Source organism: Pleurodeles waltl, chromosome 4_2 (assembly GCF_031143425.1).
Source record: "Pleurodeles waltl isolate 20211129_DDA chromosome 4_2, aPleWal1.hap1.20221129, whole genome shotgun sequence".
NCBI classification, from domain to species: Eukaryota; Metazoa; Chordata; class Amphibia; order Caudata; family Salamandridae; genus Pleurodeles; species Pleurodeles waltl.
Genome location: NC_090443.1, coordinates 361,124,119 through 361,268,297, shown reverse-complemented (window position 1 = coordinate 361,268,297; position 144,179 = coordinate 361,124,119). Strand labels below are relative to the sequence as shown.

The 144,179-nt window shown below is 42.7% G+C and overlaps 1 protein-coding gene across 1 annotated transcript; it reads right to left on the bottom strand.

Moving 5' to 3' along the window:
- Window positions 1-28,325: 28,325 nt before the first annotated feature.
- Window positions 28,326-139,996, bottom strand: VAMP4 (vesicle associated membrane protein 4). The gene is made up of 9 exons (XM_069231444.1): window positions 139,901-139,996; window positions 117,199-117,308; window positions 106,431-106,549; window positions 105,890-105,936; window positions 105,204-105,254; window positions 71,082-71,182; window positions 66,545-66,624; window positions 42,663-42,714; window positions 28,326-32,936 (listed from the first exon to the last, which is right to left on the bottom strand). The coding sequence occupies exons 3-9, from the start codon at window positions 106,494-106,496 to the stop codon at window positions 32,908-32,910; spliced, it is 426 nt and encodes a 141-aa protein (XP_069087545.1). The 5' UTR covers window positions 106,497-106,549; window positions 117,199-117,308; window positions 139,901-139,996; the 3' UTR covers window positions 28,326-32,907.
- Between the last annotated feature and the right edge of the window lie 4,183 nt (window positions 139,997-144,179).

The window sequence follows — 144,179 nt, the reverse complement described above, 5'->3', positions numbered from 1 at the left end:
GTGCCTAAACAACACATCCATTGAGTTCTATAGACTTATTCTCCTTTTACTTTAAAAAACATATCTTTGCTTGTGTATGTTAGATTTTTTATTGTTTTGGTCCGGTTTGATTTAAATTAATATTGGCTATATTTCTAAACTGGTGTGGAGTCCATTTGTGCTGTTTTCACTGTGTTCCTGTGTGTGTTGGTACAAATACTTTACACAGTGCCTCCAAGATAAGCCTGGCTGCTTGTGCCAAGCTACCAAGGTGGTGAGCAGGGGTTATTCTAGGTGTGTGTCTCCCTTACCCAGTCTAAAGTGAGGGCCCCTGCTTGGACAAAGTGCAAACTGACTGTCAACAAGAGATCCCATTTGTAACAGACTTCAACCCAGGAAGGACTTTGTTCACCAACCTTTGGACGGTGGCAGGGGCATTCTTTAATCCAAAGGGCATTACAGTGAACTGGCAATGTCCATCTGACGTGAATGCTGTTTTCTCTTTGGCTCCTCGTGTCAAACCAATCAGCCAGTACCCTGGTGTTCAATCAAAAGTTTTGAGAAATTTGGCTGCACCCAGCCTGTCAATTCGTTTATCATCCCCTGGAATAGGATGTGCATCTGTCTTAATGACAATATTGAGGCCCCAGTAATCCACACAAACCCTCAGCTCTGGTTTACCTTCCTTGGAATGATATTTGGGGGCTAAAACCACAGGAATAGGCCAGGGACTTCCAGAGGGCTCCAGCACCCCAAGTTCCAGCATCTTGCTTACTTCAGCTCGATTCTTTCTCTGACTTGATCAGACTGTCTGTAGATTTTGCTCTTGATAGGCATGCTGTCCCCAGTGTCCACATATGAGCACACCAGATGGTCTGACCAGGGGTCAAAGCAAAATCTACTGAGTACTGACTCTAGATTTTGTGATTCTCCCTAAACTTTATTCTGCACTCCTCCATAGTGAGTCCAAAGCCCTCAATAAGGGTATGCTTCATAAGGTCTTAGGATCCAGCTTCTTCCTCCCTCTGTATCAGATGTCTAGCCCAGCACTTGCCTGAGAACAGCTCCCACAGTAGAGAACACCAGTGCCTCTTGTGAACGTTCCTCATTTCACAAGCCCCCTCAAAGGCTGTAGACCATTTTGTAATATCAACCTCAACACATCTTGGGACATTCCCTTTGGGGATTTTGAGATCAGAGGTTTCCTCTCTCCCTATTTATTCTGCTGCCATCATTTAAGGGTTCTAACCCCATCTCAGCCCTTTCCTTCTCTTTAGTTAAGATTTTGGCTTCAGTGGGTGCCCATTTAGCTAGTCTCTCAATAATTACTTCTTCATCCTCTACCTCTTGTCTGTGCCTTGAGTGGCGTGACTTACCCTCAGTTGGAGGTACAGCCTTAGGGGTAGATGGGAGGGGTACCTCTTCCTATCCTCTATCAAGTTGCAGAGAGTTATCCACCCTTTCATGGTCATGTTCCACCTCACCCTCTGGGATGGTGTCAGGATCCTCTGTTATGAGTGGCTTCACACTCTGCAAGTAGCCCCTGGTGCTGTGTTAAGTAGGGTTTGAGACTGTTTTAATTTGTGTAGCCTTACAGAGGTTCCATCGTTGCTGCATAGTAAATTGCAGGTAAGGGCTCAGGTTGAGCTCTGGAACTCTCTACTCTGCGTCAGTCATATTTAAAGTGGTTTGGACCTTTTTAGGAATCAACAAAAAAAAAAGATTCTAAACAGTTTATTTTACAGGCCCAACTATCTAGCAAAAATGTTTTACATTTTTAAACAGTTGGACTTGGGGACTTAACACACGGCTCTAACAGTAACAGTACAGATTAGAAATTTGGAAAAAATCACACCATTAGATTTTTTTAAAACTAACATCAATTGCGAGTTTCTTTGTGGCAACACATTGACAGAGTGATATCAGCAAATGTAAAGTATTCTATCCAACCGCTGCCACCAATGTAGGAAGCGGATTATCTATGCAGTATACTAAATGTAGGGATACACTATGCAGATAGAACTGGCAATCCTTATTGGTTTACAGGGGTAAAAAAAAAAAAAATCCCAAAAGCTTACTTTTGTGGTAGTGGGGGTGAGCAGCTAGGCTCATCAGAGGGCAGGGCTAAGCATTTGTTGCACAGTCAATAAATGAGACACACAGTCTAGAAGAAACTCAAGACCAAGGATTAGAAAAATATTCAATTAGAAGTTTTCAGGTGTTGAAACATTATATAAACAAAATAACTATTTTGCGTACCACATGGTTGGTGATGAGGGTGGACACCTACAAATAGACTGCAAGGGAGGGACTTGGGGAACACATCTGGTATCTCCCAAAGGAGGGCTTGGTTGGTGAAGATCCTAGGAGCAAGAGAACACCGCCTGATGTTGTGGACCTAGGCCAAGGAGCTCGGGCGCAGCAGGTCTTTGTCGTCGGTGCTCCTGAGTCAAGAGGCCCACTGTTCCTGGGATTGGGGGTTAGGGAGGGGGCAGGGGTGGACCTACAAAGAGAGGGACAAAATAGGGCAGCTGGACAACTCTTTGCAATGTCCTCTGCGATGTGGACGCCCCTCGACTGCTGGCCTTCTGATGCGACACTGGAATCTGGATTGGACTTCAGTTTTGGTTGCAAGGGGTCCGGTACCCCAGTTATTGGTGCAGGATGGCTCCAGTTGGTCCTGATGTCTTTTCACTTGGTGAGATGGGTCGGGTTTCTTGGAGCACGGTGACCTCCTCCTGGGCGACTGTTCTGTCGGTGGATCCAGCGATCAGCAGAACAGCAAATCAGATGTTCCGGTTGGTGCCGGCAGGAAGCAGGGAATTGGCTCTTCCACTTCAAGGGGGATCCTGACACCTTGGCGAAGTGCAGGAAACCCTCCCAGGCTTTTGAAGGATGCACAGCTGCAGCACAAGTCGGGTTGTTGTGATTGTTGGGATAGGAGCAGGTAAACAGGCATGGTTTTGTTGCAAAGTCCACCAGCAGGCAACAGTTCTAGCTTCTTTGGTCTTCTTGGTATTTCTTCTTTTGTCAGATGAATCTAAGTCCCTGATGTAAAGTTGCTACCTAAAAACTCAATTTGGGGGACATTTTCATGGGAGTGAGGGGTAGTAGCTAATGGTCTGTCAACCCCTGGAGTGACTTCACCCCCTATATGACCACTTCCTGTGGGGAGTGGGCACAACCCAGTCTCAGAATTCCTAGTTCCACCAAAACAAGATGGTGGAACCCTTCCTCTACTGTCCACTTCAGGTAGCCCACCTTAGGGGTGTACCTAGCCCAAAGATGGAACACGCCTACTGAATAACGAATATCCCACCTGTCCTGGTGCCACCTCTAAGGTGCCCTCTGGAAGCGTATATTAATAAATCCAAGGCTGGTATCAGTCTGGATTTATTAAGATAAGGTGTTTGATACAAAACACTATAGGTTTCAGTGAAGCCATTATGTAGCTGGGAAATTTGTAATGAGAGGCGTCCATAGCTTCCCTGTTCACTTGCAACATCTAGTAATCAAACTAGACATTATAGGGACATATCTGCATATCCAGATATGACCTCACAACAAATACAATGCATTCTGCCTTAGGGCTCTAAGGCTTGCTGTAGGACATGACTTACAGATACTCAAAAATAGTGAACGGGGCATGGCATGTCGTGTTTATGCCTCGCTTGCACCAGGACACTCAGTCTGCAATGGGAGCTGTGTGCAGCTTTTTTGGGGTGGACCCTGAGAGTGCCACAATACTTGCTGCAGTCCTTAGGGACCCTCTCCAGTACCCAGGCCCTAGGTAGCATTTACTAGGGTCTTACAGGGGTACAGGAGTGTGTGCAAACTGTACACATTTTACCTTGTTTTAGAAAAAGACCACTGGCACTAGGGACCTGATTGGCAGGGACCCAATGACAATCAGCTGAAAAACCTCGCTAACAGTGAGCAAAAAGTAATGGTGACCAATGCCAAAAAGGGAACTCTCCTACAATCACTTGCTGTTATGCCTGAAGTGCTAAAGCAGATTCAAAATGAAAATGGGGCTTCCCCTGTCCTAGATTTTGGGCTGAAATTAATTGCCAATATTGCTACAGTTTCCTTGATAATATTAATTGAAATTAAAGGGGAAGCAGCACTGGCAATACGCCAATGCCTCACAAGGTTGTGGTAGCAGACCAAGAACATGAACTACCAAATGTTATTGCGGCCTATGCATCTAAAGGTCAAGATAATTTGGGAGCCAGACCAAACAAGCCACAGCTTAAAGGTATTTCTGAAATGGACAATACCAAATAAGCACCCGAGTTTTAAAAAAAAACGCTAGGATAAACAGAAAATGAAGAAAAGGTAAAATTACTGGGAGGATCTCCACAACTGGAGCCCTCTGATAAACGTTACAACTTACGTAACCGTGATACAATTAAACAGCATGATAGGTATCAATACACCTATACACGTTCTCGTTCTTTTCAGGACTCATCGGATAAACGATCAGAGACGGGGGGGGTGGCGATGAGCGCGCAGAAGATTATGTGAAACTGAAAAAGGACTCAACGCTCGTCTGAAATCATCATAAAACTGGCAGAGAAACCTCCACAACAAAACTCCCAATTCAAAAAGAAGAAAGTGGAAGGTATTCCAGCTGAATACATGGACAGTTACACTGCTAAACAGCATGGCAGATGTTGTGACAGTTCGCCAGAATCTTCGAGAGTTTCTGGATGTGAAAACAACTAATGACTGTGCTTAAGATGAAATCTCAGATCAGCGAGTCTGTCCTTCAGACAGACTGTGCAAATTAAACATACAAACTGAGGGTGACATAGCATATTATTAAAGTAATATTCTGGGAAAATGTAAGTTATGACATTCTCTTTGCTAGGTCGATTTGCTGCCTCGAGTTTGTTAGAAGAGTCCGAGAAGGAGAAGATGTAATATTACCGTCTTTCTCTGTTCTTGTCCCTGAAGAGGTTAAACAAGCATATGCTGAAAAATGGATTCTTGCACAAACCTCAGCATTATACTTGAATCATGCAGGCTGGGATAAGCATTCACCTTATCATATTATACCTATAAGGTTCACCCCGACAATTCAACATAATACCCAATAAAACATTAGGCGAAAGCTCCTGTGAGAGATTCTCTCACAACTAGAGAACCTGGAAGTGATCATACACTGTGTATCTCCTATGAATAGCTTTGTTTCCAGTTACTAAACCAGATTATGCCTACAGCACAGTCTTAAAACCACAGACATTTAAACAGTCATACACTCACATCGGCAACTCAAAGACCACATAGTACAGCTTCAGTGAACAATACTGTCCGATAAAAAATATCAAATAACCTTTGATGCTTCCAACTTTTTTTTCTGTCAAAATATAGCACCTGAAAGCAGAGATCTAACTGTGTTCAGTACTTTAGGAAGCAAAATGGGCTTTTGCCAGCTTCCTGAAAGGTATAAGAATAGTCCTGGACTGTTTGCTACCACAGTAAGTTCAATTGTACATGATATTGAGTCATAAGCATTGTCCTATGTTGATGACACACACACAAATATATATTTATATATCTCACAGAGGATGGCTTAAATACACACTTAGAGTAGATGACATTGTTTTGGGATTTGCTGAGCACAGCTACAAATTTCACTTCAAGAAAACAAAAATGTATTTTCTTAGTGTCCTATTTTCAGAATACGGATTATCAAAAGAAAGCAAAAGCCTTGCATCACATTTTTTAGAAAAATGCGCTCTCTTACAAATTCCAAACACCATAAAAAACTGCAATCATTGTCATGTTTTCTCAGCGTAGGTAGAACATACACATCAGATTGTGCACAATGCATAACACCATTATGCAATTTAATTCACCCCGATTTCTCCAGTACACACTGGACATTAGAACATACACAAATTCTTAGGTCACTACATACTGACATGCTTGCATCTAGAGACTTTTTTACACACGCCCTCCAACCCCAACCCCCACCTCCAATACACACACAAGACACACACACAAGACACACACACACACACACACACACACACACACACACACACACACACACACACACACACACACACACCTCCCCCCCCCCCCCCCCCCAATAAAACAATCTTGGTGTTCGGTATAATTGTGGGGGATACTGGTTACACATAGGTCACATTTAAAAAGGGGGAAACAGTGGCCAGTGCATATAAGTCACATTTATATGCTAATGCTGAAATGTGTTTTGTATCCACTGAGAAAATACTGACTGCAGTTCAGATAGCTGTTTCAAGGGAAAAGCATAACTGTGGTTACTGTCATTCCAGCCTTAGTGTCTGTCACAAAGGCCAGCGTTCCTAATGTGAAATTCTTACTCCTAGAAGGATAAAATGGGCCATTTCCCTGACAGCAACTGATGCAGGCCATCTCTTTGCCCCCTAGTTTTCAAACACAAGAATTTCTTCAGTATGAACAAGAATATCCTATGCCCAGTATTATATTGCCTCTTAAACAGCATACCTTCAATATATATACTGATGGTTCAGACCACCCTGCTATAGGCACCGAACACCAATGCTCAGCAGCCTGCACCACAGTACACAGCGTCATGAAGGATGGACAACTCCATTTGCAAAAACATTTACACAGTCCTTAGGGGACTGTACCGCACAACTGGCTGAATTGAAAGCCTTAATTCTAGCACTAGAAAATACAGATCCAGAATTCCCCACACTTGTAATGTGTGATTCTTATTACTGGGTCCAGCCTTTCAATGAAAATTCACATTATTGGCACCTGAAAGGATTCAGAGATCCAAAAGGGAATACTATCAATCATAAATTAATTTGGGGAAAGGTGGCAGATTGTTTGCCACAGGTTTATGTGGGACACCCACTGAGTCATTGGTATATTGGAATACACGTTGTAGGGAATTCATCGGCTGATGAAGCAGCCAAATCTGCAGTTAAGATTGCAACTGTAGCTGCAATAACTTATTCACATGCAAGGGTTGATGAAGATATTATGGCTGCTGTCATTGCTTTGCTTCGAAGGCTTACTTGGCTACTATGGGAATGCTAGGTGTTGCTGTGCATTATTCCTGTGCATACCATCCAGAGGGAAAATTTGATTGTGGAAAGGAAGAACCGTAACTTAAAGTAATCCTTGACAGCTAGAGTATTAGGTTCAGGTCGTAGTTGGATCCATCCCTTGTATGGAGTCCAGAGAACATTAAATAATGTGACAAGACAACCTTTGGATGGCTGGACTCCTCTACAAAGTCGTCTTTGGCATCCAGATGTACATTCCAGATCTCGACAAGCCTGGCGCAGTGGTGGCAGAGGTGCCTTTTGACATAAGTGAACGTTTCACTGTCTTACAAGAACTACAAGTCTTCAGAGATGAGTGCTCAAATTAACTTTCCTACAGAAAATACCTCTACAAGTATTAAGTAATACCAATATTGTTTTCCCTCGGTTGGGGAGGGCAGAGAATTATTTTTTGTTGTTTTTTGTTACCACTCAAACGCAAGGCATACATCAGATGGAAATCTATAGTTTTCTACTGATACGCCAAACTACAGAGTTGTTCATGGTGTACAACCTTTGGTTGTGTCCATCAGCTCTCTTTCACTAATTGAGGCCCCTATTTGTAAGCAGACTGCTATTTTTGTCGATGTTGATGACTTTCCTTCTGAAACCTCGCATATTTTACCATATGGTGTATGTGATTTTCTACACTGGCTGAAACACACTTATTTGGTTCTTCCATTTGGATTACCATTTAAATGCTTTTCTTATTTGTTTGAATTGGATTTGTGACTTTTTTCTTCTTGCTCATAAATGGACATTATCTCCCAGAGTGCTCTGCTGCAGAGCTGGTAGCTCAGGAGTTGAAATCTCATTCATCTTCCCATAAAGTGTGAAAAGACCTGTCCCTTGTGAACATTTCTGCTTTTCCGGTACCTGATGGAATTGTTTGGGATAAGGTCATATGTGATATTTTTAGTCCAACAGAAACACTGCAGATTCCTTATGTATTTAAGGTAGCCATGGATGACGTTTTCCCAGGTTTTATTTCCAATGAGTGGGATGTTAAAACTGTAACATCTACGCTCTCCGAGCTTGAATATTATACAGTATATGAAAGTGGGGACTTGTACATTAATTCTGCTAATTATGGTGAAACGTTCTGTTACCTTCACTATTTACATAGAGCCAGGACTCCACAGTTTTCAATTACACGCAATGGGACCATTGCCCCACTCCACTGGAGGGTGGCTCCAAACCATATTTGGACAAGTCTGCATATTTGTTTTGGTCATACTGCCTTAGATTTAGCCTTCTGATATTATAAACCTACCCCTTCACAAGCAAAGAAGAATCTGCTGATCCAGACAAAATGAATCTATTTAGATTCATTCATTTCCCACCTGACCCTACAAGGCTATGTGAATTGGAAGGAACATATTGATTTATTATCAGTTTGGGGAATGAAACACTGACCCATGCAGAGCACAATGCCTTATTTAAAGCATGATTGATTCTTATACAAATTATTTTTTTGGCCAAGACATTGCAGCAAACTACGTGCTTGGGTCTAGCTAAAATTAAAGAAATTAAATTTGCCTAAAATTCCCTCTATTGCACATTTTGATAATTGGCAACACTTTGTAAACTAAACAGACAAACAGCCCAATAGTAGGATACAGAATGGTACATATAACTCTACATTTTCTGTTCCAAACGCGTAGTTACTGTGGCCAATAGACACAAATGGCTGCAATGTGCATATTTTTAAGACTCATCAAACAGTTTTAAAGCACAAAAGATGGGACCCTTGTTACATCCAGTCCCAACACTCAAGGGTGGCTACTACCTATAGCGTAGGAAAGTTATGCCAGCAATAGTTGCAACATTACATTTTGTCTGCAGTAAAAGAGCATCTTTCTGCCCATTCTGATGACATGGATTTGTAAGATTTATTGCTAGGTCATCACATTAAAAAGATTCATTTATGCTGCCTAAAAATGAACTATGGAAGCTTTCCCAGATGGTATTTGCTGCTCATTCAATACAAATTAATCAGCGTAATTGGGAAAAAGCATTGGCTGTTGTTAGAAATGGAATAAATATGTTGTAAACTCGTAGTCACACTTTAAATACATTGTACTCTCTGTGATTGATATCATACAGAATGAAATGTCTTTATTACACCATGAGCAAAGTCAGCTTAGCTCGCTTATGCAGTTGAGCTGGACAAACCACGTGCCATGGAAACATCTGATTGTGACAGAATTGTTTTTGATTTTTAATTTAAAAAGCAGGCAACAATGTTGAAGAAAGATGCTACTTTTACAATGTTAAGTATCAAACAATTAGAAAAGTTGCCTTTTACAGTAGCTGAGACACCATCAACAGTGTTGTTAATTCATTGGGTGACCTAATTGCCAATTTAAATGTTTAATTCCACAACCTGTTTGAAATATTTCCCAGTAGGCAGATATGACGCTTTCGGGAAAGACTTTCATCCACAAGTTGTTGTACTTGTCCTTCAATTACAGTTGTGTAAGTGGGAAGAGAGAAGTGTCCCTTAGCGGAAACAAATGTGAAACTTTGCTTGGCCAATGACTTGTAAACAGGTGAAACAACATAGGGAACGTAATGCTTCAGTGGACAATTTGGTGAGTTACCTGAAGGGAGTACCAGTTCCCTTGATTTGCCCAGTGTTTCGATTACTTTCAAATGGAAATTATTTGATGTTGAACAATTAAGGTTGTGAGATGATAGTAGGTGTCCCATATGTGGTCTCTCAGATAGTAACATGTTGCAATAACGTGCTCTTCCCATCCACACACACAATTAAAGAAGTTAGTCTGTGGCCTTCCAATCCAACTTTTTTATGATAATTTTTTTTTATTGATTTTCAGCATAAGACATGCAAAAACTTGCACTTCAAGATGATGACACATGTACATCTTATCAACTCCTTGGCAGGAAGAGCAATCGCCGCTAACCTTCTTATCAGTGTTCATAATATAACAAATCGATGACATGCTTGATCCCTCGCTATCCCTTCACTAACCCAGTTGATCTAGCCATTTGTCTAAAATTGGCTTGTGTTTCCGTGGGCATTCTCAGGCTATATACACCACTCGCTCTTGTTGTGTGCACCAGTTCACACCTCTTCACCACTCAGACAGGGACATGGGGGAGGATGCCATCCATTGCGCAGCCATGTTTTTCTTATCCACCAGGAATGCTGTGCCCAAAAATACTTTTTCCGCCCTCGTACCCCCCATCACCCCCAGCAATATTAAGTTGGGAGGAGGGGCACCTCCCAACCCAGGACCTGCACCAGTTCCAGTGTCACTCCTGACCAATAAGATGTGATCACTGGGCATCCCCACACCATGTGATAGAAGTCTGCTGCATCATGCCCACATTTAGAACATGAGGGGGTCAGGACGGAGGACGGATTTGTGCATACGGAGAGGTGTTAGGTAAGCAGTATTGAGAAAGTATGTCTGCACTAGTTGAAGCTTGGGGATGGCAAGCTCCCTTGGGGCCATTAGAGCATCCCGCCTATCCTCCTCCTTCAGAGCTCCAATTCATCCCCCCACCTGCGTCTCAGGTATTCTAGTGTCGGGTGTATTGGCGATCAGTGTGCAGTTAATTTGGGAGATCCCCCCCCCCCCCCACGTGTGCCACAAGTAGCTTGGTCTACAGGGGGGTAAACTGAGGTAACTGCTCCAACAGCGTGATCTGAGCCTGGAGAGTGTGCCTCAGCAGAAGGTAGTTATAAAATTGAGAGGTTGTAAGGGCATATGTTCCTTGGAGGTCCTGGAAGGCATAAATCTGTGTCCCTGACCACACATTTCCCAACCCAGTTATCCCTATTCTGTCCCATACCCCAACCCCCTGGAGCTCCACCACTTCCCCCCAACCAGGTGCCATGCCAAAGAAGGGTCAGATGGGTTAGCTTGCCCCTCCCCCATCCTTGATGTCGGAGCGCCGCTCTCCAGGCCAGGACGACCTCTCTGGTAATTGAAGGTATTGATTCAGATATGGGGGAGTCATAGAGCATAGCCTGTACCCGCGGGAGCCACAACAAGGATAGTTTGAGCCTGTTTGCTGGATCTGCCCAATCCCCATTGAACCATTCATTAATTACCAAGAGATTAGATGTTAAGTAGTACAGGTATAGACCTGACATCCCCAGTCCTCCCTCTTAAGGGCTCTTCAAGCAATGTGTAAATGCCATACGTGGATGCGACCCATGCCACGGAAAAGTCCTTGCCCTACTGTCCAGCCCCTTCAACCATGATCGCTGCATGTAAAGCAGTAGGTTTTGGAAATATGCAAGAAACGGGGGAGAAGCATAATTTTATATAGGGCGATGTGCTCCATCATGTTCAGGGGAAGAGACGCCCAGTGGACAAGGTCTGCCATGGCTTTCTTTACCAATGGCTGGAGGTTGAGAGATCAACCAAGCTCTGGGTGCAGTGCAACCCACACACCTAAATATCTGAAGCTTAACCTACGGATAGAGTCTGCCAATCAAAGCAGTCACATAATGGGCTAAGTGGTATCATCACCGACTTCTCCGGGTTCACTCTGAAAACTGATGCAGCGCCAAACCTGTGGAGCAAGTGGATGCAGTGGGGTCGGCTGCACGTGAGGTCAGCTAAATATAGGAGGACGTCGCCCGCATAAAGCACTATTCGGTCCTCGACCGCCATTTCCCCTTTCAGGCATGTATTGGTGCAAATTTGCTGGGCCAATGGCTCAATGCAAAAAGGAGTGGTGACAGTGGCCATCCCTGTCTAGTGTCCCGCCGTATTGCAAAAGCTGCTGACAAGATTCTGTTGAACTGTACTCGGCTGTAGGCGTAGAGTAGAGCACCTTCACCATGGCCCACAATCTGGGTCCATGGCCCACCCTTGCCAGCACCAATTGTGAGTACTCCCATTCAACCATATCAAAGGCCTTTTTAGAATCAATTAGGAGCAGCCCCAGATCCCCGGTCAACCGGTGTCAGTAGGCCAGAGCCACTTGGAGTCTGCAAAGGCAATGTCTAGTGCAACGGATGGGCATGAAGCCATATTGACCTGGGTGAATCAATCTGGAGAGATCTGCCTTTTGTCTATTAGCCAATACAGTCGCAATTTTTTTTACTTCTCCATTAATGAGTGATATTGGCAGGTATTCTTTGCAAGATGTCGACGATGGTTGTGTTTTGGGAATGAGTACCATTGTAGTTTGATCCATCTCTGGTGGGGGGGGGGGGGGGGGGGGAGCTGCCCGTCTGGCAGACCTCGCTATATAGAGAGCTGGTGTGGCGAAAGGATGTCACGGACCTGGGCATTGTACTCTGATGGAAAACCATTGGGACCCAGTGTCTTACCAGACGATAGGCCAGTGATCGCCTCTCCCACCTCCGCGTCTGTCAAAGGTTCATCTAAGAACCACGAGTCCACACGTGGTAGGGATATCGCCTCTAAGAATTGACTACACGATTGTGAGTCGCATCGTCTTGGGGGAGTCAATAGTTGCTTGTGGTATTGGGCAGAGGCCTGGGCAATCTCGGGAAAGGAGGAGCTCCTCGATGTTTCCTCCTTGTCGATGATTTTGGGTATAATTCTCGAGGCGTGGTGATGCGAAGCTAGCCAATGCAGTAATTTGCCATTTTTATCCCCATCCATAGAGCCGGCCCGTCGTGGCCCTCCACAGGTGTTTGGTGGCCTCCAGTGAGTGCTGGAATATCTCTTCTCAGACCAGACTTAGCTGGCGGAAGCCCTCCTCCCAGAAGTCAGAGGTGAAGTTCCCCTCCAGCCGAAGGGATCTCGCCTCCAGCTGGGTAATGTGGGTGGACCTCTTGCGCTCCTTGGAGTGAATCCGTCCCATGGCATGGCCCCTCACGGTTGCTTTACATGCTGCCCACAGTGGAAATTGGAAGAACTCCCGCAATTCTGTTTGCAGGAATTGGACGAACTGGTCCTCCTGAAGACACCCGCTGTTAAGGCACCACATTGGTCTCTGGCTCAGTCTTGGCATGCCTATGCTTCCCAAAACTGGTGAGTGGTGCGAGGTCCCGCAGGGGAGGATTTGTATGTGGGATAGGAGCATGCAGTCTACAGTCCGTAAAAGAAGTCAGTCAATCTGGGAGTGGGCCCGATGCATGGTCGATGTGTGAGTAAACTGACAGCTGTGTGGATGCCTGGTCCTCCAGGTGTCAAACAGCCCACGTTTATCAAACCAATCCCGAAGGTGACTCATCCTGGTCCGTCTCGCCATCAAGGGGTCCCCAGAAAATCCATCTTGGGTTCAGGGACTGCATTGAAGTCTCCCCTCAGAACCGTGATACCCTGAGGGAAGTTGAGGAGGACCTCCGATAGGTTGTGTAAGCAAATGGGAAGATTTGCAGACAGAATGTAAACACTGATATGGTGTACACATTGGCCCTCCAGGTCACTGACAGACCTGCGAATCAGCCCTGACAATGACAGAACTCACTTGTGACCATCATGGGGAAGGAACACCTCAGGACAATGGCCACCACACAGAAGCCCCGGGCATACCCTGCGTGATATGCCCCTTACAGGCCAGGAAGGTTAGTTTGTCCCCATAAGGTGGGTTTCTTGAAGGAAAAATTTGTCTGGGAGGTGGTGGTGGACGAAGGCATACACTGCGCTTCCCGTCACACAATCCAGGAGACCTTTTACGTTTCAAGATAAAATGCTAAATACCATTGGGATCTAAGAGTTACGTAACCGACGGGTGTTGTGGGGGGAGGATCCTCCACATGCTCCATTTCAAAGGCAGTGCACCGAGGCTCCCCATAGCGTGAGCCCCGTTGTTTCAACGCACACAGCAGGAATCTGCTGGAGTGTGTGTCATCACTTAGGAAACAAGGAATGGAAATAACAAGTGGAACATGCATTGAACAATCAAGGTGAAACCACAAGTAATCAACCTCCCGCCCCCAACTCCCTCCCCACCCCATACTTCACTGCTTGAAGCATCTGTCACCCTGAAACAAAGAAAGGTTAAAACTAGAAATTTGTACTTCATTAGGAAAACATCTAATGGGGAGGGGAACACCCCTTCTGAACTAGCTCAGTGTATCTAGGTGCATCCTTCGCTGCCCATGATTCCAATGTTATGTTTGTGGAGGGTGCCAAGGTCAGAGGACCGGGCTTTGGGAGAGGTTGGAGTCATCACGGAGGGGTACTGCATTTGGAGACTGAGCCAACCCTATTGTGACTATATCCATCATTTGTTAGTACCACTCTCCTGGGTCTGCCCCAGGACCGAATGGCACCGGGGCGATGCTCAGCCCAGCGCAGATCGAGGAGGGGATTCCGAGTGGGCACTCCCGCATCGCCTCCTGGATCCACTGCATTTCCATTTTGGCTTGGGCTGTGGGACCTCGGCACAACCGTGGCAAGGTTCTTTGACTTCTGGCCATACATGCCATGGAGTGGATGCTCTTCAGTGACCCACTGACAAGCCTCCTTAGGATAACTGAAAAAGTGCGATTTGTTCTGAATAAACCGTAACCAGGACGGAAACAGAAGGCGATATTGTAGTACCAAGGCCGTGAGCTTTTGCTTCACTTCTGTGTATGATCTCCGCTGTTGTTGTACTTCACAGGTGTAGTCCAGAAAGATAAGACCCTTGGTGTTGTCACATCAGAGACCCGGTTGCCTGCAGGACTCCCGCGAACCACATCTCTGTTGTTCATGATTCGTGCAATGATGGGTCTAGTTGGGCACAGAGAGATGGCCTGGGGCTCAGAGCCCGATGGGCCCTTTCCACCACAAACCATGATGACAGGAGGTCTGGGAGCATCCAAGATCTAATCCAGTTTCCGAAAAAGTCAGTCCTTCCCTTGGGATCAGCCCCCTCCATGCCTTCTGGAAAGCCCACCACTCGCACATTTTTGCGGCAGGAACAGTTTTCAGCATCTTCAGTTCACCTATGGAGGTCCGCAGTGCTGGTGCACAATGAGGACACGTGGGCCTGGAGTGTTGAGACATCATCTTCCACTGTGGATACGAGGGCTTCTGCTTCAGCAATGCATGCAGTGGCATTTTGGAGGTCCTGACGCAGAATTGCCACGTCCATGCGTACTTACCCAATTTTGGTCTCGATCACCACTTGTGTTGATTGGATTGCCTGGGAGCCCAATGTCTCTTTTGCGCTGGGTGCTGACTGATTGCCCGAAGCCATGTGGCATATTGGTCAATCTGCGTTTGGGAGGTGGCAGAACGGGTGTGCCTATCTTTGCCCATCGAGGCAAAAGTCTCGTAGCCCTGTGCTGCCCCCCCCCCCCTTCCCTCCCAGGCGAAGAGAATACCGAAGCTCCCACCAGGCCATGTCTATTCAGTCCAGAGCTTCCACCAAGACCGTCTCACTACCTTAGGGTGACATGTAATGTACCCCTTATGAAGGTGCTGTTCTGGGCTCTCTGGTCCAGTTAAGGCAGTGGAACAAGACAAAGCATGTCCGTTCTACTGGGGCAGGTGGGAGGCACTCCTCTGCACCAAACCTCCGCCTACTACCAGGCCCCGGGGCACAACCGGATCTTAGCTTCACCCAAGCACACTCAGACCATCGGGGAGGGGGCACCAGTGATCCTTCTCACTCCTTCTCAATCGTAAGTTGGGGGCTCCCGCCTCATGACCCCAGCGAAGGCCCCAATCCTCCAGGCAGGCCAATAGCCCAAGGGGGAGGGGCATCTCCAGGGTCCAACCAGGCCGTCCCAGCCCACTCTCTCGGACCTCCTCTGCACAGTCCGGGACACTAGGCTGCACTGGATGTAGACAGCCTCCAGCAAGCCACTTATGTCTCACCTGGTGGTGAGGTCCCTCCCATCCACCACCCCACCCCACCCCACCCCCTGTTCGCTTCTCCTCACCTGCTCAGAACCCGCCGCCAGCCCAGTTCTGGGTGCCATGGATCTGGGCCCTGCACCTTCGATTCTGTCAGAGCAGGCCGCAAGCCTGAAGCCGTGCATCCAGGGCCCCTTAGTTTTACATTTTATACTTTTTAGGCCGACATCGTTTTTAGCAATGATATTTTACATGTTTTTATGCTTGCACAATAATGCACTGAGAATACGCTGTACATGCTATTTGTTTCTAGTAAGCCTTTCGAGACAAAGTCTGTACATTCTGTTCAAGGCTAGACACATAGAACAAGATATCCTAGTGCTTGCATTGTCTGTTTGGACACAGCTCCTGAAACTTACACATATCTACACATCAGATTTGCACATCTAACATAGGGAGGTTTTAAATATATGAAAGGTGCACTTCTCTACAAGGGTCAGAGAAACACTCCGGCTAAGATTCTCCTGGAATTAATTCTATGTTCGATATGTAACCCTGCAGGCGCTGACCTTTCGTCTTACAGAGAAGGATTGCCACCTCTACTTTAGAATGTCTCCTCGGCTCAGTTATGCAGGTATGGTGGGTTCAGGCTGTCCTTAGAGATTTGGCAGAGGGTACACCTGCTATGTTCTCAGAGCATAGTTAGTGATAGGTAGGGCTACATAGGAATAAGATTGCCACGGTTGGATAGTGTTGGACTTTTGCTTATGCAGGGTCATCCCCAGTCTTTTTGCCTCCTGCCTCCTATTTTCTTCTGACCTGTCGCTGTTGGCTTTTGAACTCTGAGCACTTTCCCACTGCTAACCAGTGCTAAAGTGCATATGCTCTCTGTGTGAAATGGTACGTAATTGGTTCTCCATGATTGGCATATTTGTTTTACTGTTAAGTCCCTAGTAAAGTGCACTAGAGGTGCCCAGGGCCTGTAAATCAAATGCTACTAGTGGGCCTGCAGCACTGGTTGTGCCACCCACATAAGTAGCTCTGTAATCATGTCTCAGACCTGCCACTGCAGTGTCTGTGTGTGTATTTTTACACTGTAAATTCGACTTGGCAAGTGTACCCACTTGCCAGGCCTAAACCTTCCCTTTTCTTACATGTAAGGCACCCCTAAGGTAGGCCCTAGGTAGCCCCAAGGGCAGGGTGCAGTGTATGGATAAGGTAGGACATATAGGGGGTGATTCTGATTCTGGTGGGCGGCGGAGGCCGCCCGCCAGAATTCCGCCCTCCATTATACCGCTCCGCGGTCAGAAGACCGCGGAGGGTATTATGAGTTTTTCCCTGGGCTGGCGGGCGGTCTCCAAAAGACCGCCCGCCAGCCCAGGGAAAAACTCCCTTCCCACGAGGATGCCGGCTCGTAATCGAGCCGGCGGAGTGGGAAGGTGCGACGGGTGCAGTGGCACCCGTTGCGTATTTCAGTGTCTGCAAGGCAGACACTGAAATTCTTTGCGGGGCCCTCTTACGGGGGCCCCTGCCGTGCCCATGCCATTGGCCCCGCGACCCCCCCTACCGCCATCCTGTTCATGGCGGCTTTCCCGCCATGAACAGGATGGCGGTAGGGGGGGTCAGAATCCCCTCGGCGGCGCAGCGAGCTGCGCCGCCTTGGAGGATTCTTAGGGGCAGCGGAAAACCGGCGGGAGACCGCCGGTTTTCCTGCACTGACCGCGGCCAGACTGCCGGGGTCAGAATCACCCCCATAGTAATGTGGTTTAGATGTCCTGACAGTGAAATACTGCTAAATTCGTTTTTCACTGTTGCAAGGACTGTCTCTCTCATAGGATAATATGGGGGCTACCTTTAAATATGATTAAAGCGTAGATTCCCCTAGAGAGTAGATGGACATGTGGAGTTTGGGGTCCCTGAGCTCACAATTTAAAAATACATCTTTTAGTAAAGTTGATTTTAAGATTGTGCGTTTGAAAATGCCACTTTTAGAAAGTGAGCATTTTCTTGCTTAAACCATTCTGTGACTCTGCCTTGTTTGTGGATTCCCTGTCTGGGTCAGTTGACAGTTGGGTTGTTTTTCACCTCACACCAGACAGTGACACAAAGGGAGCTGGGGTGTAACCTGCATTTCCTGCTTAGCCATCTCTGCTAGGAGGGAGGGGTGGAGTGGTCACTCTCATCTGAAAGGACTGTGCCTGCCTCTAACAATGCCGGCTCCAACCCCCTGGTGTGTGTCTGAGGCCTTGCCTGGGCAAGGCAGGATTTCACAAGTAGGTGTGAGTCCCCTTTGAAGAAAGGTGACTTCAAAGACTAAAATGGGTATAAGAAGGGCACCCAAATATACAGACTTTAGAAACACTTCTGGAATCAAGAGGAACCTCTGCCTGGAGAAGAGCTGTTAGCTGAGGAGGAAGTGCTGCCCTGCCTGTGACTGTGCTTTGTGGAGCTTTCCTGCAGTGCTGCTTCTGCCAGAGTAAGAGGGCAAAGACTGGACTTTGTGTGCCTTCCATCTTGAGAAGAAATCTCCAAGGGCTTGATCTAGAGCTTGCCTCCTGTTGTTTGAAGTCTCAGGGACAGCAAAGACTTCTCTCTGCCAGCACCTGGAGTCTCTGGAGAGACTCCTACTCTGCCCTGTGGTGCCCATCCAGTTCCTGGGACCCTGAAAGGAGAAGCTGGCAGCCTAAAGACAAGAAAATCCACGCACAGAGCGCCTTGCGGGGAAAAGATCGACACGAATCCGATCTGCGGCTGAAAAACGACGCGCCGCCCGCTCCGCAGCTGAGAAACGACGCTCGCAGGAAACGCGACCGAAGAATCGACGCACGGAGCAGGAGAAACGACGCGCAGCATCGCTGACGGAGGCTGGGAGATCGCAACCTGCGCGGCTGGACCTTCGACTCATTGTGCGGCTGGATTTTTGACTCTAGTACCGCCGTACGGAGTTATTTTCGACGCACGCCCGCCCGTGCGGGGTTATTTTTGACGCACACCAGGTACATTTTCACTCTAGCAGCGCTAGTGTGTTTTTAAAACTACTTAAAGACTCTTTTTGATTTTTAATTAATAACTTGACTTGTGTATGGTGGATTTTTGTCGTTTTGGTCTTGTTTTGTTTAGATAAATATTTCCTATTTTTCTAAACCTGTGTTGTGTCATTTTGTAGTGTTTTCATTAAGTTACTGTGTGTGTTGGTACAAATACTTTACGCCTAGCACTCGGAGGTTAAGCCTACTGCTCTGCCAAGCTACCAAGGGGGTAAGCAGGGGTTAGCTGAGGGTGATTCTCTTTTACCCTGACTAGAGTGAGGGTCTTTGCTTGAACAGGGGGCAACCTGACTGTCAACCAAGGACCCCATTTCTAACAGATAGTTTATTCTGTTCACCATGTTGGTAATGCTAGTTACACTGCTTTGTCTCATCTGATTAATAACCACAGTTCATTCTCTCTATGCAAGGATATAATTGTTTCAATAAATGCTTAAAAACCTTTATTTGTATCTTTCTTGTGTCTACCCTGGGCATGCATGAGTAAACAATGAAAGGGCAAGATCCATTTCCACTATTTCCTTGGGAATCGGAGTGGTCATGTTCCAGGTTGCTAAAATCATGTTACCCTGGGAAGGTTAAGGTGATGCACTGTGAGCTAGCTAGTAATTGGGACGACATTTCCTAATTAGGTAGAAAGACTCAGTCCCTACATCCTGAAGTTCTTTCATCCTAATACCCAGTCTTAACTTTTGTGGGAACCATAGAACAGTCTGAGCCCAACACTAGATGGTAGAAACATGTAGATCATGTGTATCTAAAGCAACTAAAGTTATTAAAAAAAAATAATTAAAAAAATAAATAAAATAAAGCCCCCAGGACTAGAGAACTACTACCATGTCACCTGGTAAGCCCAGGCTAGGGTTGCAGATATTAATGCTACCGGTAAAATGTGTTTAAAATGAGCTGCCAACCTGTGTGCCATCCAAAGGAGAAAAAACAAGCATTATTGATCTCTTGGGGAACATTCTATTGCCCACAATGCCAATCAGACCCAGCCTGTACCAATGCAAAAGGCCAAGGGGGAGAAAAAGGGCTTGTGGCAGGCACAGACATCAGGATCAGCGTGCCTGTAACAAGTAACAGTAAAGCTGCCATTTCATCTTCAAGTCACATTTTTATTCTTCGGGCCTACTATTTCTTTTTTCCAGATGTTTCAATGTCGACCAATGGCTGTGTCTTTATCTGAAGGAAGGAAACTTTACCTCCACCTATCTCAATCCTTTTTATAAGAAGTCAGATGGTTTAGGCCTTGTAACCGCATTGGCATCTTCTCTCTTCGACCCGTGTGGTCCTCTCGATTGACATGGCTTTTGATAAAAAAATGTATTCTATTGTACTCTGACTGCGGTGTTTTCATTCAGGAGGAATCACCAATAAGGAAAATGTTATTTACCATGTAAGCATCTGCTCACAACATGTAGTAATGTAGATTCACATGTTCTGCAGATTTCTGCCATCTAGCGTTGGGCACAGATGTTTGCAACTTTCTTTTGCTTTCAAAGAAGTCTTTCCATTCTAGCTTTCTCTAAAGCGGGTTCGAGTTGTATGCAGTGGAGTGAGGATTGTTTGATGCACATGTACATTTCATGAAAGAAGATAATGAAGACATCTAATGTTGCATCCAGATGTGACTGGGGAGGTGAGTGCATGTGAATCTACGGCACTACATGCTACAGATGCATAAAGGGTAACATTTGACGTTCACAGCATGTGTTGCTGAAGATGCACATGCTCTGCACGGACTGTAAAGCAGTAACTCTTCAAAGGCAGTGGCTTGTCTTTGGTATGGATTGTCATTTGTGAGGTTTTGCAAAGGCCACAAATAGCAGATCAGTTTTGTGAAACATGTTCTATCAATGTAGTACATGAGAGCATGTTTTAAGTCTAGAGTATGTAAGGCTCTCTGTGATACAGTGTCTGGGTTTGGGAAAGGAAACTGGTTGTTCTATGGTCTGATTAAGGTGGAATGGGGAAACCGCCTTGGGAAAGAACCAAGGATTTGTCATGAGAACTATCCTGTCTTTTTGAACCTATATAAAAGGGTTCCTATAACGTGAAAGTTTGTATTTCATTAATGCAGCATAAAGTTATTGCCACTAAAAACTATACTTTCCAGGAAAGATACTGCAGGTGACAGGAATGTAGTGGCTCGAATGGGTGACCTAGGAGTCTGGACTGGACAACATTAGGATTCCATAATGGGACTCTCGCAGGAATAACCCTTTTAAGGACCTCCATGACATATTTAAACACTGGAATGCAGAAAAGGGAGGAATGCTGCCTGTTCTCCATGTATGGCACTACTATTGCTAAATGAAGGCATATAGAGGTATACGCTAAGGCTGACTTTCATACATGAAGTAGGTAATGATTTCTTCAACAGCAGGTGTAAGAGGATCTATATTATTTTCGGCATGGCAGTGGACAAGCCATTTCTACTTGGCAGAACAGCAAGCACATGTGGTGGATCTACAAGTCTCCCTCAGGTTGTCCATACATTCTTGGGATAAACCTAAGTAGCCAAATTCTAAAATGCCAGGTGCCAGATTATGTGATTCAGTTGTTTGGGATCTGGATGTCTGATCTGTCCTTAGGCTCTGGTGAGGAAATCAACTCTGTTGAGGAGCTTCTCAGGTAGGTTGATGGACCAGACAGAGCAGATAACCATGGCTGCCTGTCCAGTGTGAAGATTACTGTATTTCCCTATCATTTGTAGAAGGAGCGGAGAAGCATAGGCAAATATCTCTGACCAACTGATCCATAGAGCATTTCCAAGGGAACAGGGGTGTGGATACCTGGAGGCCACGTTTGGGCATTTTGCATTCTCAGTGTCAAACAGATCCATGTCAGGAGTGCTCTAGCAGCTGAAATACCATTGTAGGATCAAAGGGCAGAGTTTGCATTCATGGACCTCTGGATGCATCCTGATTAATAGGTTCACAAAGTCATTGTCCACACAATGTAAGTATTTTGCCAGCAGGTGAATATGGGCAGTAATGGCCCAATACCAAACTGATTGTGCTAGGAGAGACTGCGTAAGTGGGTACCCTCCGTTTCTGTAGTTAGTACATGGCAATAATGTTGTCAGGCCTGATAAGGACTACTCTGTTGCAAATAAGTGGTAGGAAGGCTTTGAAAGCAAACTGGACTGCAGGACGCTCCAAGTAGTTGACGTAACAAGGTTGTTGAGTTGGAGTACATAAATTCTGAACTGTGTTCCGATTGAGGTGAGGTCTCCACCCAACTCGGGATGGGTCTACGTTAATGTGGAAGAAGGTCCTGAAAAAGCCTGCCCTGCAACAAATTGCTGATGTGCCACCACAGCAAAGAACGGTGGGCACTGACAATTACCAAGACTACATCCCTCACTTAACCCAATTGTAATACAGGAAGCCATTATACTTAACAGATGCATTACGTTTTTGACTGTGAAGTGACTTTTTGGCTGAAAAAGAGATTCAAGCTCCCCAAAGGTTGTGACTCTTTGGGGGGTAGTGACAGCTCTGCCTATGTTAGTTTAGAACCGGTGGTAGTAGGTAGAATTTGATCATATTTATGGCAAAGCCCCAATAGTGGAGTAGTGAAATGGCTGCCTATGTATGGTTTAGGCACCATGGAAGGCTTGAGCTCTAGAATAAGTGAGTAATCGAGCCAAGGAAATACATACATCTCCTTAAGTGAGCCACAGCCACCGCCAGACACTTGGTGAAGATCCTTGGTACAGTGGAGAGCCCTAATGCAAGTCATTTGAACTGTTAATGCTTGCCACTCACCAAGTACCACAGGGAGCGTCACAGGGCAGAATAGATGTGGAAGTAGTCATCCTTGAGATCTAGCACTATGTAGTCGCCTTGTTGGAGTAGAGTTAGCAGATCCTGTAGCATTAACATGTGAAAATGCTTCAACAGGCTGTATCTGTTGAGTGGTCTGAGGTCCAGGATGGGTCCAAGTGAACCATCCTTGTTGGATATGAGGAACTAGTAAAAGTCATCATTTCTTAGCAGGTGCTCCTTCTCGAGTGCCTCCATGACCTCTGTTAATATTTCTATTTGCCCGTCTAGAATTCATGCCTCTTGTAGGGTGAAAGGGGGTGGATGGGGGTTATGTCTGGAGAGGTAGCTTTAATACCTGCCCCCATGCTGATCCCTGCGAAAGGTGCACCTTAAGTTGGCTGTTTAAAGAGCACCCATTGCTTTTGCTGTCTGTATTTTCTGTTAACTTCCCCAACATTTGGTCAACTTGGCGTCCGAAGGGGTGCTCACCATCGAACAGCAAGTAGAGCAAATGTTGCTGAACTTCTGGCTTAAAGCCAGGGAAACGCAGCCAGGAGTGTCATCTACTCAGGACACTTGTATTATTACCCCTTGACGCAGTGTAAGCTATGTTTAGGACACAGCAGATAGTGGTCTTGGAAATTATCTTACCTAAGTTACAAGCTCCTCACCCCTGTTCTGTAATAAAAGACACTTGTGTTCAAGGAAGATCATCCTGAGCTGCTATTAGTGATTTAATAGTGACCACCCAATCCAAGATCGTGAGCAGTGACCACATCAGCGCAGGAAGCAGGGTTTCCAGGACTAACGTAGTTAAAAAAAAAAAATAAAAAAAAAAAACTTTGATAATTTGAAATGACTGTAGACGAGTAATGAATAAAATCCATAGCTGCAGCTGCCCGGACACTAAGTTAATAATATTAAGATTCCCCAACTCAATACCAGCTTTAAATACAGTTTGAAAAATTAACCATTTTTCTTCTAACATCAGATTATAAGTTCTGAAAATGCTGAGCTGACCCCTCTAGAAAGGGCATAGGAGGGAATGATGGAGGAGGCGGTGGGAAGGATGTGGAGGTGATGCAGGGGAGTGGACGAGGTGAGGGGTTGGTGCCCCTGTCCCTGCATTTCCTCTGCTTTTGGGGTGTTGGAGGACCTACAGCAATTTCCTATTCAAATGTTAACCTTTTTCTAGGCATTGTGTGTTGTCTTTGCCGGATTCTTGGTATACATTCTCCCTGTTTGAGGATGAATAAACACGTGCTTCTGCTACGCATCGAGCTGATACAGATGCTGAAGAATAAGTTGTTCAGAATTGGCTCATTCGGTAGTTGAGACTCTTTCCGGTGCCAACTGGGCGTTCAGTCGAGACTTGATTCTCCATCAAACTTGGCTTCAGTGTCAAAGTTGGTTTCAGTGCCACTAAGCTGGGTAAAGGTGACCCTCAAAGGACACAGTACTCCCAGTCAACGTCTTCAATGTGGTGTAGACAACTCAGAGCTCTACCTGGTGTTCTTTCTCAACTAAGAGAAAACCACCTCGAAGTTCAGAGACAAGTAGGAAATTTCTCGTTCTGACAACCATAGCTGTTCCCAATACTGCCTTGATGTCCTGGGTCCCCAAAATATCAGGGTTTCATGGCAATGCAACTTATGGGCCCTCTTGCACTTCCTTCTGTGTTAACAGTTCTTTCTGGACTGTAAGGCAGGCTGAACAGGTGATGTTGCTGTTTTCCAGGGAGTGTTGGAGATTGCAGACTTTAGTCCAAGGGTATGGGTCCTGGACTGGCTGCTGCCACGCAGCTCTGGAGTAGGTATATGCGGCCCTGATGCAAGCAGACACCCTACTCCCCCCTCAGGAGAGTACCTAGAATGAGCTCCCTGCTGGGGGTACATGCCAAAATACAATGGCAGGAGGCAGGGTGTTCTGATAAAGGTGACCTCCATAAGGATGGTGCCCTGTACCCCTGCCAGGAGCTGCAGGGTGTACACTGGCTTGGCACTGGGGCATTTCTTACCTATAACGCCCTCATGTTATGTGGGCGGTAGGAAAGGAGGAACTGACCCTTCAGCATAGCCTTCAGTGCATCCTAACACAGCTTGGGTAAGAAAGCTGTCACAATGCTATACACAGCCTTACAGGCTGCATAATATGTCTCACGCAGTAAGCTTTGCTGGCTGGAAGGAGTGTTTCAGGACTACATTGACAATTAAGCAATGGCAGGTGGCCATGAAACAAGTAAAGCGGGTCTCCTGAAATGCCTGCCTCAATATTACACAATTTAATTAGTTACACTACACGTACCTCACACCGCACCAACTCTATGGAATATTCCCAGGTGCAGCACCACTGTGCCTGCACTGTCACCACCTTGATGCGACCTTCCTACACATAGTATGGGGGAGCCCAACACTAGCCCCGGTTTGGACTCAGATGATGGACTATATATCAGCAGTGATAGATGTACAGTGGCCGCTTGACCCCTTGCTCTGCCTGTTAGGAATCACTAAAAGGACGAAACACACCAAACACTACATGAAGTTATTAGATCTAGCCATGGTCCTCTTTAAGTGCTTATTTATAATTTCCTGGAAGGCTGCCCAGCCGCCACTGATCGAATACTTGCTACAAGTAGAAGCAAAGTGGGCAGCAACTGACCCCATGTCCCGAAACCTGCAGCTTAGGAGATGAGAGGGAGAGGTTGCACACTTCAGAACATGTATGTATTTAAACTAATGGATCAAATAAATCCCTGCGTAGTGCTTGCGAATACACAACATGGGCTTGGGACAAAACATGTGTCGGCTGTAAGCACCTTATGGGCTGAGATTTACTACCATCTACGGATAAGTCTATAATAGATTGGACTTTTGGATACACATCATATGAACTGGTAGCCACTTCCATCAGCGGATGTCTCACAGACAGTGGACTTTCTTGTATTTCATTGTCAGATCGAACCTCAGGTAAATGGACATTAGCTTTATTGTGCTTTTGGTGCGAGAGAATTACTCTTCTCTCTTTGATTTTCTATATTATTTATATATTTTGAATTCTACAATTATTTGTTGGTCTTTTCTTTTTACATAGGAATGTACTAACATTAAAATTTTCAATGATCACATTTAATTTGGACACCCTTATGTTTCAACACGTTCGTTTGTGTTTTTTCCTATACATTGTTTTATGAAACGCATTTCCTCAAATAGTTCTATAAGGCACTGCATTAAGTACTCTACGTATATATCTTTGAGTGCTCCACTATTATTAAATAACCTTCTAGTATCTTGATTTGCAATGAAAGTTCGATCGATTGTTGAAGAGTTTTTTGATGCTACTGGATGGCCCAAAAATAGGTGCTGTCTGCACCTAACACTGAGACCCATCAACAAACATCCGAAAACAAGGGAGGGGAAAGAAAAAGCATAACAATAGAGTTTATGCCTATGTGCATTCCCAACTAAGGAGTCACTATACCTTGCGACTTGGAAGACTTCTTCTGAGAAAAAACTATTTGCAAATGTCCGAGCCCAACATTAGATAGCAGGAGTGTTGCAGAAGGAAAATGTTACTTACCCATTAGACATCTGTTCATGGTAAGTAATGCTGTGGATTCACAGGCTGTGCATAAATCCGCCATCTAGTGTTGGGCTCCGTGTGTTAACAGCAGCACTGCGGTTTACTCAACTGAGCACTAACATTAAAACGATGTGGAGAAAAAAAAAAAGAAAACAGACATGCATTTCTTTAAACGTTAATTGAAGTTAAATAAAGGAAAGTATCCAAGTCCTCCTGCATGCTCAAATTTAGAAATACCTTAATTTTTAATGACATATTGCAGCAAAAGATTAACAATATGATAGTCTTCAAAATTCAAAAAGTATATTTAACACACAGAACCATTTCACCTAGGTACGTTAGATCATATCAGTGCTTTGAGAAGTTTTTTTTTTTTTTTTTTTAAAGGGGTAGTTTTCAAACAAATTTAGAAACATTTATTCCCCGCCCCCCACACACACACCCTGACAACAATTCCAATAGTGAACTACAAAGCAAGTCAGTTATTTATGTGCACTCTTTAAGTGGCCTTGGTTCCTACATTAGATGAATACTATAGTTTACTAAATAAAACACAGGCAAAAGTTTTTTACAGCCAACATCCTTAAGTCATGTATTTTGAGGTCTTCTTTATGTGTTAATGAAGAAAAATGAGGGACAGTGAAATAAAACAATTCCCTAGGATAACAGTTTGGTAAAGTGGGGAAGAAGAGATTAATCCCAGGTTTTCTGGTTTCACATGGTGCACTTCAGTCATTAAATTTATATGTTTTGCTTCCCCTACACCTATTTATTACAACACCCGACCCCCTCCTCTGAAATCAGCCCCCAACCCAGCTCCCCCAACCACCACCCTGCTAGCGTCAATGCAGCCCACGGTCAAATTACAGACCAAACCTTTTGGCCACTGGGAAAAGGTTTGCACATACCCATTATCTACAGCAACACATGCTATGAAAAGGCATTTTCTGCATCAAAACAATTTATCAACATTTCAGAGATATCAATTTTAAGTAGAGTGGTGTAATTGACACATCTGTCTCCTCAGTAACACTCCACTGTTTAACCTTTGTCGGTTTATGTATGCTCAGGTTTTATTCTACACTTCATTCTGTGTTTTCTTTCCGGTTTCATCAAATGTATATGCATAAACTGCACAATGTGATGATGCTTTTTACGGTATTCGAAAATAAATTTTGCAAAATTAATGACTCAAATTCCATATACAACAAGCACTGTCAAAGGCAAAAGGTCTGGTTTTGGCCACCACCCTTTAAGGCTTTGCGAATACTTGCATTGTTATGGTTTTTGCAAGGCTTGATTGTTAGGGAAGCTGCTGGGCCTACGTCATTAAGAAAAATAGGTAAAAAGAAAAAATATTTTTGGGTTTCAAAAAGTGCTTTGGCATAATTTTTCCTAGTACTTAAGGGACTTAATTTGTGTGTCTGTACTCCTTTTCAAAGGGCAGAATATCATCACACAGTTAAGTTAACCAAACACTGAACAGGGTTGGACCATTACCCCATGTTCCATGCTGCAGTGGGCATATGAAAAATGAGAATTACTCACCAACATACCAACGGATGAAGAGAGCCGACTGAAAGCCCTCTACAGGTATGTTAAACATATAATTTAGTAAAATCAAACCTCTTGGCTAACAGGAGGCCAAAAAATTATAAAGACCGTATTGGGATATTTCTACAGAGGCAGAAAAATTCAAACTAAAGCTGGTGTGTCGGATTTTAATGGACTGGAAGTTATCCGCAGTTTATAGTCAAACCCAAAGCATCAAAATGTTTGAGGCATTTAACAGGATTTCCATTTACAAATATTATAAACGAGGAGGGAGAAGGTGTGTCAATGTAAACTTAAATGAAAGCAACAGTAAAACCTGCAGGCACAGCCACGATCTTCTCACAAAAAAGTGCTCTACATCGGACGCATAATTTTGTTTAAAAAAATATCCAAACGAGGGCTTAGCCAACCACTTCACGTTAAACACACCAGATGCTTATAGGTACTTACTATTGCGGTGAGTGTCAATGAAGAACAATTCAATTTTTGTACTCTGTCGAAGAACAGCCCTAATTGTTTTAGGCTAGTGAACAATCGTAAAAAATGGAAAAAAAGAGACTTAAAATGAAAACCTTGGGTTATAGAACACAACTCTTTAATGCTTTATTTACTATCATTTCAAAAATCATGCCCTTTTTAACAAAACAATCAACTTTCAAAGAAAAATAAATAGGAAAGATAACAAATACATTATCAGACAACATCAATACCTATGTACAAGTAGAAACATAGCAGAGGCAGGGATGAAGGGCTGCACTGCGAGCGCTCAGTTACTGAATGCTAACCCTGCTGTATGGCCATCTACGTCCGAAACATAGCAACTTCAAATCAGTAGGAGACATTATCAGCAAACAATCTCAGTACAGGCAATATCATACCTGAAAAGTGTCACGCAGGCACTTCCCTAGACAGCATCTAACAGTATAGAACTATAAGGCAATGGCACTCAAAAGCTTGTTCATTTAGAACAATTCCAGTAGCAGGGGAGTGCTTCAGGCTAAATTCGGATTACCCATCAGTGGAAGATAAAGTTTAGCCAACTATTAAAATCACAAACTTTTCTTTGAAACCCTTAGTGTTAATGGCAGTAAATCACATTTGAATTCTTCAAGTGGCTTTTCTCGCAATTTCATTACAATGCATGGATTCCTACTCCCATGCGCTGGGAGTATTTTTCATGAATAAGCAAAGTCGAGTTCTGCTTCTAAGACATTTTTCCCAGGTAACTACTAAAACAATGACATTGAGCCTCACTAGAAAAAGACTCATTTCCCATCTCCTAAACAAAATTTGCTTTGCTGCCACGAGAAGCTAGCAGGCACGCTTTGCTCACCATCACGGGACCTTTTTTTTTATTTTTTAGTCAAAATGTCAAACAACATTATTTATCTGTGGAACGTGCAACATTCAAATAATAATAATAATCCGAACCTGGGTGAAAAAAAAGACGGGCACAAATGTTCACCAATTGTCAAACGTTTTAGTACTCACCCAGGCATGCTTGCCCTCCCAGAATTTAGGATTCAAGGTTTAGGTGTGCATAAAATCACAACTGCTCAGCGCCAGGATACCCTCCAGGGTGATAGGGAGCGCTACAGATCTGCATAACATACCATAACCTAATGAGTCTCCATTGCTAGAAGACAACTACATTAACTTTGTAGTATCATGATACCCTTAGCTTGCACCAAATTTGTTCTGAAACACTGATGTGGAGAACTTGAAATGTTTAGTGGCACAAGCTGAGTAACTTGCAAGACGATCTACGGTAAGGTAAGTTAAACCGTCAAGAAATACAAAACTTCATCTGACACCCGAGGCTAGCACAGGTTGAAAAAAGCTGAAATTCTTGATGCCTTGCTAATATTGTTTTGGTAGTAATTATTCAATTTGATTTATAATTATTTTGCAACCTACTTAGTATATTAGATTATTACCCAGATTTAAATTATCTTCGGTGAGTGAAAGACTAGACTGGTTTAGCCAGTACTAGCACATGGGTCTGTGCAAACTACATCTGTCAAACAACCAACTTAGCATTGTAACTGGTTAAAGGTGGTACAGCTTAGCTTTTTGTAACAAAGTACAAGGACAAACATACTACTGTACCTGTGTGTCAACTCGAAAAACCTGCATGTTTCTTTAAAATCTTACTAACCTTAATAAATTATCAAAAGAATTTCAAATGCTTTTGCCATTAGTTGTGTAACCGACAATGTCTGTTTTAAATTACACGTGCACAACACTAACTATTGCAATGAAATAAAAAAAATGTGAATTATATGCTGTCTGAAGTCAGCAGATCTAACATAATAATTTATTTTACAATTCACCAATGTTTCACTTTTCTGACTGCCTCTTTATAAACATTCGGAAGTTGGAACATTGCCCGTTTTGCTTCCTAAACTGATTTCCATTGCTTTTCGGGGACTTAATGCTAGGTATGCTTTATTTCTCCCCTTCTTTGCCGCACAAGTAATGTAAACATGTGGAGAATATGATACTTTCATGATTTTAAATAAGCTTCAACAAAAAAATGATCGCTAGGAAGCAACTGAGACAACTGTACATGCAACGTACCTATCAGAGAGGCTAAAACAGATCTTAGAGGGACAAAAAGTGAACTGCACTAGAAGAAGAAAAAAAATGCAACAAAACACTGGTTTATCCTTAAAAGGACCAGCGCATTCATTTCATACACTAGAAATATCGAGTTTTCAGCTCATCACTGATACAGATTCTTGAAGGACGAAGTGGGCCCAAAGATGCTCAAACCTGTTCACTATTTCTGTGAATATTTAACTTCTGCGCTACCCTCTCTTAAAATCAAGACTTCAACTACAATCCATAGGTGAGGGCAGACATGGATCACTGCAATAGATTGGCTAAGTGAAATGATGCTTCTATTTATTCTGTAGCATACTTCACAACTCTGTCAGTGGCCTCGTGCTTTTAAATCTGCATGCAAAAAGGATGAGCGATCTCAACGTTGTCCTCACAGCAGCATCCATGTGTGGTATAAATCCAATCACCAGGCATGACACTTTGAAGTGAGACCTGTGGGGCAAAGTTGTTTATCTACAAAGCAATTCAGGTATTTTCCAAAACTAAGTAATTGCATGTGATATGAGCAAATCCAGAGCAAGTTACTTTCGGAGACTAAATTTGATGCTTGTGAAAAAGTTAGACCTTTGATGAGAACAATATTCAAAACTTGAACTGGAATGGGCTCACAGTTCTGTTACAAGGACTATAGAGATCAAATATTAAGAGGGTTGCATGTTCAGACAAGATGTTTTACCTCAGCTTCACAGTCGCAACATTACATCCCAGTAAAAGTGCAGGTCAATCTCCTTAAGCATCGCTATTCAGTAACTGAAAAGGGGACCGTAACCTTGTTAGCGATTAGACCTCGTCGTCAGTCTATCAGAACACCCTCCCCATGTAGAACAGTTTGGTTGGTACAGCCATACCTCTTCCTAGGGTCTCAGCAGCAAGATGAGCAATTTTGACTACATGCTCTTCACCCTCCTAGATAGATCGATAGATAGATAGATACAGGGGTGGTTTTGTTAGTGAAAGGACGTAAGCAAGTTAATTTCCTCCACCCCCCACCCCCCAAACGCCTCTTAAACAGTTTTACCACAGAGGGGCAGGGTGAGATGTCTCAGGTATACGCTGCCAGTACAGACAACAGTATGTCTTAAAGACTGCTACATCAGTTGTGGATTGCCTGCCTACCTGCTGCAAAGAAGTTTACTAATTTAGAGAGCGCTCTGGAGAGCGATCAGGAGTATGGAGGCCTGGTTGGGTTAACAAATACGACCTGTACCTGGTTTATTCCCATATAGCTATGTACTTAATGTGGTTCAAATTGTTGGTTTTTGCTTCTTTCTGTCCTGACATAACCACTCAGAACAGATATCCCCTTGGGTACAGTACATACTGGCAGAATGAACCTTCAAAGACCAGGGGTGATTGTTTGCTTGGCAGAATATGTCTACTGTTGGCTTCCCTACTGTCGGCCGATAGCCATGTAAAGTTAAAAGTGGACTTCGTAATTATTATATTTAAAAATAAAAATACAAAAAATTAAAATATTTGACCAAAGAAAAAGAAAAAAGTGTTTTTACCACAGAGGTGCGAGTAGGGCCTAACCAGATTCTTATCATCTTTACAGAATATTGCCAATCAACACCTAACAGGTCTACTGGCCACTTATGATAACATCTAGCCATCGGTGTCTCAACAGATGCCACTAACACACATTGCACAGGCTCTGGAAGAACGGCTTTGTACCTCTGCAGACCAAGACTAAACATTAAACTAAGCTCTACAGATCTGTAGCAACCGATCAAGTTACAGTCTCTTAAAACAACGAGGGACCGATGAAGTAGAATGTTTTTTCTCCTTGTACTGTGACGTGTTTTTAATTTATGATGCCATACATGCACAGGCAAAACCACTTAAGTAAACGAGGAGCCTCGAAAACCGTAAACAATGGTCGTTTCCCTTTTAAGTGTAAAATAGCATTTCGCAAAACAGACAAGGTTCTGGACTGAGAACCAACACCCGCCTTGAGAAGCAGAAAACACAGCAACAGCCAGAAAACGAGTAGGCGAAAAACATCAATACAGCTCAAGCAGACTCAAGACCTTCTTCGTTAAATATACTCATAAAAAGTTAGCCTCAAAGTGAAAATGATTTCTTGCCTGAGAAATATAATGAAGAGAAAAAAAATGGTCAAGTAATGACTGTCATTTGATAACTGTGGGTTAGGAGTTTAGGAATGTAAAAACCAAATTGGTTAGCGGAGTATCATGAAGACTGATGTCGGAAAGAGGAGGTCAGCCCAAAATACAAACCATAAGCAAGAGAAAATAAGTAGCTAGCAAGAAAGCGTGAAATCCCACTGGCTCCACCTGCAGTGGCATTTTTTTTAATTTACGTTTTATATATATTAATAATAATAATGTACACATTCGTCATATCCTGGAATTGGCAGCAATTCGCGAGTAGGAGGGCCAGGACAACATCTTGCATGTACAAAACAGAACCGATCCGGGGTTATGTACACGGGTTAAGCTTAAATTATGCAGCATTTAAATTTCCTAAAGTGGTTTTTAAGATGGGATTCTTCATTTCAGTCTCTGTGTCAGGTCCGGTACTTCAATACTATGGGCACTGCAGAGGAAAAAAAAGAAAGAAAACACCTTAGCAAATGATAACTGTATTCACTAGGTTAAAAATAAAAACGGGGGTCAAATTCCAGTTGGTCAACAAAATGTTCTGGTCGCACAATTGTTATGGAAATAGGCAAGCTGATGCAAGGTCGAGCATCTCTGCAGTGCAAGAGAAGTCCCTTTTCAAATATGGTGGATGGTCATTTAACAGAGTGGCACTGCTTAGCATTTCCCCTTAGAAGACCGTTAAAAAACAAATGCACGGTCAGGAGTGCTTACTCAGAATGAAAGTTAAGTTAAGAAACAGCCTCCTGGCACGAATAAGGATGATCAGCAACCCCCTAGAATTTAGAAATCTGTACAAAATCTGGCTGCTTCCTGAGCCATAATGACAATGGGGCAGAGGTACAAAGCCCTTTCTCATTTCTTAACGGTCCGATTCGTTATTTCGGGCCGTTAAATGCAAAACGGTGTATGTACAAAGGCCTATAAGAAATTGTGATGTTTACCCTGCAGAAATCGCAATTTGCGATACCCAGAATAGGAAATGCAAATAGGGATTTCTTATTTGCATGTCCTATTCTGATGTACCATGCATTTCCAAAATGCAATTTGGACATTTTGGAAATGCAATTACCGTCGACTTGAAGTCCGTGGTAACCAGGTATTTTTTTTTTTTTGTTTTGTTTTTTTAAATTGCAATAGAACACACACATGCTCCTTAGGCATATGTGCGCTCTACAGGTGCACTTCTATTTTTGGGGGGGGGGGCACCAAGGGGGGCCTTTTCACATTGCCATCCCTGGTTCTGCATTTCCTAAATAGCAGTTTCATAATAAGAAATTGCTATTTAGGATATGCAAAACCGGCCCATTGACTCAAATGCAATGGGATTTTTAAACACCAATTTCCCATTAGCGATTCCTACTTTGTAGCAATCGCTATTAGGAAATCAGTATCTCTGTACACAACATTTTGCATTTCTTAATTAGCAATTTCTGTGAAGTCTCTATTATTAAAAATGCATTTTTGTATATCTGGCCCTAAGTCCCACGTCAGAAAATGTGCTGTATATATACGCATACTGAACTATTTCATGTTTACATGTCAGAAGCACTTCTAAAACCGCAACATGAGTAAAGATTACCTCCGAACCTCGCAAGTGACACTAACCATACTACTCTCTTGCTACAATTCAAATCCATGGTTTAACAAACATGTCTTTAAAAAAAAAAATAATAATAATAATAATACAAGTAGCTCTTTAAACATTCAGCAGGTACTTTGAGGACTCGTTACGGCACGGGGCTAATAAAGAAACGCTGCAATTCTTACTATTGTAGCATTCTGCCCATCCCTTTGTGGGACTTCATGTATAATGAAGTAACATGTTAAAATCACTGTATTCTACCAATATCTATACAACTACCATTTGCCCGTTATGCTCTGTGAAGTAGTGCCGGTCCAGACAGGACAACACAACCATAAAAGATACAAAATGTAACTCATCACAAATCTAATAAAAACAAGCAATTACATTTATCAAAAATTGATACGTATGTCTGTTGACGAACTGTAATTTAAAAAATAAAACTGCATCTCTTACAGAGTTTGTGGTTCTAATTCTATTAGGATTAAACAAATTATTATTACAAAAGTCAAACAAAGTGAAAGAAGAAGAAGAAAAAAAAAAAAAAAAAAAAAAAATAAAAAAAAAAAAGAAAACACAAAAATATATATATTTTTTTTACATTAAACAAAAAGTTGGCCAAATCCGGAGGCCTAATAGAGTACCTTCAGACTTAACTGTGGCAATAATAAGCAAAGACAGCGTTTACTTCCTTTTAGGTGTTTTCAACCTGATGTGCCATATTGCCGACAAGTAACTCCCAACTGAGAACACAATATTAGTGTTCTGGTATTAGTTTTGCACACCCTAAGCGTTGTAGGACGATCCACAAAGCCAAGGAGTCTGCAAGGGGGTAATGATCCAACTTGAATGTGGCTTTGTATAGACCTTGCAGTAAAAATAAAATGTGTTCAGTATTTTCAACTGCCTCGCAACCCATTAGGCACAGTTTTGTTGGGTCTCCTTTTTAGTCCAGGAGCAAGTGAAAGAAGTCAGGGTAAAACCTTGAATCGAAATTTTTTGCACATGCAAAGGGTTTTAGAAACCATGTTCAAATATTGCTCAAAATCTGGTATCAACTTAAACAGGAAGGAATCTACCAAGCTGCCAGAGGAGGCGCCAGAGATTTTGGTTCCTAAAGCAAAGTTTCAGAAAGCCATTTTTAACTTATCATGAGCATCTCAGAGGATTTTCCCCAACCGGAGTGACCATTTAATATGACTGATACAATCCCTAAAAGGTTCTATATCCTCATTAGACTTATCCAATATTGGATAGGTCTCACAGCAATATCAGAGATTGAGCTAATATTTAGGTCAAGTTGAACAGGAAGCGTTGCAGCCCTAGTAGGGAGAATCAGGAGAGTCTTTATAAAAGCATTTTCAGCTTTTTTTGAGAGTGGCAAGATTATAGTGCCCCCCACAATCCATCCCATACAGGACAGCTCCACAGGCTTGGATCTTGTATATCTTATAGTGGCTTCTCATTTATATCTACAATCACCTCTTGCTCCTGGGCCAGCTCCTAGCCTGCACCCTTCGACAAAGATGGCCCAAGGCTATTGCTTCTGGCGAAGGAAAGTTCTACAGAAGCTCACTCTTTTGGGAGACTATATGCATTCATTGGGAGGCAACATTTTGCACTGTATTGGAACTTTTATAGCTAATGTTCCTTTTTACCAGCAATTGGCCAAACTAAACACCAACTCCGGAACTAGGGGTAGAGCAGGAGTCCCTGCAGCTGGAAGATGGAGGCTCTACCACCAAACACTCCAAGTCTGAACAGCAAAATAGGTTCAGCCATTGAATGGCTACCAGAAGCATTCAGTCCACTTTCTGAATTCGACAGTCACCCTTGTAATGACAGCAAGGGAGTGTGGAGACGACACCCACAAGTCTTGCAGGATAGCGACTCCTCAGGACTGTTACTGCGGAAAAATAAATCTAAAGGGCTGCCTCAGTGTTTTAAGATCAACTTAGATGAATGGCTATCAGGTGAGTTGCCCTCGGCAAGTTGCAAGTTCTGCAGATCTGTTGGCAGAGAGATAGGTGAGATCAGTGGCCTGCACCTTAATGAGAACATGGACATTGTGCTTTCCATGAATATTTAAATTCTATTGCCTCACAAGTAGAGCAGAAAGACAGAGGGCAATAAAGACTTCTGTCAACTTCAGCAGAATGATGTGAATATGGGCGTCTCCTGGTGCAGAGAAATTGTTGTTCCACCAAAAGGGTAGCCTGACAAATCAGTGGTCTGAACATCTGAAGATCTAGATTTGTATTTTGTGGGATCATGGAAACACAACTGCTTCTGAAAGACTGGGAACTGGACTGATGGGGGGGCCCACCTCCTGACACCGGTGAGCTGTAAGAAGGTTACTTACCAATGGTAACAATCCTTCTCGTGGATATTTTATCTACTTGCAGATTCCCCACCTGTAGAAGAATCCCAGGCATCAGAAAGGATCAGGAAAATTCAAAGCTTTCATGTTGCCGGTAAGGTGTCCTGGCTTCGGTCGACGCCAGAAGGAACATCAGAGGACGACCCCAGATAGATCCTGTATAGACTATGTCAATTTACATCAATTTTTCTTCCAACCCTTCAAGGCGAGCAAACGGATAGACAGACAGTGTGGTGCAGTACCAAAAGATAACACTGAATCTTATTAACTCTCCCTATGACTCATCCATCAAAAGAGGAGGCAGGTGGGTTGGTGAAGAATCTGCAAGTAGATACACTAGCGACCAGAAAGATCATTACTGCAAATAAGTAACTTTCTTCTGATTGATACTTCTACCTACAAATACCTCACCTGTGGAACAGATTGCAGAGTAATACCCCAACCCCCAACCCTAGCAAAAAGCTGATGGATTGTTGGATGAGAAAATCCTGCAGAATGGACCTAGCAAAGTGTCCATGCCTACACACCTCTGAATCGAAGCAGACGTGCTTGGCAAAAGTATGCAAAAACATCTTGGCCCTGGCTTGCAGATCTCCGCAATGGAGACGCCTCTTACAAGGGCGGAAGTCATAGACCTGGCTCAGATGGTATGAGGTCTTATGCTTTCTGTAGAGTCTCTTGTCCAGAGCATAGTAGGTTTTGATACAAAGGATGATCCACTTTGGAGAGTCCTTTTCTGCACTGCTTTACCCTTCTTAGCAACTCTGTATCTGACAAATAGGTGGTCATCCAGACTGGTATAGACCAGATAGAAGTTGACTTTCTGCCTAGGATCCAACTATTGCCACCGCTCCTGCTCCTTCGAGGGATGGGACAGGGAGTGGAAAGTTGGGAGTGTGACAGACTGACCCAGATGAAAAGGAGTCACCTCTTTCGGCAGGAAAGCAGCCCTGGTTCTCAACACAAATTTTTGAGACAGAAACAGGTGAAAGGAAGATGGGTACTGAGAGCTTGCAATTCGCTTACCCATCAGGCAGAGTTGATAGCCACTAAAAACACAGCTTGAGAGTCAACATCCTATAGGGACAACTATGTAAGGGCTCTAATGGAGTCTCCGTAAGAAAAGTCAAAACTACATTAAGGACCCAATGAGGCACAACAAAAGAAGTTGGAGGATGCATATTTGTTAACCCCTTTAAAAACTAGCATAATGATGGGGCACTTGAAAAGGGATGGCTGGTTTGGCAGAGAGAGGAATACAGACTTGGCAGCCAAATAAGCCAACAAATCCTTGCCACTGCCTATCATACAGCCCTTCTGAGCAACAGAACGTGCGTATTGCAGGTCCTGAGGCAACTTGGCCTGCAAGGGGTCCACATTATTGTCCGTACGCCATGCAAAAAAGATGTTCCATCTGCCTGAGTAAGCAAATTTGGTGGAGGGGCAACACACTGCAAAGATGACATCTACCGCCTCCAGTAGCAGCTGAAGGAAACCCCAAGGTCCCTGCTCAAACTCAAAGCATGTAGGTGAAGGCCTTGGAGATTGGGATAAACAATTCCCTGACTGGGAAAGAAGGTCCAGCCCAAATGAAAAGCTCAGGCAGCACAGCAGAGACGCTGTTGACTGCAGAAGATGGAGCAACACCACCTCTGGCAAACTGGCTTTGATTAGCCAGTCGTCCCAGTACAGAAAATACAGGGATGCCCAACCTTCGGAGATTTCAAGGTCATGCTGTCGGCAGTGAAGCCCTTCTTTCACTCAGGCTTCCAAGCACTTGGATTCTCTATATGCTGGGGCAGTGGGGAATATTCCTTGCAACTGGCTCTCTAGTGACAGATAACAGGGACAAGTGAGGTCACCCGGAGTAGTTTGGTAGCACCTGGTCACTAGTTGATTGGCTGCTGGGGCAGAAGATGGCTGTTCCGGAACCACCAAGATGAGGTCCAACACGGTCTTTTTAAAGGAAAATAACTGTTAAAAGCTGGTTGAGCAGGGAGAAGAACCTCCATTAGGACATTTGTTTTAACATCCGCTGTTGGAAGTTGCAGAACTAGAAGTTGTGCTACTTTTTTGAGGATCAAATGAATTGCGAGAACTTCTGGGGTAGTGGGGTCCACAGGGAAATCTGGCACTGTGTCAGGGCCACTCACATAAGATAAATGAGGAATGAAAAAGGAATTCAGCCGCTTATTCCTCATACATTGGTAAGGGATCAGAGTCAGAACCAAATAACTGGTGTAACCTCTCCCTGCAACTCTCTTCCTCAGTCAACTTTGAGCCTCTTTCCTGGATCTGGTGGTGAGGTTCTGCATGGGCTCTCAGCTCCACTTGCATGTCCAGTGTAGGCGCAGTCTCGGTTTCCTGCAGCGGTACCAGTTACAGCACAGATAGAGGTAGTATATAGGTGCCCATCAGGATGAGACTGGGATCGGGGCTACTGGGCTTACAGTGTATGGCATCATGGGAAAGAACCAGTTTATTCCTAGTGAATGTACTGAACATGGCATTCAGGAAGGCCGCCGGATCTGTGTCTGTAGCTGGGAACTCTGTCAGTCATTGATGGCAACAGGGTGTTCAGTAAGTGAGGTACCACTGCGATTGATCTGGAACGAAGTGGGCTGGCACCAGGGGAAACTGGCTCAACAGAATGCAGCATCAGGAAAGCAAACTTAGGGATCGGGTCTGGCTGAGGAGTAGGCGCAAAGCCACCAGGAGTGTGTACATTGAGATCCAATGGGACTAACACCGGCTAAGAAGAAGATCCTGTAGGAATCCGGGGCTGTCTGGGAGACTTATCTTTGCAAGCACATCTTATACTTCTTTCTTCTGGTATCACATAAGGAAAGTGATAATGAGTGGGGTCAAGATAGACAACTTCTTTGAGATTCTTCTTCAGGTTCTAGCCATAAAGAGCTTAGCCTTGTGTCCCTTGATGGCCTTCAGGTTCATACGGCGACGAGAGTCACAGCGACCGGAATCGTTGTCCGAACCCAAGCACCACAGGCAAATAGTGTAGAGGTCAATGATGGACATCTGTCCCTCGCCGTCCCTACAAGGCTTTATGCCCGGACGCTTGGTTGGAGACGGTACTACGCAAAAAAAAAGTGAGGAAAACACAAATCTCAAGAAAGAGAGCTCCAGATCCACATCAAAAGTGTGGATAAAAGGGAACATACCTTGTTGGGAAGGGGCTGTTGCCGTATGGCTTTGGGTTTGTCATATGACATCACTTTCAGTGTCGACCAAAGCCAGTACCCCCCTACTGACAGTGAGAGCTTTGAACTTCCCAGATCCAGTCCGACACCTGGGATTGTGTTAAAAGTGAAGAATCTGTAGGAAAAAGCATCTTTGAGAAGATGCAACTATATTCTTAAAAATGCCATGGCGGTACATGGGTACAGACCATAAGAGCAAAGATCTTCTGGAACCACAATACAGTGACTAGGACGTGGAAGTGGAATCAGGCCTGTGTAATGGTCAGAACTTAGACTGGAAGAGAAAAAGCAATACATCCAGTACTTAGCACTGCTCTTTTGAAGACTACTGTCTGATCCAGAGCTTTCTAATGTTTAGACAGACTGATTTGAGAAACCAAATGCAGAACATCGAGGGAACTAAGAGTCCCGAGAGTGGTGCAGTTGGCAAATGCTAAAATAAGTGTGTTAAACCCATCTCCTCATGTGGACACCAAGGGGAAGTAAGTGCTGCGATCAAAAGGGAAACACCTTATACTGGTAGAGAAAACCATCTGCATCAAACCCATAAAGCGTCTGGTGTATCAAACTGGATAGGACAGTTAGAATCCTTGTGGACTGATCATATGTTGTGGTCTTGCAGGAAGACAAGTGCAGAGAAAATCATTCACTGACAGGGTTACTGAGCTTAACTATCTCCAGTTTGGAATCATAGAAGTAGTTTCTATGCTTTATTTCTCATACAGATATTGAATAGATACTGCCAGCTCTTGCGTTTCGTGAAGCTGTAAACCTGTGAGAAAGGCAAGCAGTGTCCCTGTAGACTTTGATATCCTTGAAACGGCGTATAAGTTTTTTATTTCAATTCTAATAATTCAGCAGTGAGAGCCAAAAAGACTCACAGTGTGCTGTTCATAGTAGAATGGCAGTGCCTCCTTCACACAGAAGAGAAGACCAGCACTTTAGACCAGTTGGGCAAGGTAGGACCATTTCAGGGCTACTTTGTGACTCATCTAACCAGATGTTCATGCTTTGGGGAATGAGTTCAACATGCCCCAGGATAATGATGAGCAGTATAATTGAGGTCCTGTTTCATTCACTAACTATTGGATTTCCACTTTTAGTTCTTTTGAATGACACAGGAATTCTAGTGGATACCAAGACATATACTTGGTGCATCAAGCCAGGATAACATCTGTGCTTGTCTGATGAAGGTTCAGGTAGGACGTCTGGTACATCTTCTGTCATTTATCAACCCAAAAGCCCATAGGCAAAGGACTCAGACCTCTTGTCCAAACTAGGGGCAGGACCAACCACAAATCACTGGGTGGGTTCCCCTTCTGCAATGGAGGGCAAGTGGAAGGTACAGGAGAAAGGATCCATGAAACTGGGCTACTGAAGTCAGATCGGTACCCCCAGGGCAACTGCGACAGCTTGTCTGAAAGGCCCACCTCATAATCAAGAGTTCACCCCAAATGGGCCAACACTGTAGACCATAAGCATGTATATATGTCCTAAAACTCCAGAAGCCACTAACCTATCGACCTTAAGACACACTTTAAGAATAAGGAAAATATCCATATAGGTGGCTGGAAAAGACTTATGTTGAGTCATTATCCCTTTGTCCCACTGTGCCTGCCGAAGAGCTCAGCAGCAAGGAGAACCCCTTCTTGAACTATTAGAAAACTAGTAGCGAGTAGGGAAAAGGTTTCAGAGAGTAAATTACTGTACCAATGGAAAATGCACACTTCTCTTTTGGCATCTCAATTTATTCTCACGTCACTTCTTGTGACATTTAAGAAAGAGCAAAGAATCAACTAATCAAAGAAGTTAGAGGTGACGTCATTTTCCTGCCAATGTCCCCAGCAAAAATCGATGGGAATGGACACCTAGTTATCACTACCCCACACACTGCACCTCACGCCAGTACACTTCAGTGACATACCAGAAGGAGCAGCTCCAAGTGAACCTTGGAATAACATGTCATGGTTGACTTAAGCCTCAGTGCTGGAACCCTTGACATTAGCTTTTAAATGCAAAGTGAAGTTTGCTCAGTTAGCTGTGTGACAGCCCTCAGTTTTGCGGAGTGTCAGCAGTACAAAGTGGAAGACCAAGAACAAATCTCCTGTCTGAGACCTGCAAAAATAAAGATTCCTACGCCTGAAAACACTGGGGTCATAGCTGCTTTATGGCTATTCACTTCTCAACGTTTCAGTTAATCAAATCCAAAACAGGGTGCGCAGAAAAATCTGATCTTAAAGTTCCCTGTAGGAGAGATCCCCAGAGAGCAAAATCACTGCAGACATAATATGTTTTAGTTGGCTTCAAAAAGGGGCCCTCGTTGAATCTGGGCTTCAAGGGCCTGGACAGAGGCAGGCAGAAGTAGGAGGCGCAGGCAGCATACATCTGAAGGAGGACGAAAAAGCAAAAATAAAGAAATAAATAAAAAAAAACCTTAAAAACAAGAGAACCAAAAAGTTCTGCATCCATTTGCTCTAAGTGGAAAAAGGGACTGTCAGGAGGAGGTAAGGGACAGATCCTATCATGCAAACAAGCCTGTCTCCTAAATGTAACTTTTGCTGTGTAAATTATGTTTTGGGGTTCCCACCTACAGCAGTGAAAGTCCCTTAGGTCTGGAGGAAGGGGGGCTAAAAAGTGCCACTGTTACTACAGCCTGTGCATCTCCTACTAAGACATAGTGAGATGATGCATTCACGTGGGATGAGAGTCTATGGCCCGGATTCGGTTGGCAGCAGCAAACAAAACACACAGAGGACATAGTCGCATGAAAGATAAACCCACGCTGAGCGCCCATCTTAAGCTGGAGAAAAGCAACTGAACTTCCTGTATCTAACCATTACATGGAATATTTAAGCACAGCATTTTAATCTGGAACTGACTGAAAGTTTTTTCTGCACGTTACATAGTTTAGAAGTCTGCAAATAGAAACAGACATCTGCTGTGTGAACATTCCGGCAGGTCAATTTAGCTGATACTCACCAATAATCACCAGCAACATCAGTACAATGACCACGGTCACAATTGCTTTCATCTAAGAGGGGGAAAAAAGGTTAACATTAATTGTGTAGTGACTTGGTTACTTCAAGTTCATAGGTTCTCGGACATTATCAACTTATTGATATCAGTAGTGTCAGAACTTTTACAGACAGTTAATAGTGCTCTGCAAGAAAGGAGTATACCACCTGCATGTATGTGCACTTCTTGGCTGCTACTACATAGGTGAGCACACATACTGATCCCTTTATGGAAAAAAAACAACATTTGTTGTATTGCTTTTGTCGTAGGTAAGAGGGGCTGGTGGGAAAGTGGTAATATTGGGAGTGAGTTTACAGAATAGGGGTAATAGTCACGATGAAGGTAACTTTACTCCAGTCTTATGTACAGGCACTTTTCCATTTTACACCTGTGGACAGATCCTATGGCCAGATAATAAAGAGGGCGAGATGAAGACATGATCAACCATTTTAGGCCACTGCAAACTGACCCACTTAAATGTCCTGGTTGCAAAAAGCATCATTCTGAGAGAAAAGTAGATGGTTGATCAGGTAAAAAGAATAGCCGAAAGGGCTGCTAGCTAACTGTCAACAGTGCTTACTGCAAGGCCTTGCTGGGAAAGCACTAAAAAGTTTGGCCTGCATAAGGTCGATATGATGAGCACCCTACCAGGCACCCTACCAGGCAACAAACTGACAAAGTAATCTATGCTGGCCTCTGGGACCAAAGAATGCCATACTGCAACGATAATATCAGCAACTAGGGCTGGCACATAGAACACATTTAACAGTTTCTCCTCTGACCTCCAAGGATGGGCTATAGGTTATGGAGTCTAAGGTGCAGGATTCTCCCCTGTTCCAGAGACAGGAGATCCTCCCAAACAGATAGCCAAATCAGAGAACAAATGATGATCAGGAGATCTGGGTACCACACTCTGACCCATTCCAGGCTGGTTCAGATGACTTGGACTTGGTCTGTCCTGATATTACTCAAAACCCTATGCAGAGGAGACAGTAAAAGGTACATGTACAGGAGACTCGTGCCGATCAAAGTCGGAATGAATCTCCAATGTGACTTTTCTGGTCCTGAATGCCAGTGTGCTGTAGCACTGACATCTCACAATCTTTCCTGTGAGGAACAGATCTAACTCTTTAATTAGGGAATATGCCACTGATCAAAGATGCCCCTTGCCACCTTCAGATAGCAATACCACTTATGATCTGCCAGTCAACGTCTGTACAGCCTACCAGAAAGATGTTCTGCTGACCCAGAGACTTCCATATTGTAGAGCCTCCTGGCAGAAAACCCAAGACCACCCCCCTTTGCTTGTTACAGTAGTATTACATTGCGGTTGTGTTGTCCTTTAGGACCTGCACAAGCAGTCTCCTCCTGATGGATAGTAAGGTGGCTTTCAGGGCCGAATAGATCGCCCGAAGCACCAAAAGCCCAATGTTCAGGTGGCTTTCTGCTGAAGACCAAAGGCATCTGATCTCAGAGACCTTTGCCCTCCACTTCTGAAGGTGCCTTTTATGCACAACACCGGTGCCAATAGCTCTGTTCACAATCCATGGATCCAAACCATCACAAAAAAAAAAAAAACATACGTTCCTGTATTCAAGCCACCAAGCACTGTATGAGCCAGAGAGGCCTGAAGTCTTCTGAGACTCTGCCAAGATTTTCCTGGCTATATTTAATGAAGCATGGGCTCACCTGCCTATAAGGCCCATTATGTTAAAATATCTTAAGGTCCAACTGGCCGATGAGTACAATCTCTTTCCAAAGCTATCAATACATTTTGATTCTCTATCTAGAGGGTTGGTCTAAAAGGCATTAAAAGTAACTTTACATGTCTACTCCTCTACTACTAAACTTTCAGGTGGAAGGTGTCTTGTCAGAAAACCAGGGGTCACCAGAAGCCTGAGTAGGTTGCCTTGTCAACAGGTCGACTGACCGAAGGACACTAGTGCAGCTTGGACCAAAAGGCCATAAGGCTGTCTGAAAGAACCGGAACTGGCTGAAGGATCTCAGTTAACAAGTTTCAACAGTAGACAACATTTGCTTCTTTTCACACAGCTACAGCAAAAGAGAGCGACAGTGCCCCAGGTGTGAGTCTGGTATGAATAGCGTGCTTTATTCTATTGTGGGTATTCACCTGCTTGCGTTACATGTGCCAGTCATTCAATCAAACTGCTGAATACGTGTAACTAATATGATGCATGTTTAGTTTATCTAATGTTCTGCAATGTAATAATCAAGCTTATGTGGATATATTCACTTAATTTAATCTAAATGCAGACTCCTCATTTTACATACCTAGATGGGAACTGTTAGAAATGGGGTTTCTAGTTGGCAGTGGTTTGCACCCTGTCCAATTAGAGACCCTCACTCTAATCAGGATAAGGAAGTCACACAGCTCGGATAACCCCCTTCTCACCCCTTGGTTGCTTGGCTCAAGTAATACGGGTTGTATCAGAGGCAATGTGTAAAGTATTTATATACACCCACAATATAAAAAATAAATAAATAAATAAAAAAACACACACACACAAAAGGACTTCACACCAGTTTAGAAAAATAGCCAATATTTATTGGAGTAAAACAAGACCAACATGACAAAAATTCAACATAGACAAGTCAACATATCTGTTTAAAAAATGTACGCAAGTCTTAATCCATAGGAATCAGTGGATTAATCCAAAATACCTGGGATGTGTCAAAAACAGACAATGTGGGCCACAGGGGAGGCAAGGTGCCGGAAAGGACAAGCAAGGGGTCAATTCCTTATTGTACAGGTGAAGTGATGCATTGATTTTTTTTCCCTCACAAGGGAGACTACATGTAGGTTCCTTACTGACAGGGGAGGTGAGGAGTCAATTCTTTCCTCGCAGGAAACACGATTCATCGATTTCTGGACAAGCAGCCTTGGTTCCTTACTATGGTGTGGGGGTGGGGTTTTGATGAAAAATTGGCACAGAGGGACAATGTGTGGAAAATTCAGATGCGCTGTGTTGATGGGACTGTGGTGAAACAGGCGCTGCGTCGATTCTGCAGCCACAAGACAGGTGCTCCATATCTTTTTCAGACACACGACAGGCGCTGCGTTGATTCTTCCGGCATGGTGCGTTGATACGTGGATTTTCTCCTTCAGATCACCAGCTTGCACTTCCAAAGGCCCACAGACTAGAGCTGGTACCACTTAGCAAGTCAGGACTCTCAGGAGAAGTTTCCATGCACTGGCAGATTAAGTCATTGATGCCACTGAGACTTAACAGGAGACAAGCTCAGTCCAAGCCACTGGAGAACCTTTGGAAGCAGAATAAAAGAAAGCCAAGTCCAATCCTTTCACTCCCAGGACAGAAGCAGCAAGCAGGAGGCCAGCACAACAAAGCAACAAGCAGCGTGGCAGTCCCTCCTACATTATACAGCTCTTCTTCCTATCAGAATTTCCTCAGTCCAGAAGTGTTCTAACTTTGTTGTGTCAGAGATTCAGTACTTATACCCATTTTGGTCTTTGAAGTAGGCATACCTCAAAGGGTAGTCTTTGTACTGCCCTGGCCCCAGACACCCTCCAGGGGGTTAGAGACTGCTTTGTGTGAGGACAGGCACAGCCCCTATTCAGGTGCATGTGTCTCCTCCTGCCACGAATCTAGCAGTGGAAGACCCATCAGCCGGCTGATGGGTCATCAGGATATGCAGTGCACACCTCAGCTCCCTCTGTGTGACGGGCTGCTTGTGAATTCACTCTAGAGAAACCCGTCATCCTGACCCAGACATGTATACCACAGACAGGCAGATGCACAGAATGGTTAGGCAAGAAAATGGCCACTTTCTAACGGTGGCATTTTCAAATTCACAGTTCGAAAACAAACTTCACCAATATATTTTTAAAATGTGAATTCAGAGACGCTAAACCCAACTCTCCATATGCTCTGAATGGGAAATTACACTTAATTTAATAGTTCAAGGCAATCCCATGTTACCCTAAGGGAGAGATAGGCCTTGCAAAAGTGAAAAACAAAATTAGTAGTATTTCACTATCAGGACATGTAAAACATACCAATACATGTCCTACCTTTTAAATACACTGCACCCTGCCCATGTGGCTGCCTTGGGCCTACCTTAGGTGTTATCTACAGATAATAACAAGGTTTGCTCGAATTACAGCTACTAGTGTTCTAAACTCCTAAACGGACGTTTCTTGCCACAAACCGAAAATGAAAAGTAAAACAGTTTCACATAAGTGAGCCGATGGCCACTATGAGCGCAAAGCAGACACACAAAAGGAAACAGAAGTTCACTTGCAGTCAAACGTATCGGCAAAAGTGCAAATATCCATGTAACAGGGTTGATGTCACACAAAGCGCTTGACTACTGCCTAACAAGATTGCGCTGCCTAGGAAATGAAAAGAAAAAGTAGTCCAGAAACCATAGTGAAAACAGAGCCTTTCAGAAGTTTACCAATGCGCTCCAGGAGGGCTAAACATCGGAAAAGGTATGACAAAGGCATGCCTTTCACTAATTAAATCAAACCAATTTTGGAAGGCCAACCAAACTGATGGGCGTGGTTAAAAGCCCACAGAGAGATTACACCAGATGCAGGGCGCTTTGCGCGCTCAACCCCAAAAAAGGAATATTTGGGCTTGGAAAGTGCGTGCACTTGCCAGGTCGATATGGCAGTTTAAAACTGCACATACAGGCACTGCAATGGCAGGCCTGAGCCATGTTTAAAGAGCTACTGAGTGGGTGGCACAATCAGTGCTGCATGCCCACTAGTAGCATTTGATTTACAGGCCCTGGGTACACACAATGCACTGTCCTACACTAACTAGGGACTTACTAGTAAATCAAATAAGCCAATCATGGAGAAACCAATCACCAAAATAAAGCATATGCACTTTAGTATTGGTTTGCAGTGGTAAAGTGCCCATTGATCTAAAGCCAACAAACACAGGTCAGAAAAAAAAAGAATAGTAAGAGGGCAAAACGTCTGGAGAAAACTCTGTAAAAAAGGCCAGAGAAGATGGAGGCTGTTGGGGTTACAAACTTATTTTGTTGAACCTACTTGTAAGCACCCAAGTGTAAAATCACCCAACTCTTGTAGACCTTTGCTCAACATTATCTAGCAGCTGCTATTTAATGTTTTCCAAGTTATACATGTATCCTCACCATCAGACACTTTGTTCCACCTCATATAGCCAAGTAGAGTTGGCTACAGACTAAGTCTAACCGTTGCAGCAACTCCTCTGTCATTTTTGTTTGCGTGGGCCTAACAGCTTTCATCTCTTTTAGAATCTCATGAATCATCCTGACAAAGCCCTCATTTATCCACCAAGACACCCCGACCTAGTGAAGAGTCCAAATGCTCCTTGGAACCCACGCTGCTCATACCATAAGTGTCCCTGCCACTACTCAAGGTTGTCTCTGGTTTAGTAGTGCCCTTATGTGGTTCCACAGTCAAAACTGAACTTTGGGAGGGGGTATTCGCCCTGGCTCCTCCACCTGATATTTCCACTCTTGGCATTACAGCAACTAGTCTGGCATAAGGGGTACAAACCACCACCCTCAGCGCTCTGCAGGAATAACCTGATCCTTTTCTTCTCCACTCCTGGGATAACCTTCTTGGCCATCTTCCTGCCTCCCAACAGCCCATGCCAGCTGTTCTGCCAGGGATGTTAGAAATGGTGGATCCTGCACTTCTACTGATGCGTCCCTGGAGCTCCCTGGGACCCGGTCTCCATGTCGGTCTCCAGCATGCCTCCAGCTTCCAAAGCTGCGAGCAGTGGGGTGTTTATTGAACTAGCAGGGGTGCCATCAGGCAAGGTGGCGGGCGAGCCTATTCCTGCTTCCATTTTAATTAGAGTGGCTTGTACAGTTTCCAGCACCCTAGTGAACCCTGGCACTCTTCTGGTTGCTCCGTAATTCATCCAAGGGAATGTTCTTCCTCTCACCGGCATGCTTAGCGGATTTCAGTGTCTTAGATATCTTATCCGGCATTTCGTTAGTGCACCTGGCTACTCCTTAACCAAGTGCGAGTACTGGCCTGATGCACAAACAAACTTATACAAAAAGCAGGGCAGCAGGAGTTCAAGGGATGCTCAAACAGCCCAGCAGTGCAAAGTTGTCAGCTAGCGAGGAACAGAGTCAAACCCCTCTTTCATCAAATACTGGCTAGCCCCCCCCCCCCCCTCACTGCCCTCCCTCCCTCCCTCCCTCCCTCCCTCAAAGTGACAGGCACAGAAAACCACATGCAGGGGCATACCAAGAAGACAGGCCACCGGGAAACAAACAAAAGAGCCAGGGGAGAAGCAGTAGTTCAGAATGGTTCAAAGCAGCAGTTCAACAAGGATGTCCTTCCACTTAATTCGCCCCAATAAATACATTCTACCTTCAGGGGCACTCTGCCATGTGCTGCATGACCAACTTTCAGGCCATGCATCTCCTGCAGGAACCGCAATACACTGCCATGCGTCCCCAGAGACATGCAGGAGCCTACAGGGACCAGAAAGTCCATATAGTAACCTCCATACAGCTCCGGGAAACAGCTATCTATTATGGAGAAAGCCTTACAGAGCCTGGCAGGCCCAGCCTCAGGAGAGATGTTGCTTCCATCGCAGGCCTTGAAAAATCTTAAACAATGTTACTAGACCCGCAGGTTGAGTAGCCTGAATAATCTACTCGACTTAACTGTAATGTACTTGATCCGGAAACAGGTCTCAAATTGTATGATCCTAGGCAAATATTGTATTTTACAGTAACCTTTTTCTTTATTCTCACATATGACTGCTCCTTCGGCTATGCGAGTTCAGCATTTCTGCTGTTTAAAAAAAAAAAAAAAAATCCTCTTTTATTTAAACGTTTGATCCATGTACAATAAATTTAGCCCACATACAGGGTACACATGATCCATGCCCAATTTGCCTCTTAGTTTACTAAAAGCTTTGCCATCAGGGCATGAGTAATTCTCCATTTATGTTTGAACACTCACTGTGAGAAACTGGGGCTGATTGCAGAGGCCCCCTAACTTTTTGCCCCCATTTTCCACTTTATGCTGGTGTTTTCCTGACTCTGATGGTGCCCTGGGTACTGCTAACCAGTCCCAGGGCCTGTGCTCTGTGTAAAATGGATATGCAAATTAGGCTAATTATAATTGGCTAAGTTAACCTACCTATAAGTCCCTAGTATATGGTAGGGCATGTAGGTTTAGGGACCACAGCATAGGTGGTGCACACCTAGGTGCATTGCTGAGGTGCCCAGTGTCATTTTAAAAGCAAGCCTGCCTTGCTGGCTGCTTTTAAATTAAAGTTATATGCAAATTCGACTTTGGAATTAAAGGTACTTCCAAAGTCTTAAACTACCTTATTTTTACATATAAGTCACCCCTAAGGTGTTCCCTATGTGCCCCTAGGGCTGGGTGCCATGTAACTATAAGCAGGGACTTTATAAAAATAGATTTATAAGCCCTGGTGAGGTAAAAACAGCCAAATTCGTTTTTCCCTCATTGAAGTAAATGGCCTTCATAGGCTAGAATGGGCAGACTTTATTTAAAATTTTAAAGTCTCCTTAAATGTTACATACCAAGAATTTGGTATCAAATTGATTGTTATAATAAATCCCACAACTTCCAGTTGTTGGATTTAATATAACTAGTGCAGGTAAAAAGTTTAGACTTTACCTAAAAAGTTGCCAATTTCAGCTCTGCATTGTTTTTGCTGCTGTGCTCTGATTGGCCAGCCTGCAGCAGCTTCTGCCAGGCTACTTTAATGAGGTGTGAAGTGGCCTGACTTCACACAAAGGAATGTGCTTGGGGGAGAGAATCTCCCCTCAGCAGATGGTGAGGCAGGAAGGGGGAGGGCTGCCAAACTGGTCTTCAAAGGCAGAGAAGGACATTTGCAGCACCCAGCAACACCCCCACATCCTGCAACCCCAGACAGCTAGGTGCCCCCTTGATTAGATTAGGAGAGGGCAGGAGAGGGGTGTGTTTATGATTTTTAGCCACACCAGTGGGTGGGCTCAGCCAGATCTCTCCTCCAAAAATCAGATTCATCCATTTTGGATTTTTAGAGACTGTTGCCTTCTGGGATGGATTTTTGCCACACTTCCCAGGAAGTGGTCATCACAGGGGGACGACCCTGTCCCTGATTGGAGGACCAGGGCCCCCCTGCTTTTCACCCAGGAGCAAGGATAAAACTGGCAGACCTGCACCCACGCCTCAGATCCCCACCAAATTTCAAGAAGAAGGAACTACAAGAAGAAGAAGGACTGCCCTGCTGGACCCCTGGCCTGCACCTGGAACCTGCACTCAGAAGGACTGCACCAGCTGCACACTTGGGCTTCACCACAAGAAGGACTTTGCCTGGCTTCAACTGGTTCAAGGAGGGACTCCCTGTTTGCTACAGGTGAAAAATTGCTAACCAGAGTCCCCTGCACCAACTCCTGAAAAAGTGACCAGCTGACCACTGTCCAGTGGCCAAAAAGGAGTTTGCGCCAGGTGCATTCTGGGAGTTGAAGTCCGCACTTCCCAAGGACCATCACAGAACTTCTGGACCCTTGGGGTGAGCTGTGGACCCCAAAAGAACCTTAAAAGAACATCTGGGTGAAGCCCCAGAAGTTTGGAAAAGATTGGAGAATTTTTTGAAAAAAGCTCCATAAAGTGACCGACCCGACGCGGAAATTCTAGCCGGCTTGCCTCAACCGCGACCCGGCCTGACTTCGTGGTTCGTCCCGGTAAAGAAAAACATCCGAAAAAGAGACTAAGTCCGAACGTAAAAAGTTGACCGGGACCTTCCAGCCATCGTATCCGAGAAGGGCTCCACGGACGTCGGATCAAGATCCAGGTTTACCCCGGTCGAAGGATTTTCATCTCGAAAAAACGACTAAGTCCGAAGGTAAAAATCACCACCGAGGAAACCGACTTCGCGTATCCGGACAAGGGCTCCAGGAGGTCGGATCCAACTGGCAGGTTCGTCCCGGTGAAGAAAAACTTCAAAATAAAGACTAAGTCAGAAGGTAACTTTTTAACCGAGGCCTCCCGCGACCTGTAGCCGAGCAGGGCTCCATCGCGGTCGGCCTGAAAGTTTGACTTTATCCCGGTCCTGGTGCAACCAGATGACCCGATTGGCGCTTTTTGTTTCTAAGCGCTAGAAAATAATAATACTTTAAAAATTCATATCTCCGGTTCCCCTGAACCGATTTTAATCGTTTTTGTGTCATTTTAAAGATAAAAATATAAGCTATTTTTATAAATTGGTTTTGGATTTTTAAACTGTTTCCTGTGTTTTATTTAATTACTGTTTTGTGATATCTGAATGCTTTACACTTTGTCTCCTAAGTTAAGCCTTGACGCTCGATGCCAAGCTACCAAGGGTAGAGCTGGGATTAATTTACTGAGACCTAACTGTACTTTTGTGGAGGTTTGTGGCTTGTTGCTAGGTGTAGGTACCTACCTGCCCTACCAATAACCCATTTTCCAACACTCACTTTTAATAAATATTTTACTAAAGCATGAAGTGGTAGCGCAGTGTCATTTACAGACAGTAAATTTCCAAGAAATGTCCAAAAACCTTCCCTCTAACATGCAGCTTTAATGATAAAACTATATTGTGTATTAACAATAGTCTGTGAAAACTGGGTTTCAGAAAACATTTATCATTTGACTATCATTTGCACATCACCAAGGAAAGTGTTCCGACTTTTTTTTCCCAATCCCATTAAAATATTTTTTTCATCTCACAGAAGTACAATAAATGGTCTTTCATAGCTGCTGAAAAATATTTTGAAATGTTTGTAAAGTGACTTATGTATATAAATGTTTTGTGTCAGGAAAAACCTGATACCAAAAGCCTTTCATTTCACATAGGTCAGACAGTTCACCTTACAAAGTCCTGGAACTCTGCAGTCACAAGGAAAAGTATTTGCATTGCAAGAAGACAAACTGACTTTTGACCTGTCTGTGAACACACAGCAAATGTGACAAGAATATGATTTAAAGGCATCTGACTTGCTAATTCAGTTTCTGACTGAACAAAACACTTGGTCTTTGTCCATTCCCCAGAAGGGTTGAGTGGAATCTAAAAATAGCTCGACCTCATAAAATAAAACTCGCCATAGTGAGTGGTCTAGTAGATTTCTGCATCGCATCCATGTCTGACGAGCCATGAACATGGGGCGAGCCAGACCAGGAAGAGTCAGGCTGTGAGACCCAGCTAGAGCGATCACCCCATCTTACCTCACCAAAATTAATGTACCGCTGAAGGAGATATGGCTTAAAGAGAAACAGGAACAGTAAAAAAAACTATGTAAGAAGAGCTAACCTTCAGATTATGGGAATTCCAGAGCACAGCGAGGATGGCCGTAGTTTATCATCTCACATTGGGGGTCAGGCCAGGTAGCCCTGTGCTAGGTTGGTGAATTTCGCCAATTATAGATTTAGAGCGGATACTTGCTAAAGCAATAAGGAAGAAGGCCTTTAAGTATGCAGTTAATATTAAATTCTGCACTTTCTTGGACATGACCATAGAATTTGCCCAGAGGTGTAAAGAGTTCTGAAGTCGGATTCCAAAGTTTCACTCTGCTGGGGTGCAGACCTTGATAAACGGAAAGTTTTGTTTAAAGGCTCTTTTTGAATATCTGGTAATGTTGCTCAAACAGCTGAGCTCCTAAAGGCTATGCTTTAATTGGAGAATGGAGTGTTTGATGTGAATTAGAGGGTGAGAATAAAGGGACACTGGTATTTTGATATGGCATTTCTTTAAGGACGGTCAAGATTGTGCAAGTATTTGCAATGTTAAAGAAGTTCAAGTAATTAGGGGATTCTATTGTGCCAACTGTCCAGGTTCAGTATGAGAAAGTAGGCTGTTGTGCATCTGGCCGAGGGTGGGGCTGGAGGGGACTTGGGCACTCTGTCATGAAGCCAATAACCCTGTGGGTGGGGTGGTGTACAAGGAGTGCGTGGATGAACGGGACTCCACCGAGGGGTGGCGGCGTGATTTCAACTTTCTGCAAAATCCCACAACAGAATCTTTGGTAAATCTTACAAGGCAGTTATGGCCCAGGGACACAAATATAATGCACAGTTATTGTGTTAATCAATCCATCCCTGGAGGGATGCCTTTCCAGGGGGAAAAATTACATGCTTTTCACGAAGGTTTCATAGCGCTTCCAGGACTGTTTTTTTGCTTTTTTTTTTTAAATCAGTAAAACCCTAACTTTTAAGGGGAAGTGGACCCTTCCTAATGAATTCTCAGGCCATAGAATCCCAGAGCTGGTGATTCTGGTAAAAAGGGGCAGTCAGCGAGCGAGGAGGCTGGTCTTTAATAGGCATGTTTGGTTTAAACATGATATGCAAAGAAGCCCTTAAATAATTTCTGGCAAAGAACCATGGGTTGGCCTCCCCAGATGTAGTGTGGGATGCACTAAATGCATACCTAAGTAAGTAGGCAGGCAGGTGAGGGAGAAAAATGTGGCAAACAATAGAAAAGCCAAAGCGCAAAGGCAGGCCTTTTGGGGGATGGGGATGGGGGGGGGGGGTCAGGAAATGCATGATAAGTTTTGAGGCAGCCTTCTGAGACAAACGTAAAAGAACTAGAGAAGGATAAATGGGCATTAAGTGACTTCAACAATGCCAAGTGTCTTGCATCAAATCAGGCTAAGTGCAGAAAATGTAGGAGGAGAGCAATTTTGCTGGAAGATTTCTAGCATGTAGGCCTGAGAACAAGCTGCATGTAATCTGATTCATGCTTTGAAGTGCCCAGTGTCTGGGATTCGCTGTAAGGAACAGGACAAGGTGGGTGAAATCTCGCTTCAACACTACAGGTTAATTTACAGTCATAATTAAGTGATCAATAAGGGAGCTCTGGGGAATTTTCTGGCAGGGTTGGATATTCCCACTATCCCAGAGGAAGATGTGAAAAGTACAGCTCCACCTTTTTCAAAAGAAGAGCTGGTTGAGGTAGTTAGAAGCATCCCAAGCTGTAAGGTTAGGTGATCCAGACGGTTTTCTGGCCAAATTTTACAAGTCATTTCTGGAGGTGGTAGTGGAATATTTGCTGCTGGTTGATAATTCTGTGTTAGAGGGTGGCCCCATACATGTTTCATATAATATGGGGAAGGTGATCAGCTTATTAATAATAATAAATAAAATAAAAAAGACGGGTGGGGAATACCTAAACTCATATCCCCGACTACACTATTAAATTCAGATTAAAATATCATTGTGAAATTGCTGGCTAATAGATTTAATAGCTTAGCAGCAAAAGTAATGCACCAGGACTAGAATGGTTTAATTGCTAGGCAACATTTGGGGACCATCACACATTTAGCTGAGGCGCCGGATTATCTCCGTTAATATTCCTCCCACAGTTTTTTTACTGGAATGCAGAAAAAGCTTTAGACCTTGGGGCTGGGAGTAGCTCTTTTGTATTTTAGAGATATTTAGGGTACCCTTCCAGATCACAAGGTTGATATATAAGATGTATGATAGCGCCAAAGCAAAGATTATAGTTAATGCAGCAGAGGTGTGCAGTGCAAGTTTGCCAGAGCACTTGACAGCGCTGCTTTTTGATGTTACTAGACGCTCATAGGCAAAAACTTTTGAGGTCTTTTCATTGTACCAGTTATTTGGGGGAGGGAGGTTAAAAGATTAATAAGCAGAAGTAATTCTTTGTAACTGTGAGCCTGATATATTACTCAGAGATATAGCCTCCTGTGCAAACGAGCGACCAAGGAGATATCTGGGTATTCGATATTCAAAGATCGAAGACTTATATGATCTTAACTTTGCCCCATTTGCTTTTAAAAAGTCAAAGCATTTTTTGCACAATGGAACTCTTCCCTTTAGCATCTTAGGGAGTGTTGCACTGATAAAATAATGGTACTCCCTCTCCTTAATTTTCTGCAATACTGTGTGCGATAGTGACTTTTAATTAAAGAGTGAAATCCCTTTACATCTTTTATCTGGCACACAAAAAAAAAAAAAAAAGAAAGAAAAACAAAACAGCTGGACTAGCACTTCATATAAAATGTTTCAAGGACGGTGGTTGGTTTAGCACTCCCTAATTTGAGGGATTATAATTTTGCACAATACATGTCCAGATGTAATGTGAAACTTGGATAAGACTGCCTTTTTAAGAATGATCTTATGGGCTTGATTTTAAAGGAAAATAATAACAGGGATGGTTTAAAATTGACAAAATCATCTAAAAAAGTCCACCATAACAGCTTGATGTGGTTCCTAAAAAAATAAAAAAATAAAGCAGGGATCATTATCTGCGATAGGCAGTCCCTTATATTAATGTGGCTACACCCCTGACTGAAATGAATTGCGACTCAAGGGCTATGATGGACCAGAGTATAAGTCAGAGATAGGAAATAGTGGGGTTTCATAAGGTGGCAGATTTCATGACTGAGGAAAGGTGGAAGAGCTGGGCCAAAATTGAGAGTGTCTAGGGTTTTTTTTGGCTCTTGAGTTCCTACAGAGTTCTGACTAGTAAATGTAGGGCTTTAGAGATTAGACAAATCTGCAATTGTCAAAACTGAGTGATGAACATACTTGAGGCCTCAAATTTTAAACGATCAGGAGAGTGGAAAAGATTGCTCAAGTCAGGCAGGGGTCCTGACATCTGTCAAAAGGCAATTAGTAAGTGAGATACATATGAAGGGCTCAAACTAACAAAGGAGATGAGGAATACATTTGAATTTTAAGACCCTGAGAGGGGCCAATTGGCGGGGAATGCAATTTTATACAAAATGGTTGCTTTACAGAACCCTGCAATGTTTGGCCAAGATTAATCCTGCATGGACAAGTAGATGTGATTCAGGTGCAGCTGCAAATTAGTCCCACGTAGTATGGCAATGTGCTGCATTCAGGAATTCCGGAGAAGCATATTCTGGCAAATATAACTAATTACTAGTATGTGGTTAATGTTAATAAGTTAGGATCCTGCCAGATGATTAGTCTTCAAATTACAAAGGCTGAAATGATGGTAGCCAAATGGATGGTGAAGATGAAGCAAGGAAGAGGAGAGAGTGGTGTAGTTGAAATCCCTGGGTCAGGTGTAAAAATGTAAATCATTCTTTTGATATTTGTGTAATCTAAGGCTGACTGCTTTGATAATGGAGTCCGATTAAAATTAAATTGATTCTGAACATATGTGTTGATTTGTTTTTTGTTGCTAAGATGGATATCAATAAAAAAAATATTAAAGACTATATCTGGGACCTGTTACACTGCGCTTTCTATACTTTGTATTGTAAACTATTTATAGAGCGCATTACGGCCTTAGCATCGAAGCGCTGACATAACATCACAAGAGGAACCTGAAAAGAATGGTAAAGGAAAAAAGATGCACCAAAAACTAGGATATCAGCAGAGTAAAGAAACAGAAAAAGGAGACAGAGGGCTACAAGAGTGAAAGGAGCCTAGTCTAGTCTGAAAATAACCAGGTTTTGAGCCGCTTTCGGAAATGGAAGTACATCGCCGCCATCTTAATGGGAAGGGGGAGCGAGTTCCAGGTTCTTGCCGCTGTGACTGAGAAAGCTTTATCCCACCATTTGGCCGTACGACAACGAGGGATACATATCATTTCCAGTGCCGACGATCTAAGCTGACGTCCTGGCTAGTAAGGCCGTAAAGTTGAGCTTAAATAGTTATAACCTTCCTGATGAAAAGCATTATAGGTAAGACAGAGTACTTTAAATGTAATCCGTTTGTCCACGGGTAGCCAGTGCAACTGTCTTAAACTACTGCTAGCTGATGAGGAACTCTGTAGTTCCAGAATTAACCGAGCCGCCACATTCTGAATTAATTGTAATCGCTTAAGAGAGACCTTCTTAATATTAAGAATCATCGAAATGCAGTAGTCTAGTCTGGAAATCACTAATGCTAAGGTCACCCGAATTTTAAGTTCTCTTTGAAGAAAAGGAAACATTATCTTTAACATTTTCAGGCACCAATAGCAACTTTTAACAGTGCTATTGATTTGATGCTCGAAGGAGAGAGTCCCATCAAACAAGACACCAAGGTTTCTAACCGAGGTGCTAGGAGCAGGGCATTCATTGCAAGACTTAGTCCACCAGCGAGCGCCCCATATATTGGAATCCAGGCCGAAAAGGAGAATTTCCATCTTTTTTCCGTTCAATTTCAGCCTGTTGTTACTGTTCCAATCATTGATTTCATTTATACATATGTGAAATCTGTCTGCCACCTCCTCCCAGTTCTGAATAACCGGTATAATCGGCTGGGTATCATCGGCATAGGAAACCACTTAAAATCCAAAGGAGCTGATCAGTCTGGCAAGAGGAGCCACATACAAAGTAAACAAGGTGGGGCTTAGTGATGATCCTTGTGGAACTCCACAAGGAAGTTGAAATGGAAGAGCTCTGAACTCCCCACAGCTAAACGTTATAGATCTATCCATCAGGAAAGACTCTAAAATATCAAGTTCCTTATCTCTAACGCCAACTTGATAAAGATGTTGTAGCAACAAGTGGGGAGATTTAGGGGGTGATTCCGAGACTGGCAGGCGGCGGAGGCCGCCCGCCAGTCTTCCCCCGACAAAATACCGCTCCGCGGTCGCAAGACCGCTGAGGGTATTTTGAGATTTGCCCTGGGCTGGCGGGTGGCCGCCAAAAGGCCGCCCACCAGCCCAGGGCAAATCTACCTTCCCACGAGGACGCCGGCTCCGAATGGAGCCGGCGTAGTGGGAAGGTGCGACGGGTGCAGTTGCACCCGTCGCGTATTTCAGTGTCTGCTTTGCAGACACTGAAATACTTTGCGGGGCCCTCTTACGGGGGCCCCTGCAGTGCCCATGCCATTGGCATGGGCACTGCAGGGGCCCCCAAGGACCCCGCGGCACCCCCTACCGCCATCCTGTTCCTGGCGGGAGACCCGCCAGGAACAGGATGGCGGTAGGGGGTGTCAGAATCCCCATGGCGGCGGAGCGCGCTCCGCCGCCATGGAGGATTCTCCCGAGCAGCGGAAAGTCGGCGGGAGACCGCCGACTTTCCGTTTCTGACCGCGGCTGAACCGCCGCGGTCAGAATGCTCGAGGGAGCACCGCCAGCCTGTTGGCGGTGCTCCCGTGGTCGGTGACCCTGGCGGTCACCGCCCGCCAGGGTCAGAATGACCCCCATAGTATCAAATGCCGCAGAGAGATCTTGGAGTACCAAAACAGCACCTTCCCCCTGATCATCTTTCCTCCGGATCATGTCAGCAGAGGAGACCAGGGCGGATTCAGTGCTATGATCTTTACAGAACTCATGTTGTGACGGGTCCAGAACCCTACTCGTCTGAAAAAAGCTAGCCAGCTCAGTATTAAGATGTTTCTCCAGTATTTTAGCTGCGACCGGCAGCAAGGAGATGGGACGTACATTTTTTAAATCATTGGATTCCCGTCTGGTTTCTTAGGGAGAGGAATAACAATAGATTCCTTCCAAGCAGGAGGAAAACGTCCTTCCGTCAAGATTTCTTGATAAACTGGTACAAGAGCCGTCAAAATCAAATCAGGAACTAGATTTAAAATCTTAGGAGGACATGGGTCTAAAGGAGAACCTGATTTCAATCCTCCTAGAAGTTCTTTAATTTTAGGTGCCTGTAGCATTGAAAAGCAAGTGAGCTTAGGGCCAAGATCTGGAACCAGATCTATTCCATGGTCATCCCCTCTCATCTCCATAAGTGGCTGCCTAAAATTGGCATGAAGTTGAAGAATTTTATTCTTAAAACAATCAGCAACCCTTTGGCAGAACTCCAACGAGTTCTCTAACGCCGGGGCAAAGGTGGGGGGGGCAATGGGGAGAAGTGAGAGTCCGGACCACCATAAAATGTTCTCTGGGCCAGTTATCCGCTTCTTTAATTTTACGAATATAGAGCTTTTTTGATTGCTGATTTATAGTTCTCTAACTGAGCCCTAAGCTTGGCTCTCTCCTCTGGGTTCTGGTGGAACCTCCACCTCCTTTCCTGAAAATGTTTTAATTCCTTAGTATACCAAGTCCTTGTTCAAAACCCTCCCACGCTGACATGGGGGTTTCTCTAGACTGGTTCCACCCGGCCTTGAGTGCACAAGTCAAATTCTGCTCCTCAATCTTGTGCCAGTGTCTAGAAAATTTAAAGGCAAATGATACTTTAAGAGGGGCCATAAGGCATGCAGCTTTTATAGTAAGCAGATGGGGGTCTGTCCAGTCCATGGGAGAGTTGTCTAGTCTGCAAAAATGATCATGACGCACAAAAACAGCAATTAACGTGTGTCCTGCCTATGTGTGGGGACTGTACTTGTGCTACTCCAATCCGAGCTTGCCATTAAACCAAGAAATGTGCACTAGTTACATTGCAAGTTACTACTGGGCATTCTTGACTTTTAAACATCATTTTCACATAGTTATAATTACAGATAATTTTAGCTTATTTACCTGCTGCACGGTCATATTTCCACCCCAATAATTTCCTACAGGATTGTGATGCTCCCAGATCCCTAAATTTGTTTTGTGAACAGAGTCTAGAGCAGGCACTGCAATCGGCGCTTTAATACGGCTAGCCCTTGTCTTTGGGGAATTGACTAGGTGATTTGATTTGACCTGCAGGTTGCCATCTTTGAAGATTAGCCAGGCAACTTTTTGAGTCACCATTTTGAGTGTCAATGCTCTAGTTTCTTGTGGAACAAAAGTCCTGCTGCATGTATAGGGGCCAACAGACCTATTTCAACACACAAGCTTAGAGGGTGCACTCATGGATGTGCCAAAACTAAGTCAGTCTGTGCAGAGTACCTGTATCATGCTGGTGGACAGTTATGATTCTGTTTGGATCCTCAAAGTAAAAAGGTTATTCCCTACACTTATTTCATTACATCCTAATCTATTTCCCCCTCAAACAATTAAGAAACAAATAAAATGTATGGGGAAAAAGATGGAATACCCAATCTTTCAGGACCAAAATAATATGACAGACTACTGCCAACATTTCAACTGGCCGCTGAAAAAGAGATGGCTTCTCCCAACCAAAACTACAAGAAGCACTTCCAAATGTGTGCTCTCTCAGTCCACAGCATGAACATCTAAGAGCTCACTCAACAGCAAGCTTCTGATGTATTTGTGATAGCTGAAACATAGTTAAATGATAGCTCCAGCCCCATGCAAGTAAAAAAGATTCCCTGAGAATTTAAGCATTTTGCGAGTGTATTAAACCCTCCAAAGAGGGATGTGGCAGTTTATAAAGAAGTTTATATTGTAAGTAAATCTAATTGAGACGCTACATCTTTCGTGAAACGTTAGGAGTATACAGGTACTGCTCTTTTTGCGCTTATCAAAACCAATCATTTTAGGTAACTTTAATGTTCAGATTATAATGCATAACATTCAGCAGTAAGACTTATAAACTCATAAGCATGTTTGGAATCTCTCAAACTGTAAAGGGACAAACCCACAATCTGGGCCATACTCTTGGTTAAATCTAGTTCTCAACAAAACTTTAAGAACACTTTGAACTTCTTCAAGAGAGAAAAAAGTATTGTACATTTTGTAGCCTAAAAAACTATCAGGCGCACTTTGGAAAAAACATTAAGTTAGCCAAATGTACTGAAATTTTGGAAGCCCGATTAACAATATGAAAATTAATTCTGCGGCAGAAGCACAAAGACACGTAATGATAACTTAACAAGTGCACATAATTTGGTCGCTCCAGTTAAACATTTGTTACTAAGACCAAGTTAAACCCTGAACAAATTATTTTCTGAAACCCTACTCCTAAAAGTTGGACATCTGGAACGCAAATGGAGACATTCCATGGAAGGACATCACCCTTTACAGCAGAATCAGCCAAAGCTTCCATTATCCAGATGCAGATCTCAGAAGCTTCTAATTCGACCAGAGAACTATTCAAAAACCTATTTATTTTAGCACAATGTTTGCCATTACAGTCCACATTCTCTGCAAATGTTATATGAAGAAATGGCTTGTTGTATACGAAAAATTCACACGCAAAATGTGGAAATGAAATTCACCACCATCTTTCCCTTGTGATCCTCTTTCCTTTGAAGAGATTACATCAAAAGTAAAATACAGCAAGTTTGGTCTTATCAACTTAGAAGAGACTAAATCAATATTTAACACCATTAAATCAAGGTCTTCTGACAATATAGGTGCCATTTCTTATATTCCTACCTCCAAGACACTGCCCCAGCTCTTGCAAATAGTGTACTACTCACTACTGTTTGGCAAAGTTCCCCTGGAGTGTAAGAAAGGGGATAATAATTCCTTTTCTGAAGAAGCACGAAGCAGATAGAGAAGTGATGGACAACTATAGTCATATTACCCTTTTTCCAGCTTTAGGAAAATGCATTGAAAAATTAGTAGTAGAACACTCCGTCTTGATGTTTGGCAAATTGGCTCCAGTCCTGGTAGAAGCCTTAGCCATAGAAGAGGTCAGAATGATTCTATAGCAAGGAGATATTCACTGCGATCATTCTTTGATCGGTCTAAACAGCAGAACCGCAAACTGGTAGTGCTGAGAGCCTATCAAGAAACTGGAAGATAAGGTCTTAAAACAGTTTTCATTATTTTTAGGTGCCCGTTCCCCCCCCAGACTGCTTTCCTACCTCCTTTCTCTTCATCTTTTCTGACCAATTATGGAGTTCCAAAGGTTTCATCACTACCTCCCCAAGTTGTTTAATGTGTACAGTTTACTGCTTGCCAATCTTGCTTACATCTTCTGGTTGCAAAGCAGTTATCTGGACGACACACAGCTAATAGTCTAGTTACACCAATTTTTTTGATTTTCGCCTCTAAATTTGACTAATTGGCCCTATGAAGCTCCATGCTGGCTAGCAACCAACATCCTTAAGCTGAATGCCAGCAAATAAAATTGATACAATGGGCAACAGAGGGAATTTGACTTGTACTGCTTTGCCAGTTTCAATGGGTGAAGCATTCGCTCCTGCTAAGACAGTCAAACTCTTATGAGTTATGCTAGAATCCAGCATTACTTTTCTTAAGCAAATCAAGCATGTTACTTCAAACTTTGAAGACATTAAAAAGGTATTTATTTTTACTACAAAGCCGTCATGCTTATGTGACCAATACCTGTACTAGGTCAAGAATTCATTACTGTACCATTCTTGATCTGGGGCTGCAGGATTACCAAGATAAAAGTAGCCCAAAACTAACATAAGAAAACGTGCACAAGGATAGAAAGACCTTATCTGGCTCCAGTGAAACAGTTTATTCAATTTAAGCCACTATGACTTTATAAGAGTGGGAATTTTTTCTGCACTGTAATAGACCTGTGCATATCACTACACCCCCTATGCCACTGGATGACAACTTCGATCAAATACTAAACTGCTGTTCATCGTTCCAATCTTTTGATGCTCATTAACAGAGGCTGAGCCTCAGCCTCATCTGGTCTTGGTCCATGACGCTGGAACAATCTTTCCCTTCAAATCAAATACATCTCTCATCTCTTCCCATTTGAAGTGAAGTGAGACCTTAAAAAAAACCTTTTGTCAGACTTTTGACCTTAACTCTTATTTCATTTCAAGCACTAAGATGGCCTTATTGGCAAACATACGCTTACCAAATAAACAGAAATTAGTGGCTTGTCTCCAGGCAGTCATGATCACATCCACAACTTTAGGCAGCAAGCAGAAAGGATTTGAAGTTGGCACCAAACTCCATGTCCACAAGTACACCTGCAATGCTTCGGGACTGTGATGAATGATCTGGCCCGTTACTGCCAGACCAAGTCCAGTTTGTCCCCCCCCAGATCTTCCAATGGATTGGTGTACCAAATTGTTACCCAATCCGAGGCAATCAAGATAAATTATGCTCAATATTCCTGCAAGTTCTGCAAGCCCTTAACAGAAATGGGATGGGTGAGAATGCATAAAGCAGGCACCATTAGCTGTTAAACTTGAAAGAATCCCCATGTTCATGGGCAGGGGCACAAAACCAAAGACTTCTTGTTATGGACCATGGCCAAGAGACACAGACACCTCAATATGGAGAAGATTATTTCCACTACTACGGAAAATGTTCCATCTTATGGCCCTGAAAGGAGAGGAAAGTACGAGCATCTGCTTACTTTGAGGGTACCTGTGAGGAGCAACGCAGCTGGTAAAACTGCCAACTCCACAGCTGAATGGCTCCCAATACTTCCTCACGCTGCCAGTGTTCTAAAGCCAATCCAGGATGACAATTGAAAATCTGCACAAAGTCTAGAGGCTCTAATGAGGGACTTCTTGAGGAATCACTGAAGACGTCCCAATTGGATTGAAGTTTGTGCCAGAAATATTTGAATATCCGCAGTCCTCTGAACATCATAAGAAGTATTCATAACAGTTTGGTTATGTGGGGCACTGCTCCTGAATGTCTTCCCATCTTTCCCGAGATATGTACTCCTGATCTCTGCAGTGAATCTGCAACCAGGGCCATCACACTTGTGAACAGCTGCAGACTAGCCATCAGTCCAAACAGCAGAACCGCAAACTGTTGGTGCTGTGAACCCAAAGTGAACCTGAGTGGGTAGGATCGGTAAAGAAAGTGCATGTCCTGGCTGTCCAGGGGCAACAGCCAATCTCCTCCACTGAGGACCAGCAAGACCCAGCTCAAGAAATGGAGATACCTGATGGGCCTCAGAGCACCATCCTTCCTGGGAACTTAGTAAAGAGTAAAATCCCATGCCACTTTGTCGAGAACACCATCTATCCCCTTTATTCAGCAAGGAGAGATTTTCAGCCTCCAAAATCAAGTTGTGTGCCTGAAATCACATTCTGGTTTAATAAGTGTTGCCCTGATGTGAAGATAAAAAGGGTAGGATATAGCCCTCACATATTAATTGAATGACCCAGCTATCCACCATGATAGTCTACCAATATGCGTAGGAATGGGAGATCCTCCAACCCAAAGGAATTTGGTGGTGTAGAGGAATGGGGTAACAAAAGGTTTTGCGGCAGTAGTGGCGTTTGAAAGAACTATGAAGGTTGTTGCTAATGGGACTGTGGTGCCCTGCAGTAGTCTCAAAACTTTCTGAGCTGTGAAAGGAATTGTTTTGCTTGGAAGGCTAAGCACAGCGTGTGCATATTTGCTGTGCTGTTTTTTAAGTGCTCTACAGAGGAGCCTGCCTTTTCTCTAAACAGCTGCTCATCATCAAAGGGCATGCCCATAAAGGTATCTTGGATACCTCCAGAGAGCCCTGTGTAGAGCAACAAAAATAATGCCCAAAAAAAGAGCTATAGAGCCGGCGGAATCAAGTATAAACTTCAAGATGTTTGGAAGCAATCAAACAATCAGTGACCTGACAGGAAAACATTCTATTGTCAGGTGGTCAGGTAAACTAATAATGGTCAGTTTGCCAGCTTCCACAAGATGTACATATATCACATGGGATTCACAGTGGGAAGGGCAGGGTTGCCAGAAGCAAAGTCACTTCGTTTAATTAAGTCCAGACACTGCCTGGAGGAACTATAGTAGAAGCATACAGGTTCAGCTTCACAGAGAAAGGCTGGAGGATCTCTGGATAGCAGTATGGCAACAACAAGAGTTTGGTACTTGAAGTGCAGGGCTCTGTCATCTAGCAATATGTCTCTGGACTGCTCAGCCCAAGAAAGGTTAGCGAGAGACTGGGAGTACCCTCGCACATCACTGCAATATGGCTTAGGGGCTAAACCTAGTTTTGTGCATGGGTGTTTCGTCACATCTGTTTGCAATATCTATTGCCTTTTTAATCAACGTATTTGTGAATTGTTCTGTAAAATTCACAACGTGGGTCCATTTTTCTTTGGAAGGGGTGATCCATCCAATATTTGAGGAAGGACTTAATGCATTTGATTATTTTGCAAGTGCCCATAAAGAACTACCTGAAGAGCTAACCTTCTGGCCAAATTCTTTGAAAACTGAAGTTTAAAAGGCACCATGTGGACAAACTGATTTTAAGACGCCCTCAAAGGAAACCTGCGACCCTTAAAAGAGCCCCCGTTTTGCTTGCCTCGCTCCCTCAGCGTCAAATGACACAAAGCTTTATGAAATAACAATAAGGCATATTTTGGTCTTAATACTAGTTTGCATCAGCACATACAAGTTGCCAACGGGAGTGAAAAAGGACCTTGGTGGTGGTGGTGGTGGATGGATTTCCATTAGCAATTATATCTGTATGGCTGGAGACTGCCTAACTTGTCCAACCAGTGGCATTTATTTAGCGGTGGAAGGTCTGGATCTAAATTATGATCAAACCCCCAGCCAAAATGATGGTCTTCAGTCAGGTAAATAGGTGACACTGAAAATTTTCATCTTGCACTCCCTGCAGACTAACATGCATCTCTAGCTACCATATGGAGCCCAGGAAAGCACTAAAAACTGATCATTTTCTCTACGATTAATTTCTAAGCACATTTAAGTTTCTACTAGAAAGAGGAAATTGGCATGCAACGTGTCCATAACACGTTCTGTTTGCTACCTCTTAGAAAACGTTACCTTTTTGTTTTGTACCACCTCATTGTTGTGCACTTCCAGACTGTGAGATGAGTAGCATAATAACGCTACAGTGGTGGCTGCATGGCAGGAGATTTAGTAGGAGAGAAGCATGGGCGATGAACAGGCGTGAATATGGGTATTTTGCTCTGGAGTGAATGTTAAGGAATGGTTGTTTTTGCATGTAAGAGATTAACAATCAAAGTTTCCTACTGTATTTTATCAGACGTGTTGGTGTAGTTATTCTGTTCATATTGGAAACAGAAAACACTAGGGGGCAGATAACAGTGAATTATTTTTAAAAATGAGTAGATCGAGGGAGCATCATAATTTTCACTTTGGCGGGAGGAGTAGGAAATGGAGCTGGCATAGGGGGGGCAGGGGGGGAAACAATCACATGTGATTCTCCTCATCACTCACCTTGCATTCCCGCCACCACATCTGCCTTCGAAGAGACTTGGCTCGGCTGCTAAATACTGTAGCATTGTCCGATAAACTTTCTGCAAAGACAAAATAAATAGACTGAGAACAAGTGGCCATTTCCCTAAAATAAAGATACTTTGTACAGAGAGGTTGCACAAAGGGTACACTTCTCTGTACAAAAAGGAAAGAATTCAAGACGTCCACATTTATTTAAACCATAAAAGCAATAACAGGTGTCATTTTGTTGTGCAGGTAGTAACTGCTGCCCAACTTCCTGCTCGCAGACACCACTTTTAGATTTGAAGTCTGACTTAGTTTGTTTACTCATATGCAGCAGCCTTGGATTTTCAATAAAGTTGAACAGACTATTCTCTGGAACAAAATGCTGTGTAATATTGCTTCCTCTAATATCAAGACTATAAAAATGCAAGTGATTCGTAGTCTGCAAATTAACGGTCAGGCACTAAATTAACGGTCAGGCACTCCTTCACACCATGGGGTCAGTCTCAAATGACAAGTTACTTACCGTCTGTAATGCACTTATTGTGAATGTTCTGTCTAACAAGAGTTCTCACTTTTAGAATATCTCCAGGAGCCGGACTAGATCCAGAAGATTTCAAACAGTATTTGTCCTGCGCACCAGTAGGTTGAATCATGCAACTTGATCCACCCTGGAAGTGACAAATGAAGCTATATATAAACGCCAAAACTATGTACAGACGTCAGTTTCTTTCTTGACTCTGTCCACACCCTTATAGAACAGAACAATAAATTAACAATGCTAGTACAGATTTCTTAAATTGGGACCTTTTTTAGATTAGGAAAGCGACATACCACAGAACAGGGAGGAGGATGAGGACTCTGTGGTTAGACAGACTATCCACAACAAAGAGCATTACTGAAGGTAATTAATTTTTTCTTCTGACGGATACTTCTAACCGCAGATTTCTCACCTTTAGATGCCAAAGCAGTACCTCCCAAGAAGGTGGGTCCTGTGCAATGGCTCAGACCAAAAAGTCCTTTAGGGCCGGACGGGAAAAATGTCCTTCCTGTGGGACCTAGCCATTAATGCAGTAGTGCTTCTTAAACGTGTAAACCAATGCCTATGCTGCAGCCCGACTGATGTCAAATACAGGTACTCAGCATGCCAGTTCAGTGGTAGGAGCCTTCGTCCTAGTGGAGTAGGCCCTCAATCCCTCTGGGGACTGCCTCATGGACAGTGTGTTACAGATCTTGATTCAGATTACTAGCCACCTTGACAAAGTCAGTTTATGCACCGCCTTGCCCTTCTTTGCCCCAAAGAACACTACAAAGAGCTGATTGGGCTTTGGTGCAATCAAGATAGAAACTCAAAGCTCTATTAGGATGCTTCTGGTGGAGTCTCTTCCTTTTCTTTGAGGGGTGGGCTGGGTCAAAGAACTTTGGAAGAGGGATGGACTGTCCAACATGAAGTCATAACCACTTAAGGGAAGAACGCCACCGCATCTGCAGTACCTCTTTGTCTGGAAAGAAGGTGGCATAAGGTGGTGACTTAGCTCATGCGCCGAAGACACTGCGACCACAAGTAGTCCACAAAATCATAAGGCATGTGGGCAGCTGTGCATGTGTTTGAATGACATGCACATATGGTACCACAAAGCGCCTAAAGAAATAAATTATTCAAAATGTTCAAAAATCTCATCGCAATAAGTGATTTAAACAACAATTTTTGGCCTGGTAACACTAATAAAGCCAGAAAGGGCAAAGAGGTAGCCCTTAACTTTGATACAGCAAGGACTTTTATTGGGCACAGTGAAGACAAATAAAAGGACATCCGACTGGGTACCCTGTAGTGGATCAGTATTGCAGGTGCCACACAAAGCTACAAGCTTGGCCCAGTGTCCAGCGTTCAGACTTAGGGCACCTGGCAGCCAGGATGACAGCCACATCTTTGGGATGAAGATCGAATGCCATTAACTGCAGCCTCTCAATCTCCATACATGTAGCTAAAGTCACTTCGGAAGCCTACACTGCTGCTGCAACATGAGGTACTGCACAAGAAGTAGTCTGATTGGAGGACGGATACTCATGTCTAGAAGGTCCAGGTACCACACTTTGCTTGCCCAATCTGGAGCCATGAGGATGACTTGGGCCCAGTCACTGCTAGTCTTCTTCAGAACTAGAGGCAGGAGAGGTAGCCATGGAAAGGCCTACAGGAATTCCCTGTGCTCCACTCTATCCAGAATGTGGCTCCGGGAGAGAACCTTCTTGGAAACACAAGCAAGCACATTTTTTGAGACTGCATGTTCTCTTTAGTGGTAAGCAGTTCTAGCCATGGTTTTACTCATTGCTAGAAGATACCCTATGCCATCTCCTCATGATCCGCCAGTCGCTGTTGGCTGACCTTTTCTCCCCTGGTGTTCAGAAATCCCGTGGTGGTTCACAACCAGGGAAATGCTGTGGCACTCCAGCCAGTTCCAGAGGCACAGCACTGTCTTTTGCAGTACATCAAACGGACGTGTTGCGCAGAAGCACCTGAACCAGCCTCCCTTTGATCAACAATTTATAACACAAATGGTCCCTATGTGGTAAGTGTAGCCCTCAACTTGCACAGCAATAAATTAAGGAACCCTTCTTACAAGGAATGAGTGGCTACAGGTCAGCGTAATCTGATATCATATCAATGCTGTCCCAAAGATCATTATTGTTGCATGAAGAGCGCATTGTGCAAGAATGAACCAAACACCCTTAGCACCAAGCGACTGACTCACAGCTCAGACAGGCTGATGTGGAGACAGGTCTCCCCTTGAAAGCAAGGTTCTCTTATCTTCACCTCTCCCAGATGCCTCCTTCTCCAATTCCAGCAGAGAACTGTTCACATCTGTCACCACCGCCAGTTTTTAGCATTCTTCCAGTTGACCTGTAGGTGGTGTTGGTGACTGAATTCCTCCACCCTAGCGTTCAAAGATCTTATCGGGTGCTGCACCACCAGTAAAATCCCCTGACGTTTTAGCCACATCCAGCGGTGCAGGGCCTCCTGGCAAAAGGACTATGACCCCCAATCCCCCCCCCCCCCCAACCACCACCTGGCTTGATGCAATAGCACATGTTGATAGTGTTGTCTGAACAAATGAACCATTGTTGGATGTTAGGAAAGTCTTCAACGTCAAGCACACTGCTCAACCCCAACAGATTTAAGTAGTGGATCTCCAATTGCTCCCAGGTGGCTGACCCAGCCCAGAAGCAATGCATTAATCAACACTGTCAGTTCGGTTGGGGTAGGGAGAAAGGCCTGGCCCTTACCCAATCGCGGCACAGTAGCCAACACTAAAGATCTTTTGATGTTTACTTCTAATTCTGGATTAGGTCAGAGAGATCCCCCTGGGACTTCAAATTACCCTACAAAGCCTGCATATGCCAACTGGTGTGCTTTACCAGCAGGATGTAGGAGGCCATTAGTCCGGGCAGCCTGAGAGTCAGTCACTGAGATCCAGGACCGAGGAAGAAACATCTTAAAGCCAGAATGCCCTGCACTCTTTTCTGGAGAAAGGCACAAAACTGCACCATGCCTAGAATGGCTTTGATGAAAGGGAGCCTCTGTGAAGGAGTGAGGCGTGACTGTGGCACGTTTTCAGTGAACACAAACGGCGTTAGGAGGTCCGCCATAGTCTGGAGGACGAAGACTGCTCGGGCCGGTGTCAAAATAAGGCAAGTGTGGGACACCTGACCTACTTCTGAAGCTGTCACCCTCTCAATGGCTTCTTTGCCCAAATGGGTACCGCTTAAAAAATTTCCGGATCCAGTCTAATGTCTGGGGAATATTCCAAGGTGAAGAGCCTGTTGTTAGACGTCTATCAGAAAGAGAAAAAAAGATAAGCACCTTCAATCTCCTCATTCATACTTTCAAGACAGTACACAACTTAGAACACCTCCGCAGGACTCATACCTGCACTGATTCCACACATCATGAACACGTTCTGGAGAATGGGTCTTCTCTTACATCACTCGTAAAGTGTGGAACAAACTCACTTCATATTAGAGCCTCCGCCTTTCTTCAATTCGACAAGAAGCTGAAGACCTGGCTAGTCAAATTGAGCACCCTGTCCTCTGGATCCCCCCCCCCCCCCCCGACGACAAAGTGGTGGTGGTGGTGATGGCAAGACTAATAATGAGGAGGGAGTGTAGGATTTCAACCTTTTATGGCTCACTGAAACAACATTAACATTGTCATTTCGAGTTTGTTATTCTTTAAATTGTAATCTAATTTCATTATCATTGTGTTTTGTAATAGAGTCGACACTGATTGAGTATGTATTTGCGTGTTGCTTTCTATACTAAATCCCTCTTGCCTCCTCGCAACAGAAAAACCAATTGCCTAATTTACACCACAAATAAAATGGCACTTTATAACTCAAAGAAGCATCACTCAAGTATTCGACAAAGTATAAAAACCACTTGAAAGAGTCTTCGAAAATGAGGACGCCACCATCAAAACCCTGAGATCATAAAGGCTCAGCTTATGTTATCAAGGAAGCATGCGTCTCGCATCCCTCACCAGATTTGTCCTGTAGTTCATCAAGTCGTTCTCCTCGCTCGATCACCTTGGTGATATTCTCTTGCATAACATCGATGACCTCATCCACCTGGTTCTGGACACTGGCAAGAAGAACACAAAAACATCATTACAAAGACGTTTCCAAAGTCTATTCCACAGCACGTTTGGGATAGAGACAAAAAATAATCAAGTCCTTGGTGGGAAGAGTGGAAAGTTGGTCAGAAGATGCTTGAAGCACGGGGCTCTGAATACTCGGTTCATGGAAAAGCAAATACTCAGTTACACTTTAAGGGGATTGGATGTTCATGGGTAACCTCACAGTGGCACCTCTGAATTTGGTGTCTCCTTTTTAGACATTAGCTCGTTGGGCTCTCAGCATTCAAACCGCAGCAAGCATTTGTGGGCTCAATCAGTTTTAGGCGTCACTTGTTTTAAACGTTTGACCTTAGGCTACCTCATTTAACATTTCTGTTGGCATCATTTATTACAAACTGCATGAGCACAGCCTAAGGTAGCGCTCAGTTTATGTATCATACACTTAAGAACACTTAAGAACACAGAGGTGCATTCTGTGACACTCACATCACGGAGTGATGCACACAAAGGGGGTGGGTGGGGATCAGTACTTATGTGTGGTTTATCAAATTAATGTGGTGGCATCATTGCTGCCATAAGATTGAGTGGACTGCAGTAGACATGTAATCTTTGGGGATGTGGTGCGGCCATGAGCCATCGTTATCTCCCATTGACACAGTTGCTATAATAAAATCTATAAAATAAGTAAAAGGAAACTTTACAATACGGGAAACTTCAGAAGCCATTGGCTCAAATCAGTTACAGGCAGACTGCAGTGCATAACAAACGGAGTAGCTCTGTCACAGAAATGTAATACGTAAAAGTACTGTGAAGCAAAATATACCAAATAAAGAGCTTTCATTAACACAGTTACATCATTTACCAACCTAGTTGTTCCTCATCTGTGGATTCCATTGAGTGGACTACACTAAGCACACCCACACCCTCACCCACTTCCCTAAATTTGACCAGCTGTTTTTTTTCGGTCATGTGCAGACTGAAGTGGCTTATCAGCATCAAGTGCATGCACCCACATCCCTCTAATCCTAATGACAAACGCCCTGGGTGTAACTTTGTTAAAAGATGGACAGGGCTCATGAGCTAACATGCACACATGTTTAGAATGTTAGACATCAGATTAGAGGAATAAGGACTAACACAATGATGGAGATTATTGGAAAAAGAAAACAGCCATCATATTTTTGAACTTCGCAAGCAGAGCATCACCTGTAAATCTGGACAGCTCTTCACAAACCTCTATGAAGGTAATGGGGACTTTGGTTCCTGGTCACTGCGAAATGAGTGTTGGAGCATGTTTATAAGGTATGTCTACACTTAAACTTCATGTAAACTCTTCATATTATTGTAATGGGGAGGGGGGTTAAATCCGTAGTTAAAGTGTGGAACCTAGCCTGTTTTATGCTTGCAAACTGGCGCATTGTATAACAAACGCCTTCAAATGGCAAAGGTGCTTTCATGGATTTATTCATTGGCATAATACTGGAGTTAAAGCTTGTAGGTTTGCCTCTTTTGTGCTTGAATCACACGAAGCTAGCTGGCAAGCTCTGGGCTTTTTCAAGGTATAGGTACACGAGAATACTTTGCGTGGACAGAACAGTGTAGGAAATAACTGCCAGGCCAAATTCCGGACTACTCTCTGTAGGACAGGAAGATCATAACAACGGGAGAACTTTAAAATAAGGAGCAAGGTCGAGTATATCAAACATAATACTTGCCTTCCAAAGGCCCCATTTGTCAGCTACTCTGCACTTTATGTTGCACCCACAACCCTCTGTAAGCCTTCTTCTGCACAACCTACAGTAAATCCCTTGTGTACAGTGCGTTGTGGCAGATTCATTGGCCACTGACGTAGTTAAGAGGACGTTGTTACTTTTTTTTTTCTTTAATTCTGCTAAGATCACGTAAAACATGTTTCAACATGTAACATAAAACTGTTGTCCAATGGGTTAGGGCACCTAGGACTCTTCTCCTTTATTCTGTTAAGTATAGTTAGAAAGAGGTGGCAACTCTCTCCTATTCAAAGTGGGACTGGGATTTACTTCAAATACTGCAACACCACATAAATCTGCTAGCCCAAAACAGTTTACAGACAAAGTGATGGGTCCCAAAGTTTTACATACAAGCCCGCTACTGGCACTGTAAAGTACTAAAACTGCCAAGTTTTGATTTCGCCTCCTGCCTTTTTCTTCTACCCACTCTACATTTCCAAGTTTTGCAATCCTGTGTTCTACCTTTGTCAAGGTTTACCTATTATCGTCTTATCCTTTCTCTCGTCTACCTCTCTCTTGCTTCAAGTCAGTCTGATAATGAAAAAAAGTCCTAGTCCCCAAAAATGAGCGCCGGTACGCACTTAAAAAAAGAAAGTTCAAACTACCAGTCACCATGCAAGAGTTCTGTATCCAACAGTGCTTAATTCTGAAAGCACATTCCGACACATCCCAAGAATATTTACTAAGACCCTTGAGTGCAGCAACCCATACTATCCATCACTTTATTTTATGGCCCATAACATGGCACTATATAAAAAGAGAAACGCATACTCCTGCTTAACAGCACGTGTGCTTTATTTTTATGGGCGCATATGTGAAGGAAACATCTGCGCAGTCAATTACAGTTGCATTTGCGTTTCCACAAATGTCATGAGTCAAAGGTCACTTGTCAGGAAGACCTTTGTGGATCCGGTCTCAGGGGCTACCAAAGTGCAACACTAACCGATTTATGCTCAGCATGGCTAGCTTTCATTGGTCATACAGAGCTACACCCAGCACTCCAAAAGAAACATGTTTAAAGGCTAACATTCCGCAATATATTCAACCACTGACATCTCTTCTCCAACCACAACACAGTTATTATTCCACCTTGAGGGTTAAAAACCAAAGGCATGAGACCACTGGGTGTGTAAAACCCACTGCAAATGGGAAAACATCCTGCGGCGGTCCGTGACCCTTGACCTTGGCTCCAAGGCATCCTAGCTTGCACTTTGTAAAACTACAAAACCTGTAGACCACACAGACGGACGGACGTTAAGGTATGTTACACAATCACAAGGTGCGTTAAACAATTACACACGTTTGAAGACCAACTATAACAGTAGCACACAGGAGGCCGCGCCAACAGAGTTTGAAGGAGCTCCCGACTCTCCACTTCAGTGACTCCTAAACAAGCATGCTCTGGTCTTTTATGAAAAGGTTACCGTCATGTTGTAAATATAACTCGCCTACTGCACAAGACTGCTTATTCTGAGCCAAAGCAATACTAAATGGAGAAAACAAAACAGATCAGGGCAGATGTGTGGATCAACAAACACCTTAGTGTAAGTAACTGGACCATCAGCGTTCCTTCCACAGAGAAGCAGGGGCTGTGAAAGGAATGTAACATGAAGGAAAGACGGCCAAAATAGCAAGGACAGGATCAGCTCTCCACGGGCTTCGAAGGCACCAGAAGAGATGCGAGTAACTGAATGGACATCCCATGAAGGGAGCAGACAGATAGACCTCAACCATTCATTTATTTATTCATTCAATGATCTGTGGCAACGTTAGCTGTAGTAGTGAGATAAACAAAAATGTAAAGTGACTAACCGCAAAGGTTTTGTTAAATGCTGCTCAAGTTAAGGAGCGCTATGTGGAGTGTAGGAGTTGCATCCCGCTCCAAACTGATGGGACTGTGTGCACTTTTTTAATAATGAGAAATACTTAATACTAAAAATTTAACACTTTAACTGCACACATCTTCGAGCCATTGCAAAGGAGCCACCCCCTTCAGAAAACCAATGTAATCAGAGACACAACATGTAAAGACCACGCTATTCCAGGACCTGAATAACATTTAAATACACAAAGAACAAGGAGAGGCACCGGAATACCAGACTGCCATACACTCATGCACCACAGTACACTGGATGTGGACTGGATGGTCCAGGCAGTCTTTATATACCCTGAAGAACTATATTTCTAAATGAAAGCAGCAGGGGCGGAACTTCCAGAGGTGGAAGAGATGGGAATTATATGCCTGGATGTAAAACTGAAAAAGTTGGGTCTAGGAACTCCAGCTGTACTGAACCAATGAAGCCCAATAAGGTAACACGTCTGAGTTTGTTTGGCTCCATGTAGATGGCAGACCTAGCAACTCAGCTTGTACTGCTTGTTTTGGAGCAGAAATTATTTTGAATATGGTTGTTTTTTGGCTCATCTGTGCCTCACAGAAGGGAATCCATTTTATGGAATGTTCCCAGGAAATTCAGTGATTTAGGGCAATGTTTAAAAAATGTCCACCTTACCCATTTTTGTAGTCTGGGAAGAAGCAACGTTACAGGCCAGATCTCAAGCCAAAGAAAGAAGCCGAGGATGGAACACACTAATATCAAAAGTGTTGATCCCAAGTCACTCTATGTAAGTAAATGTAATCACATGCATGCATTTTGTATTGATTTTTATTGATTACAACAGCATGGAAGACAAATATTTCAGTCTGTCGTATGAGGGTTTTGGAAATTATTTTGTTTGTTTCCACAACACTGTAGAAAAACCAATACGACATTGGCAGCATTACATACAGGCTTTGCCAGGTCCATAGAGCACCATAGGCTTCACATGGCCAATACTTGCCCATTAGTGAAATTCCATGTAACACAATACACACCTACATGCTTTAACAGGGTGTAATAAGAATCCACTGTTAAGGTCTATTGACCAACTTCTGTTTTTCATAATAAATAAGTCAGGTATACTGCCTTTATTTTAATCAGATGGCACAGGTTGTGTCTATTATGAAACGGTGGAACTTTTGCAATGAACGGACCAGGGATGGTCTTTAAAATTGGCTTTTTACCGCAGCCAACTCAGTACTACTATATTGAGCATAAACTTTCCAACAAAGCAACCATCAGACAGCTATAAAATTCTAAACTTATACAACATGACAGTTGGCAAAACAATGTACAGTTCCAGGGGCCAAAAATGGAGTTTAACTGTGTAAATCTTATGCCAGCAATGATTGTCAAAGGTCGTAAACAACACCTATAAACTTTATAGTAAGGTGCCCTCACATGTAACAAAGTCCCCATCTACAGTCTTTAACAGTGTAACACCAATCCTCCCTTAAAGGCCTACTAGGTTCAACAAATGCTTTTCTCAATAAATAAAGCAGACCTATAGGCACCTAAGACCTATGGCATCAAACATAACTTACCACTAAACCAATCAAATTCTAGGCCACAGGCTAGGCACTGTAAACTGCTCCCTTCTGCTTTGTGAACAAACCAGCACACATAGGGCATACATTTTAATAAACAATTCTTTTAAAGCCAAGGTTTGTCAGAATGGGAAACCAACACAAAATACTTATCTAATATAGAAATCTGAGATTCCATGACAAGATCCATTCAGTCTTTAATACAGTGCAATAATAGCTGCCCTGGTCCTAACTTTCCATATAAACATTTCAGACCTATTATCCAGGCCCTGGGAGATGGGGAAAGAAGCCGAAGAAAGAAAAAAAAAAAAAACACATTCCCCAGTGAACAATCCAGGCCTATATGTAGTCTTTATCATTGCTTGATCACCATAACCAACGCTTCCCCACAAAATAATCATCAGATTGTCAGAGTGAGTAACCATAAAAACAAACAAACATAAAAGTAAAAAAACCGCACACACACAAACACACCACTTGACTACATGTTAATCTAGGACATTACATTAAAAAGTACCAAAATGCCTCACTACAGACTTTAGCATGTTGTAACAAACACACACGCACGCTTAAATGGTTGAATTTAATACAAGCTTTACAGAATAAATGAGCTAGGCCTACTCCATGTCAAATTTAAATACGTGTATCTGACCTACAGCCCGATTACTGAATCAGCACCATAACTAGCTCAGTATTATTGCATTCACCATAGCCTTTCCAACAAGGCAAAAACTGCACTACAACCACTTTTTCAGGGCAGGCACACATCTTCTGCCCAGTCAAAAGCTATATTCAAGCATATCAACATGTGGGAGGAGTCAATGTGCCTCTCACAGTAGTGCTTCTGAACCCCCCTTTAATGTTGATCAGATATGGTCATAACAGCTGCACTATCAAGCCAGACTTAAGGATTGGCAGATCTCGACTAGAAGAGCTACTGACTTTGGCAGGGTTTTGTTGCCAAGCTGTACAGCAGCACAGATGTGTTGCAGTGTGGCTAAAACTAGTTTAAGAACACCCCTACAGTGCAGGCAGTATTTTGGTTTGTAAGTGAATTAGCTCTGGACGAATCATAATGCTGCACATCAGCCACGCTGCTATAGAGTATGGACACAAATCACTGGCAAAGTTGGCATTTCCCATTGTTAGACCTTGCATCTTGGTGTGGTTTCCCCATGTCTTTTTGCCTTCAGCCCTCCTGTTTCTGCAGACTTTGTTTTTATTGGCCTTAGAATTCTATGCACGTTAACACAGGTGAACAGTGCTAAAGTGCTTATTATGCTCTTTCTTTAAAATGTGGTTACATTTGCTCATCCCCAATTAGCATATTTAATTTCCGTACAAGTACTTATAAGTCCCTAATAAAGTGCACTCATGTCTCCAGGGTCTGTAAATTAAATGCTACCAGTGGACCTGCAGCACTGATTGTGCCACCCACTTGAGTAGTTTCCTAATCATGTCTCAGGCCTGCTACTGCAGAGCCTATGTGTTGTGCAGTTTTAAACTGCCATTTCGACTTGGAAGAGTAAACCTTTTTCCAGGCCAAAACCTTCCTTTTCAATACAGATACAGTTTACCTAAGGTAGGCCCTAGGCAAATCCCAGGACATGGTGCAGTGTATTTAAAATGTGGGACAGTACATTTTAAGTTTTACATGTCCTGTTGATGAAAAACCTTCACCACTGCAAGGCCTATCTCTCCCATAGATTAACACTGAGATTACCTTATTATATCTTATAAATGCAATTCAGCACCTGGAAGAGATAGACTGAGTCTGGTGTCCCTGGAATCACAATTTAAAATTGTGAGTTATAGTGAAGTCGGATTCTAAATTGAAATTCTGAAAGTGCCACTTTTAGAAAATTGACATTTTCTTACTTCAGCCATTTGGTGCCTAGTGCCTTTCCCTGATCAAATGTCTGGAAGGTGTGACAGCCAGGCTTTGTGTATTGCTCCTAGACAGCCACCCACAATGGGAGCTTAGAAGCTCAGGAGTGACCTAATGGGCCTTGATGGGTCATCCTGGGCAGGATGGGAGGAAGGAGCTAGAGCACAGCCTCACTTACACCTGAATAAGCTGTGTCCTTTCCACACACAAATGGCTCCATAATCCCATGGAGTGGTTCTGGAGCCAATGCAGGAACTCTGCACTTCAAAGACATGACTTTGAAGTCTCCCCCACTTCAAAGGCCCAACTGGGTAGAAGTACTGGGCCTCTGACACCACCAACTCAGTACACTCTGGACCTGTGGATACTCCGCAAGGAAGAAGCACTGCTGTGCCGCTGAAAGCCTGTCATTCTGCTGAACTGCTGTTTGTTAAAGTCCTGCTTTGCTGACCTTTGCCTGAAGTGAGTAGGACTGGGCCTGAATCTCCCCAAGTCACAGTGACTTTAAGGCCAGCTGACTGGCCTCCTAATCTAAAACCTCAGAAACAAACTTCAACCGCAATGCTCCTGCACCTGGACTGTGCTATCAGAGTCTGTCCTGCTAAGTGATGCCACCCCAGTCCTGGACGCTCGGAAGTGGGCCTAAGGTGCTTGCTTCAGCAGAACAGATGCACCCTCGGCTGCGGGAAGAGAATTGATGCATCACTGCCGCTGTGTGGAGAAAATCAATGGATCAGCTCTACTGTGGGGTCAAAACAGGCACAACCAAAAATCATTCCCCTCTCTACCTCTCTTCTTGACACCAGCGCATCGCTTTTGGAATCAACACTGCAGGGTGTCTGTTTCCGTTGACTTAAGCCTTTCTGATGAAACTCCACATTGCAGCCCATGTGCTCATCAGTTCAGACGCCTCGTCGCTGCTGTGTGGAGAATCAGCGCATTCCCTGTACTGCATGGATCGGGACTGATGCTTTGCTCCGCAACCCTCATTTAAGGTACTTTGGATCAAGGGGCCCAACTGGGTTCCTGAGGCCAGTCGACACAATCCACTGTGATTGGTCTGAACTTTTGACTTTGTCCCAGTAGGGCGTGACCAAATATCCCTGGTTGGAGCTTTTGACTTATAAGCACCATTGTACAATTTTGTCTTTACAAAATTATAACTCCCGTTCTATTTATTGGAGTTTTGTTGTTTCAATCTAGTTTTATTTATCATGTTACGTTCTACTTTCCTGATCTTGTGTGGTGTTTCACTTTTCTGTTTGAAGCACTGTCAAATATTTTATACATTGCCTTCAATTTAAGGCAGACTGCGTTGTGCCAAGCTACCGGAGGGTGAGCACAGGTTAATTTGGAGCTTACTTGTGCCTTACCCTGACAAGAACTGTTGTTGCTGCCTGATCAGGGTGTCACATCCCAGTCAACCAACAATCCAATCTCTCACACCCATACTGTACAGCATAAATATAAGGCAATGGTCTAACAAGTGCAACTTATTGGCTTAGCCAATACTTATTACGTCTTGGCACAACATATTCGCGATTGTGAGCAAATCAATTACCTTCCCCACGCTTGAAAAAGAAACAAAATAAGACGTGTGGCAAAAATCCTATCACAAAGAAAGCGATTGTGCTCCTGTCCATCTAAAAATTAGTTTGGAAGCAGATAACATCACCATAAATATTCATTTCAAAGGAGAAAATGGCTTTTTTTGAAGTGTGAGGCATAGTAAAACAGTTAGAAATTACAAGAGGTTCTATAAAAGAAGAAGGGCAAAAAGGTAGTACCTTGATCGTACAACAATCAGGAGAAGGGAAGCAATCAAGCTGAAATAATCAGTAATTGGTCTATGCTCTAGCAGAAAAAAATAAAATAAAAAAAATAAAAAACGACGTGAGAATTGCTGGCCAATTATAAAGCAGCACACAAAACTCACAATGAAGCCAACGAATGTTAAGCACTGGACAGGCTGCAAGCCACTTAACTGTATTCAATAAGTGGCCTACAAGTGAGCACATGTTGCAGGCGAGACCTGAAAAAGAACGTGAGGTGAAAAAAACACTGAGCACGTGGCCCCATAACAGAGTTATGAGCAAGCACCAGATTTCTAGAGTCCACAGCAACCTCCAATAACGCACTAAGCTGGAGTTGCAAAAGAAGCACCAGCTGCATTTCCAGTTACTGGAATTAAGTGTGTGGTAATGTGAGCACCATTCTCATTACTTACGTCTCTTCACTCATTGTTTCTGCAAGTGTATGTGCATGCTGCTAACATCCTGGCAGAGCCAGCTGAAGTCAGTTTTTTAAATTTCCTTAAACAAACCGAAACACTGAGATAGTGCAGTCTCATGGGCACAAGAGTAAAATACATTCAGAGAGAAGGCAGGCTATGAAAATTTATTGACAACCCAAGGGATTCACGATTGATCACTCAATACAGCAACAACCCGAATCTGAAAACACTACGGTCTCCCAACCTAGCAGTTCCAATGAACCAACGATTGGGATGCCCAATATTGTGGGACAAACAGAACATTCACAATGGCGTGGTTACAGAATAATGTCCAGTACAAAATAAAGTGTAGAGTTTGTTATTAATTCCAATGGCGCAATATTTTGTAAACCACATTTAAGACACTAAATACTGCAATTTCTTTTGGAAACAATTTTAGGACACAACATTAAGTTAGACAGAATGTTTGTCAACAGTATAGCACAGTGGTTCCCAACCTGTGGTCCAGTGACCCCTGGGGGTCCACAAAGCCTCCTCAGGGGGTTCGCGACTGCTCAGAAAATTAAATAATATTAACATATTAGGTCCCCAGCTTTCAGTAATGACTCAGTGGGGGGTACCCAGATTTTAATAATGATTCAGTGGGGGTCCCCAGGTTCCAGCAATGATAAAGTGGGGGGTCCACAGAAGCCAAAAGGTTGGGAACCACTGGTATAGCACACTAGGAATCAAGGGTAACCCTGGAACCACTAGGGGCCTGGGGGTATCATGAAACAAACAAGGATCAGAGCTCCCTATTTGGAAGATCCAAGCAAATTTAAATATGCTGAAATTTAATAGTCAATAATAAAAAAATGTTAAGCACATATAATAATTTAAAAAGAAAAAATTGAAAGGCAACAGTGAGATGAAGTGTATTCTGTGCTCTGAAAAAGGTGACACACGGATATCAATAAGGCAACATTTTGGTGTGTCACAATCAATATGACAGTTAAGAGTTTGTCATTTCAGGATATCGGATCACCAGCACTCTTAATAAGAGCCTTAAAGACAAACGAAAGTTTTAAAGCTATCACAAGCCTGGAATGAGGGGCCAAAATCTGCCAGACGGTCAGACTGGGATGATGGGCACAATGGCTGTGTGTGAAAACCAAATGTTAGGCAATTGAAAGGATGGTGGGCCTTAGAAATTCGGTGGCATGCCGGACTTAAGGGACAAATCGCGAATAGGTTTTTCTGGATGGGCACAGCAAATGGTACAGCTGGTGGGGTAAGGTAAACCATACAAAGGGATTCTTTCCTTGACCAACCACATCTCTCACCAAGGACACACAACCGCTTGCTCAAATCCTTGTGCCTGCACACGATTGCGAGTTAGTTATTCACGGATTCAAGGAAGGCATCACCTCCTGAGGCTATTCTCTATTCTTTGAGGCCTGCCAGCCTTACAATTCTCAACCCCTTTGTGTTTTTACAAGGAATGTTACTGTGGCGACAGTCCTCAAAAAGCACTAATAATCGAAATATGCTGCATAAGAGGCACACAATTGAGCATTCACAATGCACCAACAAATACCTGCAGCATGAGTGCATCACAGAAGTCAATGCAGCGACATCTCACACCTGCAGCATCAGGGGCTAACCTCAAAACATTGACATTAAGCCAAACATGCAGCAATAGGGTCCTTTCACAGAGTATTCTCCAAGTTCCAACAACTCAAACACCAGCACCCAAGTACCACCTCACAATTTATACATTCTTATCAGGTAGTCTCACAGAATAACAGTGTGACCCACGAGACAACCAGCCAACATAATCAATGCAGCAAGAACCATTCCCAGGGAAGGTCCAGCACATACCACTGCATTCAATGTATCAGAATCCTTACTTTGAGCATTCACCCATAAATTTAGAGCCTTCAGCACAGATGCAACAATACACCCCAAGATACGGTTTTTCCCTCAGACTTGTGACCCTTCAGCCTTGACCTCAATCAATCAGGATGTATACTATAAGGGTCTTAAGGTGCTGGAGTTGCTAGCTGCGTCATTCGAACAGCCATGTCTTGAGTCCTATTCTGAATTCCCGGAGTGATGTGATGCGACGTTCCTGAGGTGCAGAGGGAGGTCGTTCCAGGCTTTGGCCACCAGGTGAGAGAAGGGGTGTCCTCAGTATTCGGACCTGCGGATCCAGGGGTGTCTGCAAGGAAGAGGGAGGCGGATCACAGGTGTGTTTGGTTTGTGGAAGGTCCTTCGTTCATTGATTTATGCTAGTCCTTTGTTGTGCAGGGCTTTGTATGCGGGGGTCAGCATCTTTTCTGGATTCAGAGCCAGTGTAGCTTCCTGAGGCATGAGGTGATGAAAGTCCATCTGATGAGGTCAAGGAAGTCTTGCCACTAAGTTTTGTATTGTCTGTAGTCTCTTTAGGAGGCATGCAGTGATTCCTACGTAAAGTGTGTTACCATAGTCCAGCCTGCTTGTAACGAGGGCTTGAGTGACAGTCCTTCAGGGGTTGATTGGGAGCCACCTGAGGATCTTACAGAGCATGCCTAGGGCGTGGAAGCAGGCTGATAAGACTGTTTACCTGTTTCTGCATAGATAACTTTCTGACCAAGAGGATACCGAAGTTGTGGGCGTGGTCTGTCGGGGAGAGGGAAGGGTCGAGATATGTCCTTCCATGGCAAGGTGTTGTTCCCAAAGATGAGGACTTCCGTGTTGAGCTTGAGACAGTTGTCCATAATCCAGTCCGTAACACTCATCATACATCTGTGGAAATTGGTTCTGGTGGAGGAGTCTTCTGACAACAAAAGGATGAGCTGGGTGTTGTCGGCATAGGAGATTTCATTGAGCCTGTGCGCCGTAATGGTGTTTTGGACAGGGTTGGGGGAAGGGGGGTTGTCATGTGTGTGTTAAAGAGGGTGAGGCTGAGGAACGATCCTTGTGGGATGCCGCAGAAGGTCTTTTTGGGTTCCGAGGTGGATGGTGGTAGACTGACTCTCTGGGTTTTCAAGGTGAGGTATGAAGTGATCCATTTGAGGGTGTTTCCCTGGATTCCAGTTTGGTGGAGTCTAATGATAAACATGTGGTGGGAGACTATGTCAAAGGCGGTCGACGGGTCCATGAGAAGGTGAGCTGCGTGTTTCCAGGCCTCGGGAAAGGAGGCCGTGGTGATGGAGGCATTCAGGACTTTGAGCTAGTTTCCAATCGTCTTGTTACAGAGCCTGAAGAGTTGGGGGGGAGGGAGGGCATATGGGTTTGTGGGTGCTCCTCAGTGTTCAGAGTTCATGATGGAGATTGTGGATTGAGTCATAAGAGGGTCCCAGTGGCTGAGCAGAAGTTCAGGTTTGTGTTCGTGGGTGAGAGTAGGCTGATGCTGTCGACAGCGGGGGAGTAGGGGTTTGAAATTCCCATAAATGGCTGAGATCTTGTCGTGGAAGAAGTCCAACAGGGTGTCACGCAGTTTTTGGGAGGGAGTGATGTCAGTGCCAGAGGCTGTGGAGTTAGAGAACGCCTTTCACGATGGCGAAGAGCTCCTTGCTGTGGTTTGTTCTGGCTTCTATGCAGTCTGCTAGCATATTCTTTGTTCCTCTCAGGAGATGTGGTACTGGTTGAGTGCCGTTTTAAAGGAGATATGGTCTTTTGTCTTTTCACTGGCATGTCACTCCCTTTGTAGTTGCCTGGCAGTTGCTTTTGGAAGATTTCAACTCCGGGATGAACCAGCTGGCCCTCCTGGCCGGTACTTTAGGTTTGGCTGGCTTGGCGGGGGCAACTGTCTCGGCACGATCCGTGATACACTGAGAGAAGTTCTTCAAAGTCTGTTCTGGCCCAAGTGATGCACCAAGGAGGTGGTACCTAAAGAATCCTTTTAAAGTGCCCCTACACAGATGTTTACATTTTCATAATAAATAGATTACCTGAACATGTGACCTAGATCACCACTATTCTATTTTGAGTCATTCGCACAACTCTGGACGTGTGCCCCAATTTTGACCTGGTACACTTCTTCATACATGTAGAACATACTATATAGTTAAAACTGTGCCAAGGTCAGATAATACACTTCAGTCTAAATATGCTTCACTTAATATTGTGCCTTCCTGAGAAAGCACGCATATTCCAACCTTTATATTCTCTTACACTACTTAGAAAACAAACTAGCGGTCTACTAACCACACACCTTACATCTGAGACATTTACATTGCCTATTGCAGTTTGTAGGTTCTGCACTCAAGAGGCAGGGGTGTGAGGAGGTACACAGGTATCTCAGAGAATATCTTGTTCACATTCTGGCAGACAAACGAGAAGGAATATTATACAATGTGCAGACTCAGATTGTTGCAGTTCCCTAGTCTGCTTCAAGAAGGTAGACATCATTCAGTCATCAGTTCTGTCCGTACATATTAAGTTTTTGTATCCCAGTATACACATTGTTTACGTATAACGTGCTTGGTACTTTGCAAACTATGGCCCTCATAATGGACACAGTGGTCGAAACCGCCGTGTTCATGCTGGCGGTCTTACAAGTGACCGCCAGCTCCACCTGAACCCCGCCGGCCGTATTCAGAACATTCCTCTGGGTCGGCGGGCAAAAACATTGTTTCTGCTCGCCGGCCCAGAAGAATGCCTGGCCAGGACATTGACGGCGGCTCCCAATGCCTCTGTGTGGCGGGTGCAGCTGCACCCGTCGCGCAGATCACTGCCCATAAATCGGGCAGTGACCTGCGCAATGGGGCACTACACAGGGGCCCCTGCACTGCCCATGCCAAGTGCATGGGCAGTGCAGGGGCCCCCAGGGGTGCCCCGGTGCACCCCTTCCACCAGCCTTTCCTTGGCGGGGAAACCCACCAGGGAAAGGCTGGGGACTGCGGGATCATTATCCGAGGGGCAACACCGCTGCCCTGTCGGATGATGATGCTGACTGCCGCCAGGCTGCCTGGCGGTGAGAGTGGTCTGCCTATGGCGGCCCTCCAAGGGTGCATTAAGTGGCGGTGTGGGCCGCCATGCCAGCTGGTGGGTTTTCCCACCACCACCGGCATGGCAGTCCACACCGCCTGCATAATAATTACCACCCATGTCCTGGAGCTGGGACTCACCTCACAGTGCCTTGTATAGAAAACATACCTGTGATAAAGAGAACATTCAGTTTATGGGAAATGCACAATTTGCTTCACTTTTCCTATTTACTATCTTTTCTGCTTTACTTTATCATTTTAGATATTTCGATGCCCTGATAAGTTACATATAGAGGTCCAATTCCTATGTAAATGTGAATACTTAAATGATATTACAATATATAATGTTACCACTACATAATATATGGGATAATGAACCCTCCCCCTGACATGCAATATAAGGATAATGCAAGCCACCAAGGAGTTCTGTGACAAAAAGAAACAAGGCGAAAGGCAGAGTTTTACAGAGTCATGGAACTCCAAGGTGACATGCGATTAACTTAACGTTATTACTTATAATACATGCTCAGACCAACTCTCCCAGAAACCACTTAAATCCTTGGCGGCTTGCTCTTTCAGATGAGACAGTATGTTTGCTGACTTGAATAATAAAGTAGAATCTGTAGCGCAAAATTAAGCACACCAAAAAGCAGTTAGTAATTTCCTGCAAAAAATGTTTTAGAATCGGATTAATGGAAGTTAAATTAAAAAAAAAGGTCGTAGTTCACAATGGGTAGAAACAAGGATTTTTTTTCTTTCCCGTAATGCCGTATAGCATCCAAACCTTAAAAAGGCTGTGATGAATATCTCCTTTCTACTGATCACTGCTCATTTTAGGAAAACAGATCAGAAGAACGAAAAGCGAGTTCAAGTTTTTGTTGTTCATACTACAGCTATAAACCTGCTTAACTGCCTACTTTCATCTTGACTGTTGGCTCTGGCAGCCTACGTTATGACATCACAACAACACACAACAGTTGAGCTGTTTTGCCTTTTTTTAGTAGGAGAGTCACAATTACACTAATACTGTATAAAAACCTGTCTCAGGTAAATGTAATTGCAAGTTCCCATATATTAGAAATGTAATAAAGTATTACCTCCATTTGGACAATAGTAAAATTAAATTATTTTTCAATAAATATTGTAGCCATCTATAGTTTGTGGAGAGGGAAGGAATCAAGAAAAACGCCATATCTACATGTGAACTTATATCAGTGATTGCCAACTTTATCTATAATAAGAGCTACTTATGTTGCCAACTTTTTCTATAATAAGAGCTGCTTATGTTCAATAAAAATCATTACGAGCTACTGAAATTATTGGAGGTGATTTCAGATAGACTCCTTTAGTGGCACTTGTATTCAGGATTACTAGCAGTGACCACCAAAGTGCATCTGGCAAAATCAATAGCAATTATTTAAGAATAAAAACAACAATACTGGCCTTCTATGGGCTACATGGTCGATTGTCATTCGGTATTTCTAGCCATTTCCCCAAACTGTATTAATAACTTGTTTATCTATACATTTGCTTGAATTATCCTGCACCCAACACTAGTTTGCCAACTACCTGAAACGTAAACTCTGTCCAATTCTTTGTTTTGTCAGCCACACTGACTTCAAATTCCACATCCACGCATTTGCATTCTAGAAATTCAGTCATTACCAAATCCTTGGAATCAAATGTACACCAATCATTGTTATACTTCCAGTCAATGTCATTTTTTAATCCAGCATTGCAAATCACTTCACTATATCAGAAAATAGATTAACATTGCACTGGCTGGAAATGCTCAGAGATTCCACTGGACCAAGAAGAATGGGGGTGGGCATTTCCTGAAGCAACTCCTGGGGGAAAACCAGTTATTAGAACGTTTAAGGCCAAAGGGGCTGGAGAGGTGGGTGGGGGGGGGGGGGGGTGTAAGGGTGTTGGAAAAGAAGTGGAAAACTGAGAATTCAAGACTACAGTCAACATGTCAAACAAATGTCTTTATCAGAACCTGTTCACTGAAATATGTCAAGTATAAGAAAGCTCACCTCTCTATGCATCACTCCATGTTTCACGAGAACCACAAGTTTGCCAAGATACTTTTGGAGCAACCCACAAATCTGAGCCACAGCTATACTAGTCCACCCCCTCCCAACCATGTATCCGGAGTGGAGTGACCTCACAGCCAGAGATGAGTTTATACTGAATGCGACTGTCTCTTGCACCTTTTCTATTCACGTTCACCAACTTTCCGAAGCAGAATAGCTACTTGCCCATTCACCAGAATGAGATATGCATACACAAAATGATAACGCATCTCTTTGTACCGCTTGTGGATTATTGACGGGCTTAAGTTTTCCACAACATATCTGTAACCTTCCTTCAGAGATCTCGCCTGACAACAAAACTCTAACCACATAGTAAACACTATACCAAACTGCATTCGAACCACACACAATGAGCAGTTATCCTAATTAAAAGTGCATCCTTTAGAACTATTCACTCCACAGATAAGCATAGCTGCAAAAACTAATCACCATATTTGGGGCACCCCTTTAAACCTCACATTACACCACGTTTTCCCTTCAAGGCTCTCTATCATCTCTGCATAACTGGGAATGTCGTTTGTGTCTACCAGGAAGTTCTTAGAGCCCTCGTGGGGATTATGAGGTACTAAGCATTCTGCTACAAAATAATAGTTGATCTGGCCTTGGAGGATTTAACGGATATGGTGCCTCAGAATTTCAGGGCTGCGAATGAGGAATGCAATGGCTTGCTTCTAACAACTTCAGGATTAGATCTGACAAGATGTGGACTAGAGAAGCAGGTGTTGGTTGGTTGGTATGGCTATTGTAGCGAAGCAAGTCCGAGACACAAACTGTGCAATCCTATTTCCACTAATTCAAAGTCTAGTTAAGCTTTGAAAAAGTACAATCACGCCCTCATTCGTTTCATTTGGGCAGCAAGCAAGAAACTTAAAGTTTATTTCCTCCTAAAAAATCAAGGAATGCTTGTAGGCAGCCAGAATGTATTCCTTGAAGGCTCTAGGAGTCCCGTAATGCAGCCTGGGGAGGTGTTGGGCAGTGAGATTAGATTACATCTACAGAGAGTATGGAGTTTCCCAGTCGGATTTACCTTTGTTAAATAAAGGTCCCACTTTCTACTCTCTTTATTTTGTCAGTGCGGGAGAATGTCAAAAAACACTTCATATGTGTCATAAAGGTAAACTATATTCTAGAAAGGTACATGGTTAAGTATAAGTATAAAGACAGTACAGTTCCTCCAGATGAATTCAACCCTTTTTTTTTTTTTTTAATATGATGACTAAACGTCTACAGCACAATGGACAATTACAGGATAAACAAAATGATTCTTAAAAAAAAACGAAAAAAAAAAAAAACATACTTCAACGAAGCATCTCACAAGTACGCGAGTATATGCACAGTGCATACATTAATGTGTAAAAAAAAATGTTGCTTAAAATGTTTAGCTGAGTTGATCATAAAAGTGTTTTATTAAATGTGGAGATTTGGGGAAAAAAAGGAGAAACACGAATTTGCCAATGAAACGGTTGAACAAACTACGTTCCAATAAAATTAAATGTTGGTGCCTAGGTAGGTCAGGATTAAGCAGGTCCACATGACAAGTCTGAAAGCGATGGAGGCGGGAGGTTTCGGTTAAATACCTTCTGTTTAAACGCATGCGAAATGAAAGAACGATCTGGTATAAATCGTATGTAGTGTGTGAAGAGTAAACATGCTATTTATTACCATTATTAATGAAGGGGCGGGATCTCATGATCCACTCAAGGCTTCATATCTGATAAATCATGGCCCCTCCCCACACTCAACCTGAATATAAAGTCATACTGGGTACATCTTTTTGGGAGTAGCCAGAAAATCAACACCCACAACCCTCCCACCCCAAAGCTCTTATGGCATGCAGTGAAGCAAGTCATTGCAACCTTCCTCAGAAGAGCTCTTATCTCTTTCACCCAAGCACCTACCCGTTCATCCACGCATGAGAAGCACCAGTTCATCTTTACATTCTGTCACCCATTCATTCATTCATCCATCCATCCATCCATCCATCCATCACTTCCTCAACCATTCTGTCCATCATCCCTAAAACTAAACACGTTCATCTTTCATTTCACCCTTCTATCCCTCTAGCCACCCTTTCATTCATTTGGTTATCTGTTAATCCATCCACTTTCACTCATCCATCCACCTGTCCAATCAACCCCATCCATCCCCAATCAACCCCATCCATCTCCAATCAACCCCATCCATCCCCAATCATCTTGTTACCCACCCAACTATCCACCCACTCACCAATCCACCCACCCAATTATTCATCCTCTTTCACTCATCCATTCAACTGTCCACTCCATATCCATCCATCCAAATTATCCATCCAATTATCCATCAGTCCACTCCACCCAATTTTCCATTCATCCAACCCAATCATCCATCCATCTGTACACTCCACCCAACCATCCATCCATCTGTACACTCCACCCAATCATCCACCCAATCATCCATCCACTCCACCCAATTATCTATTTGTCCACTCCACCCAATTATTCATCCGTCCACTCCACCCAATTATTCCCCGTCCACTCCACCCAATCATCCATCCGTCCATTCCACCCAATCATCCATCCGTCCACTCCACCCAATCATCCATCCGTCCACTCCACCCAATCATCCATCTGTCCACTCCACCCAATCATCCATCCGTCCACTCCACCCAATCATCCATCCGTCCACACCAGCCAATTATCCATCCGTCCACACCAGCCAATTATCCATCCACTCCACCCAATTATTTATCCATCCTCCTTCACTCATGTATCCATCCATCCATCCAGTTCTCTCCACTACATTTCACTCCATCCAACGCCATCCATCCCACTTCATCTCCATCCCTCCCTTTCACTCCATCCATACCTCCCTCCCTCTCCATCCATCCATCCATCGTCCTTGACCATTCTGTCCATCATCCCTAAAACTAAACACGTTCATTTTTCATTTCACCCTTCTATCCCTCTAGACACCCTTTCATTCATCCATGCTTTTGGTTATCCATTAAACCATCCACTTTCACTCATCCATCCACCTGTCCAATCAACCACATCCATCCCCAATCATCCATCCATCCATCCATCCATCCAAATCATCCATCCAAATCATCCTTTTACCCACCCAACTATCCATCCACCCAATTATTCATCCTCTTTCACTCATCCATTCAACTGTCCACTCCATATCCATCCATCCATTTGTCCGTTCCATCCAATTATCCACTCCATTCAATTATCCATCCAATTATCCATCCGTCAGCTCCATCCAATTATCCATCAGTCCACTCCACCCAGTTATCCCCATCTACTCACCCACTTATCCATCCATTCCACCCAATCATCCATCCATCCATCCTTATACTCCACCCAATTATCTATTCCACCCAATTATCCATCATCCATCCATCCAATTATCCATTCATCCGCTCCAGCCAATCATCCATCTGTCCACTCCAGCCAATCATCCATCCACTCCACCCAATTATCCATCCATCCAATCCAACCAATTATCAATCCATTCGCTCAACCCAATTATTTAGCCAACCTCCTTCACTCATCTATTCATCTATCCATCCAGTTCTCTCCAATACATTTCACTCCGTCCATTCAACGCCATCCCTCCATCCAGCCATCCCACTCCATCTCCATCCCTCCCTTTCACTCCATCCATCCACCCATCCATCTTCCCTAATTCATGCATTGACCCATTCAATCCTTTCGCTTATCCACCCACCCATTCACACAGTCCATCCAACCTACCTTTCACTTACCCAACCTACCTTTCACTCATCTATACTTACATTCACAGTTTCACCCATCCATCCATCTATCTATCTATCTATGTATCACTTCACTTAGCCACCCACCCTTCGTTTCACATGACAGAAGAGGCCCATTATGAGCTCGCCCCCTGCTGTAACTACTAAAGCAGGGGGTTCATAATGCCCCGGATGACCACATTCCAAACCTAGTCTTCCTCACAGAAAACATGGCTAAACCCTACATCTGTACTGGACAGCGCTACAGCCATTCCCGTCGCATACAAGATTGCCAAGCAAGAGCGTATGCACAAGCCGGAGATGGAGTTGCGATCATACTCTAAGATACCATCAGCTGCACCATCTACATGGACATCCCCACCAGCCACACGGAACGCCTCCTGTTTATGATATTTATCACAACTAACTTCGCTCTCGGACAAACCTTTGGTGAAATTTGTGAAGGGTCCTGGTGGTCTGTTTACAGAGACATCATGGACTCAATCACACCCCTCTTCATCATCATCATCATCAATGTCAGCACTTTCATCCTCCTGGGAGACTGTAAACGTCATCTTGAAAACCGCACTAACCCAAACTCTACAGCCCTTCTAGAAAACCTTGTAAATCTTAGCCTCACCCAGCATGTTACCACACCACTGATCACTTATCGGACCTGATTTTCTACTCAATCAACAGTCAAAAAGCCAGCAACTATATAACCTGCACAGACTGTACCCTTATCAGTTTCAGCATACCTATCCCGTACCACCACAGACCTACAATCACCAGAACCATCTGTTGCAGCTGCAAAAGTATCACAGAACAGAAGTGGGCTTTGACCTTCTTAGTGCACTGGCAGAGCACACCAGCAGTTTGTCGAAAGCCATCAAGAACCTCAACAGCGGATCACCATATGAGCAGACATCCTACTCCCCCCTCAAGCACAACCCAACAGAAGAGACCGATCACAGGCTAGCTGGTACAAAAACTGACCAGCTGATGAAACACTACTGCAAGCAAGTGTAGTACAAAAGAAGAACAAGCACAAATAAAGAAATCAGCCATTAGGCGCTACTCACAGTAGATACAAAACACTAACGGCCTGATTACAACTTTGGAGGACGGTGTTAATCCGTCCCAAATGTGGCGGATATCCTGCCCACCGTATTACGAGTTCCATAGGATATAATGGACTCGTAATACGGTAGGTGGTATATCCGTCACATTTAGGACGGATTAAAACCGTCCTCCGAAGTTGTAATCAGGCCCCAAGTGTGCAGCTCTTGCAGATCACAGATGCTGGCACTACAAGCAGCAAGGAAATCTTTGCCCTCAAATATTTCACCACATCACCTGCAATACCCCTCACAAGACCTTTGCAACAAGATCTCAGAATTCTTTTTAAAAAATCTCCTCCATATATAGCAAATTCGACCCTCACAGTGACTGTCACCATCATAAGTCAACTTTCCATTACAGTCGAAGAACAAACTAGGACCTTACGGCCTGCATCACCATTGTTGAAATCACCACTACCATGACGACCATCCACTTATAAGGCCACATAAGCCCCTGCCATCCCCCTTCAACAAAGAACTGCTACCGATAAGCAAAGCCCTAACACCCATCCTCAATGCCTCCATCGGTTCAGCCACATTCCTAGTTACCAGAAAACATTCCATAATCGTGCCCCACGCTCAAGAAACCAGCCGTGCTTTCCAACTACAGCTCTATCTCCTGCCAACCATACCCGGCAAAGATCTTGGACAAACTAATCAACCAAACACCAGCTCCGTGATGCCACAGAGTCCGGATTCAGTCCCAACCACAGTTTAGAAAAAGCACTCATCGCTGCTACAGACTTGATCTGCATGCTCCTTGACAGAGGAGACAGAGCAGCCCTCATTCTCCTGAACCTCTGTGCAGAATCTGACTGTCTCACACTTTGTACTCAGACACATGCATAAGACTGACATTCACCCCCCCCCCCCACCCCCCCCTTGGACCCCACCTACCTGAAGAATCATCTCCTTCCACCAATCTCCCGGACAGCTCCACTCCACAGGACTTCTATTCATACACATCCCAAAAATAAATCGCACCAAATCAGGAGGACAGCAATTTCTACATTGCCCCTCCAGCAAGGAGCAGTCTCCCATTCTACATCAGAACCTCTTTGTCTCTTCCTGAATCCCCCAAGATGTTGAAGACCTGGGGTGTAAATAACAACCTACCATAGTCAGGGCTTTTAACACCTGCTCAGCACCAGGATACCCTTGTGGGTGATAGTGCACTTTATAAATACACATAACATTCCGATCCATTAAATCCCTTGGGTTTTGCACTATTTGGACTACCAGGTTTATGGATATGGTGACAGTCTTAGTATCCAAGACTCACCCATTGTAAGCTCTTTTATAATGGACTGGGAGTGCTAAACACCAGTGTATGTCTTTTAGGATAAGGTTTGCACTTGTGCAGCTATGGTGAAGAGGATTTGGACTGGTTGCAGGTGAACACACGTGCAATCTGAGCATGTGAGACTACTATTTAGCTCTTCTGGTATCTGCACACAGCTAGCCTGTTACAGAAATTACACTTTAGACATTGGTGCGGACCTTCTATAGGTCTTATTATTAGTGGCAGAGAGTAGGTACAGCTGTCGCGTTTACTGAAAAGAGTGTGCACTTCCTTGTATTATATATACACTGTAGGCAAATTGTGCACTAAACTACATCTTCCCCATTATAAGGCCTAGAGATTAGTGTGACATACTAATCACATAGTTAATTGTTACTAAGTGCAGAACCAATGTCAACTGCGTCCCATCTGGACTCCTGGCACATAAATCTCACATTGCCGACTCTGCTTCCGATCAGATTTTAGGTCTGTGATCACCTTGCTGGGACAAGTTGATTCCTTTGATCCTCCTGCTGGCCAGCAGAGTAATTAATACAAAATAGAGCCACTTGCCAGTGCTTTGAAGTATTCCCGGAAAAAGGACATGGAATCTGAATACAATATTTACTTTCCATATGGCACCAGGCCTGGTAAGGCTCATCCCATGAAGAACAAAAAGAAAAGAGCAAGTCACAGGAGGTGCTGAACTATGAAGCTCTGGAGGGAAGGGACTGGCCAACTGTGGAAATTAATGGCATGACAGTCTCCCACAGAAGGTATTTCAACAGACCAACCAGAGACAGCATGTTGTAATGTACCAAGGTGCTGTGCTAGAAAGTTGGCACAGGTGTAGCATGCAGTTATTTCAGGCTTGAACAGATGAGCTGTGAGGTGCCCCTGGAGGCGATCTGCAAGCTCAGGAGAACACCAGGCACCTGGACAAAGGACTGGTCCTGACAAGGAACAGCAAGAAATTGCTCAAGGATCAAGGATTTTAAGGCCTTGAGAATGAACGAAAATCAGTCCTACTGGCTAAAGCTGGCCACCAGAGACAAAAAGGCACTAACATTTACAAATCAGCCTAATGGAGGCAGGAAACAAAAACAAGAAATTAAGGCGTCCCAGAGGGACAGGGAGCATGTAGCACTTCATGAACCTTCCTAAATCCCAGGGAAGGCCAAGACTCTGAGTGAGGGTGCAGCGAAGACAATAAGAACACTAGGAGACTGAGTACGTGGAGTACAGAGACAATTCAATCCGGTTTTAAAAATAAAAAAACGATTAGAAGAGATATTTGGAATTAAGGTTCTGTAAAATAAAACAAGATGTGGTATGGGGCATAACGGTGGCGATGTAAAGGTCTTAATGATGTAAACAGTACGTCAAAGAGTAGGAACGAGAAGAAAATGTGGTGAGTCAATTACATTAATCTACATACATACAGCAATACCAATTTCGAAGAAACACAAAGCAGGGCACTTGTGGGGCATCCAGAAGCTTGAATATATTCTCCACACTCAGATGCGTTTCGCTATAACTCCTTCCTCAAGGACTGTGAAATACAATAAACCAGGTAAAAAGCTACATTTAAAAAGCTCACACACGCTGTCCCAATTCAATACAGTGGCACTAAAAAAGGTATTAATATCCTCTAATTCAGAAAACATTCCACAGCCGCCACAATGAGATGTTAATTTCAATCACATTTTTAAATGTTAGTATTGGCACTTTACAATAAATTCATCCGATGGCCTCAATGCCCAATATTGCACCTCAACCTAATGGGCATAACGTAGTTCGATACTATAATATTTAATTCAGTACATCAAGGTCCTTAAATTTCACAGTCCCAAAAGTTTGCCGCACTTTAATAATCCAATGGATGTTTTTACTAGCATGCCTATTGTTTACCGTACCCCTGGGTCTTTGGGAAACATATATATATATATATATATATATATATATATATATATATATATATATATATATATATATATATATGTATGTATTACCTAGTGGCGATCGCCACTATGTAGTTCTAGTTAGGTCAATGTTTTCAACAAAGTGTTGGACGCCAAACTCGTTGGGCATGGTCTTCCAGGAGACTGCTATAATTCACTTTGTGGGGTTGGATATTTAAATAAATTGCACATTTCAAAACGATCGGGGAGTGCATCTGATTTCTCTGTGAAGTACGAGATACTAGGAATAGAAGAGCCAGGTTGATGGGGTGCCCGACCCACATGCACCGCCACCATTGGGGCTTTGCAGCATTTGGGACTTGTGTGAGAAAGTAATACATATGTACTCTTCTAGAACTTTCAAAACCACAGGGAACATTTTCAAATGTATTCATAATGTCAGGCTGGCTCTGAAGAGTGTGGTTTTGGAATACCTTGGTTAAATGATGGGACTGAGAAATGAATTACTGGCACTTAAATCCATTATATATGCCCACTTTAAGTAATGTTCGTTACAATAGGCCCTGGAACATTCTCCAGTCTTGTGTGGCAAAATACCATCGCTGTCAGGGCAGCTAGCCCCAAACTAAATAAAAAAATAAAATAATAAATAAATAAAAAAACAGAAAACAAACAAAACATAAATCCCTGCACAAAACGTGGCAAACAAAGTCTAATCACATCCATATGAAATTTTACATGCTGCAAGTTAACGGGTTGGTTTGGAACTCAAATCATTCTCTCTTCTAGAGTGCCAGACTTTAGCTTTTTTAAGTTTAAAAAGAAAAATACAAACTGGAGGAACAATGATCCACAACGCTTGAATCTGTAATATTCATCCTAAATGTGCACTTAATAGTAAAGGAAATCTCCCAAAACTGCAAGACAAGCTTTCACATTCATTCAGTATACATTTCTATACAGCCTATGAACAGAATAAACTTTCTTCGGAGAAGTCCTTGGCTCTAAAAAAAACAACAAATTACATCTTGGGTACATTTGTTAATACAACATAAAAATGACAGCAGCAATCCACTGTTTTCTAACTCTGCCCCTTTAAAGTTTAGTTTAGGAGTAGACCTATAAATACAAAAAAATCCAATATCCTTTATATAAAACTCAACAGGAATGTAACCCCCCCCCCACCCCCACCCCTTCATATGGTGCAGCCTAGGTCAGTCTGGTACAAAAAAAAGTCCTGCATAAAATTCAAATTACCAGGATTTCGTACTGCAAGCAAATGTTTGGAAAGCTAACAACAACGCTGCTTTACGCTATTAGGAGCACTTAAAACATCTTACAAAGGTGATAGGAGTGAAACAAAAACAGGAGGTTTTTTTGGGGGGTTGGGGTGAGAGAGGGGAATTTATATGGGAACGCAACTCTCCCATCGTTACTCCAAGTATCGGTTTTCAGTGTTGCCAAATCTCTTGAGACATGTGCTGAATTGTTCGCCTGTCCCTTTCTCCCGTCTGTTTTTTAACTACCTTCCTTCTTCTCCCAGTTGCCAGGTTAACATTTACACCCTCTTCAAAAGTCTAAAGAAATGACCGTAGCTTAAATTGGCAGATTTCTTTAGCGACCAGACCTACTGCTCCTGTATCTCCCTTGTTAAGCCAGACATTCCTACTTTGCCCTTCTGTTTTTATCTTTTTTGTGATGGAACCTTCACCCTACAGTGGCTACAAGTCTCTAACAAGCATTTGCAATGCAATAGGTCTTGCATTTTCTTGAGTTAGAACTATTGGCATTGTAAAATCATAACTGAACTTTTCTTGCCACATAAATTGGTCAACACTGCCTTATAATTTAGTTTTTTTCCTGCCATATAATTCCAGTGGCCCTGCACACAACTAAAGACTTCCATCTACCTTCTTCGTCTATCTGCAGCGAAAAATGAAAATGTTGCTATTTAGCATCCTAATTTAAATCTGCAATGCTAATTCCAATAGAATACCACTTTCACCACCCCAGCATCATATGTTGCTTGCTGGCTCACACAATTGCCCCAAGAAATGACACAAGACAGCCACAGAGGAGAAATAAACTAGAAGGGTCACCCAAACATATCAAGAGTGTTCAAACAATTGTGGTGTAAGAAAGATGTTAAATTGGCCTGAACTATAGTCATAATTGTAATAAGGAGGGATTATTCAAACATACAATTATCATTTAAACCTTTATCAGAAATACACTTTTGGCTTTACATTGTAATGCTAAAAATGGTGACAAACAACATCATGTTACCCTATTGCTAGCCCCTAGATAGCATAACTTCATGAAAAAACAAGAGAAAGAAATGCGCTGTAACCATACTCTTCCTCTCTTGAGAACTCTAAGGCTAACAGACCTACTATAATGATATTATGAACAAGGCCTTTAAAACAAAACGTCTCCTAGCTACAAAAGTTCTAGCCATGAGAAAGCTTGAAAAACACTGAATGATGGGAGAGGTTATTATTTTGGAGTCCCCACTAACATAGTGCAGGAACCCAGAGATGCTGTAGACAGAAAGAGAACACTGTGGTCAATGTTTTGAAGGTTGTCACATTGACCTAGGACCACCACAGGCCGAGTTATGAGCAAAACTGTTTTGTAAAAGCAATGCCCTGCATAGCATTATGGGGCAAGTTTCCTTGCCACAAATAATTTAATATGTGCATACGACTGAAATGCTTAGAACAACCCCTAGAGGACACCACAATCAATATAGCTTTTGTAGGAAACATGGTCATTTATTTAACTATATAGTTAGCTCCCAGAGGGTGAAACCACACAAAAAGAAAAAAGGGCAATAAATAACAAAACAAAGAAATGGCAAAACTTAATGTAAGTGACCTTATATGTAGCCCCTGGGGGTCATAGTGCATTACATATTAAAAGGGATAATAGGCCTACAACAATTATATTACAAACAACGCCCTTAAAACACAAGGTACCCCCACCTAGAAGCAAACGTTCCAGTCATGAGAATGCTTAAAAAGACACCAACAGGGTGGGATGGCAGGGTTTGAAAAATCTACTCCACCACTCGCTATGGCAAGTCATATTTGATCAGGTTGAGATGTATTTTTTAGGACTTACTCACCCCTTCTCGCCAGTTGACAAAGAACAGGTGTTCCATTCAGTCAAAAAGTGGAGGGGGAAAAAAAAGATTCCTTTAAATCTTGTTCTTATGTCACATTTGCTCTGTGTTCACAGACAGAGGTCAAAAGTCAGTTTGTCTTATAATTAATTTTCCTTCTGATTGCAGGCGAACTGCTGTTTAAAGTGTAAAATAAAAGGATAGGGTGCCAGGGTTTTCCTAACACACAACATTTAAATTAGCAAGCCACTGTATAAACATTCAAAAATTATTTCAGTAGTTGTGAAAGCCCACTTTTTGTATTTCTGTGCGATAAAAAATATTTTAATAGGATGAAAACAAATCAAAATACTTTAGGTGTTGATGTGCAAAGGATGTGTTTTCTGAAACCCAATTTTCACAGATTGTTAATACACTATATAGTTTTTAAATCAGTAAAGCTGCAAGATAGTGGAAAGGTTTTTGGATATTTCTTGGAAATGTACTGTGTTTAGATGACAATATGCTACCACAGTATGGATTAGGAATATATTTGTTAAAAGTAAGTGTTTAAACAAACTGAGAAACACTCCTGCCCTGATGGCAATGCTATTAGTAAACGAAAAGCAAGTCATGGGTCATGAGCCCCCTATATGTGGGTTAGATTCTTGTGATAAATGCAGCAAACATTAGTCTACTTAATCAAACAAAAGGGTTTTTTGTACTACAGAAACGCTGAGCTCACATATTTGAAGGTGCAATCATATGCAAGAATGAAGAAAAAGGTGACTCTGTAAACTACTTACCTAGGGATCACCCAATTTGAGACCTGTTTACAGGTCAAGTACATTATAGTCAGGTTGCGTAGATTAAACTACCAGCAAGTAGAGTAACATGTTATGATTTTTCGAGGGGTATTATTTTGGGGTCCCCACTAACCTAGGGTGTGGACTCAAAGATGACAGAAAGTGTTGTGCTGAACGTTTTGGTGGTTCCATTGTCCTAGGACCACCACAGGTTGACTACTGGGCAAAAATGTTGTGAGGAAAAAAAAAAAAAGCTTGCAAAGCATTATGGATCAAGTTTTCCAAAGTGCAGTGAATATTGTAGTAACTGCTCTCCCGCTGTCCTGGGGAGAGCCACATTCGCTTTGCAGATTTTTGTTTTATGTAAAGCATTTACCACATTCAAGTGTTTTAAGGGGCAAGCCACAAGAAACAACTGATTGGGTAACTGAACAATATGACCAGCGTTCCAATATAGTTGATCAAGTTCACCCTGTTGAGCCTTTTCTTGCTATGAGCGCCATGGCTGCCATGCAGCACAAAGGGGAGAGAGGAAAAAGAAAAGAGAAGAAAAAAAAAAAAAAAGTTCACCCACGCTAAAGGATCTTGTCAATTGTGGAACAATCCACGTAACAGGGGCAGTCTGCACAGCATGACAAAAACAGACTAAAGGCGTAACAAACGTAAAGCAATTACCAATGAGGTCAATTGATTTTTTTAAAGGCAAGCCCAGGAATAAGTGAACGTGATGGGTGTGAGGTGGGCGTACTTAAAAGCCCACAATACTAACAACAGGTCAAAGCGCTTGCGCGCTCACCCTAAAAACTACATGAACCACTTCACAAACAGTCTATTGCCATGTCTACAATGTCAACTTTGAATAGCACAGAAGCGTAAAGGGTACAGAAACTGGAACCTAGGAGTAGGTGAGTTCACCACAGCAGAGAAGCAATGGCACTCTGAAAACAATTATGAGAAACTTGAGATTGAACTGCATAATTCTCATCACCCCTCCCCAGAATCCCCCATTTCAGGCCAGGAAAAATATAACAGAACTTCAGCTATATTAAAATCAGAGCAGTCCAATGTTGTGCACAGGTCAAGTCTAAAATTGTGATGTAGACCTTGAACTAGATTTCATTCCCCCACAAGAGAAACTTCAAAATGAACTGCTTGAATTGCAGAACATTCTAGAACTTGCACCCTTTGCAGCATTGCAGCCACTATCCTCACTACATACTGTTATTCATGTTCCTCCTCTTTCACTCTAGGTTACTAACAAATTACACCTCAGCATTCAGAAGTGACCAAATGTGAGATTATGATCATTTGTAAAATTCAACTGCACACTTGACCACAGTACCTTCCACATCCTACACTAAACTTTAGTGTCTCCAATGCTCACATGCACAATCCATGACATTCAGTTTTATCCATGTGCCATCTTCTTTGACTCTGCTGTATGCTAATGGAATTCTCTCTGAAAAAAAAGTCAAGCTCTTTGTAGGGAAGTCAAACAGATGGTGGCGACTACATAAGGCCATGCACAGGAACCTCTGTTCTGGTAACTGTGCTCCTTGAATGGTATACGCTGTGGCTTTATTGGCACCTCCACGGAGCGCACACAGCCCAGAAGCATTCTGTACATGGTTGCATTATCACAGGAGGTTTTTTTCTGACCCCCACCCCCACCCACTAAGGGCTTGCCTACTATTTGGAGACCACTTAATTGAACCTAGGGCCAACCAACACCCTGACTTCTTCTCTACAATGGCTTCACCTTTCAGAATCCTGATTAAGATACCATAACTCTGGTGGGATCACAACATTAAGTGTGGTACGGACCCTTAAAAATATTATCTATCATATTAATGGAACGTGCTGTTTTGTATAGTGGATACTCACCAAGATCACATTTATCACACGTGTATTATGTTTAAGAGGACCAAGCATGTTTTATTCACTGGCACCCACTGTGTGATTGTAATATATTCCTGTGTTCGCATTTTATGGCTAAATTCCATTTGGAACGGTTTTACAATTGTTCTTTATTGGTATAGTTTGGACCACAACTATGAAAATGACCAAAACGCCCCAACATAAAAAGTTTAGTTCTACTTTGGTGCTTAAGCGAGGAAAACAAATGAGCTTCGCCATTTCTAGTTTAATGAACGGACTACAACTTGCACCCCAATCATGAACTGCTCATTACATCATCAGATGGCAGTGCATTTGATTATTTTATTTTTTTTAAGCATAAACCATGATTTTATTACCATACCCTCCAATAAAGTCAGTTAACTGCCAGTAAATATGTGGATTTTTCATCATATTTTAAATTGAACATACAGCTAACCCTTGCAGCCAGGCATTGCCCCTAAGCCTCTGGAAGCGGTCAACCCTGTACTATGCATGGCCTTCAGTAGTTTGTCTTATGGAAGTAGGTCCTAACTATATATACACCTACTGGCAATGCTAGTAGGATATTTTATATCCTAATAGCATCGCCATTAGGTACCTAAATTTAGGACCTACTTTCCACTGGGAAATAGTTTTGTTTTGCCAATAATTTGCTGCAGTTTGAGGAATCTTCAAGAAATTTTCTAAACTAGTTTGACAATCACTTCAGCTGCTGGCTGGAAAGCTTCAGGGAGATTCGTGAAGCAGGGCCGAGAAAAAGGAGGCTTCCCAAAATGTGTTTTCCCCAAGTAATTAATTTCCCATTGGGATTTTAGACACAACTAAAGCCTGAACCGCTGGACGAATACACCAAATTTGTCACAAAGCTACATTCTGGTCGAGAAAGATCACTTTTCGTAGTTGTGTAAATTTTTCAGTAGTTTCGGAATTATTAAAGAAAACAAAATGCATATCTAGTGCAGTGGATTCATGCACCACCAGCAATGCGCGATTAGCTGGCCCCAACCTGGGAGAAAAGTTGTGGCCACCATTTTGTTTACTGGCTCAGGGCAGACCGAGAGAAAATAAATATAAAATAAGTTAAGGAGTCAGGGTAGAGGTATCGTGACCCAACAGGACTGATGGAGGAGGGGTCTATCAGGGACACCTCATGGACAAGAATTTGCCCAAAAATCCTCTGCAGAACTCAGCGAAGCCCTTCCTCCTCCTCCCCTCTGTGTGAATCCAGGGCCCAAATATTATAAATAAAATAAAAAAATAAAAATACGCCAACTCACAGACCCATACAGCTGCTCACGCTCAAAAGACCCACACAGTCACTTACCAGCTCACATACCGACTCATCCATTCACACAGGACCAGTTACACCCATACAGCCACTCACCGACCCACAGCATGGGGATGGTTGTATGCAGGGGGTTGGCCGTGACAGCAACTGGATTAATGATGGCAATTAAACAATACTTCACGTTTAACAAAAAAAAAAAAAAAAAGTTACAGGGACGTTCTAGTTTGAATCAGATTTTACACACAAAACCACAGAAATCTGCCCCAAACCAGATACAGGTGAAGTGGGTGTAACGTTCTAACTGCCATTCACATTTGAAGGAAATTCAAACAGCACTGAAGATAAACAATTGAAAATGTTATTGTCTCCCTTCTAGTTTCGCCCCTCCCTCATTGACAGACTGCCACAAAAGACAGATGGATAGAAAGCAAATCCTTTCAAACTTCTTCTATTTTACCATATTGCCAATGAACATTTTTTTGCAAAACCCTGAACTACCCAAAATGTATCTATATTAACTTAAGAATACCAACAAAGGCCAAACAAGCTGAGGCATTGTCAAATTTCAGGCAGCTCTATCAAAAGATGCCAACGTTATTAATAAATCAAAATTATTTTAACAAATCGTGAAATGTCTGCACCAGGTCTAATTGCCTGCAACACTTTATGCAATGCAATGCCATTTAATGTCGATCTAGTAAAACAGTGCCACAGCAGTAATGAAATGAGAATTGTAATACACCCCCCCACACCCTCTCAACGGCACCCTCCCCCCTCTATGGTAGACACAAAATTTAACATACCACCAGCAAACTAATCCTTCAGTCTCTACCAGGCTTATTAACACTCGATTATCCTACTTATTAAATGCCCTTTCTTGATGAAGTGGCATACATTTCAAAAAAGCTCGACAAACTCAGCCAAATTTCATGCATATTCGTCAAACAGTGCCAAAGTTATATTACAAAGCAAATGGACTGACAAATTATACAAAAGTGTTTCCCCATCAAGCCCACCCAGCAACCTTTCCAAACACTAAAAACTCACGGACTGACAAATTCACACCAAATCAACAAAAGCACGCTTTCGGAGTTACGTTCTACATTCACACCAGATTTGGTGTAAATCAATTTAGTGGTTTTGGCTGCAGGTGTATGCACAGTTTCCTATGGGAGTTAAGATGGGAGAACACATCTTCTCAGACACCCCTCACATTTTATTACGAAACGTAACTGCACAAAATGTAGCATGGCAGACCTTAGCGAACAATGGTAAACCAGTGCCAAATCTGGCAGATTTGTTGATGGAGGACATAGTTAAAGACAAATCAAAAAATGCCTTTTCTATTGAAAGTGCGCCTGACCCATACTTAATCAATTGCAATTTTATATTACACATTGGCAGGAGTATATATGCAGAAACTTTTTTTTCTCTTTTCTATACCACCGATGGGTGGGAAGGGGCCATGACTAAAAGATGTGAAGCCTTGAGAGAGACACGGTGCTCCATCCTCAACAATGGTAATAAATAGCATATTATACTGTGCACATATGCATCCAGGGCTTAATGACGTCTAGGATGTCATTTGAAACGTCAGTGATGTGCCTCAACATGTCATGAGTAATGTAATATGAGAGGTCATAAGCAGCACATGACTGGGGTGCAAGTTATAGTTAGTTTTCTAAACTAGAACTGGTGAATTTCACTCGTTTAGGTCGTGTGGGCAAATGCACCATACCACAGGTATGCAACAAATGCCTAATAATTAATTGTTCAGCCAGTGCTTTTACTTATACATAAAATAAAATAAAAATACAACAGAAAGTGACTTAATTATGCACATACTACTTAATAGTATGCATTAATTTACAAGGAGGCAGGTGGAAATACCTATGGTGACACTATTGTTACAGTCTACACCCATAGGGAGCCCTGATCCCTAAGGTTATGATAAAACCCCAAGCCCCACCCACCCCACTATCTAATATTCATTTGATCGTGCAATGACTCAACCTAGTGAAGATGAATAAAACACTTCCATGATCTTTATAAAGAAATATACATATTAAGACATACAAAGCATCTTTTTTTGTCTTAGTCAAAAAGGCATTCCAATTTCAATAATACACAAACAGACATAGAGGGAAAGTAAGAGAATACAGATTAAAGACATTGGAAACGTTTCAGAGTCTAAATAAGAATCATGCCCATACAAATGGTAAAAACAGAGCATACGTCACAAGGAAAAAAATAATTTTTCAAACACTAGATAATCATGACCAAAATGTACGGTGTCCTAGTACATACTGACAGGTTTAAGGATTCAGACTACCAAGAATGATGGCAATAAACTTGGATAAAACCAAAAAATATTGCTTAAGAAAACCTCTTAATTGCATTCAGTTAAAAATAAAAAATAAAAATTTAAAAAAAGGGTTGGATCAGTAGAGAGATTCCAAAAATAAATCCTACAGCTTTCTGTGAGATATTGACCACATAGAACTTACTGTCTGATCCTGTCATTATTGGGTCCGAATTTTGGGCCAGACGGTCCTCTCCTTAAAGAGTGAGAAAGGCAAAGTAAAATTAAAGTCAAGTGATGGCACAAAGTACTTCCAACAATCAAACCATTCCTAGCACCCATCAATCTATGTGGGTAGTTGGAAAAATGTGGAGATAGTAAGCTCTGAAAGTTCCCCAATATATTTTTTATAACTTTTTTTCAAGACAACGGCTCAACCAACACTACTACATAAATTAGTCCAATGGCATAAATATCATATGATTGCTAGAACGCCCGTTTTTGGTTTCAACAAGGAAATCTACTACCTTGAAATATCGTGCAGAGGGAGCAGGAGGGGTAAAGGAGCCTTTGCTGAGCAAAAGTCTGGTTCCCAAATTAATGTTTACTGCTCAGCAGTCCAGAATATCTCAGTCTGAACACTGTGGTGAATGCCGGGAGTTTGGGGGATGCAAACTACTCACAAAGAGAAAGCAATAGTCTTTGAAATACACAAACAAGTATGTCTAACACAACTGGACAAGCTCAAAACTACACAAATTGGATAAGTAACTGAACATACACAAAAAGACCACATATGAACGTGATCTGGCATTTGTTAACACAACAGTGACCAGCGCGCAACACCCACAAGAACTACCTCGGACAGCCGGAAAAGACTTGCATACTTACAAGAAAAAATCCTCCTCTTCATCAGAATCTTCCTCAAGTAGATTTCTCTGTCATTAAAAAGAGAAAATAAACATTTAGATTCCCCTTCATACCATGCTTGTAATTAACAGAGGAAAGACTCCATGTGGTAGCGTACTATGCCATAAATGTCCAAACCAACAAAATCAACTGTACTTTCAGATAAAATCACAACTTTTTTGCACTAAATGGAGATAGCAAAGATATTATATCAGACATTTTCTTCATTTCATTTTTTTTTTTTTTAACCTTTTGGTGCAGTCCTGGGAGAGTCTTCTGCTGCCATCGCACATATTCTAGTTTTTCTAAGATTCTAATCATGGCGTATTTTAAGCATAAGATAACAGCCTCAACTATTCCTACCGTTAAAAGTTCAGTTTTAACCCCTTTTACTTGTTTTATAACAGAGTTGCTCTTTTGTTGGCCTTCCTGTTTATTGACCACAGTAACTGAAAAATGAACTTTAGGCAATTATTTCCTCGATATATTGCTGTGCTGGAGAGGGCATCAAGATTAAACTCACCCTTTCACTCTTCACCGATCCTGTGACCTCATCGTCATTCAGGTGGCGTTTGAACTTGGGAGGCATTGTAGCCTCCCGTGACAGAATGCCCTTGGTGATGTAAGGAGGGTAAACTCTGCCTGCGGAAGAGTAAAAGACAGTAAGGTTAGAGTATTGCAGGTCCACCCTTCCTCTCCGATAACCTCCAGTGATAAATACTTTACCATTCTTCTAGTAGCCAATTTCAAACTAAAATCACCATCTCTATTTCAATATTATCCAACAACATTTCTAGTACTGATACATTATCAGTTTTCATGATTCTCTACTGCGATTTATTCCTCCGACTACAATATGTCTCATCCACTGTAGCAAGTCTGTATGCGGGAGATGGCGTGAATGTGCCATGCTGAGTGTGACATTCCTCTTTCCTAGTTGCTTGAGTGAACTACGCTGTGAAAGTAACTGACAGCATCATTTACAGCACTGGCCATTGACAGAAATGAGTTGTCAATGTCTGTGAAAAGGCCGATATCTTCCTGGTGCTGATGGGGGTGGGGTGGGTTTGAGGGAAGCATAACAATGTTTCTTTAATAGAAGTAAAAGAAAAAAATATGGGATTAAAAGAAGGCATATGCAAACTAACTCCTAGGATTCCAGCTATAGGGACCCAATATTATTCTGTTTGTAGTGTACAGTAGGCCCACAGTAGATATGAATGAACCCTATCCACAGTTCTAAAAGGTGAGCATCAGGTTCTTACCTCAGTAGGTCTTTGGGTAGACAACAGTGAAAAACAAAAATACAATCATGACACATAAGTCAAAGTTTTAGGAACGTTGGAAGTTCCAAAGAGTTATCAGTGGTTTTATTCACCAACTCAGCTCACATGGTTAGTGTTCCCAAAACACCAGTTATCATGGTTTGGGCACCTTAGCAGTCACTGCAAGGGTGCAGAGGTCATGTTGCTAGGAGGGTGAGAGGCACCCAATCTTTCATGATTTTACTGTGCTGCCAATGAGCCGCTGATAGCTGGAGAGCAGAAAAAGCAAATTCCAGGGTAACCAATCATGCATTACAACCGTCTTTGTCGAAGGTAGAGTCCTTGATAGCCAAAAGGAGGACATTCATCAACTTGGCGAACCCTTAAAGCTGACACGTCATGGATGACTGGAAAATAAAAGACACTGGATCCAACCGGGGAGTGCACTAAAGTGTTGCTCCTGGGGCTTTGCACTGTAGCAAATTCAGAAATATGGCTATGTCGCACACCAACATTTACCACAGAAGCTTCAGAAGTAGTCGAGGCCACTTAATATACCAATATAGGCCTCCTAATCCCAAACATTTACTTGTAAGCGCGATCAATACGAACACGTCACTCTGCATCTCTTGCACGGTTAGCACTAGACAAAGAGCTCTCATCATCTCTAAACCTCCAAGCTGCACAAGTACTACAAAAGCCTTTTTCATCACCAGCACTTATGTCAGCAAGTAAGCAGACCCATCCTAATTCCGCAATGCAAATAAAGCCTAGAATGTGAGTCTCTATATCCTTAAAAGGGGATTCTCTAGAGACAGAACAAACTCATTCATAACCATTAACCCAAAAGCCCTCAACAAAATCATCTCTCCCCCTCAAGTTTATTTTAGTCACACGGTGCTATAAATTAGCACAAGAAACACAGATACAGGTATTTAGCCCAAACAGTGTTCATTCTAAACCCATAAAGACCTTTATGGCGTCAATGTCAGATTTGACAAAATGGTCTTCTCCACCCCTAACACTGTTAGCAGTACAGACATCACACAGCTCTTTCCCCAGAGCAGGATTCGTTTTATAGATCCTTTGAGAAAATCTTCATCCTTTACAGCTTTAGTTATATACACAAGCAACTGCTTGGCTTGTATGGTCTATTGTAGCAAATTCTTTCAGGACTCAAAAGATCAGTTTAAAAAGATAGATATCAACATGACCGCTCATTTCTCAAAACATGAGCCCCTGTAATTCACTACTAAGGTTTGCCCAATGCATATATCAGCAGACACAAGGCCTGAAATGAGTGCACGAGAATTAAGCAAAGAGAGTTGAGCAGTCTACGGTGGTCATATAACTACAGATACCAGGGAGGCCCTCCATGAGCTCCCTTGAAGAGCCAAATAACCAGACCTCCATTCTGTCCCTGAGCCCTTCCTAAAGTGGAGTTTCATTAGCCTGTTAAATAATTGTGACAGAGCACTATAATTTTAGGCAGAAAGGTGAAGGAAACAAGGCGCACTGTCCTTGTTTTACATTTCTGCCATTGTAGTTCACCGTCCTTGCCCCCATTTTGAGCTACTACCAAATCAGTCACCCTTCTGTCCTTTATTTCATCAGAAACATTTCACACGTGATTAGCAAACGGTCACCACCATTTACCAACATTCTATTCACCCTCTCAGTGGATGGGGAAGTCCCTGCTCTTACATGTCCACCTTGCTGGTTGGCAAACGGTGGGTGGTAAACTTCTATCAGCACTCCAAGGATCTTGTCTGAGCCTGGAAGAGTGTCTGTCTTGCCAATATTCTGGCCTTGTGACCTCATAAAAGAGCTGGTACAATGGGCCAACAATCACAGCAAACCCAGTAAAGGCCAAGAGCTGAGACTTAACAGGGGCCTCTTAATGCCTCAAGAAAAGGGAAGAGACATTTGCTACATATCAAACAGATGGAGCCAGACAATCATCTGTACAACTGATGCACAAGTCACTCAAAATCTGTTTGGCTGGCAAAGGGAAAGCAGGATTTACTGGGCCCCAATAACGGTGGTTGGTGCCATTTACCACAAATGTCCCAGGGCCATTTCTATTAAAGAATACCAAACTGGGACAAATACTCCCCTACTGCATCAACTCTCAAGATAGAAAGCAGCCAAAGATGTCTCAGGAAGGTAGTATCTGGAGTAGAAACTCAGAACTCAGTCACACAATAAACAGTTATTGTCCAGCCCAGAGCTTCTCTTTTTAGTGAAGAGATGTACTTCAACCACACCAAAAAGTAATACAGTACAAAAAGGAAGAAGGAGCACTACAGGGATGTCCACAATGGGATCTATGAGGTTCAAAACACAGAATATTAAGGGTTGGATTACAAGTCTGGAGGTCACAAGACCGCCAAAATCGAGGTGGGGGCCCGACAGCCACAGCTGTGTTAGTCTGACCACACATTACAAGGTTGGCAGGAGGACTCGCCAGCAGACCGCCGTCTCCGCCAGGATTCAAGATCCCAATGGGTCAGCGGAGGTCTTGGTTGTAATCAGTCAGCACTGAACTCAGTGTCACCTGGCTGATTACAACCTTGCATTCCACCAGCCTTTTCATGGGTGTTACCCCACCATGAAAAGACTGGCTGAGAGCAAGTGCCCCCCCCCCAGCACCAGTGGAATGCGCACTGTCTGGTTTGCAGACAGTGCGCATTCCAAGGATGCTGGTCTGCCCCCACCGTGGTACGAGATAGCACTCAGCTCCCTTTAAGGAGTCAAGTGCTACCTCGTGGAACTGTTCCTGCCGGTCTGACCAGCGGGAATGCTCTATTTGAAGGTTTCCACCGGTCAGCCAGGTCCGACCGGTAGAAATCTTGTAATAGGGCAGGAGCGCCACAGCCATGGCGTCCTCCCCACAAGTTTGGAAGTCCCGCGTCGGGACCACCAAATTCGTACTTGGTCCCCATGTCTTAGAGCCAGCACATGTGCAAGCCTACTATGGCAACAGTGGAAAACCTTTCCTGCAATTGGTTATCAAGGCAGTTTGGATATTATTTGCAGATAGCACTTCAAGTCCTACCAAAACGTGACGTTTAGTCTATCTCACAGTCAAGGTCTCTCAGAAGATGGATTTACCTGGTTGTTGCATGCACTCAGATCTTAGACCATTAGTGTGCAGCTGTTATTCTCACACAGAAAGTAGATGTGCTTGGGGTTACTGGGTCTCAACTATGCAGCCCAGTCTCTGCATCGCCCAGTAAAGCATTAGTTAAGGCACATTACTCCAGCTCCTGCAGAGGGGAACCCTCTTCCTACTGTAGAGGTTGGTGTGAGGTCTTCTGGTACAGTAAAAACAAAGACAGCACAGTTCCTCCATTTTTGACTGTGGTGGTCAGGAGACTCACTAGTGACAAACCCAATCTTCAAACAAGTAAGGAGGTCGAGAGACTGTACTCTCATACTCTCTGACAAACATGATTCTTCTTTGCAGCTCCTCTCCTGGTCTCACTAGCTGGGCTTTTCCTGCTTGGGCAGACAGAATTCTGCTGGATAAGGGACTCTCCTTCGTCCTTCCAGAAAGAAGGTGGTTTTCCATGTATCAAGCAGATCTACAGCCTCTCCAATAAGACGTCAGTGTGAAATCTGCATGTCTATGTTCCACGCCTCTAGGAGACTGGCTAACAGCGATACCAGCCATGGTTCACTGCAGCTCTGTGAGTACCCCCATTCTTGAGCAAAGCAGGTTAAACCTGGAAACAAGTGGGGGGAGGTCTGGGGGTATCACTTTTACACAGTTTGAAAACTGCAGGACGTTGATCCATAGTCTACAATTCAGGAGCTGTTTTTCCTGAGAGGAGGGGTGGGGGTGGGGGAGAATGGTGTTCCTTTTCATAATTTTACTCTCTTTCTGCAGTGCAGACAGCTCTGTGTGTAAGCTAATGGCTCACAGCGGGTAGTGATGGTGCTGCTCCAAGCACAAGCCCAATCATGGCAGCTAAGTGCACAGCTTCACACACAGTCTGCATAGACTGGCTGCTCATCGTAAGACAAGAGGCCCAGCCCCTGCCTATAAACTTTCACCTCTGAGTCTCCTGAATCACCCACATTTTCTACCACTACCGAAGTGTCAGTGTTCAGAAAAAACTAAAATCGGTAATCCACTGCTAAATAGGGCACATCAACTTTCTAAGGGGGTGCGCCAACCACAATATCATTACTCCCTGGTTGTACATTTGCATTAGACAGCATTGTTGTGACCCTTCAGTATTCCGCCATTGGCCCCGACTGCATTGTATCATACTTTTTCTACAGTAATGGGGTCACTAGAACATGTATCCTTTCCTAACAAGGCCTGGGTTCTTGATGTGCACAACATCACCTACAGAAACAGAAACCCTAGTTAGCATGTTTTCTATTGTTGTATTATAGTCTTTGCTTTTCCTGAAATTCTCCAAATCTTTTTTTGTGGACAGCTTTTGAACTGTTTTCATACCCCTTTTGTTTAAGCCACTGAACATCGAAGCGGGAAACACAGATGTTGGTTTGCACCACCTTAATTCAAAGAGTGACACCCTAGTCACCGAATGAGGTTTGGTACAATAAAATCACTACATGCACCTGATCAATTACACATCCATTACTTTTGGCCCACTTAATACAGTCTGTCAAACCCCTGTTCATTGTCTCAATAAGGCAATTTGGTTGTGGATGATAGAAAGAGCTCTAAAGATGCTTTGCATCAGAATCAGCCAGCTAACTATGCATAGCTTAACCAACAAACTGGACACAGTTGTCCAAAACTAGTAACTCTGGGAACCCTTCTCTCGAAAATATATTGCTTACTCTTAGAAATTCAGCAGCTTTTATTTTTCTGCATGAGTTCAGATGCGAAGTGCACTTCTGGCCATTTATTATAAAAGTACATCTGTACAAAGTCATAACGGTATTGTGAAGACAGAAGTGAAATGGACCCACCATATCTATCCCTACATCATTCCACAGTCTAGAAGGAAACTATGGAATTTAAAAGGCGGTGAACTCACCTTAAGGTTTTTTTTCTCCAAATGGTTACAAATTATACATTTGTTAAATAAAATGTAAACTGTATATAGAAGGTCACCAAAAAAATGCTTCTAACCCTTTACTTAGGGACAGTGGACCCTCGGATCTTCATGGGCAAGATGATTCAGACCTTTTCGAATGTTGGAAGGAGGTATTTGTTTTTCTTCCCTCAACACAACACTATCTTCCACTGTTCATTAATTTGCGGTAATACCAAGTGGATGAAGACCTGAATGTACAATTCTCTCTTTATGCCATGCTTCATTTATGAAGATCTTTACGTTCTTGAGAGCGTCACTGCACTTACTAGCATTCATCCATTCCTCTTCTGAGCAAGCACTAGTCTGAAAGATGTCATCTATAGCAATGAAACAATTTTCTACATCATCTTCCTCTAAAAGTGGTCTCTTTCGCTGACAGGAAGTCCAGAAAGGAAGTCTGCTCCAAGGGTGCCAATACCAGAAATGTGTTTTGTCTCAGAACTGTAATGTAACATCTTAGTGGTTAGTCTGGTTATGCGAAGGGTGGCATTCTTAAATTCTGACATTTAATATATATAGACCAAAGGCATGGGACTAGTTTGGGGAGTAAATTCTCTGTCAAAAAACAAAGCAATGAAATGTTTCTGTAGTCCAGAAACATGCTAAGGACTCCTTTTCAGTGACAGAATAGTGTAATTGTGAGTCAGTTAGAGCTCCTGACGCAAAGCAACCAGTTGCATTTGCACATTAGTATTTGGAGTAAGAATCGCACAATCTGCATAGTCGCCTTGCATCTATTGTGATAATGCACTGATAACTGGGATCATAAGACTAGAGGGCTCTAGCATTAGCAATTCACACTTTCATATAGTCAAAGGTTTTTCGACGTCCATCAGACAAAACAAGGACTGATTCTTTTAGTATGCTAGAAAGAATTAATTTTTAGCAGCATATCTAGGAACGAATTTGGAGTAGAACTCACAAAGCACTATAAACGAGAGTAATCTACTACTGACTTCACCAAACCAGGCCTGTGCATTATTCCATTTTGGGGATTAACATAACCCAAAAACGTCAATGGTCTACCCACCCAAAATTCACATTTTCTTTTTATTAAAAAAAAATAAAAAACTGCTGCTCTCAGAAAAATCTTGAGAACCTTGTGTAAGAGTCACAGTTCAGTAAATTACCTGCATGTACTAAGACAGCATATTGAAAGACAACATCACCATCAATTTTCCCTTAAGGATGAAACACGATTCTCTGGAAGACTGACGCTGTTGATGCCAGTCTGAAAGGCATGCAACAATATTAGAAGGAGGCCAGGGAAGAGATGAAAGCAGTGAAATGTCTGGAAGGTTCCGCCAATTCCATTCGGTGGCAAATTGAAGCCATGTGCATTTTCGAAAACTACCCTCACCCCAGGTTTACCTAATAGGTCACTTATTTTTTGGGGATAATGGAGTTGGCCCAAATGTCTTTGTTTAAACTAAGTCCACACATATCCTCATTCCACTTGCGGGCTACCACTAAAGGTGACAACCATCAAAAAGATTCAATAACACCCTTTTCTTGCTATGACCTCAACCCCTTATCCAAGTTACGCATTAAGCTAAAGGGTATGATGACACATACTGTGTTTCACAGGTGTTGCCCTTTCTTTAACCTTAAGTCCCTTAACTCTGACACAATTGTATCCTGAATTCTGTGTCCCTTAAACTCAAGTACTTCCCCAATAAAAGCACAGCAATTATATTTTCCCACCTTCATACGACATGGGGACCAGTCAGGGAGAAACAACTTTTGATTAATCCACTTCCCAGAAGTAGTCATTGTGATCCTTGCACAAGATTCAACCAACTTTCACCACCTAATACAATATCAACATAAGGATCAATACACTTTGTCTCCTTCATCACACCACCTCAAAAGCCCATCACAACCATCTTAGAATGGATGGAATCCTTTAGTCAGTTTCCTGAACAATGCCTGCAACATTCTACTAAGCACTGCAGGAACTTTGACACTTTTGCAAAAGGCCCAAACTTTTAGCAAATCCTACAAAGGACAGTTCTAGCTGGGCATGATTTTCCACCTTTTACATATGACGCTTTTCCACTATTAAAAAAAATAGGTTTGGATTTTTTCTTTGAGGTTGAATTGATACTATGTACTACTGCGCTGCATCCTTGTGGGATTCATTTAATTCTCTTAATGAAATTTGTGAAAAGCTCAATGCTCTTCCTCCACTCTCATGACCTCTTCTAATGTAGGGTTGCCCGTGGTTAGCAACTTTTGTTGTGTGTTTGTCATAACCACGTCCAATGAACTGATCCTTACAAAAACGGAGCCCAAAGTGACCCTTCGCTTTACGCCCCTAACTGCCCTGTCAGAAAATCCTTGCAGAAAGCACTTTATCAACAAAGATTAAAAATTAAGCCACTGCCACCAGAGTGCAGTCATACAAAAGCAGCACCTGCTTGCTTGAGAACATGCAACCCCCAGTGTTGCACAAGGGTAGACGAAGAAGGTAGGAGTAACTTCCATTTGTTCATGTTAGGGGTGGAATCGCCTCAGCATATGCTTCCTAACGAAACAACCTCTGTGCCGGTTTTTTTCTAGCACCACCTCTGTAATCTCACTCAGCTGCAAACATTTAATTGGCGTGAAGGACCAACTCACAGCTAAACACAACACCACAGGAATATCCCTGCATCAAACACACAAAAGTTGATATGAGAAATGCTTGCAAATAGTCTAACTCACTGGAAACCACTCTGGGAAGCATTCAAGGCCATCATTTTGTAAACCACTGTATCACTCTAAACAGAGCCTACCTGTATGGAAATCGGTTCTGACCCTGCTCCTCATAGGAAAAGTCCATCTCAACTGCAAGGCAGGGCACCCTACAGAAGGGAACACAAGCAAACCTCAAACAGGTTTGACCTCATTAAACCTGATCAATGAGGAACAGCTGGGATCCTATAGCACAGTCAGCAAGGGCCTCATGTCGGGGCATAGCCTTGGCCACTTAAGGCATTACATCAAACACACAAAAGATACAAAATGGTGCTATAGCATTTTGTCCAAACCCTTCTTGTGATCATTAAGATACACTGTTCGGTTGAATAAATACAAAAAAAGCAAAATTCCAACATCAGCCAGGGACATTCATACTTGGATCTCTTCTGAATCAGACTACTTTTCTTTAAGCTCTGGACACTTAATGCAGCCTGGCATGATTTTTGACACTGCTGGCAGTCAATTGTAAGATAGCATCACTCAATCTGTGACTTTACTGATGCCAATACGTACTTCCTACACTCAATGTCTGCAGCACCTCTGCAGAATAAAACTCAGCTACGTACTCCTACAAAGTTCAAAAGAGGCAGAGCATAGCCGTATGTATTCGTAATCTCATGGGTGTTCCATCTGATGAGATCATGCCTTTAAATGCAGTTCAGAGGGGAAACAAAAAAAAAAGTTAGGTCTGCAATGATGTGGTCAGTACTGAATATGTGGTGGTGCTGTCTCTTGGTCTCTCTACTGGGTAGATGCAGCCAAATCAGATCACGATCTGTATTAAAATGCTCCGTTTTCTCAACATGTGCCATCAACGAAAACAGTTAATTAGGCTTGGCTCTTGAGCAGTGATAACCTGCATCCAGTAATGGCTCTTTGCGACTATGGATTATGTCATCAGTATGCAGGCAGCCAATTCCTTGGAAAAAATTAAAAGTCACCTGTGTCGATTAGAACCACCATATTAAAGCCCTTTATTGATTTCTGGTACAAGGTTGAGAGTTTAAAGCCCAAGCTTGTTACCATTCTCTTCAATGGATTGGCAGTGTGCATTTATTCTTCATTTCCGTTTCACCAATGGGGCACACACAAGAACACATTTAGTAGCCTATATATATGCTCAACACCGCTGCCTAAGCATTTATTCCCATCTATTGACTAGAAGCTTCTCCAGTCGGTTGCCTCCTTTCCTTCAGATAACGCAGAGATTCCCTCCTAAACAAGTTTCCCTGGGCAATATTACAGTAAGTGCCACAAGAGTGCAAGGGGTACTTGCACACTCGTCTTGCTCAAAACTCCAATCTGCCTTTCACTAATGTGCCGTCGTCAGGGGATAGTGCATACTGTTAGGGTACACTGTTTGGTGGGTATATGGCATACCCAGTTAAAAAGTGTGCTGTGGTGCAAAACCCTATTAGTAATATGGCCCTGCATTCTGAATCTCAACCTCAAGAAACCTCAATTATCTAAAGCCTTTTCAGGCCATTATTAATGAAGTAACAGAACTGGATAATGTTGCCACAAGAAACGACCAAAGCTAACTTTGTGTGTGAGTGTGTGGGGGGGGGGTAGAGATATCTTCAAATATTTGATTACACGGAAAGGGGAAGTGTCCATTTATTTTATTTCTGTAACTACAGACACCTTCATTATGAGATCTTAACGAAAGATGGATAGGATTACTTAAAGTTCATCTATACTTTAGAGCAAGGCTACTGTCCTTCAGTAGAGTGAATTCTCAGGGTGCTGCTAGTTCCAGCATTATCAGAGGGGTAACAGAAAACAGCTAATCTACAGGACATTGTTGTGCTGTCAATGGGTGGGTCAATAATGTGAGGACTGTTGCGGACACTTGGTTATGCAGACTCTCTTCCATTGGTTTTCTTTTGCTTTTAAAAATAGTACTAATTCTCAACAATAATTGTGACAGTACTAGCCCTCACAATGACAGCACACCATCACCAAAATGAAAAGCACACAATCATCACCTCAGACATCAGTTCTGTGAACAGACTTAACAACTGGATACACTTAATAAAAGCAGATGGCAGCAAATGTTTCCTCATTAACTGAACAAAGTATTTTTTAAGGATCTCTCATAACTATATTAAGGCTCCGAGACTATGCTGACCACACCCACATTGAAGTCTAAAGTGGAGCACCATATTGTGGTCATTGATTGCCTAGTTTAACAGATACTTACCAAGTTCTGAAAAAACACACGTCCTCCAGTTCTCTGTATTGGTGAAGAGTACAGATTCAGTTCTACGCTCCAATTCAACAGGAAAGATCCCAGACGTACTCAAGGTTTTCCTGAAACAAATGTTAGAACACTAAATATTAGTGGTACATGTGAAGGACTCAAACTATTACAAACCATGCATGGTCTCACTTTCCTCCCAACTGGAGTAGGATGCAGGAGGTGGACAGATGCAATTCTAGAACCAGAATCTTAACAAGGTACAATCTACATCTTTTATCTTTCCCTCCCACCATTGCCCCACTCTCTTACATTTGTTCTTTTGAGTAACTAGGACAGAGGGCAAGTAATAGACAGAACTCTAGATTCACCTTAAATTATCAGCCTCAACTGCAGCTAGTGCACCTTCATTTTTCATCCAGTAATGTTGATTGCTTTTAGCATGGTAAGTACACATTAAAGAGCATGGTCGGAATACCGTCAGTGTCTATTTAAACATCATTGATCTGCCCTTGAAGTCCTGCAATGTTTGCTTAAAGGCTTTAGATGTGTTTATTCAAACAAAATGCTGGCTTAGCAAGATCTACATGAGCGACAGCAGTGCGCTTTACACCGATGCACTCTTGTCAATTTAACTGCTTTTTCAAATAATAAGTTGGTCTGATGTAAAAGTTCCACGTGTTCCTGAGGTTTTCAGAAAGAACGGTATTTTTAAACTGCCACATTATTCAAGCCATGTACATTCCATAAATTGCTAATAACATTTAATTTAATTCTTTATTTCCTTAAAAAATCTGGTGTTAGTCTTTATTTGGCGGCTAAAGAATCCAACCATCTAAGACCACTCATTAGGTCGAGCGCAAGCGGTCAACCTCATTTATACCTTTGGAATGCTTGTTATGGCTTAAATCGATTTCATTTGTTGGTTGCAAAGTCCTTTAAATATTCTTGCTCGCTGGTGGTCAGATCTGCCTTTGTCTGTTTCAGAGCAGTGGCCAACTACTGTATTATTCTACTTTGGTATATTTATCTGTTGCTGTGACAGACTTTGTTTATTTCTCTGTTACTGCCTTTCCACTGTGGGTGTTTTAGGCTGGTAGCTGCCTGTTTTATTGCAGCATTCCTTTCCTCCCACTTCCTACCATGTCACTGACATTTGTTTTGGCTTCATTCCAGTGATATTCTCCTTTGCCTCTGGCTCTTAAAATAAGTTTTGTTTTTTTTTACAAAAGAAACACACATAGTTTAGCTCACTGCTCAAATATGCCCTTTTTACTAGAATGTGGCTAACCTAGAAGCAATGGTGTGAAACCTGTTTTGCCTCGCAGAGTCTCTCTCTCCAGGTCTCCTCCCTGCCAGCACTCAGGACATCACACACAGGGCATTGCTTATCTCCTTTATTGGGGCCATAAATCTTCTGAGGCTGCTCTGCTATTGTTAACTTCATTAAAGAATTGTTGAAATGCAAGGCAAGAACTCTTGCAAGATGTTTAAGTCTGTTAAAATAAAAATACTTTTCCAGCCTTATTTTTCAATTTCTGTTCAAACGTTTCTGATGTCAGTAGCCTCCAGTGACCACCAAACATGGTAGGAAAAGACGAAATTATGAGACAGGGTTGACCAATTTATGTGGCAAGAAAGGTCCAGTTCTGAATTTACATTTACAATGTCAATTGCTCTAACCCAAACAAAAATGTGATACCTATTGCAGTGCAAATGCTTGTTTTATTTTTCTGCACACGTAAACAAATTCCGATCGTTGTAGGTCTTTGGTCCTTCCTCCGGAGGAGGGCCAACCCCCACGCAATGCCCTTGCTAATTGTCACCACTCCACTTATGACAGTGTTCTAGGAATGGTGGACATCTAGCTATATTACTGGGCATCCCAACTCTAGGTTATCAATGATTGGTTGGCCGGGGTTTGGAGTGACCCAGCCTACCAACTTAAGGTAGCTTGCCTCGGTTTGGATGTGGGGATACATAAGCTCTACGGCCAGCCTGTTTCATTCAGCAATTTTTCCCTTTTCATTTTGTTATTGTACCTCACCTTCAAAATAAAAAATTCAGTCCCCTGAAGATTGACTACAAGGAGGCATCCCGCTATCACCCTGGTTTCAGAGATTATATAGATTAGCAAGGGACCCCCCCTCCTCCACTTGAGCAGGTGTATGAGGAGTGACAAGTAAGGTCACTGCATAAGATTCTGCCACCACATACTGAGCATTGTTCTTTGAATGAGGCGTGGTGGGTTTGAGCTGTGGGATCAGAGTCCTGAAGAAGGCCATATATCCTAGAGGGACAGAAATTAGGCTAAAACTTGCTGACAGCAGATAGATGGGGTAATATCCCCAATTCATCACGGCATATGTTTTAATCCTGCTGAGGGAGTCCAGAATTAAATAGGAGGAAGGGACACCCCAGAGGTAGTATTAATTGTAGAGTATGCACAGTGGAGAATGACTCTTCCCAAACCACCCACCCCTAGTGTTGGTATGGACATGGGGTGTTGTGGCACACCCAATGATGAAGCATGCCACTGTTAGTGGGCGAGGGCAATTTAAACTTTCGTGGTTTCCCACAGAAGATGAAATTCATCAAAATTACCTTCTTTTCCCATTTTATATATTTTGGGATACTAGTGAGGGAGGACGGAAGACTAGGGGTACCTCTCACACATCTTGCTTGCATTTCATAATGAAAATGCTGCCATAATATATCACCTTACTGCAGGGCACAAAAAGGAAAACATTTTTTTGCATGACAAGTAGATTGTCTGAAGCATCACGTCACTTGATCAAGATAGGTTTTATAAACTTCTGCACCCCCGGTATGCCTCAGATTTTAGTTTCACGTTGCCAGTTATTGTTTTATGCTGATTCTCTTTTTTCACATACTGGCATGCATCTAACATAGATTACTAAATGATAGCTCAGAAATGTTATACGTAGTTGCACAATAGATGTGGCAAACCTTTTCACCCAGGTAACAATTATTTGTGCACCTTTCATTTTGAAAGTAAATGATCCCCATTCTTTCATCAGGCTTTTATAAGTATTTAGATATAACTAGAGTGCATTCTTGGAGAATTATATTTAGTATTGACTTGCTAAAGTTTGTAAACAAGCATACATGTTTATGTCTCTCCTATAGAATTTTAGCTGCCCGTTTGCACAAGACCTTTCGTAGTCGATACCGAAAACCAACTGTGGGGTTACCCATTGCTTTCCATTGGTTCGTTTACTTGTTACTCATTTGCCTGCTTATTATTCTGTGGCTTTACTTCCTCTAAGGTTTGTACATTTCCTTTCAGTTCAGTCTCTTTACCATGCTTTTAATTGGATTGCATCCTTCCACTACTCAAATTTGTAACACTTTTTCTTTTCCATTCAGCACTCCAGGAGTGCGTTTTTTTGTTTTTTTTTTTGGCTCTGCCTTAATGTGCTTCACACCTCTCCCTCAGTGTTGCTGCCATCCCATCTTGTCCAGGGTAGGACTAAAAAGCATATCAAGGGTGTATTTTAGCTTATGTATTATACATTTTGCTGAATGCACAGGCCTTGAAACACCAAGGCTCTTGGGGCACTGGGAAAGAGTCTGGCTGCTGCACTCAGACAGCGTTTGAGGCAGAAGGTGGACTTAAAAAGAAAACTAGAGGTCTTTTCTGAAGGCTCATAAATCTGCTCCCTGGGCTACTGCAGGTTTCAGTTCCAAGTCCAATGAAAAGTAAAATAGGTCACAAGACAAGTATTTTTCCTTAAATTCGGACACTTGATTTTTCTAATTATGTTCAGTTTCCCCAGAATGAAGTTTATGAAAAATAAAGCAGGCCATTTACAAAGACTGAAAATATTTATTTTAATGTCCAGTTTTGAAATACAGGGGCGGAGGAGAGTCGTCCAGCCGCAAACCTTTTACCGCAATTACATTATCTGAAGCATACATAAGCACCCGCAAAGCCAACAGCTCTTTTATAAGGAGTGCCGAACTGTTGGCTCTGCCACTGTTTATTGGTAAAGTATTAACGAAAAAAAGAAAGAACCATCCCCACACTCAAACACACACACACACACACACACACGTAAAAAGATAAACATTTCAAAATACTGCAGGAAAAGGCAGACATGGTATCTCAAAACTACTTTTCATTGAGGAAGCCCTGAGCAGAATCCAAAAATAATAAGGAAGAGTCAATTGGTAATGGCAAACATTTGCCCATGCCCAGTTTACCTTCCACAGGATTCAGACATTTGTAACTCTGTAGTAGCCACAGGAGCAGCACACCACACCTTTAAACCTTTAATGTCGACAATTCAGCTATAAACCAGCAAATCCCTGCTGCTGTGCTTTTACAGGCAAGCTGGGGGTGAGTGGGGGGGTGGGGGAATAGGGAGTGCCACAGAACCTAGGGGAAGTAGGTGGTGGTAGCTATGGAGGGAGAAGCACAAGAGAGGAGCAAGAAAACATGTGCTAAATGAAACAAAATTGTGGAACAGTGGAAGGATACATATCAGCCAAGTAAATCAGTCATTAAAGAGATTATGCTCTACAGAAGGGAAAACAGAAGAATAGGAAGACAAGCCATTGAATAAGAAGCAAACAAATGAATGACAATAAAGCCAACCAATGGGCAGGCTGTAAGACCACTGTAAGTGCACAATTTGTCTTTCACAACTAGGCATCTTTTGATGTCTGGTAGGAGAGACCTCAACATAAGATGCAGGGAATTTAAAATCTCACTGTTTGTTGATGATATTCTTCTCATGATGTCTTGCAAGAAGATCCATCTTTGAAATCCTACATGCTAAATTTGGCCAACTATTCGGCTCATTTTAGGATCAGGGGTGTAGAATTCGTAGAGCCCAACACCCAGGATATATTGTTTGGGGTCAAGGACAACAATTTTTCATGTTTATTTTGTCCTTGTGACAAGAAGGCCCACACCCCCTGCAGTACAAGCCCATTAGCTGCCAGTTTACAGAGAAAGACACTGTCCGCAGTTGAGGTAATGTTATTATTAGGGTGAGTGCATGTTGTACGGTCACCTTGCACTACTGACAGTGGTTCCAGTTAAAAAAATAAAATAAAAATAAATTATATATATACACATACACACACACACATATACACACACACATATACACACACACACGTTTGAAAGTTTAACAATTTGAAGCTATGTATAATGCTCCCAGAATGCTCTCAGAGTAGATGCAAATGTTTGCAGAAACTTGTAAGCAAGATTGACGATACTTTGCTTTCAAAACAAAAAATTCAGGAAAAAATGCAAGTAGGAAAAAAAATGTTTTGCTAAATTACTGTGAAATTGTAGGTACTATTTCTTTGAAGCATCATTTAGTAAAATGTGTTGATGTGTGCTTTTATTTTCAAAAATATTCGGAATGGAAAATCAGTTTAACCATTTTCAACAAGATGATGGGAAAGTAAACAAGCACTGGCAAACCCAACCAATTTGAAATTGGTGGTCAGTCTTTTGGTTATGTCAATGCGTGTCTTGTTTTGACATGGTTTTTTGTAACACATTTTTGTTGTGGGAGCTGCCAGACCATTGTAATAAAAACACTGCCAAAAAGCAAAAACAAAAAAATCATGATCTCAAAAAGGCACTCAATGCCACAGTACTTACTCGCACTAAACAAAACTACTTTGTGTGCCACCAGGATGCTATCACACACAATAAAGCCAGCTGAGAGATGGATAAAGACAGAAATATAATTTTAATAAAAACAAAATCTCTTGGTTAACACCAGACATAATTAGGGGCCCAATTCCTAAAGAATGTCACGAAAGTGCACCCATGGTGTAGGTCTTTGCATTAGTGGATTTAATGAATGCACAAGAATTTACAGACGTAGACCAGGAAATCACACCCATAGAAAATATTTGTGAACTGTATCTTAGCACAAGCATATATAGATTTGCTCATGCGAAAATCTGTCGAGCGTTTGCAAGTTTACTTTCCCACCAACAATTTTTTCCTAACCCTGGAAGAACTTCTGTTTCTGCCCTTGTCAGGACTACATTTCCAACCTTTTTCAGTAGGGGGAAATATTAGAGAAGAGCTGGTGAAAATCCTTCAAATATGCAAGTTAGGCTTGCACACATTCACAGGCATTCCAGCCCTGGAACATTGCTTACTGCTTCCTCCAGCCCCAGTATGTAGCTATGCGGAAAAATGGCAAAATAAGGAAATTGCTAAAGTAGTGCTTGAAATTACAAGTATTCATTCCCTACTATATTATTAGCTCTGGCATTATCAGAGCTCTTACATACTGAGATTGCTGCCATAATTTGTCACTGCACTATATGGCAGCAAAGGGACAAGTAGATTTTTTTTTTCCAGGATAAATAGATTTATGAAGCAACCTGTCCATTGGACAAGTAGCTATTTTGTGAAATTTCACACCCCTGTGGGATACAACCAGGAAAATTAAAAACATTGGAAAAACTTTATTTGGATATCCACTTATGAGGTCTACTGCCAAAATATCAATAGAAAGGAGTATTAAGACAGGACAATACAATACATGTTGCCAGAGGTTCAATCGACTTTGTTACTAAATATAGACAACCCAAGTGTTCCTTAGCTATTTTTCCTAGTCAAAAACAATTTGGAGGTAGAAGCTAAGCCACTGGAATAATGGGATTTTGCAGCTTTTTCTGCATAAATATAGATTTGCCACATAATCCATCATATGATGCATAATCTGCAAATGTTAACCAAAAATGTGACTTATATCTCAAACGAGTGAAAAACTAATAAAATACGCAAATCTACATATTGTGGTGCACTGGATGACCCTTTGCAAAGGTGGACTGTCGCCCTTGTTGCTGTATTTGGGTGTTAAACTGATACCAATGAGGTGAAACCCTTGTGTGGGTTAATCTGAAGGAAAAACACACACAAATATACAAAATAAAGAGTTAATTCTACCACAAACTGTGCTTCATAATGATGCATAATTTGCCTTTTCTTGCCACATAATTTAGTGAACTCTGCAACATAACCTGTCCATCATGCGCAACATACTTCCAGTGGCCATGACTAGAAGGAAAAAAATCATGATCACCTATCAAATGACCTTTACTTAATTACAGACAAAAAAATAACCTTTTTTTTTTTTTAACTAAACACAGAGGATTCCAAAATGGGTTTATAATGAAAGCTAAACCATTAAAAACACACTTAAATTTTAACTTTCTTGCAAACATATGCCAAAAGCATTTTATGTTTAGATACAGTTTAGTTAACTTTGCATTTAGAACATTCATATCAACCAGGCGTTGACATCTACAGATGATCAGAAACTTGCATATAGGACAACCGCCCCCACTCAAGTAAAATTCACTATGGGAAACCTGGAAGGGGTGCAGTATAATCGCAGTGAACCAGACAGTCCAAATTATGCATGTGTTATTTTATTGATTTTACTGAAAACAGATACTATCTTCCTCAAAATAAAAAAAAATACAGAGTCAAATATTCTTCTTAAAAGCCAGAAATCCATACACCCGCAAACCAACCCTTGGAAAATAGCTACGCCTAAATATATAGGAAGGGGTATCTAAGAGGTTAACTTCAACTATTCAAACTAGACTGGGAAGACATTTGAACTTGAACTCATAATTAAAGTGCTATTTCGGGAGTATCAGTTCTTCACTGCCCTGGCATTGCATTTTAATACTTTCAGACGTTCAGCAGATTCTTGTATGTATTTTTTTTTTACTACAAACACTCTAATTTCAATTCCCATTGATTTAACATCCAGCATGAATTTAGTTAAAGGAATACACAATTATGCAAACAGTCAAATATTATTTTCATTTTGTTTTGAATGTGAGCTGGTCTTTATGGTGTTTTCTGAGAACACCCTCTAGCCCCAATCCAAACCCCAACATGGTGTGGAAGATAAGGTATCCAGCAAACAAGAAGTGGTCTGCCATTCTGCACACTAATAACATTGACCCAGCACTACTCATAACCCCGAAGAAGGCCAAAGATTTAAACAGGGAATGGGATTTTGAGGCAGCAACATAACTTTGTGAGAAGGAACAGGAATAACTCCAGCTGCTGGAAAGTCAAACTTGATCATGGATCAAACAATAGCAACCAATTATCAAGAGGGGCGAGTATACACTCCCCATTGTATAACCAAGTGACTTAGCTTCTGTTAAAGTCACTGGAAAAGCCTCTCATCTTTGTAGGTGCAAGTTTAGGGTCCAATTACAAGAGTTTTGCTGTTTGCAAGAAACTCATTCAACGAAACAAAGAACAATTCATGGCGTGGAGATCATCTGCAAAGGTTTGTGTCGCACTTGGCTCTTATCTTTCCAGGAGATGAGGGAGGAGCCCAGTGCATGTGCAGATGAAGTGCTTGTAGCAGGGATGGAATTTAGAAATATACATTCTGAAAAATGAAACTTGTGTAAATGAGATTATCAGAAGGGATTTGGTACAATGTTTATTGCCAATAAGGTTTCCCTTCCCTGAAGTATTTAAGTTGCCTACAGTAACGTCCTTTAGTAATTCAAAGTTAAATTAAACCATCTTCAAGATACAGCCAGATCTCTTGCAGGCCACTGTGCGAATTACCAACATTGGGGCAGATTACTGAAAAGACTTTTCAGTATCAGATATGATATCAAAAGTGCAGTGATATTCTACTGAATGCCACTAAAAATGTGAAAATAATCGTTTGCATAAACTTAGAATAGTTTGAACCCCAGGAACTCCCTAGAGTATAAGGCAGATGAACAAAACAATGGGTTTTTAGAATATGTAGTAAAAATGGTGACAGACCAAGTGATGCAGCGCCAGTAGGAACCTGCAGCTCAAGAAGGATCTGGAGACAGGCATCCCTGTCAGTCGTGTATTTATAGGGCTCCCGGTTTTACAGCATTTATTTTTTTGACATTTCAGTCTGTGTTTACCCACATTTTGAGTTTGTTATTAAAAAAAAAAATCTCAGCATTTTTATAACTGATAAAGGCACATTCATTCTTGGAAGCCTGACAAGTTTCAATGCTACTAATACCAAAAGATGATACATCACTACACACATATGAGAGGAAGCACATTTTACAATATACTTGAGCACATCTACAGCAGCTTATGCCAGATTGTGAAACTCTATTTTTAAATATTTATCAAAAGAGATATTAGGTTGTGTTTTTTTGAGCAACAAAGGAGTTAAAAAGAAACAGACCAGAAAATAGATTATTTTCTATCTAGAACAACAAAACAACTACTAGCAAGCCTACAGGTTTCGCCTATGCAAGTGCTGTCAGCTTTGCCATTATGTTTTAGCCATGTAGTACAACAGCATTGTTGCTTTTCAGCATGGCCAAAAGTAAGCAGGTAAAGGAGTGGAGTGTCAAAAGTGGAATGGCGTAGATTGGCATGGCATACAGTGGAGTGGAGTGGCATAGAGTGCGGTGGGCGGAGTTACCGTAGAGCAGAGTGGAGTGGCATAGAGGGTGGAGCAGAGTAGAGTAGATTAGAGTTGTAGAGTAGCATAGAGTGAAGCAATTGAGTAGTGTAGAGTGGAGCAGTGTTGTTAGAGTGTTGTAGAGGAGAGCACCAGAGTGGAGTATCATAGGGTGTAGTGTTGTAGAGTGGACCAGAGTGAAGTGGAGTAAATTACAGTGGTGTGGTGTAGAGTGGCGTAGAGTATATTGGTTATGAGTAAAGTGGTGTAGAATCCATTGGCGTAGAGTGGAGTGATGCAGAGTAGAGTGGCAAAGAGTGCAGTGGAGTGGAGTGGTGCAGAGTAGAGTGCAGTAGTGTAGATGCAGTGGTATAGAGTAGCGTGGCACTGAGTTTAGTGGCGGGGAGTGCAGTCTTGCAGAGTAGAGAGTCCAAGTACATTGGTACAGAATGCATTGGTATAGGGTGGTGTGTATTAGAGTGGGGTAGAGTGCACTGGCATAGAGTAGAGCGGTGTAGAGTGAAGTGGCGCAGATTGCGGTGTCCGAGTGCAGAGGTATAGAGTAAAGTGACGAGTGCATTAGTGTGGAGTAGATTGGCATAGAGTGCAGCAACGGAGAACGCAGGGGCACAGAGTAGATTACAGTTGCTTAAAGTGGAGTGGCATTGAGAGTACTTTTTTACACCACACCTCAGAATGATCAAAAATGTGCTTTGTTTGTGCTCTCCTTATTCTGAGAAATCTGCACAATTCATTTAAATTTTGTTTTGTGCTAGGAGGGAAAAAAAACATCATTCGGCACACCCCAAGTAGCCAGTATGATTTTCACATTTATCCTCTCACTTTGAAGTCAGAGAAAGATAAGTAACATCATGCTCCCTGAAATGCAAAGACTGACATTTGACTTCCTTCTTTGAATGCACAGCAAATGTGACAAGATAAGAACAAGAGTTACAGGCATGTTTACAGAAATTCAGTACTGGTGGAAGAATATAGTAAATAAGATTTGGGCAGAGAAAAAGAACTAAAGCCCACAAATAGAAAGCAATCAAATGTGAGTTACAAACCAACAGGACAATGGTAAGCAATAGGCAGAATGCATTTCCCAGGGAACCTTTTCAAATGTGCCCGAAATGACGTTAGCAAACCAGACAGCTGTTCTGCCAGGTAAGTTTTGACCTAAAAACTAGCAGTCTCAATTATAAGTGGGTCACAGCAGTGATTGGCTGCACATAAGCAAATTAGGATGAAGTCACACACACACACACACACACACACACCCCTGACCCCACCCCCACTGGCAGAGCAAGGATGCACAAAGCCCAGAAGCAAACAAGACCAAATGCCCACCTATCTCTTGTTTAGGTGGTAAAAGACAGCCTTAAAGGGGCTTCAACTGGCCTGTCACACCCCCGTCTCAGATGCAAGGGCACTTACTGCACTACTGATAGCTAAACTCCTGCCTGAGACCGTAGAAGTAATACCTTAAAGAACATACAACTCAGAAAAGAGCACAACTCACTGGAAAATGTATCTTCTCTCTTCTTTACCCCAGAATGTATAGCCTCACCTGCACTGGAAAAGAAAATGCAAACAACAATGCCAAAGATCAGGGGAAACACAAAATCGGGATGAATAAAACAAAAGTGACAGAATGTTCGGTCCATAAAGCAAAAGTAACTTACTTTAAGAACCCGTTTGCATTTTCTCGCCCTAACAATTCACAAGCTCTGCACACTTCTGCCATCTAATGTTGGATCTAGACCTTTACAACTATTTTTTTTCTTCGACGAATGCAATTCAGTTTTAAAATGACTTGTGACATCCCCCCACTGAGGGGAAACGTATCAGGACAAAGGCTGCAACTTCTTAGATTTTGGTTTCCTGATATGGATAGGTGTAATATTGGAAGTGAAAAGCAGAAAAGTATCTGGCCTGGAACTGAATAAAAACAAGACCTGTGTTCTGCAAGCTCTCATCTGGGGAAATGGATTGGATGTATGTGAATTTATAGCCCTACATACAGCAGATCGTTAAAGGCAAGTCATTTTGTCTATTTAAAGTATGTGTAAAGCAGTATCTATCCTCCAAAGCAGTGGTTCCCAACCTTTTGGCTTCTGTGGACCCCCATTTTATCAATACTAGAGCCCAGGAACCCCCACTGAATCATTATTGGAACACGGGGACCCCCACTGAGTCATTACTGATAGCTGGGAGCTAATATTATTACATTTTTTAAGCAGTCGCAGACCCCCTGAGGAGGCTTTGCGAACAACCAGGGGTCCCCGGCCCACAGGTTGGGAACCACTGCTCCAAAGCAATGGCTTCTGAGCTGAAGCAGCAAATGTGTGAACAGGGGTGTGGAATGTAAAAAAGTGTCTATTTGTCCATGGGACAGGTTGCTTCTCAAATCTACTTGTCCTGTATTAAAAAAAAAAAACAAAAAAAAAACACATGTCCCTTTGGTGCCATGTCGTGCAGCGACAAATTATGGCAGCAATCTCATTATGTAGGAGCTCTGATAATAGCCTCTCTGATTATGCCAGAGCGAATACTATAGTAGGGTTTGAATACTAGCAATGCCAAGTCCTACAATAGAAATTCTCTCATGTTTCCTCCTTTCTGCAGATCCATATACTGGGGCTGGAGGAAGCAGTAAGCAAATAGTTCCAGAGATGGAATGCCTTGGAGCCTGTGCAAGCCTACTAGCTTGCATGTTTCATCAGCTCTCCTCTAATCTTTCCCCTACTGGGAAAAGTTGGAAATTTACTCCTGACAAGGGCAGAAGTAAAAGTTCTTCTAGGGTTGGGGAAAAAAGTGGTTGGAGGGAAAGTAAACGTGTAAACGCTCAATAGATTTTCACATGAGCAAATCTACACATGCATATTTGCTCGTGCTAATATACAGTTCACAAATATTTTCCAGAAATACGATTTCCTGGTCTACTTCTGTACATTTCTGTGAATTAATTAAAGCCACTAATTCAAAGATATACCATTGGTGCACTTTTGTGAATTTCTTTAAGAATTGGGCCTCTAGTTAAGTCTGGCGTTAACAAGGACATTTTGTTTTTATTAAAATTCTATTTCTATCTATCTATCGGCTGGCTTTATTGTGAGTGATAGCATACTGCACAAAGAGCATATTGGCATACAAAGTAGTTTTGTTCAGTGCCAGGAACTACTGTGGCAATGTGTGCTTTTTGAGTCCAAAAATAATTGTTTTTGCTATTGCCAATGTTTGTTTCAATGGTGAGGGCATGGTAGCTCCCACAACAATAAAAGTGTTACAGGAGCCATGTCAAAACAAAACATGCATTGACAAAACCAAAAGACTGACAACCAATGACTGATCGGTCAGCTTTGCCGGTAGCTTGTTTATTTTTCATGTTTCCCATAATCTTGTTGAAAATGTTATATTGATTTTCCATTATGAATATTTTTTGGAAATACTAGCATGCATCAAAACATTTTACTAAGTGATGAGTCAAAGAAATAGTAGCTTAAATTTCACAGTAATTTTGCAAAACGTTTTTTTCCTACATTCATTTTTTTTCTGTACATTTTATTTTGAAAACAAAGAATCATCCGTCTTGCTTACAATCTTCTGCTAACATCTGCATCTAATCAGAGCATTTTACGTAGCCTCATATTATTAAACTTTTCAAATGTGTGTATGCTTTTTTTTTTTTTGCTTGAACCACTGTCTGTGGTGGAGGGTGACCTTACGTTTAATAAGAGGGCTCACCCTAATAATAAAGGCTTTGCATTAATGACCCATAAATACAATTTGAACAGCATTAACATGTGGACAAAAATATTACCTCAACTGCAGACAGTTCCCTCCCCTGTAAACTGGCAGTCAAAGGGTTTGTGCTGCAGGGGGTTGGGCCTATTTGTCCCAAGAACAAAATAAACATGAAATCTTGTTGTCCTTGACCCCAAACAAGTTGTCCTGGATGTTGGGCTATGAGAATTGTACTCAACAGTGTGAAACAGTGTTTTAAAAACAGATTGACCCACCTGTGCTTCTTGGGGTGCTTGGATCTCAACATACAAATGCTTAGTGAATGTGTGTAAAGATAACCAGGTTCTGGTTTTAAACTGTCAGCTAAGAGCATATTACATGAGAAGGCCATTTATTGTGGCTCCTTTTTGAGAAGTATGCCTTAGACAGCTGCTAGTGGAGGTGTTCTGCTTTAGTACAAGATACTGGAATACATTTACAATCCATCTGGCTATTCCTTCTGTTGAAATGCGGTTGCAAAAAAAGCCACAAATAGTTGTTTTGACTTTCTAATGGACTTGTTTTCATCAACATAATACATTAATGCTTGCATAACATAATGTGCAGAGGGCATATCAATTGACTGACTTTTGGCAAGAAGAGAGGAAGACTTTTGAGGGCAACCCATTCTTTGATTACCTGCATGAAAGGTCATTCCACCAATAAAACGTGTAATTCACTGAACCTACATAAGGTAATATCATTTCGGAAAGCCACTTTCCAAAAAAGGAACTGTACTGGACAGGAACAAAGGTGTCGGGGCGGAGTTGGGGGGCAAACAAGTGTCCCCGGCATGAAGAAATGGGTCATAGTCTATGGGAAAATTGCCCTTTTAAGTCCTTCAGTAAAGGATTTAGTAATTGGTATTTTGAAAATACTTTGAGAGAGGGCTATTTACTAAACAGATGCAGTCTCTGCCAAATGTAAATGGGATTGACGAGCAGACAAACCCTGTAACTGTAATAAATAACATACATCTTGTACAGTGGCTTGTATTTGCTGCATAGTACAAATAGTGCAAGACTGGGCAAAAAAAAAAAGTCCTTTGAGTTCTAAAAAAAAAAAAAAAATATATGAATACCCATCTCATACTGCGTTTTTGCATGGTGGCAGATGATCAGAAAGAAGGAATTAAGTACAAATGCAAAGCAACCAATGCGAGCTAACACACACAGCAGCGGCTCAAGATGCCACCAGACCATCCCACTTACATTCCCTACACAGCAGTTAGTTATTCAGGCCAAAAACTGAACCTGTTTAATCACTTAAGTTAATTTTCTTCACCTGGTCTTGGAACGGTTATATATGAGGTTTTATTGCTCTGCATGAAGCAAGGATTACTGTGTATGGAAAATCTTCAAGTAAGTTTCTTACAAATGTAGGCCCCGGTTGATTACACAGGAATACGTTATGGTAGGAATGTTCTTATGTGGGAGGTTATGATTTCTGCTTAGATGCCACAAGTCTAGAATATTATGCCAACTGAATGCCACAAAAATAACCATCTTTCTCCAAAAGAGCGCCAACATTCTCAAGTTTCAATCCTCTGAGGGAAGACACCACACATGATCAACACAAAGTTAGATGGTCACAATGGGCCTACAGTCCCTACCTTCAGAATGAATGGAAAGGTGTGTCGTAAGACTAGATCACCAGAGGTGGCTGTTGTGTGTCCCTGCCCTGTGTGGTTCACAAGGTGACATTGCTAGTAAGGTATTGCAGGAACAGTATCACTTTCCAGAAATAAAAATTAGGCTTAGGTCTAGAGAGAGAAGTCAAAAACACTAGGGATGACAACTGTGGAGCATGGCATGGGAAATCTATGTGGAAATACCACTACTCAATACAGCCTATGGATACATACATTGGGTTGATCTGGTAAGTGAATGCGATGTCCTGAGAATAGCTTGACTGTTTATTCAAAACCAATCAGGAGTATTATGTCTGGAGGTCATCTTAATGGGAATTGCTGGAAATAAGAAGAAGTGAACTGCTACAATTACAAATACAGAAACTTCAAACCAACTTGTTTTTGTACTTATTTTCAAGTTACCATATAAATCCACAAAACCGCCAACTATTCAACTGAAATATTTTCCCTAATGAGATTGTAGGAGAGTATAAACATAGAATATCCTTGCAAAGAACGCACTGTAACAAGGATTTATCCTTCCCCCAAAAGTACCTTTGATATTATATCTCATATTTTTTTCCAAAGCACCTTCTATAAATTAAAACTAGAGGCGGCATGAAGCTCTCCTACAATACCAAACCTAAATGTTTAATAGATGTTTCTGAACATTTAAAGGACCTATGCTTCGATGTGCTTTCATGCAACACTAGGCTTGTAACCGGAGAGTTGGTAGCATTTCTGGAAAAGTCTAAGGCATGACCCAATATATATATTATTATTTTTTAACTCCTTGTTAAACAGGAGTACCATAAAAAGAAATCCTCTATTTTGAGTAAGTATGGATATTTCCAGAAATTCTTCGGGATACTGCAATGAGGCAGCAAAGAGCTCTAAAGTTAAAGGATAATCATTGAAAGTGCATCAGTAATTTCAATACAATAATTTCATACTCTGAATTACAAATTTTGCTGAGAAGGGCAAATCTGATATTCAGCATTGCGAGTTGTGGCTAGCACAAAAGTGAATTTATTTTTCCTGGGACTGATAAGGGAAGGGGCACAGAGCCCCTGCAAATCTGGTAATCCTCACATTCTGTATTCTAAAACAGCAGTAACAATTCTTGAAGCAGCCCATTTTTTAAATCCGTAATCTAAAAGTGTTCCTGCTTTTGCATCAAAAGCAGAGACCTCTTGCTTGATATTACATAAAATACAATCAACCTTCTATTCAAGCGAAAACTGATACTCCTGCCTCCATTTGGCGGTGAGATTATGTAAAGCCTCAGTTTTTTTTTTTTTTGTAAAAGCAGGTTAATAACTACAAGTTTTCCGTGAGTTCTCTGGTCAAGGCCACACCTTCTTGCAAGGATTATGTTTCTTAAACACCTGACACACCAAAATGTCCACTTTTAAAAGCTTTAGGAGGCTCCCAAGTGGTATGGAAAAATATGAAAAAACATTAGGCTCCTAAAGCAATTTTACATCTGGGACACATAGCGATTTATAATATTCTAATACTGATAGATGTATTTAAATGCCAAAGCAAAGACAGATCACTAGAAGATGACCATATCTTTAGAGATGTCAAACAAACAGCAGAACCAAACAGAGGTTCATGGGCAACATTAAAATCACCTACCAATCTTTTTCGAAATCTGTGCAAGACAGCTTACTCCGTTCTTGGAAATCACTATCCTGACAAAGTCAGGGCATAAATAGAAATGAACACATTTCATACGGTCTATTATGGTAATAAGAAAAGAAAAAACTGCTGTTAGGATAAGCGATCACTTTATTTGTTATTTCAACAGGTACAGTCCACTGCTCTTTCTGGAGGCCACACCCTAGAACTTATTTTTTTGTCTCCTTAGCCCTAGCCCCCATTTTCCACTCTTGGTCCCACTGTATGGGCCAACCACTCCCTCATTCAGTGTGACTTATGACTCCCCCTGAATAACTAGATTTCCACAATCCGGTTCTGGATACAGACTGGAATTAAATAATCGGTCACTGAAATTGGCTTTCTTCTCTGGATAATGCAAATCATCATTTTTGAGAGGACATGTACTTGTAGGACTCCCACTAGGCAGGCAACTCAGTAAAATACGCCAGAGATCAATAGGCTGTTAGTTTTCTCGTAGATGCTCCTCTCCACCAAATACACACCTATTTCTTCAGCTGTTGAATACATCAGAATTCGGAAACAAGGTCACTGTGGATAGGCTATGGTGTTAGAAAGGGCATGAATAAACATATGCATCTACAGGGAGTGCAGAATTATTAGGCAAATGAGTATTTTGACCACATCATCCTCTTTATGCATGTTGTCTTACTCCAAGCTGTATAGGCTCGAAAGCCTACTACCAATTAAGCATATTAGGTGATGTGCATCTCTGTAATGAGAAGGGGTGTGGTCTAATGACATCAACACCCTATATCAGGTGTGCATAATTATTAGGCAACTTCCTTTCCTTTGGCAAAATGGGTCAAAAGAAGGACTTGACAGGCTCAGAAAAGTCAAAAATAGTGAGATATCTTGCAGAGGGATGCAGCACTCTTAAAATTGCAAAGCTTTTGAAGTGTGATCATCGAACAATCAAGCGTTTCATTCAAAATAGTCAACAGGGTCGCAAGAAGCGTGTGGAAAAACCAAGGCGCAAAATAACTGCCCATGAACTGAGAAAAGTCAAGCGTGCAGCTGCCACGATGCCACTTGCCACCAGTTTGGCCATATTTCAGAGCTGCAACATCACTGGAGTGCCCAAAAGCACAAGGTGTGCAATACTCAGAGACATGGCCAAGGTAAGAAAGGCTGAAAGACGACCACCACTGAACAAGACACACAAGCTGAAACGTCAAGACTGGGCCAAGAAATATCTCAAGACTGATTTTTCTAAGGTTTTATGGACTGATGAAATGAGAGTGAGTCTTGATGGGCCAGATGGATGGGCCCGTGGCTGGATTGGTAAAGGGCAGAGAGCTCCAGTCCGACTCAGACGCCAGCAAGGTGGAGGTGGAGTACTGGTTTGGGCTGGTATCATCAAAGATGAGCTTGTGGGGCCTTTTCGGGTTGAGGATGGAGTCAAGCTCAACTCCCAGTCCTACTGCCAGTTCCTGGAAGACACCTTCTTCAAGCAGTGGTACAGGAAGAAGTCTGCATCCTTCAAGAAAAACATGATTTTCATGCAGGACAATGCTCCATCACACGCGTCCAAGTACTCCACAGCGTGGCTGGCAAGAAAGGGTATAAAAGAAGGAAATCTAATGACATGGCCTCCTTGTTCACCTGATCTGAACCCCATTGAGAACCTGTGGTCCATCATCAAATGTGAGATTTACAAGGAGGGAAAACAGTACACCTCTCTGAACAGTGTCTGGGAGGCTGTGGTTGCTGCTGCACGCAATGTTGATGGTGAACAGATCAAAACACTGACAGAATCCATGGATGGCAGGCTTTTGAGTGTCCTTGCAAAGAAAGGTGGCTATATTGGTCACTGATTTGTTTTTGTTTTGTTTTTGAATGTCAGAAATGTATATTTGTGAATGTTGAGATGTTATATTGGTTTCACTGGTAATAATAAATAATTGAAATGGGTATATATATTTTTTTTGTTAAGTTGCCTAATAATTATGCACAGTAATAGTCACCTGCACACACAGATATCCCCCTAACATAGCTAAAACTAAAAACAAACTAAAAACTACTTCCAAAAATATTCAGCTTTGATATTAATGAGTTTTTTGGGTTCATTGAGAACATGGTTGTTGTTCAATAATAAAATTAATCCTCAAAAATACAACTTGCCTAATAATTCTGCACTCCCTGTATGTATATAAGCATTCATGGCCCTCACATTTTACACTGGAAGTTTGCTGGCATCTATTTTTCAGAAATCCTAGAGTGGAACAGGCAGCATTCTGTGTCAAATATCGTCTAATGCACCCTTAATTTGCTCAATGCAATTCAACACTCATCCTGTGAATAAACAGGAGTTATGTCCCGACTTGCCACATTAGCAGAAAAGGGTCAGGACCATCCTGCACAGAGCCAGGACTTGCTTCTTAACACTCCGAGGGCTTATCACTTTAATTATAAGTGCATGCGCTTCCATAAGACTGAAAAGAGTGACTGGAACTCCCTCTCCTTATGTCTCTAACCTACTATCAATCAATCAAAAAAATTATATAGTGCGCTACTCACCCTTGAGGGTCTCAAGGCGCTTGGTGCGAGGGTGGGGGGGCGGCAGGAGGGTCACTGTTCGAACAGCCATGTTTTGAGGTTTTTTCTGAAGAGCAGGAGGTCTTTGGTTTTGCGGAGGTGGGTGGGGAGGGAGTTCCAGCTTTTGGGGGCAAGGTAGGAGAGGGACCTGCCTCCTGTGGTGGTGCGCTGGATGCGGGGGACTGTGGCTAGGGCGAGGTTGGCTGATCGGAGGTTGCGGGTGGGAATGTGAAAGTTCACTCTTTCGTTGAGGTATGTCGGGCCGGTGTTGTGGAGGGATTTGTGTGCGTGGATGAGGATCTTGAATGTGATTCTCTTGTTTATGGGGAGCCATTGAAGGGTTTTGAGGTGTGGTGAGATTCTTTTGTGGCGGGGGGAGGTCGAGGCGCGCGGCTGTGTTCTGGATTCTCTGGAGTTTGAGTGTGGTGCCGGCATAGAGGGCGTTACCGTAGTCTAGTCTGCTGATGATGAGTGCATGGGTGACTGTCTTCCTGGTCTCTGGGGGAATCCATTTGAAGGATTTTTTTTTAGAGTTCGGAGTGTGAGGAAGCAGGAGTAGGTAAGAGCATTGATTTGCTGTGTCATGGAGAGGGAGGGGTCCAGGATGATGCTGAGGTTGCGTGCGTGGTTTGCGGGGGTGGGTGCGGGTCCTAGGGCGGTGGGCCACCAGGAGTCATCCCATATGGTTTTGTTGGGGCCAAAGATGATGATCTCGGTTTTGTTGGACTTAAGCTTTAGGTGGTTAGTTGTCATCCAGTTGGCAGTGTCGAGGAGAGCTGCGTGTAAGTTGGTTTTGGCGGTGGTGGGGTTGCGAGTGAGGGAGAGGATGAGTTGGATGTCATCTGCGTAGGAGAGGATAGTGATTCCGTGTGATCAGAGGATGTTGGCTAGGGGATCATGTAAATGTTGAAGAGTGTGGGGCTGAGAGAGGACCCTTGGGGGACTCCACAGATGATCTTGGTGGTGGTGGAGTGGAAAGGTGGGAGGTGGACTCTCTGGGTCCGGTCAGTGAGGAAGGAGGTGAGCCAGTCTAAGGCTTTGTGGCAAATTCCTATGTTGTGGAGGCGTGTGCGGAGTGTGTGGTGGCAGACGGGGTCAAAGGCTGCGGCGAGGTCTAGAAGGATGAGTGCAACGGTCTCGCCTCTGTCGACTTTGGTCCTAATGTCGTCAGTGCATGCGATGAGGGCGGTTTCCGTGCTGTGGTTCTTGCGGAACCCTGATTGTGAGGGGTCAAGAGTGTTGTTTTCTTCGAGGTAGTGGGATAGGTGGGTGTTGACTAGTTTCTCGGCGACCTCGGCAGGGAAGGGGAGGAGGGAGATGGGGCGATAGTTGGAGAGGATCACTAGGTCGGCTCTGTTTTTTTTTAGGAGAGCAGTGATTTCCGCGTGCTTCCAGGGGTCTGGGTAGGTGGCGTCGTCGAAGGAGGAGTTGATTATGTCGCGGAGTATGGGGGCGATGGTTGGGCTGGCTTTGTTGTAGATGCGATGTGGGCAAGGGTTGGAGGGGGATCCGGAGCAGATGGAGTTCATGGTTTTTTTGGTTTCTTCGTGTGTGGTGGGGGCCCAGGTGGTGAGTGTGGTGGGGGGGGGGGGTCATGAGTGGGGGTTGAGTTGGGTGAGTGAGGGGTGTGTGTGGTGGGTGATATGAAGCTGTTGTGGATGTCCAGGATTTTGTGGAGGAAGTGGTTGGAGAGGGCGTCACATAGGGGCTGTGTGTGTGAAGGGTCTATGTTGCTGGCTTTGGGTTTGGCTAGTTCATTAATGATGGTGAAGAGTTCTTTGCTGTTTTGAGAGTTGTTGTCAAGGTGTGTCTTGTAGTGTTCTCTTTTGGCGGTGCGTATGAGTTGGTGATGGGTGCTAATGGTGGCTTTGAGGGTGGAGAAGTTGGTTGTGGAGGGTTTTTGTAGCCATATTTTCTCTGCTTGGTGGCATTTGCGCTTCGAGTCTTGGAGTTCGGGGGTGAACCATGGGCCGTTCTTGATGTTGCGGGTGGCAATGTGTTTTCTGATGGGTTCTGCAAGACGATGCTGCGATTGGTGAGAGGTAGAAGGAAGGAAGGAAGGAAGGACAATCCCAGTAGTTTCCATGCACGGAGTACTGAAAAAAGCTGTTACTTGGATAGGGGTAGACTTTTGTCTAGGTAAAAGTATGTCACATTACTCAGGCAGCGGAGTTCTCTTGTTTAGCTAGCTTATTCGTCATGTAGAGCAGACAGAACAACAACTCGCTTCCCAAAAAAGCATAAAAACACTCAATTGCCACACACTGCAAGAAAGCCCTTGGGTCAAGACTAATAATAGAGCATCGGGTCACTTGGCACAGACAGCAGAGTTAACCACCACGTGTTGGACACACTAGATCCTGCCTTGCTCCACTAACGTATCTCTAGGTAGGTGCAATCCTGCAGAACTGCTTACGCAATCAGTTTGTCAAACCTGTATTCTGTATCCATCTAAACTCTGGGACAAACCCCTCAAGGGCGAGAGCTCTAGCAGTAGGTAACAGGAAGAAACCGGAAAAGGGAGCTCACAAAAACTTTGGTAGGACAGCCAAAATATTGTGACAATAAAAACATCGTGACTCTCATACAGAGTGACATTGGGCAATTAACACTAGACACTACACAGTGATCATACACCCGAGAACAAGAGACATAGAGCACGAAAACGGAGGTTCTCTCCCAAGAACACAGTAGGGTGATACTGCATCCATAAAAGCCCAAATCAGAAAAATACACTCCAGACAAATAACAAACAGTGCTTTACAAAGCATAACACATACCTTAACTGGCTGTGTGCTATACCTGGACAGGCACAAGATCCAGCCATAGTTGGCGAGGGTTAGGTAAAAGGTTTTATGAAACAGATATACCGCTACAACAGACAGCAATAACTCGTGGCATAATTTTCACTCAGATGAGTTAGGCCGGAGGGCCACAAGATATTACCACTGCGAAACAACATCACAGAAAAACTCCCAGCATACAAATCACCTTACCAAAAACTACTTCGGCCATGGGAAGGTTGACTATTCAAAGTCACTGTAGACTAAACCGACAACCACGAACACTTGGCTTCCCACAAATATCTAACGTAACACGAATCCAATGAATTAACAAACGCGTCTATGTACCTAGAGCAAACACTCTATTAATCACACACAACCAAACACCAACAGCATAACAGACTCTATGACACGACAGCTTCATTAGTCAAGCTGACGGTCTTATCAGATCCGAGTGAAAGGACATCCAGACAGAGGATGTGCGACGATGCTTTCACAATAGTGAATTAAGTCTAAAATCAATAACAAAATAAAACGCATAACAAACTACATACAATAGCCCGATCCTCCCCATCAACTTGATAGCTTCCTCTTTTAGACCCAGGTGCGGTTCTAAGATGCGGCTTCATGGGTATTGAGACTGATCTTTACCCAGGAAAGGTGCCCCTGCATAACACCTTCATTATTACTTCGTTAGTCGTTCCCATCAGTCTGCACGTCACGGGGAAATGTTCAATTATTACCACACTGAAGGAAGCATATAACAATAACAACAGTTTACAAAAAAATATAAGGAACACAAAAACTGCATCAGGAAGTGTTTATATTAGCCTTTTTACCTCTCAGTACATTGACAACCTGTCCGCTATTTAGACAGCCAACCCGTTAACTCAGCATCACGTCCGTCGTCCCTATCTAATGTTTTATCATTGTCATTTAGCCATAATTTTAGGGCTTCCGGGTCGCATAACAACCAATACCCCTGTTGAATACATTCTGCCAATCGTCTGGGGGAGAAAGCCGGTGCTGGTAATGTGTAATGAGACCTAGGATTGGAGAGCTGGGCACCCCAGCCAATCCCACCGCGCCATACATAATTCTGAAGTGGTGATTGGCTGTGGAGTATGCAAGTGCTTTTGTTCGATGCGTTCTACAGTCAGCGGTGATGCTCAAATTGGCGAGAGGGAAAGAGGGTTGTAGTTGTAATGGTAGTGATTTGAAAGAAAATGCGTTGAGAGTAGGGCTTGGCTGGCCGGCTAGGCCGAAAAAATTGCCGTTTTGTAATAAGCAGGAGGGAAGAGTACATTGCGAGGGGCGTGGGCAAAGAGCATACTCGAATCTGTATTGAAGGAGGCTTACCTGTCATATGAAGGATTGTAGAAATATGATTTATTGTTGCCATACAATCCGAGCGTGTTCTTATCCAGATGACCAGGGACCAGTTGACTCACCTGGAATCCCCAACACTCCTATATTCTGCAGTTACAACAGAACACTTTACAACATTCTACAAACAAGCAATGGACCCCTTCCCTTTCCCTTCATATCGTGAAACTGGAATTAAAATGGAAAGATAGTAATACTAAACACTAAAACACAGACGTAAGGACTCTAAAGCTACATAAACTCACACGTTGCATATAATAAAAACAATCCCTTCCAGGAAACGAACTCCACGCACATTATTTCGAAGATACAATGGAAGCCTGCGATCCTTTGATGGTCTCGAACAATTACTGGAAGATTTCAACCTCCTCATCTCCACGCCTTTCAATTCAGTTTGAGAGAGCGTAGCTTATATAATCTATATTAACATGAAATGTTTTGTGTAATAATGCTGCATAGAAACTATAATAATAGTAATTTTGCTTAGACGTGGACTTGAATTGTGGCCACGGGGAGTGGCCACCAATGTATACGTAGAATAATAATAATGACTAAAAAGTTTATATTATGTTTAAATAAGTTTGTTATAATGATTGCGTTATTGAATCCGTGCTGAAATCCTCATAGGCCTTAAGTTAGCATGAGCCGAAGCTTAGCTGCTTGGATCTCATATTAAATGCATTTTTCTGTTTTTCAGTGTGCTGACTCACAAAGGGACACAAACCTGCGTGTTCTTTTTCTTCAAATTAGAAGACGAATGTAACCATGGTAGATCTGTTCTCAAGCATTCTTCGTGTTTGCAGAGTAAATGTTAAAATAAACTGAAACAGTGTAGATAATGTAATGTACAAGGTCACTCAAACCAGTGAAGACAATGGAACTGCTGACCAAAAGATGTGCAAAGAATTACAGAAAGATTAAATCATACCGGACGTGCCACCTCTGAAGACGTTAATTATGAAGACCAATCAAAGTCTTGTAAAATAATATGGGGTGAAGAGTTAGATTACCTAATGTATTTTCTGATAGGTTAAAGATAGTGGGGTATAACAGATGACCAATAGAATATTGGGGGATTGTACAATGAAAAAGGGATAAAAACCCATGTCACGGGGAGTCATTTAGGTGGGTTAGGGAATGCTATTGATTTTATCTAGAAACTCTGTCACTCTGCTTGGTGACTTATTAATTTATTAAAACCATCCTCGCCCTTAGTTTGTCCATTTACACTTTTCCTCCTTGTGAGGGAGGTGCCCTTTTGCCCCGGAGCCGAGTCCTGACTGATGGCGATTTCACTGATGTCCTGAGGACGAAGACTGAACTTGTGCGCTGACCTAAACTTTGGAGGGTAATTATGACAATGCAATTGTGACTTGTCTGTTTGCTTTTCCTTTCTAGGTGCCAACTGCTTACTTTTGACAGAGACCTTAGACAGATGTTTTCCAAATTAGTGTTCTAAATTGTTTTGCATGAAGCCCAACATGCTAATGTTAATCAGTGGATAGGACAGGTGTTCACCAAAACTGACACAAATAGACAAACGACCGAAACTATGGTTTGTTGAACGGACGCGTTATTGACACTCTGCTGAATTGATCTATGTTCACGCCTTGTTATGTTCTGATGTTTGTAATTCTTGCTTTAATGAAATCTTATCAAAGTTGCCATATTGTGAATATGCTATTATGTTTCTTGGTTTTGAGGTTAACGCATCTGCTCTTAGATTGTAACTAATAGGGAATAAAACTCATAAAAGTCTACTAAACTGGTGTGATTATTCATGGCTGAAAGGTCATGGTAGCGTCTTGAATTGATTAATGACTTTGACTAAAGTAAAATGTATTGTTGTGATAAATATTGATGACATTATTGACGTATTGATTGTCATATTGATTAGCTATCTCGTCCTAAGGTGTCTCTCAACTGGGTCAAAAGATTCATTGGCCTAAAACGAGTTCTAATAGTGCCCTTGACTAATTTGTTAGCTCTCTCAGCCATACCATTTGTGAGAAAACTGCTTTTGCAGGTCTCCCCCAACATTTTGCTCCATTTTGGACTATTATTTGTTGTTTTTCAACTTTGACAGTGCACTGAGTTCTGCAGTCCAGACCTCAGTGACATTGTTCTATCCTTTTCAAAATGGTATGTTTAGCTGGGTGTCTCCAATTGGCGTGTGCTGACTTACTTTTGAGTCCCTAATATATTGTACCTTTGGAAGATAAGGCTGGCTGTCCACACGAGCTGCTACACTGGTTGTGCCACTCTGTGACAAAGAGAAAACATGGCTTTCAGTTGCCATTGCAGACTGAAGAGGCTATGCAATCTACTTGCTATTGCGAGTCACATTGTATCAGGCAAACTATTTTTAGAGCCTACTGACCCCTTTCTGGCAAATGAACTAGAGCTAGCACAGTACACATGTTCTTATAATTCAGAAAGTGAATGAGCTATGAAGATACCATTAAATCTTGTTTTTTTTCTTGTCATATTTGCTGTGCCTTCAAAGAGATAAGTCAGATGTCAGCTTATGTCTTTTTCCAAATGTCTGCTTCTTTTATCCTGGAGACTGTTGTTTACTTTTCTTTCTCTGACTACAATGTTAGAGAATTTTGTAAAGTGAACTGTCTGACAATCACTGTGAAACAAAAGGCTGTAGGATGTCAGTTTCTTTTTAATACACAATTGAATAGCTTGTAAATGAACAGTACAAATATTTCAAAATATGTCAACAATTTGGAAATCATTTTTTTGTAATTCAAGAGTGTGATGGAAACAAAGATTTTAATAGGATCAAAATAAATCAGAAAGCTTTACTTGGTGATAAGCAAATGATAAATATTTGCTGAAACCTGAATTCCAAACATTATTGTTTGTATGCTATACACGTTTCCGCAAAGCCTAATCACAGGGTCCATGGCTGCTTAGAAAATTAAATAATATTAACAGATTAATAAAGGATAATTACATTTGAAGAAAGCAAAATGTAAATCTTAATATTTCAAAATGTTCTATAAAATATGTGAAGGGATTTAAAATTATAGGCTAAAAATTAAGTTGGTGTCCCCATTTTGATTAGTGGAAGCTGTGCAAGTGCATCAAAAAGAATGTAGTATGGCTGGCAAGTGTCCTCAATTGAACTTAAAAAAAAGTGCAACCTTCCAGTTAAAATGTTTATTTAGTAATATTTATTTGTGTATTAAATAAATGATTAAATGTTTTGTGTGTTTAATGAAAAATGCTTGTTTCAATATTTTCTGATGTAATGTTATTCAGTTCTAATCATTGACAATGCTTAGACTGGGGTCTCCTGCTTCAAGTAATGACTCAGTGATGGCCTCCTGATTCCAATAGTGATTAATTGGAGGTCCTTGGGTTCCAGTAATGATTAAGTGGGGGTCCACAGGACACAAAAGGTTGAGAACTACTGGTCTAGAGTATAGTTACTTGGGCTGTGGCTGGGTCGTCACATACAGCAATGATGTAATAATTAATGGCTACTTCTCAATATGTAGAAACCCAAAGATTGAACTTTAAACAGTAGGTCTCCGAATTACAAAAGCAAGACTTTCACCGTTCTGATGTGGAGTAGCACTCAAGTGATAATGGTGTCAGATCTCCCAAATTCATTGGCTCATCCACCTATACATTTATCTCAATGAGTTATTCACTAACCCTGAACATCTGTCTTCAACTGATATGTCACTCATGCCTTAAGTGTCTTCTTTAAGCAAT

Bases quoted from the DNA above. Each gene is read 5' to 3' on its own strand.
- VAMP4 (XM_069231444.1), bottom strand. From the start codon at position 106,496: ATGCCTCCCAAGTTCAAACGCCACCTGAATGACGATGAGGTCACAGGA. The intron at 71,183-105,203 runs GTAAGTTCTATG...TCTTCTTGCCAG, and splicing joins AATAATGACAGGATCAGACA to TGTCCAGAACCAGGTGGATG. The intron at 32,937-42,662 runs GTGAGTATCAGC...TTTCCTCTGCAG, and splicing joins GATGTTGCTGGTGATTATTG to TGCCCATAGTATTGAAGTAC.